The sequence below is a fragment of the Microchirus variegatus genome (assembly GCF_963457635.1).
Source record: "Microchirus variegatus genome assembly, chromosome: 5".
Taxonomy (NCBI): Eukaryota; Metazoa; Chordata; class Actinopteri; order Pleuronectiformes; family Soleidae; genus Microchirus; species Microchirus variegatus.
Window position 1 is genome coordinate 14564918 of NC_139806.1, and position 141696 is coordinate 14706613.

Below are 141696 nucleotides of genomic sequence, written 5' to 3' on the forward strand. Positions count from 1 at the left end.
GCATCCCCAAATAAATGCAGAGCAACAAAAAGGCAATGCAGTCTGTGCTACTCTAAGCGTGCAGCCACCTACAACTCAATAACACGTGTGTACCGTATTCACTGGGAATTTATATGCCTCATCAGAAAAACAAATGGTGGACTCTCTCTGCGTCCAAAGAAGAGCAGTCCATACTGAAGCCCACTGGACATCACAAGAACAGCACAACCAAGTCCAAAGAGGCTGATTAGTTATAATACTGTACTTTTTTTTAAATAGCAGATTTAAAGGTGAAATTTAACATAACCTAAACTTGACTAGGTTATGTCTGCAGTGCAAGTTGCCGTGGTGATCTAACCAGGTTTTGTGTACCTCACTAACTTCATCTCATCTCCCTTCATAGTTTGCTCTGGTCATGGAGGCATGGGCGTGGAAACTCTTGTTTTTAATTGATCACTGTAAAACTAATAAAACCTAGATTGTTACATTTATGAAAACGATGTTTGACTGTAAACACTGTTGTGAATATTCTTGCAAATTCCGACAAAATAAATCTTCAATGTAAAATTGAAAATGTACCGCCCAGATAATATTTCAGAATTTTATCTAAACAAAAACTGTCTTTGACAGCATTTCAAAGTCTTCTCTCATGTAAACCTTTGCAGTCTATGGAATAAAACCAGTGTCAAAACCAGTATATGAGGTAAATCAAACAAAAATGCAGCATCTCTAAGCTGTTTAGATTAAATATGCAATTTTCAGCATTTGACAACTGATAGCAGTTTGAAATCTACGTTCCTATGCGTGAACAGCTGATGTCCTGCTCCCTGTGTAGTTGGTGAAGTCATAGTGAAAAGTATACTTTGTCACATGGCATGCAGCTTATTAAGATAGTGACTTGCCTTTAGTGTCTGTGGTTGTGAACTCAAGCTCTTTTGAGGCAGAATGCACATTCTAATGCATAGTTGTTCACTGTCTCCCAGTTCTTCTGCTGCTTGTTGTAGGAAATGGCCAGCCCCCACCCACGCCTGAGCAGCAGCAGCTATAATTATTATTCACAACCTTTTTAGATCCTCATTTGGAAACAAAAGCAGCAAGAGCTGTGGGGAAGGAATGATGACTAATAGACTGCAGCACGTTCAGAGTTCACCTCAACTCTCGAGACAAACTGTCCCTGGTCTCAGTTGTAAAGAAGAGCTGTAAGGGTCTCCCCGCTGGTGCAGGGTGAGTGATGATGCTGGTGAAAATCTAAGAGTTGTTGGAAGAACTCTCATTGCTTGGTGAGCTTGAGGAAGAAGAGGACAAAGAGGAGCGAGAAAAGTTCATCTCTGATAAGCCCGGTGGGTCTGTGGCTGTGTTCTGTCCACTGAGACTCTTCCTGCACACAGGACACGAATCATGCTGTGGAGAACAAACATTTTTTTTGGTGAGCAATTAATTGCTAAATATGTGCATATGTTCTGCAGATGTAGCACATTTTCAAAATGAAGTCTCTCATGTTGGACCACACTTGGGTCGCGGGTACATGTTTACTAAAACCGCTCCAAATCACATGCGATTGACAGCTGAACAAAAGTCTGAAGATTGTCACGTCTTGTTTTCCAAGTTAGACCAACAATGCTTTAACTCATTGGCTGCCAATAGCGTCCATAGACATCAATTCGAATACAACAGTGCACTGCCAATGACGTCTGATGCAAGACATCTGATTGCTAGTTTCGGTGTCTACATAGTCATGTGTAAACAATCAGTCAAAATGCTGTAAAACGCTTGGCAGTTCTGCGCTGAAAATGGCTGGCAGCCAATGAGTTTCAATAATAAGGAGGTAGGGATGAAGTGCATCACTCCAGCTCGATTTTAATTTGACTCTAATGCATAACGCACACAGACCAAGAAGCACATTTCAAACAGGGAAAATGTTGAGCGAGCACCCCATGTTTAATCTGCGCTCAACTACTTTAAAAATGTTTTTGTAGCGCCATACGGTACATGTATGAATTTGGATTCTTCACTCAAAGAAGAAAAACACTGCACAGAAAACACATCACTAAAAAGTAGCACCAAAACGATGTCGAAAACATCGACAATCAGTGTTCTTATCCAAAAACTGTGCTGATGACGGATTCACACCGTGTCACAACACAAGGACTAGCATTAATTAAACTGCTGCCTTCTGATTGTTTACATAGTTTTGCAGTTCTATTGTTCCTGTCGGAGTGAGTGAGTGAGTAACAGCATTGGACACTAATACAAATTGATGTAGATGACACTATTCAAATGCTGCAATCAATTTTAAATTAGACATCATTGACAGACACACACATACCTGTTCCAGCCATGGTAATATACAGTCATTGTGAAATAAATGACTGCATGGCAGTTGTCGAACGCTCTCCTCCACTGTGTAGTCTTCTTTGCACACAGGACAATCTAAACCAGCACCTGTTCAAACACAAAATGATATTAGTGTGAAGACTGTGAAAAGATGGATTCTGCTCATTTCAGTTAAGACAGTGTTGTGCAGACCAGGGTCACCTTTAAGTACAAAATGTACTTTTTCTTGACCTAAAAAACTATTTTCCCACAGCCAATTCAAGCATACTGTGATCATTTCTGACCAGGCTGTTTGCAGGTTATCAAATGCCAGTTCCATGCTGGTCTTTTTTGTCGTTTTATCATATTGTGCTAATACCATAACTGCCTTTGCATGCTAATGAAACGTTTCCTGTGTCTGGACTTACCCACATGCTCCTCTGTGATGGGGATGGTGGGGATACCATCTATCATTTCTCTGTCTGCAGGTGGAGGACCTGAATTTTCAAAACGGTTCAGTAACTACAAGTGAAAAAGAGCAGAATTTGATTAAGTAGCTGATATAATTTGCAGTTTTATATACAAAAGACCTTTAAGACATTTTAATTTCCAGTTGAAAGGAGGAAATCTTCAGAATGTCTGTCTTGCCACCTACAGAAGTTGTACCTGTGTAATGATTTCATCAAGTCCATTGATGCCCCAGGCATAGTCCATTGGGTTGGAGTGTAGAAAGCCCCTGCAGCACAAGTAAGCAGCAAGAAAAAAAACAAAAACAGCATTGAAAGATCACTGTGAGCTTGGTGACAGATAAAACAACGACAACCTGCCTCTCAGTTTCTTACACTTACCATGTTTCAAACCCAACGTTGGCCATGGCTGTGGGGGCAATGATTCCATTTACTAACTGCTGGATGATTCTGTGGCAATAATAAAAAAAAATGTGTTCAGTGACAGTTTTCTGAATTGTTTACATTATTTATAACCCGATGGCCAAAGAACCAAAGAAACATATTACTACTTAATATTGATGGTGATACTTAGATATTGATGTTTCACATTTAAGGAATAGTTTGCTATTAGAATGATAATGAATGGAGAGCGATGCTGCGCATGTCCTTTATTGTTGATTTTATGCAATATTAAAAAATAATATAAATTTGGTTTAGTCGCTCATTAAATTTTTTGGGGCTTTTTATCCAAATGGAAATGGTGTTTTGGGAGCACGTGTTTCAGTGTTTACATCCAATACGCTATATTGGGGAAAACGTTCTTGCACTTGCATCTGCTGACTCCGTTTTCCACTTCTCATTTTGGAGATTGTTTGGACGATATAAAAACCCTATAAACCCTATATACTTGCCAATAAAGCTTTATTTTAGAATATAATTTGTACACAACGCACATTCTGTAACAGCTTTACAGCATTTGACAGAGGGTAAAATGCACGTGTGTATATCTTAATTTAAAAAAAAATACAAATAATAATAAATACAAATAAATCATAATAATGAATCAGGAGATGTGATTGATTTAAGCGGATCGCAGAGAAGTGGGAAGATGTTACTAAAAACTACAGTAAGCATTGATGTTTTTGTCAATATGATGTAATGGACATAATGGAGAGGAAACCAGTAGTTTCCCATTTTAAACATTTTCGTCTGAGTGATGCAAGTTCTGTGGATGGTTTTAAATTCTAAAAGTTGTGTTTGCTTTAGTGATCATAGAGAAGCCTGTTTTTAGACACAACCATGCCAATAAAGACAGAGTAATTTCTCTGCATGTGATACCGAGTCAACTGAAGCCCAACATGAAGGTATTACACTTGTTTTTTTTGTTTTTTCCACACTACTGCTGAAAATGCCTCACCCCTCTAATGTGGGCCCTTCGTGGCGTATACCCTGTCTTCGAGGATTATGTCGACCCCGTGGTTGATGCGCACCGTGCCGTTCCCGTTCTCTCCTGTTTTCTGTCTCCCTGCTGTCCTCTGATGGTAGCCATGTTTGAAGATCGAAATTTTCATCAAAAATGCCAAACGTGAATGGACTTTGCCCAGAGGAAACTGGTGTGATAAACTGCCGGAGTCCAGTGTTCTAATTTAAAAACAAAACAAAAAAACAGAGGCAGTGTCAAATCATGATGCAATGTGCAAACCCTAGATGAGCTGATTTTTAGAATCCCTCTGACCTCATAGGTTGAACTGCTCCCATCAGAGGTGGAGGATGTGGATGCAGACACATTTTCTGTACTGGAAAAACACAGCAGTGATGAAAGTGACTCACTATAACTCAAAATGCATCATGAAGCTAAACTCTCTCCATACCTTCTTTCCTCCGGCAGCTCCTCAATAAAGCCAGAATTACATAGAGGACAGGTGAAGTCCTAGAGTGAAATAAACAAAATCAATAAGTATATCCCATGACTTCCCATTAGGCACATTGCAGTTGTGACAATTACATATAAAGGGTGCAGCATAAATCCAAACTTGTAAGGGTTACAGCACTTAATGTTATGCTTCCAGGTGTAACACCACAAACGACACTGTTGTCTTTGCCTTGCACATTTGCACCGTCTCCATTTATTTAAAAAATAAGAGTCAGAAAAAGCTTGATAATTCAGTTAAGCTGTAAAGAGAAATAATACACTTTTCATATAATTTTTTCTTCAACATCAACACAACAAAAGGTTCAATATCATTGACATGTTCATGCACTATGCAAAAAAACACAGAGACAACACAAATCTGCTAGAAAAGTATGACAAATGTGTCAATCTTGATATTTATCACTATATTACTGAAATGGATGAGTGCCGCTCGCACCCCTCATGTGGAGGATAATATGGCAGAAGATGAATGATTAAAAAGGTTTTTAATCATGATAACATTTTTGGACATGGTTTACGGTCCAATTAGATGATTCCCTGGCACTGTTTCTTGTGAGTATTTTCCAAATGTGGAGAAGTTGTGAGTAAACAAAAAGAACCTGGCTCAATTCAAAAACTGTTGAAAGAAAAAAACGGAACCTCAACCAAAATCTTTCAGTGTTCCCCCATCCCACATGATCGCCTCCTGCCATAACACAATATACACATTCATCAATCTTTATTTGGAGATAGAAAATGATATTATTCAGTCTTAGTGCGTACATTAAACAACATGTCAAAGCAAAGATACTTAGGGTAGACAAAGTAAAGATGCTTCAGAACAAAAGGTGCTTCTCCAACACTGCTCACTGAAGTGCGTGTGTGGCCTGCCCAACTTGACTTCCAGTAATAAACCCAATTTTGAAGCAATTGGCTCAAGTGGTTCACAAAAGCTTAATTTACCTATCACTCTAAACGCGGCTGTTCCCCCACACGGATTTCTTAGATTTGTTTTATGTTGAACATCTACCTGGACATTAATACATCAAACTACACCACCTATTTGGAACTGACTTCATGTAAATCTGCCTTTCACTCTAAACCTACGCTTAGCTAGCTCGCACTACGACGGTATTTACGGGTGTCGTAGCTGCTAAGATTAGCTCAGTCACAGTGTTGTTGCGGTTCAGCATATTGGAATAATTCGCCCATAAAATCACACCTATATATCCCAACATTTCCTTGAGCGTCCCCTTCAACTTCTTGACTGTCACTCTACAGACTAATGGTGCTAAAGCTAACTAGCGTAGCTGTCCGAACAACTGCGGTAAGTCGACGTGCGCAAATACACGGAGAGAACAAATCATTTCTCGTTCTTGAGATAAGTAGATATGCTTCATATGTCCTTACCGGTAAATGTGGATTAATATCTGCTGAACACTGGTGACAAAAAAACCGGCAGCGTTGTGTGGGAGCATCAGCCATATCTAAGGAGACCAATCCGTCCGTCTCAATGGATGGAAAGAGACAAGGGACAATTAGCACTGACTTTTGCGCCCAGAAAAATAAAAATTGAATTACTGCCTTATTCTACATGACATCACATTTAGAAAGCCTTTGATTCTTCACTTTAAAGGAGAAAGGTCGTACAAACTGAAAATCAGATCTGTGATAAAAAAAAAAACAAACAACAAAAAAACAAACACAATGTTTAACAATATGAAGCAATTTATGTTAATTTATTGCAATTTAACTTTTTTTTCAACTGCAAATTATACCACCAAACAAAAGACTTGCCAACACCTGTTATGTCTCATAAGATAATGAAAATGAACATACTTGTGGGACAGTTATAACATAGCAAATGCTTGTGTTTTAAGGATTTTCTGCAGTATATTTTATTACTTGCTTTTGTCCGCATTGATATGTTTAAATAAAGTGAAAAAAAAAACCATAAAAGCAGCTACACAGATACAGAAATAAGTTCTGGTTGGACATTTTTTTCTAAAAGCCCAGAGAAAATATACCAACACCAATTTTAAAATATTTTCACCTAGTTTTTTTTGGGCCATTTTGAGTCTTTGGTAATTCTCATTTTATCATAACAACTTCAGTTTATTTTCGACTCATGTTCAAAAAGTAGCAAGATATACCGTAAAGAAAGTGCTTTTATTCTAGTAAAACTATTACCGGAAGTTCTGCTTTTGCTGTGCTGTCTCTGCTTAATTTGCAGACTGACTCCGCTTTAGCGTCACATTAGCTCCACATGAGCGTAGTTTTCGAAATATAGACTTCGTTTTGCTACGACCATGGAGTCAAGCGATGCAGGTAAAACTTGTCCAAAATATTTCGATAAATTACACAATTGAACACGTTTGTTAGCCAGCTTTACCATCAATGTTTGCTGCTGGAGTAATAGCGTTAGCTAGCGTTAGCCATCGGGTTAGCTAATGTAGATAATCAAAAAATGACCTACATTAAGTGTTCTTAACTCGTCAAGTACAACATTTCCTACGTTCTGAAGTACGTAGGTACACAGCTAGTACCTGCACTAAATGCAAGTAATAATATGACCATCTTGCCAGTAGCTGTAGATGTTTATTTTGCTGTCCTGTGGCAAATAATAGTTGAGCAAATCGCCAAAATGTCTCAATTCCACCACCACAGTTGAACACTATGCCAATTTTCAGTCACGTAATTTGCTGTTCTGTCTTTCCCCAGGGCGTGGAGGATGGAAGAACAAGCCTGTCCAGCAGCAAAAAACCAAGATGAATATGTTTATTCTTCGTCAAGAAAAGCTTATTGCGCAGAAGAAAGAAGAGATCGAAGCCAGATTGGCAGAGCAAGCAAAGATGAGTGCGCAAACCACCACCAGGAAGACCCTACCCTTAAGGTTAGAATACCCACATGAGCCCTCAAATGATAGGCAGACATTTAGACGTAAAATACATGGGATTTTTTTTTACATGAAAGCATGTCAAATACTGCCAGAGAATGTTGCAATGCTTGAGGGTTTTGCAGATTTACATTAAGGAAATGCTAAATCTATATTTCTGTTGTGATCCCAATATTTATTTCAGTCTCCAAGGACCCTCTTCCAACAAGTTTGCAAATGATGGAAGCTTTTTCCAACAGTTCATGAAGTTGCAGAAGGACAAATCCAACAATGTGCCAGGTAAGTTTTAAGGGCTGAAGTAAGTTAAGCATTTAATTTAAAGTTGGACATTAGTTGCCGTTCATGAATTATATCAGAAATGGTTAAATCAACTTCTTGTTATTTGTTTGTTATTATTTTTTTGGTCAAGTCTGAGCATAGGCTTGTATACAGTACATACATATATTGAATTTATCACAAATAAAATGAATGGCTAAACTCAATATATCCATCCATATATTATCCAATTTAAAATTTTCAAGGTCTGTAAATGAATATTTTATGGGAGAGCACTGACCAAACCTAGAAATCACTTGGGCAATAATAGTGTTTAACAAGTAGGCTAACTACTACTGTTTATGTTAATATGCCCCATTTACTCTTTTCAGGTTCCCCCAGTGATGACACATTTCCATCAAGCTCCACTTCATCGCCAGGAGGAAACGCGTCTCAAAAGAAGAGCGTTCATGTTGGCAAGCGGCCTGGCCTTGGAGTCAGTAGCATGCTTAGTCAGTTCAAGAACTACTCACAGTCCAAGAAAAATCCTGTTCTCAGCAAGAGGCCGAGTGTTTTCTGCTCTCCAGATGGTGAAGATGAAGAAGAAGATGCTGATTACTCCAGATTCTTAGAGATGAAAGGTAATTCTAGACCTAAGTGTCTCTTTGCTGAAAACAGTGACTTGGACTATACAGTGCAGTGCATCTTCTGCATACTCCAGTAGTGCAGTTGCATTGTGCGACTGGCATTTTTTCATAGGTGCCCTTGCAGTAAATATACTTATAGCCTGCTTAAAGTCTCTCCCCCAGAGGATTCCGACACCAGACTCATTATCGAAAAGATGGCCTCGTTCGTAGCAGAGGGTGGACCTGAACTGGAGAGAAAGGCTAGAGATGACTACAAGGACAATCCTGTTTTTTCGTAAGTCTGAACAAAGTTGTTGCCCATCTTGTTTCATTTTACATTGTTTTTTAAACCCATTTGTTATGATTTTACTTTCAGGTTTTTATATGATAAGAGCAGTTTGGAGTATCTCTACTTCAAAAACAGAGTTGCGGTTTTGGGAAAGGATATGCTAAGTCCAGAGAATACATCGAATAAAGGTAAGGTTACCCCCTCTGTCTCTTGTCTTTTTCACTTAATTGCACCCTCAGAATTCAATATGTAATTCTATGAGGAGTGGACAGTGGAGTTGCATACACAGTGGCGTTTATAGACCTTCCTGTAAAGTAATGAAGAGTGTAATAATCTTTCATTCATTTGGTTGTTTTTGTATATTTAAGCCTGTGTACATAATTATAATGGACCTCTTGACTGTCTAGTTAACGTGATATGAACATGATATACCTGACATACCCCTTGTTTTAGACCCCCAGGGATGTTGATAGGTACGCGTCCTGCATCTCTGACACATTAAAATCTAAATCTAAATCACACTCACTATCCATGCATCCCTGGTGATGTCAGACATCGTATTACCATGTCTCTTTTTGATCTGCTGGTTCCGGTGCACTCTGATGTGCGCGCACACACACATTCATACGGCTGTCTCAGTAGGGGCTGCTCTAAACACCTACTAAAAACAACGTTTAGAGTGTTGTAATGAATTAATGTTTCCAGACATATTGTGTGTACATGATTTGAAAAAAGGTGTTCTTGGACTTCATGGTCTAACTTGTTTGTTCTGTCTCTGGGGATTTTTTTCTTTGATATGTGTGGTGTGTGTAACAGAGGTGATCTTTATGTACAGAATGCTCTCCTTTTTTTTTTCAATGCGAAAAAAACACAGCATATTGTCCTATCATTCATCTCCCTGCTCACTCGCACTCTCTTGCCTGTTGATTATCTAATGAACATTTTGTGTGTGTGTGCGCGCGCCAAAGGGGTGGCTGGATGCAGGGTGGGGGGTCAGTATGCTCACTACAGTAGACTACACTACACCACTTATCTCAATCACACCAGTCACAGGTTTATTGTATGCTATGAGCGCCAGAACCTACACGTGGAGGATAAATCGGTCGACAATGAATGAATGTCAAAACGTCATTATTAAAAACACCCCACCACCACCACCAAATTCAGCATAGGCTATCAGCATCTTAGTTTAACAATGCAATTTCTCAAGATATAATAATTTGATTTGGGACCATTGAATTTCCCAGGGACCCATACAAATCAGCCCATGTGGGTCCTGGGACTCACTAGATTGAAAACCTATCAACATCACTGGATCCATACCTTGAGTGAAACTGGTATTCGTAAGTTTAATGATTTGTACTTTAAAAGGGAATTAAAACATCGACAGTGGCAAGACCACTCTGTCATACAGAAACTATTTCTACTAGGTATCAATCTGGCCCTGGGTAATAATCAAAGTGTTCATTATTTTAGACTGTGCATACGGGACAGGTCACGGTCACCCCAGTTCTTCTCTTATTCACTATTATTTAATCAATCATATTTAAGTTTTCGTTTGGATTTTGAATCCTGCAAACAGAGTGCTGCTCTGTCAGTAACACTTAACTCAAATTGTGCCTGATATATAGTGTACATGCAGATATACATGTCTGGCCACAATATATGTGCTGGAGCCTCTGAGCTTTATTTTTTCTGCATTTGCTACAGAAAAGTCCTTGCATCTTTGCAGTTCCCTATTTACCACCCCTGTCATCCTTGCTCCTCCTTCCTCTTCTTATCCCCCTATTGGCTCTAGACTGGTGGTGTGTGAGGGCCAATTGAGTACGGTACAGTAGTAGAGTGTGAATTGAGTCCCAGTACTTATAGGCTACTTAAAGTCTCCCCCCCAGTGGACGCGGAAACCCAGCAAGTGGCTGAGAAGCTGGCCAGGTTTGTGGCGGAGGGTGGCCCTGAGGTAGAAGACATCGCTGCTGAGCGCAACAGAGATAACCCAACCTTCAGGTCAGTTACTGTATATATGACTGTGTTCCCTGACTGTGACATTTTTAATTAAAGCTCCGTTTTACTTTTGTAGTTTTTCACATCACAGTTGATGTCTGTTCTCCCTGCAGTTTTTTGTATGATCAACAAAGTCCAGCTTACCACTTCTACAAAGAGAAGCTTAAAGAGTATCGTGCTACAACCTCCCAGAACGATTCACCTCCAGCAACAGCCGATGTTCAGCAAACAACTGCACAACCATCATTAGGAACCCAGGAGTCAGACACCCCACCCGTCAAACGGAAGAGGAAGAGTAGATGGGGTTCTGAAGATGACAAAGTTGTGTTGCCCATTCCCCCCATCGTTGCTCCCTCAGAGATTAATATTCCAGACCCCAACACACCCTCGCTTTCTGGTACATGAAACTTTCATTACTATTATATCCAATACATTTAAATTGCATATTAATGTTTTTCTCATACTACCAGCTGTTCCCATACATAATTGATGAACGTGCATTTTTGGTGTTCCAGTCCAGGAGCTCAAAGGTCTTGGATATAAGAAGGGGAAGCCCCATGGTCTGGTTGGAGTAACGGAGCTATCTGAAGAGCAGAAGATACAAATCAAAGAACAACAAGAGGTTGGAATATTCCAACTGAATATATATTTTATTAGATAAAAACTGTGATGCTGTGTTTTTAACCACACCACACTCCAACCACTTTATTTCTTTTTCAAAAAGCACTTGATTAATAACCGTTGTAATCTACTGTTACTGTGTTTATGATGTCTTCTCACTTACTGTAGATGCAAGAGATGTATGACTTGATTATGAAGCATAAGCGTACGATGGCAGAAATGCAGGTGATGTGGGAGAAGGCCATTAGGGACCACCAACATGAATATGACAGTGATGAGGAAGTGGACTACCACACGGGCACATGGGAGCATCGGTTAAGAAAGATGGAAATGGAGAAGACACGTGGTAAGGCTGATCGTCAGCATCCATCTCCTGTAGTGGTGCCTGATCATTTTAAACGTTGATAAACATGATCGTTGCTGTTTAAAAAAAAATATTATTTTTTTTTCCAGACTGGGCAGAATCTCTAACAGAAATGGGTAAAGGGAAACACTTTATTGGAGACTTCCTGCCACCCGAAGAGCTGGAGAAATTTATGGAGACCTTTAAGGCTCTCAAGGTCAGTTTTCCTCTGGATTCACATATTCTCCAGTCTCAAAATGATGCATCTTACCATTAATCAGTTCAAAAGATTGCCTTTGTCCTTTATCTATCATAACATCTTTAGTTAAATACATCTTTCATATGATATGTGTTGGTCTTTTGTCATGAAGTAGGCCTGGGATTAGTTACAAAATGCATAAACAGGATATTATCGGTCAATCTGTGCCACTGTTTAGAGGTCAAGAACAATGTGGCAACAGCCAACAGCATATTTTCCCAGCAAATTCCTCTTGCTCCTCCTTTTAGAGCCCGAGGAAGAGACTGCAATGACCAGTTGTTTATTTTAATCTGTTTATTTAAATTTGGCAACATGGTAGAAAGCATACTCTTTCAAAGTTGAAATTGTATGTAAACATAGTTGTTATGTGTATTTATAGCTAAAGTGAGGGCAGGTTACTAGAAATTCATAAGAACCAGAATGATCTTGTAAAACACAAATACATAGCTTCAGATCAACTAAATTAAGCTCTTAAAGGCAAGTCATTTATTTAATTTTCCTCTCATCTCGATTCTTCTACTAGGCACAATGAAACGATTAATTTGTATCCAAACTGAGATCTTGAACTTGGTGATATGCTGCAACTCTTCAATGTTACATGTTTGGGGACATGAAGTCAACTTATGTCATCTTGACTTGCAGGAGGGCCGAGACCCAGACTACTCAGAATACAAAGAGTTTAAATTGACAGTGGAGAACCTTGGTTTTCGAATGCTGATGAAGATGGGCTGGAAGGAAGGTGAAGGCCTCGGCAATGACGGACAGGGAATCAAGGCCCCTGTCAACAAGTGAGCATCCATCTCCATTATGTTTTAATACATTGAAATACCTTACATAACCTGTTCGATAACAAATACATTAATATCTACTAATGCTTCAAAAACCATTGTAGATTTTGGAACAATCCACTTGGCTTTATCTCGCATCAAATTAAGGATATCCATTAAAATAGAAAATAGTGACTAATGTTCCTGACTAATTCACAAGTCTGGTTATAGAAAAATCACTGTGTGCCACTGTGGATGTTTTTGGCTGTTAATAAAAAACATTCAGTGTATCATATGCTGAAGAAGATGGGATACTCCTACTACCAGATTCTTCCATGTCATATCACTCAGTAAGGGATCTTACAAAGGGAAAAATAAAGATGATTGAATTGGTAACGGGTGACTCAGAGCTAAATTAATTTGTCAAAAAAGTATGCAGCATGTTGAAAGCTCTTAATTTACTTAATAGACATACAAGTGGAAACTAATTTTTATCTCTTTCTCTCTCTAGGGGAGTGACCGCTCAGAATGGAGCAGGTTTTGGAGTCGAGCGTCCAGCTGAGCTTGCCAAATCTGATGATGAATATGATGCTTTTAGAAAGAGGATGATGCTTGCATACCGCTTCAGGCCAAACCCACTGGTAACATGTTTTTTTGTTTTTTTTACTCTTAACTCGGACCAGTTCATTGTATCATTACAGAATATGTTGGTACATGGCAAAAGTATGAAGATATGTATTCTCCTTGTTTGACAGTATAATTAGCTGTAGAATTCTGGCACATCTTTCTGTTTACTGTGCTGTTGCTATGATGATTTAATATTAATGTAGTTTTTTGTTTTTCCTTCTCTCCACAGAATAATCCACGGAGACCCTATTACTGATAGAGGACTGTTGTTTATGCTTGCTATCTTGTTTATGATAGAAATCTGGTTCCAGCAGGTGCCACAGTTCTAAGTTCTGAAATGGATCCATTTGCACCATATACAGCACATTGTGACGGTAATGAGAATAGTAAACTGATGTATCACTACATTAGACGTTTAATTTGGTTAAAAGAAAATACAAAATGTTTTCTGAAATTAAAATGATCACCTGTCTCGTTACATTTAAATTAAATACTGTGACAACCTTGAACATTTACTTTGTCTGATATCCAAGATCATATATTCCTTTGTGCACATTTTTGTATGTCAATGTGTTTATGTTTTATTCCACTGAAAATAAGACTATTCTGTATTAATCTTTGGTAATCTTTTATTATGCACTTCAGCAGTGTTCACAATTTAAAAATGGTCAGTTACAGTGATTGTTGTCACAGACATGTTTTAACTAATGTGGAAAACTAACTGTACTTGTACCTGTTTATTAAACCAATGAGTAGGTGCTAAGATGAACCTTCAGTTTCTGACACACCTCTGTATGACATGCTGGTATTGTTCCAGTCCTGAAAATTGGTATCTGTTCATTTCTTTGCCTGTGGTCAGCAGTGAGTCACTGAGCAGAGCTGACCAGGCTCAAGCAGCCAGTGGTGGGGACGGCAACAGCGACAGGTCAGTGAAATGAGACCTTCAGTTTGCCATCCCCCAGGGTAATTCATATGGGATAAATATAACTCCAAACTCCTAGCTAAGCAAGAGCCACTGTGGTGTTAGACACAACATCAATCAAGCTGTGAAGCTGTAGTACTAGGTAAGATTAGTTAGTGGCATGGTAAAGGTGGAGGCTGGGGTGCAACTATGCAAATACCTCCAGAGGAAGTAACATTTTTCTAGCTGTGTGTGTCAGTGAGCAAAATAACTCAAAAAGTAGAAGATGGATTTTGCTGAAATTGTCTATGGGTGTAGTCGATGACCCAAGGAAAAAGACCAATACTATTTAGGTGGTGATGCAGATCTGAACTCGGGATAAAAAATTTAAGAAAAACTTGCATAATATGGGAGATACATTAGGAGAGTAGTTGGTGAAGGTCTCTGTAAATGATTACTATATTTGGTCCATTTTAAATATAAGACAAGGAAACATAAAATGCTCACATTTCAAAAGGAGGAGGAAAGGGTATATTTGTCATTTTTGGAGAGAAAGAAATTAGTTTCTGCAGTTGCGTTTTATTTTTCAGCCCCAATTGCGTGTATCTATTGGTGGTGCTTGTGGCCAGTTACAATGTTTATTTCACTGATACACAATAATCATTGGTTAAAAAAAAAAAAAAAAAATGGTACGTCTACTCTTAGGACCGTCCTTTGATGTAATTACATCAGATTACTCGAGTAAATCAAAATGATGAAATTAGTGAAACATGACAAACCCATTGTTGACGTTCTCCTCTAGGAAAAAAAAACTATGATTTGACGCATTAACGTATGAGCTGTCAGTCAGTGCGAGTTTGGGGGGAGGTAAACAAGATGGCGACAACCTGAGTGGCAAGAGTAGCACGAAGAGTCAGAAAATTTAACTGATACCTTGCCAGACCTTATCAAAACATTTAATTCACCACGGACTGCAACACAAGGAGGAATTGCAACCTGCAACGAAAACGGGATTCATGAGGATTTAGGTGAGATCCAGTACCGCGAGTTAGTTAGGATAACTAGCTAGCTAGCCATTTACAGTGGAATTTGAGTGGCTTGCTAATCGGCGCAACTCCGGTTAGCTTACTATAGCTGGATTCGTGTGATTTATTTTCGCATTCTGTCGATAGTTGTGTTGGGTGTCCGCATTGATGCTGGTGTCGTTGCAGCTTGAGCCGTAAGCACTGCAACCGAAGAACAAAGCCCATCGCGCTGATTTCTTCTGTTCCACCGGCAAATGAGGCGAAGTTGGCTAACGCTAATCTCCAGGCACGGTAAAGTTGGCTAGCTAGCGCTACGTCCACCGCTAGCTGCAGTTGTGTGACGCCGTTTGGTTCATCCTCTCCAGCCGAACACAATCAATTTGCATTTGTATTCAAAGTGTCCTGGTCAATACAGGCGGCAGTGTTAAAGCCTGCATTGGTCACCAGATGTTTTATTATCGAGTAGCCAAAAAGTGCAAGCTACTGCTGGCGAGCTAGTTCATTCAAGCAGATGATAGCTTACCAGCTAGCTACTGTTAACATTTAAATGCCCGTTTTAACCCAACAGTCTGTCAGTCGTGACTTTCATGATCACGTGTTTAAATAAAGCGCGGTGTTAGAAATGCACATGTGTGAAATTAGGAAATTTGGTGAGATGAACTGATGAATGTTGATATCTGAACATATTTTGATACTAGATTGCTGACTTAATTCGGAAGCGAGTGAAGGCTATGTGTGTTTTCTAATTAAAGTTTAAATGACTCATGTTTTCAGGCACCGGGCTGTAGGGACCGTGGTGGCATGGAGGACACTTGAGGACGGCTGGACACATCGGCTGGTTCAGTCAGTCGCCTCCCAGGAGCCGGCCTGACACCACACATTTGACTGATACTGCTGCATGCTGTTTGGCTGTAGACCTGCGCTTGGGTTCAGTCCAGCCGTGCACGTATATGTCGCAAGGAAAACTATACTATGCACCATGAAGCTTCGATAGATGTGCTGTCCTGCACAGCCTTGAAGAAGGTCTTTTCTCCTCTTTCTGAAGCTGCATTCATATAGAGGAGGGTGACAACAAGAAGAGAAGAATAACATTTTAGACTCACTATCTTCCTCACTTGTGTTCAACTGCACTTGTCACACATCGTGTACATACTGTACAGTGTAAAGCACTCAACCATTAACAACTCAACGGGACCTGATGGGTTGTTCATCTCTGTCTGCACCGCACAGTCCTAATGTTTACAAATTGGGATTGATCCCCCACCTCCCCCTCAACTCTCAGGCATGACTACCCCCTCTCTCATGTTCAGTATTTTGTAATCGGTCTGTATTGCATCATTTGGAATCAAAATACTCACTGACTGAAAGGTTACCACTGGATTACTCTCCAGCAGCAGTCTAGCTATAAACAGTGGGTTTAATCTGTAGCTGTTGAACTGTCAATCATGAGTGCCGAGGAGCTGCATCATCTTGACTATCTAAATGAAAATGAACTGATGGAGATGGATACTTTCATTCACCGCATTGACTCTACAGAGGTGATCTACCAACCACGGCGGAAGCGGGCAAAGCTGATAGGAAAATACTTGATGGGGGATCTGCTCGGGGAGGGATCTTATGGCAAAGTCAAAGAGATGCTGGACTCAGAGACACTTTGTCGCAGGGCTGTCAAGATACTGAAGAAGAAGAAGTTGAGGAGGATCCCTAATGGAGAAGCCAATGTGAAAAAGTGAGTAGTTTTTTTTTTTCCTTGCATTTAATTGTTTAATTAATTAGTATCTGCACTTACCGTTTGTCACTCTGTTATCCATCACTCTCTTGCCTAACCAACAATTCTTAACATTGCTTAATCATCACTATTCACTACAGTTGTTAAAATGTATATTCCCCTTTCTCGTATTTTTGCATTTATATATTTTTGTGGTAGCTTAAAGGGAACTATAATATCTTACATTTAGTACAACTGCCACATTTATGGTGATTTATTCATCACATAGCTTATTTTTCCTAATATAACACATACTGTTGGTTGAAAATTATGTCTGTTGTCCCTGAAATTATTTGTTTTTGCATCTGTAGTGCCTCATTCAACCATTAGCCCTCCATAGGTGTTAGATTTTGTAAATTAGTAATACATACATTAATCCTTATGTTGTCTAATTACATATTTGAATCAACTTTATTTACTTGTAGTTATAAAGTTATTGGCTGAAGCCTTTATCAGCAGTCTAGACTTAATATCTTCACTCCTCCTAATCTGTTTTTATGCCTCTGATTTCTATGCATTCTTACTTTTTTTTCACATGGCCCATTTCCTGATGAATATCAGAGGTTTTAATCACACTGTAGTTTATTAAATATTACTCCAGCCATTAGCTGCAGGCCTGTACTAATTACAGTCAAGGCTTTAGAAAAATGTCAAAATGAGTTCACAGAAAGAGAGAAGAGCTGCAGGATTGTATGTGGGGTTTTTTTAGGCTGCAAATTAAAATGCTCTGAATAACAGTTTTTTTTCTGATCCAAGTCAAATACCCACACAGACTTCAGTGAAGCTTCTCCAAACACTTATTGGTAACTGTTTCTAATTTGATGACCATGTTCTTCCTCAGTTGATGCATAACAGAACAGAATAGAATCAAATATCTTTATTATAATTGCACATTCACACAGTACAACAAAATTGGATGCAGAATTTAATGCATTTCTACCAGTGTAACATCAGCGTGACAACTGCATTTTTTGTTCAGTTAGAGTAAAATAAATCTGCCATGCATTCATACATGATCATTTAACCAAAGACGGACATATTTATGTTGATAAATGACATGTTTCCCATGTCTGTTATACAGATACTTGGAACTCAAAACATTATGCAGCAGCTGAATATTTCCACTGGAGTGTGTGCTATGGTGGTTTGAAGTGTAGAAATCAGTGACAGGCTTTACTTTAGGTAGATGGGGCAAAGACAAGTTAGGGAAACATTAACATTTAAGTTAACAATGCTGAAAAATATATCGTGCACCAAGAAATTGGTGTTATGCATAATTTCCAGCTACTGTATGTGTTATATCAGGCGGTTATTATCTGTCAAGGAGCGTTTTCAATCATTTTCAGTTATTTTTGTTTTCTGTTTTCTATTTTTGATTATCTTTTGGCCTGCGCTGAGGATCTGGGTAAAGGAAAAACAAAAAGAATCTAGCTTTTTAAAAACGTGGTGTGTCATTTTAAAATATAAACAACATTCAAACCATTGTCAAATCTGCATTGCGCATAGGAAGTCATGTTTTTTTTGCAGATAGACGGAAGCAACAGAAACATTGTGCTAATATAGCAAGACAGCTGAAAACCACAAACAAGTAGCCAAGAACAGTTACTGAAGTGAATTGTACTGCTCACAAAACCCGGTTGTTCAGCAATTTCATGGGATTAATGCCTCTTGCTGTCGAAGGCCAAACGGGAAGAATTATTACAAAAAAAAAATCAAAAACATCATGAAGCTGTATCTTCACCAATAGGCTCACTTAGTGCAAACATCTGCTGCATTTTAATATGTTAAAATATTGTCTTTGGGCAGCATTTTTTTTTTCTCAAGGAAATGTTTTTGTCGCTTTGTAAAATGCTCACTTCGCTGCACTGGACTCCATTGACGAAAAAAACCGCCCACCTCTGGCTGCTTCACAGTACAGGGAGTATGTAGAGATTAATCACCTCATACAGTCAACCCCATTCCATTCTCACTATCACTTAAACATTGAAATAGAGTGCAGTGTTTGCAAAAACAAAGTTTTATTGAAATCAGTTCAGTAGTTTTGGAGTAATCCTGCTAAAAGAGGCAAACGGCACTCAAAACGTAACCCCATTCATGGAGGATATAATCTTTGATGTAAAATAAAGGTGGTATGATAAAGACCTCTTTACAATATTTAGCCTTAGTTAGAGGAGGTTAGAGGAGGATGTGCTATTTAAGTGCAAGTCTTTAGCTTCAGACAAAAATGCCATCCCTTTGGTGAGCTTCTTTTAGTGTCGAAGCAGAAATGAAAGAATCCAAATCATTTTCTGATCAAAACCGTAAAAATTATTGACTCCTTCAGTCCTTTTACGAGACGCCACTTACGCTGCGGTCCTGTGTTGACCAGACAGACATGTTGTCAGAGTGTTGTGAAATACACCCATATCTGATCAAAATTCACTGGTGCCATGTAGACCACATTTGACATGATGTAATATTCCAATGTAACGCAGAGGACAAAAACATTAGAGGTTCAGCGTCTCGGTTATAAATAAAAGGTCCTTGTGAGAGAAAGCTACTTTGAGGACAGACTGTTCCTCAGTTGAAAACGTCTCGCATGACAGCTTGGTTTGTGTTCGCTGCAAGTGAAGGTGGACAATAAAAAGGGAAAAAGCTTAATGGAGAGTCATCGTGGTGCAAAAACCCAAGGTGTTTATAAATAATAACATGCATATTGTTAATTATAAGCTAATATCTAGCTACAAATCTTCTCTTTTTCCCTGGGTGATGTGGTGTTTTTTTTGCGACCTTGTTAACATTTTTCTCCTCATTTTTAAAAGAGATCCTGTTTATACACATACAGTTTTAGGGACAATGCAGTCGTGACATTGTTGTATCACTTTGTTCATATGACCTCAGCAGTATCCCTTAATGTGAGAAAATGCTATGTTCGTGTTTCCTGTGTGCTCCTTTTTTCTATATCCCTCTCACATAGCGGTGACCACATGTTTTTATAGCCAAAGCAAGCGGTATCCTTGCGCCTGCAAAAGCTTGTCTGTATGTGGATGCCATAGTAGCCGCTAGCCTTTCCATTCAGCCTCTGTTCAACATTCCTGTCTTCCACACACCCCCTGCTTTCACAGGGTTACCGTGGGGACGGGCACGCTCATACAGGCATTTATCCAGCAATGCCACTCCCATTTCTATGGCAACAACCCAAGAAAGCCATGCCCTTGTTCGGAATGACAGTAGGCCACATGGGTGCGCACACATGGCATAAACTAGACAGGCACTGTGCATCAGCTCAGTGTTGATGCACATTTTGATCAGTTGTTTATTGTCCTGGCACGTTCGAGGCAAAATATCGACTTGGTGATATATCGCTGTCTGTCCTCGTGTAATACGATAATCGATGTGCCAGTGCAAATATGATATTTTGATTAACTAAATGAAGGCACTCTAAAATAAATGGTCCCTGTCGGTTTCACTCGCCTGATGTTACTTGATGTCTCAAATGAATGAGGGAAACTTGGGCGGAAGTTACCTGGCCGAGGAAGAGGGTGTTTACAGCGGGATAATGGGGGAGAAAACTATGCTAAGAGATGCCTCGTCCATGTTCAATACATAGACTTTATGCACTATGTTCTCTGTTTTGTGAATAAATAGAGAAATCCTGCGCTGTTCACTACCATGTTGTATTCATCAGACTGATATCGTGACGTATTGTGATATGTCATCACAGTAAATTATCGCAATATTATTGGTATCGTGGACTAGGGATGGTATTGGTCCCATAATGGTCAAAATCACTGGATCAGTTATCGGACAGATAAAAATATAAAATCCTATAAATTGCATGCTTCACTATGCACAGACTGTAAAAAATGTTAATGAAAATTAGCAAAAGCATTTAAGCAGAAGATGTTTGGGTGGTTTGTTTCTTCTTTTTGGAGAACAATATTTGTTACACAGTTGAAAAATGATATCTTTGAAATGACATGAATTAAAAGCTTCATAGTTCATAAATAGTCTAAAATTATGTATTGAACTAATATAGGTATCGGTAGATATTCGAGTTTGTGATATTGCTATCATACACAAAAAAGAGGCATCTTCCCATCCCTATGGTAAACCATGCATCACGTATCGTGACGCACCCTGTGATTCCCACAATGGTCTTTCACATAAATAACACCAGTTTCCAGTCTGTTTCCCTTCCTCTTTGGGTGCATTTGGATTCCTAGTTTAGGTATCTTTTTTTTATCCACATGGTGCATTGTTGTCTTTTCTCCATATAAGCAAAAAAAAAAGACTGGTATTACAGTATCATACAGTCTACTCACGTTTGCCTGATTTCTAAAACACATTAGGTATTTTACTTTCATAAACTGATACGTGAGTATAGTGAACAAACGTACTAGAAATATCAGTGTTGAAGCAGTAAAAAGCTTGTGCTCATGTTATCAATATCATATGAGTGCTGGTGTACGTCTTGTAGCCTTCTGTCTACTTTGGCACCAAACAAAGGGCCTATTAAATTATGTATAGCATATATCTATTTGCTTACCTGATGTTCTTACCATGAATTGTGTTTCTTTTGTTGATTCATAGGGAGATTCAGCTGCTAAGAAGACTCCAACACAAGAATGTCATTCAGTTGGTGGATGTCCTCTACAATGAAGAGAAACAGAAAATATATCCACTTTTTGTGAAATGACTGTGTATTTGAGCTGATTTTTGATAGTCAATGATTTACAGACGGTAAATGTTATTGCTGAGGGTTATTTCCATAACTTATTATATCTGTGTTAGCCATTAGATAATTGACTCACTTAATTAAAAGATCTGTTTGTTTGGTTTGGAAAATCCCCTTGACTCCTGACGTACGTATATGGTGATGGAGTATTGCGTATGTGGGATGCAAGAAATGCTGGACAGCGTCCCAGAGAAAAGGTTTCCAGTATTTCAAGCTCACGGGTAAGTCTCTCTCATTTCCTCTGTCCTCTTCTCTCTCTTTCTCTCACTCTGCCTGCTATATTTAGTCTGTGCAAAGCTGCAGCCTTTGCTCCAAGTCTAAGTTTAGATCCTCAACTGCAGGGCCTCTGCTGTTAAAATAACTGACCATGCATTGTGTGAATGTGTGGTTGCTGCAGAAAGCCTCTGAAGCTAAAGCACTAAGTGATGATGAAGGCACATCAGATCATAGTCCCTCTCTCTTTGCAGGTACTTTTGCCAACTCTTAGATGGCCTTGAATATTTGCACAGCCAGGGAATAGTTCACAAAGACATTAAACCAGGGAATCTGCTGCTGACCACAGACGGGGCACTTAAAATCTCCGACCTGGGAGTGGCAGAGGTAAGTGAGGTGTGCAAGTTAATGGTATTTGTTGTTTGTGACATGCTCTTCCCCCTCCTGTATCTACGTTGTTTTAGCAACTTAAGCTTGTAGTGTGTACATTTTACATATAAATACAGGGTATCCGCGGGGTCTTAAAAAGTCTTAAATCCAATCATTTGAATTTAAGGCCTTAAAATGTCTAAAATTCTCCTAAAATCTCATAAAAGGTCTTAAATACAGTTTTGAAAGGTCTTAAGTCTTTTGAGGATGCGATAACATAACTACAACACGGAACTAAAGTCGGCCACCTGTGCTGCCTGGTGAGAATTTATCGAGCACCACTAGCTAGTGTGCGCACCGCGGTGTGTTACAGCTTAGCATAGCAGCGGAGCAAACTTAAGGAAAGCCCACAGCTAAGCCGAATTGCTTGCATAAGATGGGTAAGTGCAAGTTCAACGATTTGTGGCTCCAATTTTCCTTCATGTCTTTTGTAAAAAAAAAAAATTGTGAAATGGGTCTTAAATTGTATTCATAATGGACTTAAAAAGTCTTAAATTAGACTTGTTTGACCTGCAGAGACCCTGAAATAAATGTCCATTACATTCAAACCATTTTTAAATGGTTTCACACAATGCTCATTAAGCCTATCAGCTCCACGCAACTCTCTGTGTTTCTAAGGCCTTGTTTAGACTGCAACCCAAATCTGATTTGTAAGCACATCCGGTCAAAACTGATCTTCCTGACCAACTGTTTATTATATATTGCAAGTGATCAGATCTGTTAACGTTGTCTAGTCTAGTCTTCCACATGCATTGTGATTGCAAGAAATCCTTGTAAAAATGTATCTTGTGCTTTTTGACTGTCCAGACTGCCAAAAAATCAAGCTAGATATAATCTGGGTATGGTTAAAAATCTGATTTGGGCTGCAGTCTAAACAAGATCCTAGTACTGTATAGCAGTGTTTTGTACTCGTGTTGCCTGGCAACAATCCCATGCTGCACACAGGAATGACGCATTTTACATCATGACGTAACACTTGTAAAGCAAGACACAGTTTTAGAAGTGGGCTCTACTCCTGCACAATTCATTTTCTCTGCTTAATATTAAATGAACAGAAAAAGCATGATTTGTCAGTAGAACACAAAGCAAAATGAATCTGCAAATCACAGCTGCTGTTCCTGCACCATGCAGCTCCAAGTTTTAATGGATGGAAGTCTGGACGAGTATTGCTTTGTTTAAAGATGGATTTACAACGCATATCTTACAGAAGTACCATAGAAACAAAACTCTAATGTTGTATTTTTTATTATTTTCATAATTAATGTCATGTGTTTTCCAGGCCCTTCACCCATTTGCAGAGGATGACACTTGTCGGACCAGTCAAGGCTCTCCGGCCTTTCAGCCTCCAGAGATTGCAAATGGACTGGACACCTTTTCAGGGTTTAAAGTAGACATTTGGTCTGCTGGTATAACACTGTGAGTTACATCAGGGATAACATTCGTAGTGTTTTATAGACAAATTGTTTGCTAGGTTTTTTTCAGTGCCACACCAGCAACCAGTGTAGTTTAACTTGTGTTCCTTGATGCCTGCTTCTTCTTTTTTTCCATTTAGATATAACATCACGACGGGTCTGTATCCATTTGAGGGGGACAACATCTATAAGCTATTTGAAAACATTGGAAAAGGAGACTACACTATTCCCGAGGAGTGTGGACCACTCCTGTCGGACCTGCTCCAAGGTTGGTGTTGGAATTAAACGTCTCTGTCTCTAAATGTTGGTGTTACTTATAGAGGTTAAGGTACTACAGGATAGATCTGACTGCATCATGCATTATTTTAACAAAAGTTATTGGTAAGTTCTCTCTTGATATGTTTCTCCTTTTTGTGTGGGTATTTATGTAGCATTTCAGAATATTAATTGTATAAATGGAGTTGGAGCCAGCCAGCAAGTCACAAGGAATTCCCTACTGCAGTGGCTGCAATAAGAGCTTCCCTGCGTTTGTCCAGCAGGTGGTGCTGTGATACTGACTCTTCAGCAGGGAAGGCTTTCTCCAATCTGTAGAAATCCCTCCAGCTGCTGACGTAGTTTCCATTGATCTTGAGCCAGCAGCGGAATACTAAACACATCATAGTGAGGCATTGCCTTGAGTGGAATGCTGCAATGCTTCTATTGTAAAAATATATATGTATATACAAAATTATATACATACATATATGTATTTAAAAAAAGAAAATATGACATTTGCAATAGCTTATTTTACTGTCAAATATATATAATCTCTTCAATGGCAGCAATATGACCATGTCCATGAAATCCAGAAAGAATGCTTGGAAGATTGTTTGTTTGTACCAACTATGAAACCCAGTTAATGGTGGAATGCTTTTTATCCTTTCATGGAACCCACTCTGCACACCTTAAAATCAGGATTTAAATCCACTTTTAAATGACGCTGTAATGAAGGTGTTTTGAACATTATTTCAGTTACATTCAGTCAAATATTTAACTGTGAGTAGGAAAAGAAACTGCTTTCTATTACTGGTCCTCCATCCCCCCCACTTTGTGTGAGAGTGTGACGTCTGTGTGTGATGACGCAGCACCCGAGAGATGGTCCATAATAACATGGTCTAAAATAAGCCCTGTGCCACAAAAGGTGTCCTTCAGCAGGCGCAGCACTACTATCAGCACTCTGCATGCCGCGCCAGTCTGCCTACAGGGAGACAATTACATTATTAGGTCTGGATACGCACTGCATCAGTGCCGACTTATCACTCAGTGTTTCCCACACAACTCGACCAACGTTAACCACCAATAAGGCATAACATTTTCATTGCAGTAATGGAGCTGTTTCTCCTCACTGTACGTCATTGATGATTGAGATCTGGACACCAAGGGAAATCATGACTTTGCATTCATTTAAGTTCCTTTTTGCTGCTCGTCCCCACACAAGAGTGTAGAAACCAAAGTAAATTCACTTTGATGTGTTTTTCAGGAATGCTGGAGTACGATCCTATGAAGAGGTTTTCCATACAGAACATAAGGCAACACAAGTGAGTCATTCAGTCTATAATATTCCTGAGTCATGATTGATGAACCCATTACCTCTACTGCTTTCTAAGGCCGTCTTCAAAATTAAAGTGCGGCAACCCCCGTCCATTGTTCACTGACCTGGGTGGAGCTAATAGCTAAGCTAAAAGCTGAGGTGGCAGATGCTTTGCAAGATAATAGAGAACCAGAAATACATCCTTTGTCTTTCTAGGAGGACCTTTTAGCTTACTTTTTTACATTTTGATCCACTGGATCCAGAATACTTTCTACTAAATTTAAATTGTAATTTTGTTAATTTCTAATTTGGATCAGATGCATACAGGTCCAAAACCTACTCTGGTGGTAGAGGGTCTAATCCTGCATACACATGCCAAATTCTGCTTAAGTCTGAGTTTTACCAAAGTTTTACCTAATAACAGAGATTGTCCCATTATTATAGATGAGGATTTTCTTAAAAATTTGATACTGTTGTCGGTCAGTGGGGCATATTCATACTCAATGGTAACATACTTGGGGGATCACCTGCCCATCACAAAAATCATTGATCCGTCAAAAAAACTGTAGATGGGAAGTTGACAAACTTGCAGATAAACCCATGACATTACAGTCTCCTTTATGTTTTTAACGCATTTGTATGGGTCTAACTGATATCTATTCCATAAATGTCAGCATATTCCTGTTGCATGCTAGAATTATAGTATCAATGTAAGAATTTAATGTGTGACATACATGTGGTGTCTGTCACTGACGTGTCAATCCCCCCCCCCCCCACGTCTCTGCCAGCTGGGTGCGTAAGAAACATCCTCCGTCCGAGCCTCCTGTGTCCTTCCCTGCCAGCTCAGAGAGCAGGGACCCTTGGCGGAGTATGACGGTGGTGCCCTACCTGGAGGACCTCCACGGTTACACAGAGGAGGATGACGATGAGCTCTATGACGGAGAGGATGAGATCATATACACTCAGGACTTCACAGTGCCAGGTGAGCTATTTAAACCATTAAATCATTCATACACGTTTGCTTCTCTTTTTACAACCTGGGACGGTATGCAAGCAATTAGTGGATTTGTTGTGTTTTGGCGAGTTCTTAATTCTTCTCATTCACCGTGAGATTAGTCCCTGTGTGTTTTGCCTCTTGTCACTCAACACTCAAGTATTTACTTGAGTCATGAGTCACTTTCATTTGGCCTGACATGCTACGCTTGATAGAAGTTTGTTTTGTTTGGTGGATTGGGACTTTATTAATGCATGAATAATCAGCCCTCTAATAGTTGAGATGAATGCATAATGGCACCAAACAGATTGTATTTTTTCCTGTTTTATTTTTGTCCATCTCTTCCTCTATAATTCAAATCCTTTATATGTCTTTAGGTGAAAGCCAACAATAAAAAAACGCACCAGTCAGTTTTTGGTATCGAGAAATGATGCCCCACATACAAAAAGCAAATGGAGCTTCAGAAAGCGATTGAAGCTATCTAAAAATAGTGCGGTTGCAATGGTTTTGGCGTGGGAGTTTGAATGGTTTCTCCAGGGTTCACGCCTACACACGCGCTCGCTCACAGTTTGCCTTTGTTTGAGTGAAAATGAAAATTGTAAATGTGGTAAAAGAAACAGTTTAATTTGCCACATTTCTTTCTTTATTAGTAACCACACTGTGTGTTAATATCCTCTGCTGTTGCAGAGTAGAAGCTCATTTTCACACACCGATGACAAACTTGCTCACACTCACTGTTCTGCACTTGAGCTGTATGAGTCATACAAATGTTAGGGCTTTTTTTGTTTCCGGTTGTTGTCAGAATTTCTCATAGTTATCTGATCTGCCGTTTTGCTGTTGCTGCTGAAAAATACACTTTTTGATTAAAACACACACATTTCAAGTAAATGTTGCAATAATATGCCACTAATACATCCCATCCTAAACCCAGAACAAAATATGCTTCTCAAACAGTGTGAATAACCAAACAGCCGCAGCTGCATTTCTGTCAGCCATTTGCTTTTTAAAGGCTCCTTATTAAAAGTTACAGCTTGTGTAGCAGCAGGTCTCTGGTGAGTTTGGGGTCACCTATACAATTTTTTTTGTGTTTTCCATTAAAAGTCACATTTTTATTCATCAAAAGAGTTGCAAAATGAATAGAAAATATAGTCAAGACATTGACAAGATTAGAAATAATGATTTTTATTCAAAATAATAATTTTTCTCTTTCGTCATTGCACAACGGTTTTCAAGGGTTTTCTAATCATCCAATAGCCTTCTAACACAATTAGCAAACACAATGTACCATTAGAACACTGGAGAGATGGTTGCTGGAAATGGGCCTCTATACACCTATGTACATATTCCATTAAAAACCAGACATTTGCAGCTAGAATAGTCGTTTGCCACATTAACAATTTATAGAGTGATTCATTTAATGTTATATTCATTGAAAAAAAAAAGTGCTTTTCCTTCAAAAAAATAAGGACATTTCCACAAACCAATAAAGCAGTGCTTGTGTCTGCACTTTTGTAGAAGTGTGACCGTTTTTGTGTCTTGTGCTTAGGACAAGTGAACGAGGAGCATCGGGATCAGGGGACCGCAGATCACAGTCCAGCTGTAGCCAAACCGGTTTGTGTGAATGGGACCGAGGGGGTTTCTCTGAACAGCAAGGCCAAAGCCGAGCGCCGTTCCTCTTCGTCGTCCAACCCCTCGCGCAAAGGAGTCTCTACAGCCAGCAAGATCCGCAAGCTCTCCACCTGCAAGCAGCAATGACCCCGCCCCCTCCCCCCTCCGCTTCCTCCCTCAGCATCAACCCACCTGGTGAGTGTGTAGGCTGTTAACAGAATCTAGGACATCCTGAACGCAAGAATTGCCTTGGAGCTGACCTAGGCATTTATTCATTTATCACCTATCACTTCAGTCAACTCGACTTTATTATTTATACTAGTGGGATGCCTTTCATATTACCTATGTTTAATATAATGACTCATATTTAAGTGTGATGTCTCGTTTTGATCCCTGTCCAGTTCTGTCCTGAAAACTACACACACATACACGTGTCCATCGAGTTTCCCACAACAGCACTCCTCCGTGTTTGTACAGAATATATAAAGATATATAAAGATATATAAATATGTTGAGCATCAGTATTTACACCATTTTGCTCTCAGTTTTGCATGTGTACACACACACACACACATATGCACACAGCAGTGGTTTTAGGTAACGGAAAGCTCTCCCTATTTATCTACCAGCAGGTACTTGCTGCCTTTGCAGCAGCAGCAGTACTGATTACAGAGCAGTCTGTTCTTGTTTCTCTCTAAACCTAAGATGTTAACATTATTTATTTCACTGACATTTATGCAGCTATGTGTTGTTGTTTTGTTTTTTTTGCAAATACAACTATCAGATTGAGACAGTTACAGTAGATAAATCGGATCGGGAGCCAAGAAAGCTGATGGGGACATCCCTACTCTTTTATTCAATAGAATGAAATATTATGATAAGCACTGATGGAGGAAAAAAAGGTGCAGCAGTACGAGATGGAATTTGGATGTATTTGAAAAAGACACAGATGTAGAGATGAAGATCTGACAGGAGGATGAAAGAGGAAATCGTGGAGAGCGAGAGAGAATCTGTTTTGATATTCACAGGGCAGTGCTGTGACTCACCACTGCTGTACAGACACACACATCAGTGCTTCCCCATACAGTCATAAAAACTAGATCTGGTCTGGTCTTGGCAGAAGACCGATAGAACGATCTGATTCAGGCGGAAAGGAGGTGAGGATTTAAGTGTATGCACCGATTTAACAGGTTGTCTTCCTCTCTTTGCAGTCACCACCCACAGTGTGCTCTTTAAAACTCGCACATACAAATCCACCCATGGCATGAGGCTGTTTGTCATGGCTGCAGTGCAGAGGAGATACTGTTTATTAATTTTCTCAGGCAATGACTCATCCTGGATGAGATAAAGTGGGCTGTGCAGTGTTTGTGTGTCTCTTTCTTGTCCCGGTGTATGAGTCTTTTGGCATTTGTCTTATTATGGTTGTGTCATACTCGTCCAGGGGTGAGCAGTAGGTTTATCCACAGAGACACAATGACACAGATGATGGCCACAGATAAAGTTTTTGAAAATATAATAATTTAACCCATCGTTGTGTGCAACATGCATGGAATTTACATTTTAAGTGTAATCTGTTAAATAAATACAAGCAGAAATATGAGTTCTACAATGGGACATCCATATCTAAGGATTAAAAGACTGGCCCTTTCTTACTTACTGATTGTTTGAATCTTGTCTTTTATACTGTACTAATAAATCTTGTTTTATTGAGTGCATTTTTATTTTTCGCTGTGAAGCACTTTGTGATTTATATCTGTGATATAATACATTTTGCAAAATGTATTGTAATACAAAATACATTTTGCTCGCTTGTGCGGGAAACCCTTTTAACTTGCCTTTTTTAGAGATTCTGAATTTTGGCAAAGCAGTGAACTGTGTGCAGAGTGGTTACTAAAACTTTGATGACCTGTTTCATGTATTTAATATTACCTTCCTTCATTTCCTTTAGTGAAAGTACACAATATGATTGCACGTGAGAGATTGGAGAGACAAACGACATTTATTTATGTTAAATAATTCGTTACCGAGGTTAATATTATTATGCACGTACGTATTATGCAAAATCCAAAAACCGGAAGTCCACGAAAAGTTCTATTCTTGGCCGCACTGGCAGCACAGACTTCTACACAAACTTCAAGTTATATATGACGCCAATGTGTCATGTCACAGACATGTTCATTAGCACACCAGGGAACTAGGCTAACTTGGAGAAATAGGATATAATACGAGTCCTTTAAACTATTATATTTTATCAAAATTCATTTTGCGCCCCCTGTTGAATCAAGCTGTCCCTTGCCTTTAAATTATTATTTTTGTGAGTTTGTTACCCTTGTGTCTCTGTCCTCCTCAGGTTTATCTGTTGCCGTCCTGTGTCTGGAATCCTGACAGTCATGGGAGAAATCTGCTGACGTTAATGCTCCTATACCTCCTTGGACCACTGGTCTGCAGAGTCTTTTGAAGATGCGAAGAAGTGTTTTGAGTGATGTGGAGAAAGAGGACAGAAATGTGGTTTTTTTCTGCTCTGAGACTGAGGCACTGGCTGTGAAAATTGTGGGTTTTTTTTGTCCCCATGTTTTGGCTCCTTTCAGGTCCTGTCATCCATTTCTGTCATCTGGTAATTTCCCTCTCTCCGTCCCATCTGGCGGAGAGTCCAGTGTCGCACTGGATATTACAAATACCATCACCCTTGTACCCCACCCATCCAACACGCACACTTTTCTGTTTGTTTTTTTTTGACCACCTTTGTTTTTACAGAACCCTAATGGCAGTTTTCGAGACACATTGTGATGTGTAAAAAAAAAAATTAAAGAGAAAAAGATAACCAGAATAATTCTATATTTAAATCTGTGATGAGAATAATTATAGTACTTTACTACTACCAACATAAAACCTGCATGCTGTTCAGAGCGGGAAGAAAGGGAAAGACTGACGGACTGAAGTCTTGAGATTCACTGCTGACCTGTTGGGTGATTTCTGATTTCCATTTAGTTTCTTTTCCCAGTGAATATTTTTTAATTATTATTTATATAAAATATCTCCTAAACAGGCTGTTTTGTTGAATGGTCCTTCCTGTTTAACAGTGGGTTCAGAGTACTTTCCTTATGCAGTACAACTCGGAGGTATTTGTCCTGTTTTTATATTTTGGCTGTCTTCCTCAAATCTGTTCTGTTGTGGCAGACCTTGTGATCAAATTGAATTGGTCAATCCAGATATGACCATCCATGTTCATGGGCTGCTTTGGTAAACCGTGTCATCTCACTCTCCTTACAATTGCCTTGTGACGTCGTGGTGCAGAATTCCTCTGTCGCACAAGAAAATCTCTGTGATGGAGGAGTTGGTGCTCTGCATCGTAAGTGAGTACTTCTGGTGACAGCAGAGTGTTCAGGCTGTGATGCAACTATAAAACCTGATATGAATCACAACCTCAAATGTGGTAAGAGTTAGATTTGTGGGGGGGGGACAAATTCAGATTGTTTCTTTACGCCCATAATTTTAAAATCCAATATGGACAAAAACAATGTCTGAACACAGCTTTTGATCCCTGCTACCGGTTTGTCCTCAGACTCTAGAAAACTAAAGAGCCGATGATGCTCGGCTGCAGGAGATGTGTCATCACAATCGCCCCGGTCTGTTTTCCTGCGACTCTCTTTGATGTGCCGATCACATCAGCAGGAGCTCTGCCCCCGTCTTGCGCAGTCAGGCCCATCATCGGCTCCTCGCTGGGAATAGATCAGAGATCTATCTGTCAGGTGAGTCACCACACACTGAGGGAGGGAGGGAGGGAAAGAAGAACGGCTCTCCCCACGTCAGCAAAGTCTACAGAGAGGTTCTCCGTATGACACCGTGCACAGTGAGCAGCATGGTGTGACGCGTTGTGGTGTTCAGATACGTCGAGTTATATCAGAGGTGTCAAACTGGCGGCTCGCGGGCCACATGCGGCCCACCATGTTGGAATGAAAACATGATCTTATAATACATGTAGTTGTTCACAGTACTAAATGTATTACATTTAGATTTGTTTGCATCATAAATATGCTTTTGTTGTGAAGTACACCTCAAAACAAGCACTTTTACTGTGAAATATCATGAATTTCTTTATTGCGTTATAACGGTGGAATATTGTGTGGTCATATTAAGCACATGTTGCCCATCTGTTTTTTTTCTCCTCCTGACCGGACTAGCTGTTCATTGGCCCCCAGGTCATTAACATTTGACACCCCTGGGTTTTATGGATCACATTATAACAGCATAATGGAGTTTCTGTACATGTTTGATAAAACGACACACGTGATATGGTTTGAACCAAAGCAAAAACCTGCCATCACAGCCTCCCTGCTGACACTCTTCACACGTACAGTAGGTAATTTAAAAAAAAGAAATCTGCACATATAGAGGAAAGAAAGCTGTTCATTCTCTGAGATCCTTAAAGCACGTCACATCTGACCAGAGCAGCTGCAACAATAAATCACTCGGTCTGCAAAAACATAAATAGGTCATTTTAGTTTTTCACAATTCTGTTCTTTGGTTGCTGATTTGTCTGAGGGAGAATTCAGGGCAGCCTCGTTTTACATCAAAAGTAATAAACATTCTTGCTCTTGTCTGAACTTAACCTAATTAAATTTAAATTTGAAATCCTTAAGCCTCAAAAAAAGACCTCAATGGCCAATGGCCACAGCTTTAGTCTTCCTCAGACTGAAGAATAAATACCATGCTGTTCACCTAAAGGCTCGATAATATTTGTCTTTGTGAAAGTGAAAATACTCATTCGTAACGTTTCTTGGTGAATTTAATAATCAAGGCAAAAGCTGCCGGATAAAGAAATCTTTACATTTGATTGTTTGAGATATTATGGCACTGCTACACATTTTCAGTATTCTTTGTTGTCATCAAATGTTTTCTATAAAAAGACAAAAACTAATGTGTCATCAAATACCTTTCTTATCCTTCCATACTTAAGTATCCTTCCATACTTAAGTTTTTTTTAGCATAACTTCACTCAGAAAGTAGTGCATTAAGCAGTCGCCTACAGAGCTGCAGCTAACGATTATTTTCATAATCGATTTTCTCGATTAATCGCTTGGTCGATAAAATGTCAGAAAATGTTAAGAAAAAACACTGATCAGTGTTTGTCAAACCTGGAAATGACGATGTTCTTGAATGTCTCGTTCTGTACACAAACCAAAAATGATTCAGTTTTAATGATTTCTTTGTTATGTGGAGCAAAGAAACAAAGAAAATATTCACATTTCAGAAGCTAAAACAATCAGAAATCCTGTTTTAATCATGAAAAAATGCTTCACACCGATTAATCGATAATCAAAATAGTTGACGATTAATTTATTGATTAATTGGTGCAGCTCTAGTCGCCTACTTATTGTGTGGTGAATAAAGTGCTATTGTCTGCAGAAGGACCCACTTAAGCAAAGTTACATTAGACACTGAATACAAATCTGAATATCCCCAAACATGACAGTGTGTAATCTTCAGATCTGATCTGCTGATATGACATTAACGAGAAAGGAGGCTGCGATCACAAAACACGTTTAAAATCCTCTTGATCTTTGTTGAACATGATCAGCGTCGTTTTTTTTATCTAACATTAATTAATACAGACACAAAAGCTCTCACGTACACATGTACCCTCATGGTGATTGAGACAAGGACACTTGAGGAGGATATAGTATAGAGATGAGATCGATGGGGCCACAGAAGAGCAATCGTCGTCATTCTTCACATCAAAGTGCTTTTTGTTTTGTTTTTTAAGTTAAAAATGTACAGTATACATATACACGTTTCTCTGGACATACAATAATAGCATGCTGAAAATTCACAGTTAAGTCTGGAAAATATTCAGTTTTTCTAAAGATGGATCTATGTCTTTGAAAACTATGTGAAGAGGCGTTTGATTTTTAAGAATATTTAGTTCTAAAAAGGGACATCACATGTCACATTGTGTCACAGTGGAAATTAAGGTGTGCGTGTGTGTGTGTGTGTGTGTGTGTGCTGTCAGACTGGATATATTTGGAAGAATTGTCCTAATGCAAAACACAGAGACTGAACTGAGTCACTATTGAACAAATGATGATGTGTGAACTGCTGTAGATCATTTCTCTCCGGGTCCACGGTCCACACAATGGATCTGAAAAGAATCCGACGGAGTTTCGAAGGCGTTATATGGGACTGAATCCAGACGAGTCTGTGCGAGACACGGTAAGCACCTGCTCCGATCCTCCCTGGCTGAGCTTCTCTGCACTGCGCAGGCCACCGTAGAGCCTCTCTTCCACTGAAACGACCAGCTTGTCTGACAATCTTCCTTCTGCCTCTGATAGGATAGATTGACTGCGGTTGTTGTTCTTGTTGTTGCCTCTTGGATCCATGCAACTTTGTGTTTGTGCAGTCACAGGACTCAAAGTCTGGCCAGTTGTGCTTTCCGTGTCCTTGTTTGTAGAGTCTTGGCAGCCATCGCCGTCCCCACCTGACGCTGCACAACTCGAGCTGCTCTTTCTTGCGACAGTGTCTTCTGATGTTTTTTTGGCTTCACCTTCACCTTCGATGACATGCCCGGCAGCTCCTTCGCTTGGTGGATCTTTGATCTCTGTGCTCCCTTTGGCCGGTTCTTCACAATCGGCAACCTCGCTGGCTTCTTCATCTGCAGCACTTGCAATGCGTGAGAGCGTGCTGTGGTATTTGGTGTCCAGAGGGTAACCCGCACTGTCACCCCTTCTCAGCGGAGTAAACCTCTGCCTCTCTAAAGATGGGGAGTACCTGCCCCCGGTGCTTGACCCTGGGTCACTGTACTGTTTGTGTCTCTGCCATTGTTTCCGGAGGTGAACTCTGGACCGGTGCCTGGAGCGCAGAGGAGAATCCTGCTGGTCGAACCGGGGATCATGACGAAGGAACTCATTGAAAAGTGCGTCTGTCTTTTCGTCAATGCTGTAGTCGCGGCGGCGTAGGCGAGGCCTGTGAGGACTAGACGGATGCGAGATTGCCTTTATTGGTGAAGTCACCAGCTGTGAATGTGAGTTTGGTGGTTTGTGAGGGTGAAGGGATTTAGGAGGAGGATGTTGTTCTTGAAGCACATGCACCTGGCTGCCAGTGTGAGATTTATCCTTTACTTTCTCTTCGGTCTCTGTTGGTTTTGTCACCTCGTCCTCCAGCTCCTCCTGAAACAGTTTGGCCTCGATGCTCTCGCACACTGAACCTTTTCTTCCAGAGTTAGTGAAGAACAAGCGTCTCTCTGATGCTGTCTTTCCTCTTTGGGCTCCTGGAGTCCCAAACAGCCGCATCTCCTCAGGGGCCCTTGACGGAGCTTCAATAGAGGCATACCCACTGTCCATCTGAAGGAGTTTCCGGCTACTTGCCTCACTCTCTCCTCCAGCTCCATTTCCCATCTCGCTGTTCCCACCTGATGCCCCTCTCATTCCTCCCTCCAGCTCCTCTCCCTCACCTTCTCCCTCAGGATCATCATCCAGATCCTGGGACAAGCAGCTGTCCAGGCCAGAGCGAGTTCCTGTACATCCAAAAGATGAGACACTGTCAGCATCACTGCGGATAGACTCGCGATCTGTGCTGCTCTGGTCTGAGGAGGCATATTGCTCCAGTGAGGCACGCAAGCTCCAAATGTCTCTGTACAAGGAAGGTGGGAGCTCCAAGCTCTCCTGGCGAATCATGAAGGAAAGAGATGAGCCAGAGTCAGCCCTTTGCCGAGCTTCAGCTCCCAACACTGCATCTTCTTCATCGTTGACCTCTGCCTCATTCTTTTTCCTGAGATCTGCCGTCGTGTCCTCTGTTTTTGCAGCTCTAGTTTCCCGTAACATGTCTTCAAACCGTCCCTGAATGGCAACTTCTTGTTGTGCCTCAAATAAGTCAGCATCATCTGTACATTCTAACTTGTTCGCCACTGCTTCCATTCTTTCAAATGCTCCTAGTTTTGTTTCATTTTCTACTTCCATGCCATTGGTCGTTGCCTCCTCTCGTCTCTGGGCCAGATTCTCATCTTTTGGAAAACATGGTACCTCTCTCCTGGTGCTACCACCACCACCCACCTCCACCATGGCCTCCAGTGTTAGCCTGCATAAAAGGAGTCATAATCATCAGTAATTCTGAGGATTACACATAAGTCATGGGGTTATGTGAAGGATTATACCGTACAGTACCTGCTGAGGAAGACTGAGGATGTGGGCGCAGTTGTGTGGTGAGACAGTGACTCTGCCGAGAGCGATTGGAGGCCACTGGTCTGGATAGGCGTGTTTGGCAAAGACTCAATGACCTCATCTTGCAGCGATAAAGCCTCATCCTCCGTGTGATCAGTGGTTTCACTTGCTGCTCTCTGTCTCTGGAAGGGCCTTCTCTTGGGCGATGCTAATTCACATGAAAAACATTTTTAAATGTTTCAATTGCAATGTTAGATATGAAGGGAAAAAAGCAGCTGTACTTAAGCCATTCATGACATTTATCCTGACCTTTAGCGTCCAGACTAGCAGCCCGGTGACTGCTGTCGAACTTCCACCTCCTGAAGTAAGGCCCTGCCCCCTCCAGACTAGCATGGCGCCGCAGTTTAGAGAAGAAATGTAGAACTGAAGTCGTCTGGCCCAAAGCTTGAGTCAACTCTCCTCTCATAGCCCTTTGGCTCTCAGCCTCTCCCCTGTCCCCGATAGCCTCCATCTGACCGAGGACATGAAAAGAGAGGACGATAGTGGGAGATGATAAGACATGGAAGAGCAGTTGAGGCAGATAAGCTGAGATTAATTGTTTTGGGCAGAGGTGGGGACAGTTTTTCATGCAATTTTTTGTTTTTAGCATGTTTCCCCTGCTCAAACACACCTGATTCAAACGGTCAGCTCATCAGTAAGCTCTGCTGAAGTCTGATAATGACCTGTTTATTTAAATCAGGTGTGTTGGAGCAGAGAAAACACCTAAAACGGGACCAGGAGTGAGAAACCCTGCTTTAGATGGTGGTCAACTGTAGAATTAGACCATTTTGAAAAGGTGAAACTCACCGTCTGTGACCGTGTGTGCAGTGTTTTCAGAGCAGACGAGGGCTGTCTCAGTCCCTGGTCCAGGATGATGGAGTGGTGCGGGTCTCCTGGCAGACCTCCACTGAGGCTCTGTCCCAGCCACTCAGGGACTCTTCTGTCAATGGGCTGGAGAAAGAAACATCACATCATGTGGAACAGAAATGACATGAGAGAATGAGATGATACGATCTCAAGGGGTCATCTTATACTGTATATCAATAAATTTTTCTTGTTTGAATATTATTAAAAGCATCTCGTGTTATTCACCCACACAGACCTGGTAGATGGTGAGGGGCAGCTTTGGAGCTGCGGTCTCACTGATGTTAACGATGCTGCTGTCTGCTGAGTCACACTCCATGATGGTGAGGATCTTGAGGTCACATGGGGCCGGAGGCAGGTGAAGGTGAGTCAGTCTGGCTTTTTTCAGATGGTGGAAGTCTCCTTCAGTCAGAGTGTACCTGATGAGAAGGAGGAAATGATCACTTTATATTTAAAAAAGAAAAAAAGTTCACTGAATATGCTGTAAAACTGCACGTTTATCCCACATGTACTGTACCTGCGTCCTTTGTCCTGAGTCGTCTTCTCCTGTTCGTAAAGTGCAGATTCGTTGAAGGAGACTCTGCGACCGGTCGCCCCAGTGGAGACGAATCGTTCCGACTCTCCAGCATGACAGCTGGAAGCTGAGAGAGCATCTGATTCATCCAGACGAAGGGTGATCTCTGAAAATAAATAATAATAATAATAAGTTAGAGTTAGTGACGACAGTGGGCCAGAACGTCAAATGAGAAAGCATACAGCTCTGACCTTGGGTGGGTTGAGAATCCTCAGCATAAGTGGTGTTTGTCTTCTCAGGGTCATCGCTGGCTCTGGTGGAAGAAAAGATATAAAACTCTCAGGCTCACTTTATTAGGAACACCTATCAATCTGCTTGTTATCACTAATGTGTAATGTGTAACTCCTGCCACTTTATTTCATGTCCTGTGTACAAACGTTTAGGGTCACCTATACAATTTGTCTGTGCTTTCCATTAAAACTCACATTTTATTCATCAAAAGAGTTGTAAAATTAATAGAAAATAAAATCTAGACATTGACAAGATTAGAAATAATGATTTTTTTTATTCAAAATAATAATTTTGCCCTTTAGTAAAAAGGGTTTTTCGTGTTTTCAGCTCAAGGGTTTTCAAGGGTTTTCTCATCATCCAATAGCCTTCTAACGTGATTAGCAAACACAATGTACCATTAGAACACTGGAAATGGGCCTCTATACACCTATGTACATATTACATTAAAAACCAGACGTTTGCAGCTAGAATAGTCGTTAACAATGTATAGAGTGTATTTGTGATTCATTTAATGTTATATTCATTGAAAAAAACATGCTTTTCCTTAAGAAAATAAGGACATTTCTGTCCTTAGCACAGCATCATAGCAAAGAGTCTATTGTATAAACTGTAACACTGTGTGCTCTTCAAATCACATCTTTCAGTGCCATATTCATAAAGGCTTTAATCCACTGTTGTCGTAATCCCTCTCCTGTAATCCTGCCTGCCAGCACCCACCTGGAGTAGCGCCGTCCACCCATGCAGCAGCAGTGGCAGAAGAGGAGCAGCAGGGAGAGCAGGACCAGCGTTGCCCCGGCAAAAACACTCAGCAGCACCAGCAGCAGCACATAGTTCTCCACCTGGCCTGCTGACACAGGCACATCCTGAAGGAGGTGAAACCACAAAAACAGGTTAGGACTCGTACATTCATGTGCTGCGGTGAAACACTTATGGACAGCACAACAATGAACTGTATCAACACAACACCAGCATGAGTTGTATCCGCAGATACATGTATTCAGGCCAGAAGTCACTGTCTTGATATTGCAGGCAGATATTGTGAAATGGCTACTTTAGTTAACGGGTCACTCTCTGAAGAATGTATTAGATGTTTAATTATCAAAAGCTGGGCTGTAAAAAGTCAGTAACACCAAGTATTTCTACAAGTTAAATAAGTTATTCTATCACTTTTGTGTGTTTATCCTCGGAATCTTAATGTTGTTACGCAGTACCATAACTGTGTTCAAATCAAATTGATTTGGCAGCTTGGTTTAATCTATTTTTTTGGGAACACATATTCACCATGAACTAGGTGCTTACTTACATATATAAGTAGCATACTTGCCCTTTATTAATCATTAAGCATGTATTAACACCTTATTCTACCTCTATAACAACATGAATTAAGATTGTTCCTACATAAGGTGTTAATACGTGCTTAACATTTACTAATAAAGGGCTATTATGCTATTGAGGTAAAGGAATACACTATAAAACGATGATGTAATTACATACATCCATTAAAAAAGGGTCAGTTGCTCACTGCTGGACCACATTTATTGGGTTCACTCTCCTCTTTATTATGGGCTTTCTGTAAAGAATGGAAGGGTCTGCTGCTGCATCCATTTTTCAGATGATCAAACACCTCGTGAGGAGCACAGCGAAGGCTGTGATCATCACATGAGCGATGCACAGGATTCCTTTGATGTTAAACCAAAGGGAGGCACAGGCAGGGTAAAGGTCAAACTGGAATCACAAACATCCATCTATAGCGCTTTATCCTCGTGATTTAACCAGACTAACGTGTGCGTTAGTTCTGCTGGCCTCTGTATGTTGAGAGCGTAACGTCTCTATGTTTACATTGTCGCTTGGTGTTGTAAATCGATCATTTTTGAGGTTTTATTTCAATGAACCTAACACTGTAGTGCACACGTAAATCACTTGAGTTTACAGACAAAATCTGTTTTATTCACACTATTGTCAAATGATCTCCATGTGACTGTCTGTGTGTTTTCTCACTGCGCACAGGAAGTGATTTGTTTCACCCCAGACCAGACAGACAGACGGGGGGAGGGACAGACAGCTGCGCGAGTAAAGTGAGACGGCTGCTAATGGGTTTCAGTAATGACTGGAAAAACACAAAGAAGTGACCTCAGAAAGTTTCGGAAAAAGAGCTGCAATGTCCTCACTGATCATAAACCCTCTAGTTTTCTTGACTTATTTACTGATTTCTCCTCCTCCAACATTTTAGCGCACACATGTTCGTAAGAAAGGAATGGAAATATCATCCCTGATGCCTTTAAACATCTAAATTAACATCATAGGGGGATGTTAATCTTTGGGAAAGGGGGTGCTACGGGGGTTTTACGACTACTGATTACATTGTTCTGTGTGAGGGTTTGTTTTCTCTTTTTTTACATTTCTGAATGAGTGGTGTGAGGTGTGAGTATATGTTAATAGGGGTGTGTGTGTGTTAATAGGTGTGTGCCTGTACAAAGACTCAGATTCTGCGTTGTAACCCAGAGTCATTTGGCTTCTATCAGACCCAACCAGCCACATTTTTTACTCCATTTTCTCCCGTTTATGTTCCGTTTTTATTTGCTGTACTTTGATTCTGAGAATTGTCAGGTAAGATGGGTTTATTGTCTGGTTAGATTCATTTGTGTGGTATTTTGGCCTTTGTCTATGCTGAAGCCATTTGGTCCTCCTTTTGTTATTCGGTCAGTAGCCTTCCACAACACCCCCCACCCGCCCGCCTGCCCTTTTGTTGCTGGTGTATAGACACAAATGCTCCCCCACTCAGGTCTGAGTATCGCTTAACAAAGCACATTTTTCCTTCTTTAAAGATGCAGAATACGTCTTTCATCGTGGCTGCCTAATCCCACTGCAACTCCCTTCCCAAACACATCTTTGACTCTCTGTGACTACTGAACCATCAAGTTAAGGTAAAAACAGTATTAACCACCTCACCAAAGCTTCCTACCTAACTCCTAACTCCCATTGAACACATCAAAACACGTAGGAGTTTTGCTGACAAGTTGCTGACAAAAATAAAAGTTTAAAATCAAATTAGAGCTGAAACAATGAATCGATTAATTGATTACTAAATGAATAATCAACCATTTTGATAGTCGATGAATCTGTTTTAAGTCGTTTCAGGATTAAAACAAAATTTCTGATTGTTTTAGCTTCTTAAATGTGGATATCTTTGTTGTTTCTTTGCTCCACATAACAAAGCAATCGTGAAAACTGAATCATTTTGGTTTGTGGACAAAAACAAGACATTCGAGAACACTATCATTTCCAGGTTTGGAAAACACTGATCAACATTTTGTGACATTTTCTGGACCAAACGATTAATCGATTAATCAAGAAAATAATCAGATTACGAAAAATAATCGTTAGTTTCAGCTCTAGATCAGACGCAGCACTGTTAGTATCAAATGTCAGCCATGTCGCACAAACCCTTGTCCTCACAGTTCCCTGTTCTCCACATTTTCCCACATCCTTTCCATTGCTTTGGTTCAGAAGGTATACTGTAGCAGCAGCTCATAAATCATTCATTTATTAACACGGTCAGGTGGAGGCTTGCGTGTCAGTGTTTGTGTTTTGTTGGCTCGGACAGTAATTGATTCTTCTCTCTTTAAGCCTCATCGTAATTGTTGCATTACGCTGTCAGCGAGGCGCTGGAATATTGAATAAGAAGAGGAATTAACACTCCAAAACTCTCTGAAGTCCTTTCCTCCTCGCAGTGATTCTTATCCAGACAAACACATTCACATACATCCTGCATCTGCTTCACACAAACACACAGAGATAACACAACTGCTCTCTTCCCCACTCTCTCTGATTAATCCTCTCAGTCTTGGCTGAGTGAGCCCGAGGATGCTAATCGAAACGTCAGCGAGACCCTTAATTCAATTTTCCAGCTCTTCTCAATGAGAGGGAAATGAGGCCTCCGCAGGCTAAAAATGGAAAATGGAGGAGGAGGAGGCGGTTGGCGGATGCAGAAGCACATGTGCAATCCCCGCACCAGACTTTCCTGGCTCTTCTTATGATGTCAGTTTCTAAAGAGAGCAACAAAAAAAAAATTGGGGCGATTTTCTCTGCCAGAGTGAGAATGTTCATCTGTTTCAATATTTGGCATTGTGAAATAGAAACGTGAAAGGCTGTCAATGTTTGTGCCGTTTTTTGGAGGAAATAATTGAGCGGAGGAACAGAGTTGACCTTTACCTTACGAAGACCTTAACAGCAGAGGCAAATAACCAAAGTCTGCTGATGATGATTTATATGACAAATGGCTCCATACCACTTTTTTTTCTGTCTGATACCAAAGCTGGTATCAGAATCCTTGAGTATCTACTGACACCAATGTCTCACAAGACAGTCCTTTTAGCCCTTGAAGAAAATGTTTTTTTTCCTGTGGGGGGCAGCATTGAGCCTCTCGGTCTACATCCTGCAAATTATTAGGGGCGGGGGTGCTGGTGCTGGTGCTGATTCCCGCTGACATATCGCTAAAGGTGGGGTACACCCATCACAGGGCCACATAGAGACAAACAACCATCCACTCTCACGCTCACACCTACGGTCAATTGACCAATTTGCCTAATCCCCAAATCTGCATGTGTTAGGACTGTTGGAGAAAACCCCCACAAATGGCTAGAATATGCAAACTCTATGCAGAAAGGTCCTTGTTCAGACCGAGTCCCCCTCTTGCTAAAGAACTAAACGACTAATAAATGAATGTATCTTAAAGCCTCAAAGGTGCTAAGTTTATTATCTAGTCATAAAATGACCTTGTGCTGTCATCAGAAATGAAGGAAACACTGTGAATGTAAATACTGGCCTCACTGATAACAATGCAGCAGCCAGTTTGAATACAAAGTAAAACATTTAGCTGGCTGCAAACTCTGTTTTTATATAGGTTTGGTGACATGGTCTGTTGCGCCAGCGGAGCTCGTAGCACTTCAGCACGAGGCTTTCCCAGCAGAGTAATCGCAGCGAGCTGCAGCTACGGGTTGGAAAATGCCAAACATCACTGAACCTGAAACCCTTTAAAAAGGTCTTGACCAGAGGAGATTAAATACAAGGGTTTGTGGAGTGGAGAGGAGTTAAAAATGGAGATGGATGAAAGATGAGGGGAAATTGAAGACAGATGCCAATGTGGATACTGCTCTCTCCCTTTCTCTCCCTACTTCCCCTTCTTTCATACACTTTGTCGGGGAATATTTCATATATAGATATACATATACATATATATATATACATATATAGTGTTTTTGCATTTTTTGTGTCCTATCATCATATGACGACTCTTTGTGCGAGTGGAAGCCCACATTCAAATTGTTTGTAGCCAGCCACAGGACGTACATATTACTTATACCGCCTTTAATCAGTCGGTTTTAAAAACATAGTTTTGTGACAATTTGTGTAACGTTTTTAATTATTATTATCTCCACAGAGGAAGCAGTAAAGACACACCATAACATGACTCAGCCTAAATGCTGCTGTTTCCTTTTGTTCAGACACAAAATGACTCAACTGTTTTCCTTTTTTTTTTTAGTTGTTCTTATTTGTGCTTAAAACAACCACGCAGCTGAAACCATGACTGCAGTGCGGATGCAAATCTCTATGAAGTATTTTTGTAAAAAGTAAGATTTTTTATTAATTTCTTTATCCCAAATCAGATCCAGTCATTTTGACCTGAATATATACACCCACTTCAAATAACAACTAATGTTTTAAATGATTAACATGTACATTATTGTCCAATTAAACAATTTTATATGTTAAATTTTAATTTCAGTGTTTTGTCTGAACAGTAGTTAGAGACATAGTAGAAAGACGTATTACTCTACAGCAGGGTTTTTCTAAATCTTGCATGTTTTAGGCGTTTTCCCTGCTCCAACACATCTGATTCAAATTAACAGGTCGTCATCAGGCTTCAGCAGAGCTTACTGACGTGCTGACCATTAGAATCAGGTGTGTTTGAGCAGGGAAACATCTAAAACATGCAGGACAGTGGCTCCCCAGGATCAGGAGTGAGAAACCCTGCTCTACAGTCTATGAGTCATAAGATTTAAAAAAAAAAAAAGTGTTATTTTGATTGAAAAATGACTCAAGCGGTGAGTATTTTCTGCTAAATCCTTACAGCCGTAACAGGTGCACAAGGGAAATGACGAGAGAGGCCTGACAAATGGCAGCAGTCGGTGGACGTGCATCAGGAAAACCGAGCTTACTGTATGTGCGAGAGAAACGGCAAACGCAGCGACTCTGCTTTCACCGTGAACGACGTGCCTCCACCAGACAGATCGACCGGTTTCAGCTAGAAGTGAGTGCTGCTGAATATAATAAGCTGTTGTTTTCTGCTTATAAAACCAATGATGGAGGAGGAGGAGGAGGAGGATGATTGTGTTTGTAAGGGAGTTTTGTTTTTTTTCATTCAACCTCAAATCTCCCTGAGGGCAAAACGTGTTAAACTAAGCACCATGTCACATATAGAGAGTCCATTTCTACATTCATTAGATGATGTGGTAGAGTACATTCAGTTTAAGCCTGTGGGGAGATTCAGCTTGAACATAGTGTGTGTGTGTGTGTGTATGTGTGCCCATGTATTACTAATGTTGTGGGGACGTTAAACTGTTTACACAGTCACATTGTGGGGACAAAAAGCAAGTCCCCATCATTTAAATGACTATATATTAAGGTGAAGAAAAGTTTTAGGGTTAGGTTGAGGGTAGGGGTTAGGATTAGGCCAGTAGTTATTATGGTTAAGTTTAGATTGAGTCTACAGGAAATGAATGTAAGTCAATGCATCCATCTATTATCTACCACCGGGGGGTCGCGGGGGTTGCTGTGCCTATCTCAGCTGACATAGGGCGATAGGCGGGGTACTAAGTCAACGCAATGTCCCCTGAAGTCATGAAAACCTCACGTGTGTGTGTGTGTGTGTGTGGGTTGTGAGTCAGGCAGGACCTCATCTCTGGACCTCAGATTAAGGTGAAGCATTAAAGCTGCAGTGCGTGACTTTGTTAAGAGTTAACACACATTGTGTTTAGAACTGGCAACATTTACGTGCTGCACACAGGAAGTGATGCATTTTGAACTAAGACATGATGAATGAATGAGGCAACAGGAACATTACACTAGCAAAGCAAGACGCACGTTGGAGTGTGACACACACACACACAGTAGCGTCAACGGGTTAAATGCTTTTTTGAGTGAGTGTGAATACGTTGACACACCCACCCCGCATTAACACATACACACATTCACCGCAAGAATTTGCCTGAGCGTCTGTTGCTTAATGAAATCTGCTGTTTGTGTGGGTTTTTTTGTTTTTTTTACAAACACAGCCAAACAACAAGCAAGAACAGCACCATCAATCAGCTGGAGCAGTTCAGGCTCTTATCAAGTCTTCAGGACGTGTTTCTAACACACTCAGTCCAGGCGAATCACAGTCAATTCTCCCTCTGCACAGACAGCTGTAACCGTCAGATTATCACTGCTACAGTCCTGGATTATAGTCAGATCCTCTTTGGATAGCTGCTACTGGAACTCTGTGGTTCACTGTGCAAACCCCTTTTTGATAAGCTTTTACATGGAGTGATTTTGTGATGGATTTTCACTTTTATTGGCTGAGAAGAAACATAGAGGTTTTCGTGAAGAGTAAACTCTGCTTATTTTCTGATCTGCCAAATAGTGACATATTTTTTCCCTGATTTGTTTTGGCTGTGAATGTTGCACTTATACAAAATATTATGTAAATAAGTATTAAATACATAAAACGGAAAACAGCAACCCTTGGCCATGACTTATAGAACAGATATGTATATAGATTTTCTTTCTTTTAAAAATAATAATAATAATGTTGTGACTTAACTTAACTTAACTTAACCAAACCCTTGGATTGGCAGCATTTAGATGATGAGACTGATTCCAATAATGATGCGTGTTGATGGAGTCAGTGATGGGGGGGTGCAGCGGTACTCACAGTGGAGTTTTCAGTCAGACTTTTCAGAACAGGTAAATCATTGCTCATGGTCCAGGTCAGCGTGGGTGAACCCTGCAGAGGACGGAGAAAGGGCAGTAGGTCAGACAGAGCCACTCCTGCTTTCTGACATATATATATATATTTACATTTAAGAAACACACGTGGTGAAATTGAAACACGGAATATTAAAACCATCAGCGACACAATCCTACAAACAAGTATCATCTACGCTGTCAAATACAGACACGTCTTAGCCCTCTGTCTTCAAGCTCTGCTTCAAAACTAAAATCCCATGACACATCAGTGACTTTCATTATTGCTCATGGTGACATTTTGCATCATTACCATAAGCATGGATAGTGTCGTTTGTTTTCAGTCAATCCTTCCTACACCATCCTGTTGCTGTCAGTGTTCACACACATCATGAGTCATGAGTCACTCACTAACGCAGAGTTTACCTTCAAAACTACAGTCATGACATCTGCTGTTTCTAGACTAATTACACATGGTTGTTAGTTCTGATATTCTTTATAGTCAACGCCCCTTACAAATGTATTGCAGTAAAAACAAGTCTGCAGTTTCAAGCTAAATCCAGGTCACATCAGAACTCGGCATGTGATTATGTATGTGGTCCAGATGTTGTGTTGTTGTTGTTTTTACAACTGTTGAAGCACGTGATGCAAGTATCCACAGACCATAATGTCTAATCTTATCTTATCTTAAATCCCATCTGTTTGTTCCTCTTCGAAGAGTTTTTGCTCTTCAAAGCCACACAACAATTTTCACAGCATTCCATGTGATAAGTAAGTGGGAAAACTGTCCCAGTTCTCTTTAACACCAAACTGATGTGTGGGATGAATTCTGTGAGTCTGACTCCAAAGTGTCAAAAGATTTACTGACATCTCCTGGACATGGACTATTACAGTGTGATTACCAACAATCCCCTTTGATAACCTGCCCTCTCCATCTGTAAACCATAGTCACAGCTGTGTGCGGCGACGCAGAGACAGAGCAGTTGACAGCACATGATTATTTATACCGAGTGCAGCTTGTGTAACATCATGCCATGACTGTCTTTTCTCACACATGCTGCAAAAAACACACACACACACACGCACACATTTGCTCAGCATGTGAGAGTTCGATTTTATGTAACGTCTCACACAAACAGTTCAAGGTAACTCTGATGACGACTACGCTCCGGAGAGTGGAACACTCACACACACAAACACACAAACACACACACACGTTTGTGGAGCATTCGTAGTGAGGACCCATAACTCTTAACTTAAACCCAATTCTAACCCTAAAACCAGGTCTTAACCAACAAAAAAAACCCTTAAAAGATGTGAGGACCAGTCACTCACAAACACTTAACAATGCAGTAACAACATGCTAATGGTGCTGCATTGATTATATAATCAGGACATAATATAATATCACGGATCCACCATCTTATTCCCAATACAATACCCATGCTTGGTTATGACAATAATAGTTTGTTATTAAGGAAATCATATTTCAGTAATATGATGTCATTTTCAAAGTAATATCCTGGTAGAAGCTTAGTAATGAGAATTGTGGTCAGTGTAAAACCTTCAGAATTGGTTTATATTATGATATTGAAATTCATCCTTGTATTCCACATTGATATTACATGGTAACGACTATAGAAATAACAAGGTAATGCCATAATCTTAGTCCCCTTTTTTACAACTATCATTGTAAATTAATTGTAGCTTCTTGTAAATGAATACATCACTCTTACCATGATGTTACTCTACTGTACTGCAAAGTGTTTCTAAAAGACTTATTTTAGAGAATCTGCCTTTATTGTTCTCCTTTCAGTTAGTTTCACACTCATCTATTTCTCTCACGACCAACTGTCTTTCTCAATGCTGGTTTAAAAAAATATATATATTTTTAAAATAACTCAGGTAAAAAGATGTTTTACAATTCTCAAGGTTTTCACAAAATGTCCTCGTAGAGTCTGACATTATTCCTTTTTTTCCCCAACCTTTACCCAAAACTTTTAATTTTGAGTCAAAAACATCAGTATCTTAATATTTGTTTAATATTTGTTTAATATTTAATGTTTAACCTTAAAGGGCAGAAAATCACAACAGTGCCCCCCATGGTCATAAGAATAATGTAAATTAACATAACAGTAACAACATGGTCATTGTTTGGTAATAATTATGTAATATGAGGTCATATGATATATTATGTAATAATGGTGAGGTAATAAAGAGTTAATATTACAGTGATACCATGTTATTTCCAAACAATAATGAGGAAGTTAATAAGAATTACTGTCGTCTATATAGAATGGTAATTACCACATAATAAACTGGATGTTCATCCCACAGACATGTTCCATTGTTATTATGAATCTATTACTTGGTATAATAACAATAATATATCATTACAAAATGATACAAAATGACCATACTGATCATATACTGTAATGTTATTATTACTACTGTTGTTTTTGTTGTTGTTATGATCCAGTCATAATGAACGGTGATAAGCTTCTCAAACTGTTGTTTTGGGAGTAAAAAACAAACAAACAAACAAACTGAGTGGTCCTGAAGCCAAACCGTGTTTCGCGCTAAAAACGTGTCACATGTCACCTCTTATTTCATCCTCAGCATCATCTCTCTCAGACAGACTGTCAGACAGTGACAGGTCACTGGTCATAAAGTCCAGCAGCAGCAGAACATATACAGTTATACTTGCAGATGTGTTCCAGATGTGCAACACCATGCAGTTCATATCTTACTGTCTATATCGGCGGTGTTGAAGCAGCTGTTTTTCCCCCGGTTCTGTGTGGACACACTCACTCTACAGCGACCCATCAGCGCTCCGCATCAGCATCAGCATCATCCTCAGCATCAGCATCTTCCGCCGATCAGGACTGTCCCACACTGTCCCTGCGTCGTCTGCTCTCAGGCTGTGAGGAGGGAGGGCAAAATCAACCGTGAGTCACGCATACACCGGACACGCGTGGTGATCCCCGCGCACGGAATAACATGCATCTTCACTAAAATGAGATGATCCGCGAGCCCCAAGCATCCCCATCACCATCCCCATCACCATCATCATGTTACATAATGAAGCAGCAGTAACAGTAACAGTAACAGCTGCAGGTCTGTGACTGACCGGTGCTGATGTGACACTCACCCGCCTGTGGAGTGGGTTAGCAGCGGCGCACACGCAGCCTGGCTCCCTCTGCATACTTTCATCTGAGCCTCACATAAGAACACTGGAGTTATGAATGAAACCACACGCGCTTAGACACACCCACCGCCCGCTCCCGACCAAGGCACGTGACCCCGCACTGATGATGATGGTGGCGTTGATGTGGAGAGGAGGAGGAACTCCATGTTCATTCACTGACAGCAAAGACGTTCATGAATGGCTTTTTGCTGACAGGATTATTGATTGGTAATCGTATCATTGTCATCATTTTTATCGTAATGTAGTCGCATTCATGTGGAATTAGAGTTAAATCTGAATTTGGACATGTTCTGATTACTGTGTTTCCCTCTGTTGTTGTTGTTTTTTCACTGAAACACAAGTTGCACGAAAACAGACAGTTTTGTCATTTTGTGTAGTGTCATCTTTCAACACCAGGCGGCAACGTTGCACTGTAAGATTTCAGATTGACTGAGTTTTTTTTTTGTTTTGTTTTTTAATAAAAGCCAGCAGCTGTGTTGTTTTAAATCCTGTCATCATTGACATTTGGATTGGAATGAAGTGACAGGAAGTTGGCAAACTGTGCATGAATTGAACTCATAATAACGTGTTTGTTAATGCTCAAGTACACTTCTTATAATAGACCTTTTCAGATATTTCCAGTAACATTAATGAGGTTCTTCTCCAGTTTTATGAAAGTCAGTGCTATTGTTGAAGTGGATTGGTAGGTCACACTAAATACCTTCATTTAACTTAATTTAACATAACATTTTTTTTTTGTTTTTTGTTGATTGCCTTAAAAATACATTTTAAAATTGGTATAATCCTGCCAGTTTGCAAATACTCTTATTCTGAAAGCTATTTGCAGTTGTTCACCTCTGCACTGTGTCTCGTGATGCACATATAGAAAATGCCTCTACAGCAAAGTGCAGGAGGTGCAATCTGTTCTGGTCTGATAACAGAAAAGTGTGAGGCTGCTGATTCTGAAGGCAGCAAGTTTAGTTTGGTTTAGTTCACACCTCTGACTGTTTCTGTACAAAAAACGTTTCACCCACCAGAACTTTAGCAGAAGTGACAGGAATGAGAGCACGATGATGGAACTCGGATCAGAACAAACTTAAATGTCCTGCATGCTGGTTTTTTACTCACTCAACTTAAGATATCACCAAATCAGAAATGTGTGTGAGTGTGTGTGTAAACTTATCTGACCCTTTCATTTCTTCTTAGAGGCATGTTTGTTTTTGTGGATAAGTTTGAGTAGTCCTGACAGTTTTCTGCTGCTTCAGAGAGTCTCGTCAAACATCAAATCAAATGTTATTTATATAGCCTACAATCGAAAAAAAACACAGTTTGTCTCATGGGGCAAAATCCTATTGCACACGTGTGCAATAGGATTTTGTTTTTCATGCAGTTTTTTTCTTGTCCACACTTTAAAAAAAATCGATGCCTTTTTTTTTCTGCTGTGATTAACAGCAAAAAAAAGGAAAAACAGACGGACAAATGCTCTCCTCCATCTGTGTGTGTGTCTCTGTATTTTTAGACAGCCTTGATGCTTTCTCAGTCTGTCAGTTGTGGACACATTCAGGGCAGATTGCACTCACACACAACTCTGCCTGTTTCAGAAAACCCACGAGACTCTGAGGTGCAACATACCAGCAGACTGAAACATCTGGGAAATGATGCCAGGAGAAACTGTGCAAGGAATGTGGAGGAGAGTGTAAGTGCAGTGTGTGTGTGTGTGTGTGTGTGTGTGTGTGTGTGTGTGCTGGATGGGTGGTTGACGTCAGAGCTGCGTCTGTGTGTGCTCCGAAAAGCAGGACATCCTGTGGAATTGTTCTCGGCGAGGCCTGAAGAATGTAAAGCAGCCAGCTCTCCCTCTCCCTGTGACGTGCTGCAATAGAAATGTTAGGGATGCAGAGTGTGGGGGCGAGGGGAAGGACCTCCATCAGGCACTCACTGGGACACTGAGTTTCCTCGAGTCACGTAAAAAAAAAGGAGAAAACACCAAAAATCAATCAGTCTGGGATTTCCACTGAATTTATATGTGACAGAATCCTCCAGGATTCTCCAGACCTTCATACATACACATATGATGATGCTAATAATCTGAGAAAATAAGAAATGAATAAATGCAGTTTTCCCCTCTCATACCATCACATGGATTGATTGTTTTCAGACACAGTGAGACAAAGATGTCTGGTGAAGAGTGCTGAAGACGAGTGAGTGTGGGGGGGAAGAGAGGAGGCAGATATGGGAGTGGAGTGACGCAGGCGCTGGACAAAGCGGGGGTGTTGTGGGTGCAGCTATTTTTAGCCGCAGTGAGGAGACATGATATTAGCTGCATTTCTCTGCCGTTCTCCTCTGCTTCCCCGCAATCCTTCTTCCACTTCGGTCTGGTGCTCTCCTTCTTGGCGCATCATGTGACAGGTGCAGCCCGAGGCCCCTGTTGTCATGGACACCGATGTGCTGTACAGCAAAAGGATGTGAACGAGTGCAGAATACAAAGAGCGCTGTTGACTCTGTGATTATCTTCTCCCACTGGATAAGCAGTGAGGTTATAAACAGCATGTGATGGACTGGTCATCCCACGGCATGATGGGACGGGCATGTGACCTTGAACAGGAAACAAAGGGGAGAATAAACAGCAACAAATTAAAATAATACAAATGTTTATGTGCATTCATATACAGATATAATGCACTTATATATGATATGTATAGGACTCTGTGTTATTTTAGTGTATATTTTTCATAGTATCTATACAAAAATGTTCTTATTGTTGTAGTTTTTCAGTAATATACATTATAGCAACATGCTTTTGTATGTATAACACATAAAGGTTATTTATGATGACTCATTTAAAGAGACACTGTCATGGCTGTCATGGTCCTGCTTGACAACGTCTAACACTTTCACTAACAACCATATTTTCAGACTAATTGACACTATTTTATAACCGTAGTACTACTGCTATTGCATCTCTGCAGTAAAACATCATCACATGCCGTTGTTATTGTTGTAATTGTCAGATTAGAAGACACTATTGTATGTCTGTCCTCTGTGGGTCTTTTCCTCACACAGATTGTGAAGCCCACTCACGTATTGTATAAGTGTGATTTGTAAGATTTGAGCAGTGCATTTTCTTGATTTCATGATAAGTTCAGCTCCAGTTGTGCTAGTAATAATATCTTATACAATGCCAATGCAAGTCCATACACTGTTGGTTGTTATAGTCATTAGTGCTGAAATGATGTATTATATTAACTTTAAGGTCCTGTGAGTAAGAATTAGTGACATCCACTGATGAGACTGCAGATTGTAACAAATGGACTCCTTCATGCACTGGTCCCTTTCCTAAATGCATCGTGCAAACTATTGTGGCCTTCGAAAACACACAAAAAAGATATTGTTCTATTTAATTTATGTCAAAAGCTTCAAGAGCGGGATTATTCATTTGTGTAAATTGTGTAAAATTGGGCCTCAGTAAAGAAAGATAATTGAAATCAACAAACATAGTATATTCACTATATATCCCCAAACAGTTACACATAAAATGTATACATATGTTTCAATATAGAGTTGTTCTGCGTGTTCATTGCATCATTTATGAATGGTGACTGTGGCACCAAACAGGGTTGGGCAGTGTTGGAAACAAAGCGCTTTGATTGGACAGTGCTGGGCTGACGCTCTCTAAGCTGCTCGCTGATTGGCTGTGAGTGCAGAGAGGGCGTGGCTCTCACTGAGCGGTTTGGAGTGCTTTACGCTTGGAGTAGAGCTCCGTCTGTCACCGCCTGAGCGAGAGAGAAATCCCCTGATGCAGACTGCGCTGTAATCTGAGTTTTTCCACAGTCAAAGATGAGGAAGTAAAAGCAAAAAACAGCCTCACATCTCACCTGAACTGATTCCGGCGACAAGAGAGACTCGATTTAGCTCACAGAAGGAGGCAGTCATGGAGGAGCAGCAGCAGCAACGGGATCTCACCATGAGTCTGTCCATCACCTCGACCACCACCGGCGGCCCTGTGGAGCTCACTGTCCCCCGAGGGGAGACTGTTGACGGACTGAGGACACGAATCTCCCAGAAACTCAGACTGCCAAGAAACAGAACCGTGCTCCTGCACAAAGACAGGTGAGCTGATCTTGTGCACAATGACTGGCTCATGTGTTCATGTGTTCATGTTTGCATTAACTGTGTTTTCCTCCATATGCTTTTGTAAATCAGGCAGCTGACTGCAGGGAAACTCCTGGAGCTGGGAGTGAAAGATGGCAGCAAACTGACCCTGGTTCCTGTCATTGAAGCTGGTTTAGTTGTGAGTAAATATCCTTAAATGTCCTTAAAGGAAGAGTTTAGTTGTTCTTTTTTTAACAGATGTTATATGAGTTACTGACACACTGTCAGTATGTAAATGTTACTGCAAGGTGCAACCCTGAGAGCCAGTCTGAGACATGGATGCACGCTCTCAACATGGCTGCCAGTGGGGGTACACTTGGAGGTCCAGTGTGTAAGAATCGGTGAGAGCTACTGGTTCACTAATGTCAGGGAACTAAGACATCCATAGACTTAGTAAGCGTCTGCTTCTGGTTTGTCCATTCAGGCTACTGTAGAAACATGCAGCACAAGATGGCAACCTCCATAATGCAAGACCCATGCCTAAAGTTCTTGAAAAGCTTATTTTAAGGCTTGAAAAACCAAATTATAAATTGGACACAGATACAAATTGACCTTCGATGTGAGTGTGAGTGTATGGTTGTTTTTGTCGGGGTGTACCCCGCCTTTCCCCTATGTCAGCGAGGGTTGGCATTAGCGGTATAGGGTATAGGATAAAGCGATAGAAGATGACTGAATTAATGAAAAACCAATTTCAAAGCATTTTTTTGCACTTACTTTAACAAAAGGCTCACATAATAAAAGGTACATATGTGCCATATCACAGCTTTATGTCAGAATCAAAACACTTTATTGTCTGCATAAATCATGCAGCATAGACTCCGTGGGACACATTATGTGAACGTTTTAAATGTATTGGACGTTTAAGAATTTTAGAAAAGAGGATAAAACGCTTGAATGTGTGCAATATAATACTGTGCATCACAATTGATTGAAAAAGTATATGGGATGAATGAGTTCTCGTATATCATAAATGTATATTTTAGTATAGGTGAACCCTTTATGTGGATAAAATGTGGTTTTCTTGGTTGACATGTATTCATTGAGGGCCTGTGCTTAGTCTGTTAGTCTGTTTGTTTAAAACAGCTGAACTATAACTTTAATGTTAACTATGAACATTTCCATATATATATATGGAGACTTAACTTTGTGTTTTTACTGCCACAGTTCTCGACTGCCAGAGCTGAGAGGACGATGATGGACGTTTTGGAAAGTTTAACAGAAAGTCAGGTGAGACCTTTATGCAAACAGTTCGCTGCACTATTGTCCCAGAAGAATTCCAACTATGCACTGGCGTCTCTTTGCCATAATTTCCACAGAAAATACCGGGTACACATTTTCACAGCATCAAAAGTCCATATAAATATGTCTCTCGTTGAAAATGACACATGGGTCTGTGTGGGACAAGTGGAAAAACATGCAGCATTATCACCATAACCTGGACTGGTTTGGTTTTAGAACTATAGCTTGTGCCAAATCACCCAAGACTTGGATCTTTATGATTACCTCTGGAGCCTGAAGTGTTTCTTTCTTTACTATCCTACAGATCAGTGACTTTCTGTCCGGCCAGTCACATCTGACCATCAGCTTGGGAATCGGTGGTCACGTGATGTACGTGCAGCTCCAGCTGTCTGCACAGGATGTTAAGACTCTGCAGCAGAATGGGGATGTGAGACTTCGGAGCAGCAGCAAAGTTCAAACTGGCCCGCCAACAGCTGGCAGTGTGATCCAGCCCGGCTCTGCCTCCGCCTGGTCCTCCACTGACAGCACAGGTTCCACGACGTCACCTCCTTCCCAAACCTCTTCTCCAGTCCCAGGGGCTTCAGTCCCTGCATCCCCTGTCCACCTCAACCCCCAACAACCCTTTGACTCGGCTTCCTCCTCCCGCTCGTCCACCTCCGTGCCTTCTATGAACTGTCATCAACACTCATCTCTACCTCACGCCTGTCATTCTGGTTGTCCATATCCCAGCTGTCCACGACAAGCAGCCACACCAGTCTGCTCACCTGCTCCCACCGGCTCCAGCCCTGGACCCCCAAGCCCTGTCCCAGCATCAACTTTTGAAAAGGTATACCTTCACATACTGCAAAGATACATAATATAAACTGTGTGCGAGTGGTTAAGAAGACCCTTTTTTTTCTTTCCCAGAGTAATGTTCAGGCGACATCGAATGCAGAGCTGTGCAAGCAGCCAGGAGCTGTCATAGAGAGTTTTGTCAACCACTCTCCAGGTGTCTTCTCTGGGACTTTCTCTGGTAAGTCTTACCGAAGGACAACACACCACACGGACAAACAACAGCAGCTTTGTTAGACATCAGACTGTCACTCTTCTCATCCGTTACCTGTCTGCATCTTTTTCCATCAGGCACCCTGGCTCCTCACAGTCAGAGCGGCATCAGCCACCCTCAACGCGGCATCAGCATCATTCTCCAGATTCTCAGCGACCTCCTCAGAGCTGCCTTTTACCACCAGGGGGCGCCACCCACCCTTCCTCAACACCACTTCCCTGTTTTAAGCCCCTCAGTCAGCCCAGTGCTCACAGAGGAGGAACCCAGCAAAACAAGAAGTAAGCAACTGGGGGCCCAGTGTCACCATAAAGCTTCAGCTTCACATTGTAATTGACCTCCGCCAAAGTGGTATATGTTTTCACTGGAGTTAGTCTGTCTGTCTGTTAGAGACCAACATAACTCGAAGTCACGGATGGATTTGGATGAAATTTTCAGGAAATGTCCACAATGGGACCAGGAACAAGTGATTACATTTTGATCCATAGACACTATCACTGGTTTCAGCACTCGCTGTCTGACTATAACGTTATCGCTGGTTACAACACTCCCTGTCTGACTATAACGTTATCGCTGGTTACAACACTCGCTCTCTGACCATAACGTTATCGCTGGTTACAACACTCGATGTCTGACCATAACGTTATCGCTGGTTACAACACTCGCTGTCTGACCATAACGTTATTGCTGGTTACAACACTCGCTGTCTGACCCAGGCGTGCCGGCAGGGTGTATTTTGTAGGCACTGAGCTGCCTTGGCGGAGTTTTGCGCTCTCTGAGTGCTTTTCTAGTTTATAAATGATAACAACAGGAAGTTGTTCACTTAAAGGACCAGTGGTAGGATTTAGTGGCATCTCATGGAGAGGTTGGAAATAGTAACCCCTTGAACACCCCTTAACTTTACAGTCATGTTCAGGTAAAAAACAAAAACCATGGTAGGTGCTCTCTGAGGTCTGTTGTCAGTTACTGTAGAAACATGGACCACATGGTAAAGTACACATAGGAGGATCCATTTCCTAAAGAGCTTTATTTTTGTGCATTATGTCTAACATTTTATCATTTATTCTCTTACCAATAGGCGAGGAGACCCTCCACTCGACCACCGAGGAGGATCAAACCTTGCATTGTAAGTTGGAGCATCTCCAGTCTTTGATGCATCAGCGTCGTCTTCGCAGACTAACGCGATCACACCTCCCACAAACGTCTCACCCGTACCAACATCGTCAGCAGCATCTCTAACCCTCGAACAGAAAGGGTCCACTTGCTGCCGCCGCGGTGGCAGCCTGTTGAAGAGCTGAAGAGCAAAGGACCTTTAACTGAAACAAAAAAATTAATTGTGACACTGGTGAAATAACTGTGGAGTTCACTGTGAGTCTCTTAAAGCTTCTTAGTGGGAGATGATTCGTTGCCATTTTTATACTGTGAGTATTTCTGAGGAATGTAAGCAGAAACAGGTTCGATGTCTCCCTGTGGTTGTAATTGCCCTGAGCATGTTATTTCACATGTGTCTGTCAGAGACAATGGCTCATTGTCATTATATGTAGCATAAACCACAGAATATACTGTTGTAAACATGTTTCATGTTATACATCTGCGTTTGTACAAAAACCCTCGTCTTGTGTTTTATGTATCAATGCCTTAACTATACATGTCTTGAATGTAATCTGTATGTTTTGATCTGTGTAGAGGATGTGGCTTTAAATTCAGTAGTAAAAAAAGATATGCAAAGAATAAAGGAAATGTCATGAATGATCATTTGACTTTTTCTAAACATGCTCACACATTAATTAGTGCCTGGTGTATGAGCAGGAAGTTGTTAGCCCACTTGTGCTTCAACTTCGGCCACTTATTTTTTCTGTTTTCAGCTCATTTCTTTGTCCTTCGTTGGAGGGAACATGTCTCAACTTGTGTGTACTGCTTTGGAACATCTTTGTACCTTTTTGGCAAACAAAAGGATGCACATACTGCAAATGCACCTTTTATTGATTGGTGCATACATGTACTCAGGTACAATATGTATATTATTGTCCCTAAGAGTCATAAATGGACTCTTAATGTATCCCTGTTTCTGACAGTATATAAACAATGTATTCAAACCAAACTACAAAGAATAATGGTATATACTTTAAAAGTAAAATAACATCATGATTAAATAAGCCAACAAAATTACAATTACAATTCTCATCAATCACACTCCAGAAACAGCAGGTGGTAACATCTTCAAAAGAGAATTCTAAATCACTTTGCATTTGCAGATGATGCATCAATGTTTTTAGAAAAAAAATATTTCAGTCCGATAACTCACGTTTGAATGTGAACGTGTGTGTTTAATGCATCAGAATAAGAAGAGAAAACATTAATATTTCTAATCATATAACTGACATAAAGAAAGCCTACTTAGTTAAAAGGTATGTCCAAATTAATCTAGCCATGCCACTCCCTATACAGTGTATACATATATATATATATATATATATATATATATATAAGGAATTTGAACATTTAAGATAAATTAAAGTTTTGGAAGCTGATTATTACCCTTAACATTTAGAAATGATTGGTTTGAGAGAGGTGTTGTGTTTTAAGTCAAATATGATTTCCATCAAAATCTGTAAAGCAATTCCTTTACCATTGGTCCAGCTAAGTAAAAGTACCTTACTTTATACAAATGTTAAGACAGCTTTACAAAATGTAATTATTAATGAGTGTAATTTGAATGATAAACAAATGTATTAAATGGCCTGTTTCCCCAAAAGTTAAAGAAACAAATTTTAAGATATGATTTACCCATCTGCTGTTCCTGAAAGAAAATAACATTGATTTGAAGTGAACCCATAGGCCTTATGAAGAAACTGTAGACCATGTGTTTTTCTTATGTTCTGTGTCTCAAAAACCAATTTGTCCAAACCTCACATTCTTTTCTCCATGAATGACTTGATTAATATTGTTTTTACCTGTGGGTAAATGTCACTGTAATTGCTGTAAGTGGAGAGACAGTAAGCCTTCATTTAATTGCTTCATAAATGATGGAATTTTTATTCTCTTTGTCTCCAAAAACATTCCAGTAGGAGGATTCCTGTTAATCTGCAGAACACTTATGGATTAATTTTGCAAAGCCAAAATGTGTATTAATCATTTATTATTGATCTGTGTCTGCATCATATCTCCCTTCCCATCTGTTCATCTTCTGGGAGAGTATTTTTGTGTTGTTCAATCAATCAAATAAATAAATAAAAAAGTCAATTTGATGTAGTTTGTGCACGAGATTCTCTAGAATGGAAAATGTTTAAAATGGATATGAGAAACGTTGGAGTGACAGAAGTGAATGTGAATTTGCAGAGGTAAGATAATCTTTTTAAAGATGTGATCATCGACATACACGTCGCCGAGCAATTTCTTGGTTTTTTTCCTTCTTTGCATTTCCCCCACAGCTAACCAATCGGAAAGAGTGTTGTTGATGACGTGCGGTCCATTTAACGTTTAACGTGCTCTTTCAGTTTGCTGAGATGTCTTTGTTTCCCAAAACACCGTATTTATTTTATTTTTTTAATTAACAGGAAAAACTGTAAAACATTTACAACACGTGTGTGTGTGTGTGTGTGTGTGTAGGGGTTTGTAATAGATCAGTGGGACGGTGTGTGTAAATCGAGCTTGTGTGTGTGTGTGTGTTGTTCTGGTCACACACAGACCATTATGCGATTTCTCCCCTCGTCCTCATAACTTATTCGTTTCTCCGCATCGTGCTTCATGTGCACGGGAGGCTGCGTCGTAATTGGCATCCGAATTATCCGCACTTTCGTCCCGTATATTCGCAAAGCATGTGCGGTGAGCAAAGACCTCAAAGTCGTCGAGCAAAGACCGGTCCCTTTGTTATCACCAAGCGTGTGAGGACACTCTGGCGGTCAGTTTGAGCACCGTGTCGTGTGGATCTTTACAGACAAAAGACTTGTAAAAAAGAAGGAAAAAAGGTTTAAACGTTGGCATTCAAATGACATGTTTACCTGAAAGGGTAACTTTTAAATAATCTCTCGTTCACTCTTCAAGTCAACATAAATTGAACCAAATAAAAAAAAAAATTCTTCACTGTATCATCAAAGTCTTTTTTCCTTCCGTAAATTTTTATCCCCAAGGGTGTCAACATAAAAAAACAACCTCACAAGGCCCAAATACAAATAGTTGTTTGTAATTTCAATTAATTTTTTTTAATCAAACTTGGCTTGTTTCCATTTAAACACTTCAAGGAAGAACAGAGATATAAAGTAAGTTTTTGAAACTATTGAGGGTGGTTTATTTTCTTATGATATTTGCCAAAAACAACAATAATAATATGTGCCAGCTGTGACGTTTCTTTGTGGAAAACATCTCAAAATAAAATAATGTGATATTGTCTATGACATCATCAAAGTCCGAGCGCGTTCGGGGCTTTTGTGTTTGGAAGGCCTTTGGAATCAAGGAAGGGGAGGTTTGTCCTTCCGCTGTCGCCGTACCATATCTGGGCTTTTAACTCCGCCCAGTCACTGCCTTAACGAAACTGTGGCTTGAGTTCTCTCTCACTCGACCTCGCCGTTCCCAGCCTGCAGTCGCATTCTCTCAAGGTAAGCGGTTTTTACTTGTGGCCTACCACGTGTACCGGTTCAAATACTGTGTTACATACATTCATGTGCATCTGTGTTTTGATGGTAAACCCAGGCTTGTATTTAATGATACAACCGCATTATGCGAACAATTGCAGAATTAATTTGACTTGGGTTAGTCAATTTGAATTTCGATTTTTTTTGTTCATCTTTTGCTTAACTTGACATATATGGTGGAGCAGGCATGTAAATACGTGGTCACTTTTTCCCAGGGATGTGTGTGAGATGTAAAACACGATCTAACGGGGAACAGTTCATACCGTTGGAGTCGGGCCTCTCCATCATTTCTTCAGCCCTGCGGTCTAAAGCGGGAAAGCGCAGCTCGCTGCTACAAAATGGCGCCGAGAAGAAAGACCCCTTAGCTTATCCCCCACCCGGTTAGCGGATTAGCTAACGAGTCACGCTTACAGGCCCTAGGCCTACTGCTGCATCCACGAGTTAACGTTAGCAAATAATTACAATTACAATACAATATATAGTTTATCAGTCTCGGGTTAAATACTGCCTACTATTTATCCCAGTATTGCGTGATGATCGGTACCGTTATGTTTTATAACGCGCGTTTTGCACGAATACGTAGCTGACCGTCGTCCATTTTAAGTTGATCGACGACTCTGGTCAACGGTATTTAACGAGGTTTTTAACGTGTGCGTCTATCGTTTTTGGCCTTAGGTGTTTGTGGTGTACTTAACTCTACATTGAAAATGTCGGATGAGGGTAAATTGTTCGTCGGAGGCCTGAGCTACGACACCGATGAGGACTCGCTCAATGATACCTTCAGCAAATATGGAGCCATCGATAAAGGTAAAAGCCTGTTCAGTACAGATCTGATTTAAAAGCAAAATGTCAATTTTACGTGTTTCTAATGTAATTTTTGCTTCAATTAGTGGATGTGATCAGAGACCGAGAGACGGGGAGATCACGCGGATTCGGCTTTGTGAAGTACTCTAACCCAGACGACGCAAAAGACGCCATCTTGGGCATGAATGGCAAGGTAAATGAAACGGTTTCATGGTTAAACAGTTACATACATTCACGATGGCGCGGACTGCTTCTGATATAAATTAATAATTATTAAATACATTTTTAACATTTTAATCCGAACCACGCTATTAGGATTGATACGAACTGCCTCTGGTGCATTTAATCAAATTTTTAGGCAGCCTTTAAACATTTTCAGTTATTTCCCCCCACATGCTCCCAGCCACTATTTTCTATTGTCTATTCTATTGTGAATTTACAATTGCTAAATTGCCTATTCTGGCTTGCAGTGGGGGTGGGGAAATGACACCCCACTGAAAAAGTGTTGCCCCTTTTGTAGTGGCTCCACCTAGTGTTGAAAACCTTGTGTGTTTTCAATGATGTGGCTGGCTATATTTAAATGTTTTTATGCCCTTAGAATCTTGATGGAAGAACCATTCGCGTGGATGAAGCAGGAAAGAGCGGACCCAAAAGAGGTTTCAGCACAGGATCACGCGGTGGTGGTGGAGGTGGCGGCGGCGGATACTTCGGAGGATCCCGGGGAAGAGGCCGTGGTTACTCACGAGGTGAGAACTAACTTGCAAACTAATGCAGTGTTTCTCTTATTGGTATTCCTTTACTCAATTGGCTTTGCCTTCAATCTCCAGACTTTGAGGGCGGTGGAGGCTATGGCGACAAGGGATACGGTGACAGAAGTTATGGTGACAGGGGCTTTGGAGGCGGAGACAGGAGCTTTGGTGGCGGCAGCAGCGGTGGCGGAGGATACAGGAGTGGAGGATACTCCAATAGCTACAGAGAAAATAGGTAACTGACATTTCAAATGGTTTCTTGTGTTTATCTAGCTACAAATACATACAATGCTGAAATTTAATGTTTGCCCCCCTATATTTTCAGGGGTGGATACAGGTCATCCAGAAATGAAGGAAATGACAGCTATGGTAAGCATTGATGTGCATTTTTATTGTGTATGGAGGCTTATGTTGGGGCTGTAATTTTCAAACTTCTGTTAACCCGACTTGCATTAAGACACCGTTAACACTTCAGTTTCATATCAGAATCAGTCATTGCACATAATTTAGTTGGTTGTATACTGAGACTAAGACATCATGCATCACTACTGCATTTATGCAGTTTCACAGCCCCAACATATAAAGATGTGTATCCTGTATGCCCCTCAGTTTTATAGTTGATTCCAAGCTTCATCCTACACTGATTAGGAGGCCGGCAAACAATTGGAGACACTCTGTAGCATTCAGCGTTTGCCATTATAATGACCGCATCTCTTCTGATGGAGCCCCTTAGGCAAAAATGAGGGAGGGTTTTGGACTGTCTGTGGGTTGAGGGGGATTTTGAGACTCCAGTGTTCGAACTTTCAGTGTCTTTACCTGTGTGCCCACTTCTTATCCTCAGCTTCACACGAGTAAACATCTCCCTGATTCAAGATCATCACTTGGCTGGCTGTATTTCAAAGATGCGCTCTTCAAGAAAAATGTCCACGTGTTATTGCTGATTTAAGTTCTGTTGTAGTAGCTCAAACATCTTAAAATATGTAGCCGTTAGTTTTGGTCATTCCTCAACAAAACACAAGATAATTTTCAACAAAAGACCTCGTCCTTGCTTGATTAGGCATCTCTATTCCCTAAAAGACCGTTGAACTAAAAGGCATTTCTCTAATCTAATAAGTACTATTACTGTAAGTCCCACTTTGGGATTGAACTGCTCCTATGTGGCATCTTGTTGAATGGCCACTTAAGTTGCTGCCGACTAAAAATTCACTCGTTTGATTCCTTGCTTAGATTTTGGTTCTTTTTTTATAATATCTGTTGGGGCTTTATTTTTGTATTTTTGTTCCTCGTGTCTCCTCCTAGTCTACCTCCTGTCAGGTTCGAATCAGAGTGAGATATGAGGACCCCCTTACTCGAGGAAAGACTTAAGGGATTTTATGCTAAATTCCTTTTTACTATCAAAACCTTAGTTTAGCCGAGGCTCCTGTTTGTTCAATTTTCCAAAAGAGTGAATTCCTTTCAGACTGGTGAACTACACCTCCGAAGTGGCCGGCTGTTCATGAAGTTGCAAATTGCAGCATGCTACAGTCTGTCCAAGGTATCTTCTGTGCTCAACATCTGCATTTTAAATGTGCTGTAAAATTGACTAATCTTGTTTAAGTGATCGAAAAGTGTACCTTCGTTTCCCCCAAAATATCTCAACCGGGAACAGTTTTGTACTTTTTGTTCTTTGTATGATCAACAGTTTATTTTTTTTCTTTGTCAGTTTGGCTTCATGGAGCCTATTAAACAGATTGTGGAAAATAATCTTGATTCCTTTGCCTTTCGAAAATACCGCATGGGGAAGTTAAGCCGAGAGCTTGAGGTTCATGTGTCAACTGTAGTGCTGTTACAACCACATCTCCCACTAAATGCCTTGAAATTAAACAAGGATGTCTCTTGTGGCAATGATAAATTAGCAGTTCAGTCTGAAGATGGTTTAATAAGCTTCAGTAAGTTGAACAAAATGTAGTTTGAAAAACTAACAGTGGATTTTGGCTGATAAAATTCTTTACAACCCAATACTCATTGGCCTTTTCTTTGTTTTTAAGATCAAACCATAATTCAGGTTTGAGTGACTTGCCGAAAAAGTGGCACATAGAATTTTGGGGAACATCAGTGGGTGTCTGGTCATGTTAATGCTTCATTACGTTCAAGAGGTCAGCTACAAGTCCTTGGAGAATGAAGTGTTGCGCCTACCAACAAGTGCTCATCAGAGATGAAAGCTGCTCTCTTGCCTAGGTCATATGTGGAGAAAGTAGGCCAATGCACGTGAGGTAATCTCCTTTTGCTTTGCTCACATCCTTCAAACTCAGTTCTCATTATTTCCATGAATACCTTGAAGTTAGTCACTGTTTAGTCCTCTGCTTCAGAATTTGCCTACAAATATGCCACAGCCTCTTCTGATAGTTAAATTCTCACTGAGTGGGGAAAAGCTCCTATGAAGCTCCTCTGGAATATATTGCTCCACCTTCTGAACAAAAGTGTTTCCTGTGCTCAGTCCACTTTGGGTCGCTGCATTAATCCTCAAATCAGTTTCTGTAATGTCACACTGCAGTCCTATTTCATGTCTGAGGTGTCTAGACTATCAGTTTTCCTAAATGCCCCCTACATATCAGTGGTGAGTTTCAGACTCTTAGTGTTGCATGCTTGTCATTGTGATGTGTCAAAACACTTCCAAACTTAATCAAGCTTTCTCTTTGTTTAGAATGAACACGGGCGGGTGTCACATGGTCTCCACAGCGCAAGTGTGCAGTAGTAATGCAATTGCAATCAGGTACATTTTTAATTTACAGTTTAAGGTCTTCCTTTTTAACCTAAAACATGATGGTGACAACTTTCTTTTTTTCCCCATCAGGCACTCTGGCTTTTTACAAATCAGCCTCCTCAGAACTGCCTAGTTTCCTCCAAGGGGCACCACTCACCCTTTACCACCACTTCCGTTTTAACCCTCCAGTCTGGCCAGTGCTCACTGAGAAGTAACACGGCAAAAGATGAAGTAAACTGCTTGTGATCCAGAGTGCAGAGTACCATGGTAAGCCTTCAAGTCAGCTTCACTACATTGTGCTTCATTAATAGTGATAACAGGCCTTTGTTCTTTTAACCAGTTGGTTTTTAGGGTTTTATTTACCCCACACCAACAATCTTAGACTGAACTGTAGGCACAACAGGCGCTTTGTGAATATACAAGACCCCTCCCATGCACATCAAATGTGATGTGAAGAAACTAATAGGTTGACGATAGGGCTGACCTGGCACACAAAAAAATCAGCCCTGGCATGTTTTGCCAAGATGGTCCATGGACCCAGAGCTCGATATTACGTAATGTACTTGCAGCTTGAGGATTTGACTTTGTCTGCCAAGTGATTGGGATCAGATCATTTCTCGATGAAGGCATACGGATTGGTTAAATAATACAAATTTTATATAGGCTACAGAGTATCATTTAAAAGAATATTTTGTTTGGTGGTGTGCCTTGTGATTTTTCAATTTAAAAAAAAAAAGGACTTGGCTCAAAAAAGGCTAAGAAACACTGGTCTATAAGAAAGTCTAAAGGAATAAAATGATACGATATGATGACGATGTGATGCCTGTAATTTAGTCATTTATGCCAAGTTGACTTGATTTTTGTACCCATAAGGAAGACGAGTCCCCACAACGCGACTGTGAATAGATTTAGGTCCCCACAACATAAGGAATACCAGGGACAGAGCTTACCTCCATCCCTCAGTATCCCCGTTAGTTTGCTAACATTCCTTACCAACATGTCAACGACGATTTCCTCCTTGTCCCCGTCCCTCTTCTTCGTTTCCTTCCCGTCATGTTCTGTTGCTGTGCTGACACTTGTCGTCTGTTATTTTGGAGCACTTTTGGGCATCCACCTGTTCCAAACTATGAGAAGCTCTAACCCTAACCCAAGACGGGGGGGGGGGTTCTACGAGTTTGAGAAGTAATTGGACGGCCCAGTGTTGGTATAGTAAATGCACCAATGGGCCGCATTTTCAGCCGTTTTGTAGCAGCTGGCCTTAAGGAAGACGAAGAAGTGTCGGCCCACCGGGAAGCTCATAGTCAGGGGACGCTATTTTGAGGCTAGATTTACACACTATCCCATGGATGTTCATTACAACCTCCACACGTCTTGAAATAGTTTTATAGTTTTTCTTAATAAAAACAGAGCTTTGTGAACAACCAAAATCTAGTGGTCCAAAACTGTGTTAAATGTGTGTACTGTACGTATACAACAACATGAGTTTGACGGAAAAGGAGGCTCTGGAAAAATTGACCTCAATGTGAAATATTTTTCGTATGTGTCCACAGTGACTTCATTTTTCAAATGTGTGAATAAATTGCATCCAAAATAAGTCCTGTGTCTATATCAAACTTGATGTAGCCGTTTTATTGGTAAAATCATGAGGTGCTTCCGGTTAACCCATTAAAGCCTGAAACGCCTGGTAAAAATGCCTGTCATTTCAGAAAGGACTTTCCTGGGAAATTGAGTTTATTTAGATAAAAATATTAAAGTGAATAGCTTTTCAATTGAAAAAAACAGTAATAGCAACTTGTCGATGCCTGGATTTAGTCCTGATGAAGTGCGAAGAGTAAGAAAAGCATGTAATGACTGTAACAGTCTCATGTCGTCTTCAAACATAATTATACCTCACCTATAAATTCCGGTTCAGCGTGTTCAAAGTTATCAGCAATGATGTCATCGTGGAGCGGGAAACTCCTCAAAATCGCTGCCTTCATAAATCTCTTCGCTGTCAAAGTCCTCCATGTTTGCTCGAAGAAATGTCAAAATAATGTCACGAGGAACCCTTATACCACCCGCAAATTGACGTATCATATTTACCTGCGTCTATGGTAGAGTTATGCAGCCTCGCTCCCGGCGTCAATGATAGAAATGGGGCAATGTTTTCCCAGGGTCAATGGGTTAACGCGTCACCACTGCTTTCTGTTGCTCATCCTTTTTGCTGATGATCCACACAGTGGAAACCAAGCTCCCGATCAGCACATTTAAACCAAGAGAATATCAGTACATTAAAATAAATAAAAAAACATGGTAGACAGTATATCTTGGACAATGACTGAACAGATTTGCTTGTATAAGCAATAGGGCTGTAATCAACCAAAGAAACTCTTGTTCGACTAATCGGGAGGAGGGGGTGCTTTGCGAGTGCGGCTAATTTAATTTGAAAAGAGCCGCACCCACAAAGCACCTGTGCGGCTGCGGCTCTTAATTTGAAAAGACCCGCAGCCGCGGCTGCAGTTCAACAGAGTCTGGCGGCTCTGACAGCGTTTTGCATTACGTTCATCTGTGCAAGACCATAGCCAGTGATATCCGAAAATATGTCAACTAGTGATATCAGCACAATAACTGTTGAGGAATACAGAGCGAGACTAAACATAGGAGCGCAGCTTCGCGGCTGAGACACAAATAGACTGGGCGCTCCTGCTGTTGCGAGCGCGTGCGCCTGCAGTTATAAAACCAATAAAACGGTTATTAGACTAAAACATTGAAATATGCTAATAATTCTGATATGTTCATACTCAAAACGGACGGAGCAACCTTAGCTTTCCATTTTTAAATGATATGCCATGTTTGTAGTAGAGCTGTGAAAAGCAAACTGTTGCTTGCGAAGCTTGCATTCCACTTATTTTTTTTACCGTCATCTACTTTTTTGTCACACTGCTGATGTCTTTGACATGGATGTGACAAGAGGACTGACTGTAGCCTAAAATGAAAAGTTTCAAATTCACGTCTAATTAATGGCAACACTAATCTGTCTGTCGGGGGCGCTCTCTGAAAACAGGCTGTTACCTGTGAAACATGGGTGCTCTAAAACACCCCTATTAGACTTGGTACTTTCTTTATCTCTGAATGAAATTCACCATAAAAAATGTATAATAATTTTTAAAAAATGAGTCGACCAATTACAACTTTGGTCGAGCCAGAGCGTGTCGACCAATTAGTCGACCAGTCGGCTTTGACTTTACAGCCCTAATAAGCAACCCCTGAAATCAATTTGTGATGGATGGATCTGAATATCACATGATCAAACTTACAGAGCTGAAGTGAACGTCATACTTAATTCAGGGACCCTGTGATGTGCATGAGCGAGCCATAATAGTTGGAAACTTTGCTATTATTATATCCACCTCCTTTTATTACTTGTGATAAACCTTGTAGGTTTCGCCACAGTGGATCATCTGCATCTATTTTCAGATCTGCAATTACTTGAAAATCTGTTTGCTTTCTGTGTCTTTAGTTTTCTGTAGTTGGCCTGTGTGCTTAGACCCATGGACAGAGAACTGTGAAACGTGTTTCCCATGTGTGCTTTCATGAAAAAGTGTGCATGTGATGTAATGTTTATTTACACTTGCACATACTATCCAATTGAACATACTCAGAAAAACCTTCCATGGATATAGCTGTCATGATAGAATCAACGACAGCAGCCATTAACTAAATAACTTTAATTTTATGCAATATGTCTTACATTTTATTTGTTTCTCCTACAGGAGAGGAGACCCCCCCCCCCCCCACACAGACAAACAACGAACATGTTTGCATCTCTCACATCTTCTCACCTGTACCAACAGTGTCACCATTATCTCTTGCCCTTGAACAGAAAAGGTCCACACACTTATGGCAGCCTGCTGAAGAGCAAAGGCCTTTGTTATTGTCCTGAGCATGTTATTTCATGTCTGTCAGTGACTCATTGCTATTAGCATAAACTACATAATATTGTGAATATTTCCCATGTTGTGCATCTGTTTGTACAACCCAGCGCCCCCATTGCTTTTTTTATACAATGCCTTACCGATACATGTTTTGAATTTAATCTGTGTTTTGATGTATGTAGAGAATGCTCTAAATACAGTAAACACAGATGGAAATGCAAGGGGAAAAAATATTAAAATAATAAAGGAAAAAAAATCCAACCCTCAAACATGATTTTGGTGTCGAGTTCATGTCAGAAATTTAGTAGAGAAACGGTTTTGTTAATGTATGTTTTTGTTATAGTGTGACATTTCACTGTAATACGCTCACACAATTTTTTTTTTTTTAAATCGTGAAATGTGAGGGGCTCTCACTTCTGCATTGCCGATTAATTGCATTTGTCCTTGTTTTGAAGATCTTATTCACATGCACAAAGATCAACTCTTCTGTAATATAGAGCACATTTGAGTATATGTAATGTGTGCCGCTAAACCAAATTCCACCATGCTAGTAGCTCTTTATCTGAGGCCGAAGAAATGGGTTTCTAGCATGTGCATCCCACAACAATGCCCCATGGTGATCAGAAGCATAACACCTGTTTTAAAATTAAGACGAGTGTGAATCCATGCTTCTATCTCTAACAATTGTTTACAAAACATCTTGAATCTACATCAAGTTCACAACCTTAATCTAAAAATGTAGTCTTTGATCCATAATAAACATACTTTACAGAAAGTTTCATCCAAGTCCTATATTGATGTATGCTGGTCACAATCAAACCGAAAAGCCTGTTATAACCCAAAGGGACCAGTATCATCCATAAAGAGAGAACAGAACCAACAACCTCCTTCATTATCTTGTGAAAAACTAAGAAAATTGTACTAAAGCATGTTTTATACTCTGACATTGAACAAGTGCAGCACGTGTACATTTTTGGTAGTCTTGTCAAAAGCCATATCACACAGAAAATACTTATCGCGGGCCTAATTCTATAAAAAAACACAACCCACACCCAGACCACCAGGTGGCGGTGCCGAGTCGCAAACCCTCGGTCGCGGAAGAAGACGTCCGTGGACAGACCTCAAAGGCGGAACTCACCGTTGTATTTCTCTCCTGTTCGAACACGACGTGCGTCGTCTTCACTTCTACATTGTGAAAGGTAAGAGCTCCATTGTGGCCCATGTCTGCCGAGTGAAACGATAAATATATGATTGTATGATTATGTGAGACGGTAAATGGACGGTGTTCACTTAACGTTACGTCAAGCAACTGTATTTGGAGGGGAAAAAATGCGTAGTAGATGTGTTGGCCTTTTTGTATTCATTCGATATACAACCGAAAGTAAATGCGCTATATGTTATTCTTCTTGTGTGGGTTCGTACGTATGCAATTACACGGTAAAACATTCACTGGCCACATGTATTTAGCGTAACGGACAGTGCGTGTAAGGCCCATGGACATTTCTTTCGTCAGTCCGTGAAACAAAAGTGGGAAGGAGTAGCATTATGCTACAAAATGGCGCCGAACAGTAAGATGCCCGTTATTGTATGCTCAGTCAGGCGGCGTCACGTTGTCAGGCCTTGAGGCCCAACTCCGCATCCATGTTGAAACACCGTTTTTATTTCTTAACTGGATTTAATCGGTTCTAGTTTCGATATAGATTAATTAGAAATCACGCATTAAAATGTTTTTGCACACTTGTGCATCTTTTTAGGCTAACATTTTGTAAATGGAGTAGTGACCTACTTTAATTCGAGACGACGTCGGTCGATGACCAGGAAGAGCTGTTGTTAAAAATTCACTGTGTTCTATGTTGGGTAGGTGGTTGTGGTGTTTTGAACTGCATTGAAGATGTCGGACGAGGGTAAATTATTCGTCGGAGGACTGAGCTTCGACACCAACGAGGAGTCTCTCAGCAATGCCTTCAGCAAATTCGGAAGCATCCAGAAAGGTGAACCCCACATTTCCACTACATTTTAGGAAAATGATTTATATGCCCACTCGATGTAATTGAGCTTCTTTAAACGATTGTTTTCTTACACTTCCCCCTCCTTCCCTCCATTAGTGGATGTGATCAGAGACAAAGACACAGGGAGATCTCGTGGCTTTGGCTTTGTGAAGTTTGATAATGCTGAAGATGCAAAAGATGCTTTGGAGGGCATGAGTGGCAAGGTAAATACACTCTGCACTATTAACCCCTTATTCACACCATTATTAAACACAACATAGATGTTTTTGTGTAGTTTAAGTGAACATTTTCTTTCTGACTTATTGATTCCTCGCTGCCTTTTTGTTAGTCTTTGGATGGCAGGGAAATTCGTGTGGATGAAGCAGGAAAGAGTGGACGCAAAGGCGGTAGCCAGACTGGCTCACGTGGTGGTGGTAGCCGTTTCGGAAGATCCTGGGGGGCGAGAGGGAGCCGTGGTTACCAACGTGGTGAGGACCAACGTGGTGAAATGCACATTTATTATGTTTTAACATTTACACTGTGACGCTTATTCGACTTTTGTTTTTCAAACCACAGACTTTGAAGGCGGTAGTGGATACTACTCAGGTGAAAGGGGGTACCGTGACAGGAGTTATGGCGACCGCAACTTTGGAGGTGGAGAAAGGAGTGGTGGCAGTGGCGGAAACGGAGGATACAGGTCTGGGGGATACTCCAATAGCTACAGAGACAATAGGTAAGTTACATTAAGAATACAGTTGTTTTGTGTAATGTTGATAATAAAGCCTAATGTGTTTGTACAAATTACTTTCAGGGGTCAGGGTGGATACGATCGTGCTTCAAGCTACCGTGAAGGATATGACAGCTATGGTGAGCATTATTGATATGCATTTTCTGTGTATGTAGGCTTATGTTGGGGCTGTAATGTTCAAACTTAACACCTTAGAGTCAGTTTGATTGCACTAGTTATTGTAAAACCTTAATATAGTTGGTGGCACACTCAACGAGACTACTAAACTAGACTACACTAAAACCATCTCATGCATCACTACTGCATTTATGCAGTTTCACAGCCCCAACATATAAAGATGTGTATCATGTATGCCCCTCAGTTTTATAGTTGATTCCAAGCTTCGTCCTACACTAATTAGGAGGCCGGCAAACAATTGACACGCTGTAGCATTCAGCGTTTGCCGTTATGATGACCGCATCTCATCTGATGGAGCCCCTTAGGCAAAAATGAGGGAGGGTTTTGGACTGTCTGTGGGTTGAGGGGGATTTTGAGACTCCAGTGTTCGAACTTTCAGTGTCTTTACCTGTGTGCCCACTTCTTATCCTCAGCTTCACAAGAGTAAACATCTCCCTGATTCAAGATCATCACTTGGCTGGCCGTATTTCAAAGATGCGCTCCTCGAGGAAAATGTCCACGTGTTATTGCTGACCTTAGTTCTGTCGTTCTGTTGTAGTGGCTCAAATATATTGAAACAATTATCTAGCCTATAGTTTTGGTCATTCCTCAAAACATAAGATAATTTTCAACGAAAAACTTTGACCTTGCTTGATTAGGCATCTATATTCCCTCAAAAGGCCGTTGACCTAAAAGGCATTCTTGCAATCCAATAAGTACTATTATTCCGATTCCCAATTTTGGATTAAACTGCTCCTCTCTGTGGCTTTTTGTTGAACAGCCACTAAAGCTACTCCCAACTAAGTGTTCCCTCCATTGATTTCTTTCGTTTTTGGGTTCTTTTTTATATCTAATGGGGCTTTGCTTTTGTACTTTTTTTCTATTTTTTTTTCCTCGTTTCTTCTGCCAGGTTCTAAACAGAGTGAGATAAGAGAATCCCCTTAGAGGAAATACTTGGGAGATTTTATGCTAAATTCCTTAGCCTCAAACTTGGTTTCGCTGAGGCTCCTGTTTGTTCAATTTTCCAGAGTGAATTCCTTTCAGACTGGGCCAGCTGTTCATGAAGTTGCAAATTGCAGCATGCTACAGTCGGTCCAAGGTATCTTCTGTCCTCAACATCTGCATTTTAAATGTGCTGTAAAATTGACTAATCTTGTTTAAGTGATCGAAAAGTGTACCTTCGTTTCCCCCAAAATATCTCAACCGGGAACAGTTTTGTACTTTTTGTTCTTTGTATGATCAAGTTTCTTTTCTTTGTCAGTTTGGCTTCATGGAGCCTATTAAACAGACTGTGGAAAATAATCTCGATTCCTTTGCCTTCCGGAAATACAGCATGCGGAAGTTGAGCTGAGAGCTTCAGGTTCATGTGTCAACTGTAGTGCTGTTACAACCACATCTCCCACTAAATGTCTTTAAATTAAACAAAGATGTCTCTGGGGGCAATGATAAATTGGCAGATCAGTCTGAAGATTATTTTTTTTAACCAAGTTTCAATTATATTGATTGAAATCTAACATTCTAACTATTTTGGAAAAACATTCATTGGACTTAAAAAAAAAAATTGGCCTTAAAGTGGCACAGAATTTTTGGAAACGTCAGTTGGGTGTCTGGTCATGTTAATGCTTCATTACGTTCAAGAGGTCAGCTCCATCAAAAATCTACAAGTCCTTGGAGAATGAAGCGTTGCGCCTACCAACAAGTGCTCATCAGAGATGAAAGCTGCTCTCTTGCCTAGGTCATATGTGGAGAAAGTAGGCCAATGCACGTGAGGTAAAAATCTCCTTTTGCTTTGCTCACATCCTTCAAACTCAGTTCTCATTGTTTCCATGAATACCTTGAAGTTAGTCACTGTTTAGTCCTCTGCTTCAGATGTTGCCTACAAACACGGTCCCTTCTGATAGTTAAATTCTCCTTGAGTGGGGGGAAGGAAACTCCTGGAATATTTGCTCCACCTCGTCCTCAAAGCATTGGCCTCTAAAGTCGTGGGTATTTATGCTCAGTCCACTTCAGGTCACTGCATAAATCCTCAAATTTGTTCTTGTAATGTCCCGCAATCCTATTTCATGTCCAAGGTGTCTAGACTATTCAATTTTTTTTTGTACCCTACATAAGTGGTGAGTTTCAGACTCCCTGTGTTGCATGCTTGTCATTGTGATGTCTTATGTCCAAACACAGGTTGTCAAACTTATTCTGTCTTTCTCTTTCTTCAGATTGAACAGACTGACTGATGCTTCACAGATTCTCAACACGGTGCAGAATGTGCAGCCATGGGTGCCAGAGTGAATGCAGTTCAGGTACATTTTATGATGAAGAAATCTCATCTCTGAAAACCGGTTTGATGTGTTGTTTAACTGCTGCTTTACGTTTCAGGTTCAATGTGCTGGAGCACGATCTGGAGCTAAGTTGATGGCCTCTGCCTTGCTCATTGGCACAATTGACCTGTATGCACTTGTGACTGAGCATTGTTTTTTGCTGACAGTAAAGGGTACATTGCAATGCTAAGGAGTGAATGCACTCATCTCATCTTAAAACTTAATTTTGTAATTTCAAAATTAAAAGCCTGGAACAAAAACTTCTGTGTTTCATTTACGCAGCACAAATGCAGTCTTATCGGGGTGAACCAGAGTTTAGCTGATGCAGACACCAATTTATACACATCTTGTTGGTGCCTTCACTATTCTAGCATCAATAATCAATAGATCAATGAGACATAGTGCACTAAAAACCTTCAAATCAATTAATTTTTTAAAGATATTACATTATTACAGGGTGTGTGTGGGGTCTTAAAAAGTACTAAAAGTTGATCAATCAAGAAAGTCTTAATTGTGGGCTGCGGCAGGAATGTATTCGTTTTCCCTTCGTGTTTGTTAAAATTAACGATGCGCAGGCATGCTTGCCTTGCAAGATCGGCTCAGGCCGCGCGCTCACACGTGACGTAACAAGCGTTACTTGTTTATTTTAATAAACCTTGCCTTTGGTTTAATTTATTATTTCAAGCCTTGTTCCTTTCCAGCTTACGAGTTCCTTTGTATGGTTGTGCTCTGTAGATTTGAAACTGTTTTGTAAGTTTAATGTGTTGCTGATTACAGCTTCAAGTGGGGATAAGGTCTTAAAATATTTTTAAAAGGTCTTGAAAAAGTCTTAAAAGGTATTAAATTAACTTCAGGATTCCTGCATATACGCTGTATTAGATGCAAAGCAGGATAAGTGTTAAGCAGGCTTTGTACAGAACTGGCAATAGATTTTGCACCATATAATATCAATTTGTCAAACTTTTGTTTTCTTGAGGGATATACAGCTGGTTCTGTTGACAGAGATGAAGTAAGAATTCTCAGACAAAATCAAAAAGTTTCAGTTTTGTAATGTACAATGAAGTTGTTTTTTTGTGATGCATGATATGAAAGCACGCACCATTCAAATCACAGTCAAAAAAGTAACTACCAACGACTACCTTAAAAGTCACAAAAGTGCACTCAAACAAAAACTTATACCACTGGATGTGATCTATCTCTGGAAACACAGCTGAAGAAAGACAGGTTCACCAGAGTAAGGTAAAGGAAAAAGAATTTTAATGAACATTTACAAGCAGGTCCATGTGATACTGACAGTTGCCAGTCGTTGAGCTCTGCATTGGTCATCGTGATGCTGCTTACACAAACCTCAAGCAGCCAAAACGCTTGTGCAAATACTCCTCACGGTGCTGGAGGTTGAACAGCTCTGGTACCAGGGGGGTGACCCAGCGATCTGTGTGAAAGATGCTCTCACCAACCTGCAGTGTTACAAAGTGTTACAGACACTCAAGTCATCCAAATCTGTTCATAGACTTCCCTTCTATTGGCCTCATGTTATCTTTTAGTTTAAATCCACTAAATACACTCATGAGGATTACATACAAATAATATACTGTATAAAGGCAGAAAATAAGATCACATTGTTCAGTGCATCAACTGTCTTATTTTCATAATCGATTAATCTGTATGGATGATGATGTTCTCAAATGTCTTGTTTTGTCCAAAAACTATTCAGTTTTAATGATTTATTTGTTATATGGAGCAAAGAAACCAGACAAAAAAATCTTAATTGAGATTGAGAAGTACTATTAGCAAAGAAACTACAATAAAAACAAACAGAACATTAACTAATAAATAATATTTAAATTGAAAATGTACATGGAAATGTTTTGACCTGAAAATTTACAATTTACAATTTCAGGAAAATACCACAAACATACCCGTTTGTGCACCGATTTGTGATAATTGTGCAAGCCATTTAGGCTGTGTGATTTAATTCAAACATACCCAGTAGGCAATGAGACAAAAGAAAGGATTTCTTTACCTTCCAGCCGGGAACATCCTTCATGATAATGGCCTCCTGTTCTAGACTTTCTCTCAACAGACGTAAAGTCCTGGACAGAGGGGAAATCAGACTTAAAGAAATATCTATCCTGAAGGTGACAGCACCCAAATAACACACTAGATCTATTTTTTTAATTTTTTTATTTTATTGGTACCTTCGGTCGTGTTCTGCCAGCATCAGGGGCATCATTGCTACCCTAGCTTCCATCTCTTCAAAGTGAAAGCGTCTGAAATACACAAACATGAAACATCAAGGCACATTTGTTTAAATACAACCATTCACACACAAAGTACAGGAAAGTGTGAGCAAAACCTCCATTACCTCCTTTCCCTGTTCCATTTGATTAGCCTCCAGTAACCAAACGCCATGATGCCTAAGCCAATGCCGAACATGCTGTATCCTGTTGATTAAAGAGCTCATTAGGTACAACCACAGAATAGTTTCAATTTGGTTTTCAGGTGATTTTCAGTGTCTGAATCAACATGGACTTCATCAGGCTCAGGTACATTCAACACAGTTTCTCACTCAGATGTTATAAAGATGAAAATACATGAATCTTGCAGACTGTCAAAAATATCTGTGGCTTATGGAAATGCATTTCCACACTGGCACTGAACAGACCATAGTAGCTTCTGCACCAGTGATACCAGTGATCGATTAATAAAGAACATCATCAACAGTTTAATCAATCATGAAAATAATTGATGCTGACAGTTTCATATAATAAGAGATCGTCCTACAAAGACTGTTAAACTGTATTTTGACCGTGACATCAACAGTGAATGTGAAGGGTCATATATATATTTTCAGGGAAATTGGTGTAAATATACAGTTTACATGATTCTCACAGTAATTAAGCAATGTGTGCTATACTGGGGCAGCTTTAACACCTGTATTTGATGGAACCAGCAATCAACTTCATGCTACTTATTCTTGAGTTAGTTAGTGACTATCTTTTCTGCAAGACAACATTTTGTATTGACAAATATGTTAAGTACTCTTATGTTATACTGTTGACCATGGCAAATGTTCACCTAGGAGCCATTCAGAGCATCTACGTTATCATTTTAGCACATTATCTGCAGTGTCTACGAGCAGACCAGTTAGCATTAGCTTCTAAATAACGAGCAACAAACGTCACATAGCCTGAGCATGTTGACTCGTGAATAGACGTGTACGTTGAGCAAAGAGAGTATGTGGTGCAGGTACCCGAGAGTCCTCGTTTTGGAAGGTTTCTTTTATAATCGAAAGCGGCATAGCCTCCCGAAGGAGGCATGTCCTGCTTCACCTTGGACCCCGCCATCTTCCTCCTAGCTCCTCCAAAACACGACGGTGACGTCACTGAAGCCGTTCTTCTTCACTCAGGCAGGAAAGGCTACCACGCCGCATTGAGCTACCGCCCCCTACGGGTCAGGATTAGAACTACGTCTGTAAACCATAAACAGCAAGTGATTATTTTATTTCGCTACGTTATTTTTTGTAAATACCTAATTTTAGTTTCAGTTTTTTTAAATATTGAGTATAATTATTGTGTCATTAAAAACCCAACAAAAGATGCAATTTTAAAAATGTATTAGGACAGATGAGCAACCATCTCTGAATCAAACAGTCAAATATAATAAGAAATTAGACTAAAAATGTGCATATTACTGCTGAGGTTGGATGGAGTTTCAATGTGAAAGGTTAAAAAAAATCAGGAGCTCAGTCTCAAAAATAAATCAATTAAAAGACTGAGGTTTGATTCACTTAGATGAACCATGCGGGCGAGTAGCAAACCTTCACATAGTGCCCCTGTTAATCCATTCATGGAGACCAATTGCTACACCTCTTTATCTTTGACGAGCTATATGATGAACCAACTCAACCAAATATTGTAAACAAATTGATTAAAAAAACTAAGCACATTTTGCCACTATTCAGTTTCAGTTAGTTTTGTTGTAACTCTAGTTTTTAATTTTTATTTCAGTTACAAACATCGCCTTTTTCATTGCCTAGTTTTCCTTAAATATAATAACCCATTACTGGTCCGACATTGTAATTTCTTTTTTCAAAAAAACAAAACAAAAAAGGAGCAAGTTGTTAAAATGTATATTTTTATTATTTCTTAAGGAGCTAGGAAAAAGTAAACCAAAGAATTTTTTAACATAGGTTTATACAAAGCAATTGAAGTCAGGAAGCAGAGACATTATGCAATATGGCAAGAGGGACAAGATAAAAAAAGAAGGTCTTGTGTCTTCCAAAGTCTTGGTAACTAGGAGAGGTTCCCTTAAACAACTGACTCAAGTGTGTGCTGGATACTGCATGGGTTATGGTTATATCGACTGGAGGCAAAATCTCATGGCTCCAGTGTGGCAAATTCAGCTCCTTCAGAGTCAGAATCTCAACGATGACAGAAACACTCAAAAAAATAATATTACAACGGTGACATGAATATAAAATAGGCAAATTACAGATGGTAATTACAGATGAATTACAGAACAACACCGTGCTCCTTCAGCTGAGGTGCAAAACAAACAGAAAGGTTAGGGGTTGGCATGCTGTTAAACGGGGGGGGGGGGGGGGGGAGCTAGAACAAACTCTTCGCTTGTGGAAACCACAATATACAGGGTGATTTTTAACATCAGTCAAAACAAAATAACTTAATGTAAATACAAAATAATTTCAAACCTCAAAAACTACAGGGAAGATGTACGGAAAATGTTACAACTTCTTTTTTGTTTCTGCTTATAACAAACATATTCTTAAAGTGTGGTCTTGGGTATGACTATAACCATTCAAGTGTCAACGGTTGGGTCTGTTTCACCAACATCATCATACATAACCTCTTTACCAGTATATGTATCGGCCCAATCTGGAGGACGCAAGTACCCAGAGGGAAGCCCTTCAAGTATTTGTATGTGGTTATTGTTTTTTTTGTTTTTTTGCCTTAATCAAATCAAATCAAATCAATTTCTGCACAATATCAAAAGAACCCCAAGAAAAACAAAAGAGGAAAAGAAAAAGAAAAACTAAAACATCAACGTCATCATTTGTGAGATTGTATTTGCTTAACAGTCCACCAGGGGGTGCTGTTGACCTTGTTGTCAGAGCTGAGGAACAAAAACCTAACAAAGAATGGAAGAGTATTTGAGTTATTTCCACGTGTTTGCAGTCTGCGAGATGGTCGAGCGCGAGGGGATCATTCCCAGCAGGTACTCCCTCTGACGAGCGTCCACAGTGGCGGACATCTTGTGACCCGTCAGGCTGGGGTTCACGTAGGCCATGGTCACCCCTGTGAACATGCAACAAAATATCAGGTCAGTGTTTGGATCAAGTAGCATGTGGTCGGTTTAAGACTTTTAAGAGTTGCATGAGGGGAAAAAAGCAGTTTAACTTAGTGCGACACCTGGATATTTAGCCACACGTCCCCACCACAGAGTTCGGATAAGAATTGGAAGTAGGACGGAAGTAACCTCGTCTCCAAGGCAACTCAGCTGGTTGCAAAAAGAACTCGCGTTGAATACAAGTCTATGGGAAATTTAGCTTCACTTTTCACATTTTCCTGAGGAGTTCATGGTTTAAGCTCTTTGTCAATACATGTAAATAACTGTGTTCCTACTGATAGGAAAACAGATGATAAACACAGCTCATATGAGTGGACAGTGCTGGCATCATCCAATCGGTGTCATTTGTTTCGCAACCAGAAGATTCCAACCATTTTTTTTAATATACAGTCTGTTCTCCACACCACACTCTAACGCAATCATTTATTTTCACTCTCGGGTATAGAAGTGACACCCAGGAGAAACAATAAAAAGATAAACCACCAGACAGAGGAACTACAGTGGGAAGATGGAGACCATCTGCTGAGGGGGAGCTGGAGAGTACGACTGCCTTGTCCAAAAAGCATTTCCTCCTGAATGTTTCTTAACAGTTTTTGTCTAATATGTGATTACAAGTGAGAAATATATCTTGGTAAACGATGCCTTAAAAAGGTCCAGTGTGTAAGAATTAGTGACATCTGAAAGGTGGACTCCTCTGCTCGCCCGTCTCTTTCCCAAGCGCTTGAAGGAACGATGGTGGCTCTGCTGTTTCCTCCATCTTCTTTGTCAGTTTAAGCATGAGGATGACGTGGGCAGAGCCGTTCTCGTTTGTTTGTGTTGTAAGACTCCACCTCAAAATGCAAAACGTACCCTCTAGTCTAGCTGAAATCAAATAGTACAGCTCAAATAGTACATTTGAAAAAAATCTTATTCTAAGGGTACAAAAAAAGCAAATGTTCACAACATAACAACTACATTTCTACCAATAAACCCCCCAGATGTTACACACTGGACCTTTAACACGAGCGAATTGAAATTTAGTATTTGAAAGGACTGCTTTGGGACCAGACAGGAGTTTGAAAGAGAGCAGGTTTCAGGCGCCAGAGTTGGGCTGGCATTCATGTGAGTCTACCTTTGTTGCTGTTGCTCTGCTTCTTCCATGCAGCGGATGATGCACTACCTCCGCTGATATTCCTGCCGCCGCGGAATCCACTGCTGCTCACCTTTGAACTCTGGACAGAACGCTGGGAAACATGGGCATGCTTACCTGGCCGGCTGACCAAGGCTGCGGCCGCCACTGCACTCTGCAGCTGGGAGGAGGAGGAGAAGGAATGGGGGACACCCCTCATCCCCACTGATGAGCCGCCGTGGGAAAGCTGGCCCTCAGAACTCTGCGGGGTTTTGAGACACACAGAGAGGGGGGGGTTTGGACTCACCGGGGCCGATGATTGCATAAATGTTTCTTGAAGACAAAAAAAAAAAGATTCCTACCTGCTTAATGGAGTGATGGTGAATGATGTTGGCTGCTCGACTGGCCTGGTGGTGGTGCTGCAGGGAGGACGCTCTGGCCTGCACCTGTTTCAGATGCTGAGACACCAGCTGCTCTGCCTTCATCTGTGAAGATGTCGACGAAGAGGACGAGGAGCTACTGTGGGAGACGGGCGAGGACGCCTGCTGAATGATCCGCTGCTCGATTTCCTGCTCTTGTTGCAGCGCTTTAACAAACGCAGCTTTCAGCCTGCTGGTATGCTCCGCTTTCAGAGCCTTTTTCTGATTGGACGACATGCAGTCTTCACAGAGCATTGTTCCACCTTTACTCTTGTCTTGCCTCCAGCGGCAGGTGAAGTCCGTCTTGCACTGACTACAGATGAAAGGCTCTTTGACAACGGTCTTGGACAGTGCTACACCTGTCTTTCCTGGATGGACGCAGATACACACACAGACATATTAATAGACTAATAGGGACGATAAAAGAAGGATAACGCCTATTTTCATCTCTTTTAACTGATCATCACAACTTGTACGCTTTGCCGGTTTACAACCTACTAAGTCGTGTGTGAACTAAAACTTCATAAAGTCACTCGAGTTGTTCTAGTTGCCCTTTTTCTTTTTCAGAGGGGAGTTTAAGTTTAAGAGCTGAAGTGAGCAGTTTAGGAAAAGTCTGGACACTGACAATCATAACAGTTTAAACCACATATGTCAAACTCAAGGCCCGGGGGCCAGATGTGGCCCGGCACGTCATTTTATGTGGCCCGCAAGTGATTCATTGGTCTTAAAAATCTGTGTTAAAATAGGTCTATGCTGCTTAAAGGCATGCGTTGACCATAAACTACATTTCCATCGCGGACCGGGTTACATCTATAATGCATCATATTTGTAACTTGAATAAGAAACAAATACAGAAAGTTATTTAGCAATATGTTACGGCGTAGTTACCTTTATTTTACATTATATTTGGTTATATTTAGTTACATTTATTCTGTATGAGAGTTACATCTGGCCCTGTGAGGGTAACTATTATGATGATGTGCCCCTAAGTGAAAATGAGTTCGACACCCCTGTTTTAAAGGATATAATGGAGGATAAATATAGAATCTCAATTTTGTTGCATTGTTCTTTAAGTACATATTAAATGAAAGGATCTATGTGTCATTATACAACGGAAATTGCATGGTCAGATGGCCTGTAATCCTAAAACCTTTGCAAAAGTTAACTATCTATTTCACGGGGTGTTAACGGCCCCCATCAAATTTATTTCAAGGGCAATTTCTGATATTTTAGGGGCATTTTGCTTCAGAGAGCCACTGATCGTCTCCCGTGGTCCTGACAAAGAGGAATATTAAATTCGATCTAAATAATAGGCAGTAAAATAAAAAATCCCTGTTTGAAACAAATCCCCAGAGCGATATCACAAAAATGATGTTTGCCAATATATTCTGTTTACTGCCATATGAACACAAACGAGAATCCTCATAATTGAGAGGCCAGATTGTAAAAGTTTTTACCTCTATGGATAGTATCCAGCAGATTCTGGACCACTTCCTCTAGTCCTACCAGGTAGATGAACTCATTATTGGCTGCTGAGGGCAGGAAGTTGAACTCTGGGGCGGGGGGCTTGGGCGGCGGGATCTCCAAGAGGGTCTTTTCCAGTTGTTTCCGCAGCGCAAGTTTAGCCGCGGCTTGGCGACTGGCCGGGGAGTCGTTCACACTGACCCCAGACACACTGCCGCCTCCTGAGGGGGAGCCTTTCATATTGACTGCCGATGCCTTTTGAAGAAGAAGCAAAGATGAAGAAGACTAAGTGATAAAGCCTAAATGATAAAACGTGCACACGTTAGCTTTCTTTATTAAACTTGGAAGTATCTGACCGTTACTGACCAGCATGTTAGCACTATTTCCAACTCTGATGAGGCCAGACTGGACTAAGCCTCTCTGGCCCTGTAATGCAGTGGTTGGGGTCCTGGGGCCCAAAATTAGAGGAGGGGGACCTGAACCTCCAGAGGCTGCCGACAACTGCTGCTGCTGATGCTGACGGAGAGCCTGGATCGGTTGTGGAGACACAGAGATGAGAGGGAAGACACAGGGACGTCAAACACAGAGAGAGTGGAGGACAAGAAACGGACATCAAATGCATCACGGAGGAAGACAGAGAGAGAGAGAGAGAGATTGTGAGTTTGAAGCTTCACTTTAGTTTGAAGTCGGCCATTGTTTACAAATCAAAATCGCACTTTGAAAAAAAACGCAATTAACAAAACTGATCTCATCTGATCTCATGTGTTGTTGTTTCTTTTTCTTTTATCATTTAAATTGTTCTATTATTGTTTTTGTACTTTACAGAGAGCAAGGCAACAAAACTGTCAACGGCTCAACTCCACCACGACATCCATCTCTGTAAGTGCACATATATTCGTATAGTGTTAGAATTGAAGTTGAATGTTTGGCATTGTGGTTTTTTTTTTGTCTGATGTTGATTAGAGAAAGAAAAAGTTACAGACACGACTCTAGGTCTGTTTTCAGATAATCACGAGTTCATTTTGTGTTGGTCTCGCAATCACGTCAATCTGACGATTTTTGAGAAATGTCTTGCTTTGCGATTTCGACTGAAAGAGCTTTTGTGCTTCAGTACGACATTTTTAACTGAAGCACTGGCGATCCGTTTTTTATTTTTCCTTCTCCATACATTACTTGAAGAGAAGAGACATTGGACTTAGACACCTCTCTTTATGATAAGCATTTGTTGTACTCTCACGCCAAGTAAAAAAAAAAAAACTGTTCATTTGTGCACTGTACATTCAAAAGTTTGGGGTCACTTAGAAATTTCCTTATTTTTTGAAGGAAAATCACTGAATATCACATTAAATGAATCCGAAATACACTCTATACATTGTTAATGTGGTAAACGACTATTCTAGCTGCAAGCGTCTGGTTTTTAAAGGAATATGTACTAAGGTGTATAGAGGCCCATTTGCAGCAACCATATCCCCAGTGTTCTACATTGTGTTTGCTAATCGTGTTAGAAGGCTATTGGATGATTAGAAAACCCTTGAAAACGCATGTGCAATGATGTGATGAATTGTTTGATGAATATTAGTGTGACTTTTAATGTGAAACACAACAAAACTTCTATAGGTGACCCCAAACTTTTGAACGGTAGTGTATATGTTGTGTTCACTCACCACTGTGGTTCTCACGGCGTGAAAGGAGGAGGATGTTGAACCACAGGTGACACACTCGAGCGTTAAACGTCTATATTGTTGTGTAGAGAGCTACGTCTCTTTGAGTTCTACAGTTTACAGTTTCTATAGTTGAGTTCTATGAGTTAATTTAGAGCCCGTCAGCTTCGACCCGTGTCGACGTTCCTCCATGACTCACCGTTGCCCCTCCAATCAGAGATGGGATGATGATCTGGGATCCGTGTTTGGACGACACCTGATGTCCTCCTCTCAACAGTGGCGGAGGGATGACCGTGCCCGAACTCCTGCCCGTCAAGACCTTGTCAGAGAAAACCATTGACCGTCAGAGAGAGAGAGAGAGAGAGTGTGAACCACATTGTGAGGATGTGTGATGTTCGGGCACTGACCTGCTGAGAACCTTTACTGCTTGCAATCGTTCCTCGAATTAAAGGAGGAGGAGCAGAGGAGCCGGACAGACCTGAGGGCTGTAAAAAAAAAACAAAAAAAAAAACAGAGAACTATATTAGTACCAATAGAACGCTTAAAATGGAGGCTTGTGTTACAGGCATGTTTGACCATTTACCTTCTGGAGAGTGTCCCTCTGTATCTGGCTCTGTCGGAGTTTCTTCAGGAGAACCAGCTTGGCCTCCTCCAGTCTCAACTCCTCCTTCAGCTGCTTGATGATTTGCTCCCTTTCCGCTGGGCTGCTCTTCTACAGCCACAGATCATAAAAATCACTCACACCAAGTCACTGAATACCTCATCCCAATACCAGTCAACACCCAGATTACCAGCCACGTTATTCTAATCCAGTTCGTCACAGATCAGATTTGACCGATTGGACTATCCACCTCAAACAACGCGCGTGTGCACAAATACCTTTTTGCATGCGTCAACAGAAAATGTCACATTTTTGAGACCACTCTGTATTGAAGCGGGAGATATGCAACATAAGATTAACCATTATATATTTCCCAAAGGAGAAATTCAGAAATGGAGGGTGGTACAGCAAATTTGCGAGTGAGATTTAGCTCTAGACGACGTCCACAACGCACTATGATGATGTCTTGCATACAATTCTCCTATGAATCTGGACAAACAAAAATCTGGTCAGCCTGGTAATCGTGTAGTTTTACGTTTCTGGGTCTCACCATGAGGAGGTCCGTGTCCAGGTCCTTAATGTGGCTCAGGCCATTCATGGGAGGACTTGGGGAGTCATTATCCGACAAGATGATCACATCATCGTCTTCAGAGGATGGAGGGTGCTCCCTTTTTATACTGTTGGACATGAGCGAGAAAATCACAATATTGAAAAGTCAAACACTGGTGCTGTACAGCGTGAACAAAAAAAACAGGATTGTATCAGGAAATGATCAGTTCCGGCTATAATTACATTTTGTCCATCCACTTTTTTATACTTTTATTTCCTCTTAAGTAGATTTAAGTTAAGACATCAGGCTCTAATGGCTGTTTTACTGTAACACTAAGATACACACACTCATACTCCTAAATTTCTGCTGAATAAGGTAAGGTTTAAGAACATCATATGGCTACTTGAGGCAAGGCAGAGGAGTGCAATTTAACTGGCTTGAATATTAGAATTCCTCACATCTGCTCCTCAACCACAATCTTAATTTATGACTAAAGGTCAATCGAGCAAGCCCAGACGTCTCGCCGCCAACTTCTCTTCATGTTGATGCAACTCCAACACATCAGTCTTGAACAACAAAAAGATTAAAGCTACTCTCTATAGGTTTTAGAGTCACAATGTGATGGAAGAGAGGACAAACTCGACGATTATGGAAAGGATTGACGGTAATTCTCCTCCCGACAATATCACGCGATTTTCCACTTAATTCCTAAAACCTCTAATATGCAGTGCTCAACTGCATACTATCCCCAAGCGTAGATGATAGTGGTGGGAATCACCAGAGACACCGCGATACGAAATGATCACAATATTGCAAAACACTGAGTATTTGCGACTTCATATTGTGATATACTCACACAACAGCTCGAGTGAGAGTGAGCACTAATCCACAAAAAGTTTAAGGGTTTTTGTGTGACATCAGTTTAAAGCATATATGGTCACACTTTAGATTAGGGAACACATATCCACCATTAACTAGGTGCTTACTAACATATATAAGTTGCATACTAGCCCTTTATTAGTAATCATTAAGCACGTATTAACACCTTATTCTACATAACCTTATTCTATCGCTATTACGACATTAATTAAGTTTTTTCCTACATAAGGTGTTAATACGTGCTTAATATTTACTAATAAAGGACTAGTATGCTACTAATATGCATGTTAGTAAGAACCTAGTTAATGGTGTGTTCCCTAATCTAAAGTGTTACCCAATATATGCAGAAATAAATAAATCGATGCTTGGTGTCCCAAAAGCGATATATCTCCTTGCGATGTTTCACTGTATGAGTAATGTGAAATATAAAAAAAACAACGGTTGCCTTGTCACTATGCAGATCATGCATTTTCATGAGGCATAAGAAGTCGTTCAAGTCAAAGCATGACAACATGAGGCTTGTCTCTCCATCCTGGTGTGTGTGTGTGTGTGTTCGTCTCTCCTCGGGGGTTTAGCTACATCATCACTTCCTGTGGATTAATCACTTCACTTCCAAAGTCACATGACCTTAAAGTCATCGTCACGTGACACGCTCACTTTTCCTCCCGTCGTCCTCCTCCCCCCCCCCTCCCCTCACTGTTCCTTCCACTGTGGGAACCATAGCAACGACCGGCTAGAACCGGTTTGTGACACACGGCTTCATTTTGTTTTTTTTAGGGTTCAGGTGGTGAGTGGGGCAAAATGGAGGTGGACTGAGCCACGAAGTTAAACATCATCACCTCTGAGCACAGCAACCCCCACCTCCTCCACCCTCACACCCCTCAAACCCCCATACACAGTTTTAAAAACATCAGGGGAATAAAAGTAGTTTGAGACATTTGTTTTAGTTTCTAATCGTCACTTATCCCTTAGTAAGTTCCCATAATTTAATTGTTTGAAAAAAGCCAGTGATCGGATGTTCCTTTAAGCACCCCAAAATCTGTAATTCCATTATGACTCAAATACACAGCATCACACATTTATTCACACACTTTTGACATGCGCAAAATTGTAAAAGAGGAAGTTTCACGTCCACCTGTATCCACTGCTTGTCTCCTTGCTGTGCACCGCTGATTTCATTTCCCTCCTCTCTCATATCGGTGACATTCATTTGGTCTATTAGTCTTTTTTTTTCTTCTTTTAAATGAAAAGAAATGACTATTTTGCTTCTTCCATTCTCGCAGTTCTGTGTTCAGACTGGCAATGTCCTGCAATGTTTCGATCAGTTCCCATTCATATTAAAAGTGTAATTGTGTCACGTTTACTTAGAGCACAGTCACATGATAACACGAAACAGGAAGTCGCTCAGTCGATCATTGTCGTTAACCACACAACTTGATCGGAATGAAATGTCTTTCCAAATAAGCCGAAAGCAGCCGAGTATTTGGATTTGCACGTTTACAAGAAGCATTTTTATTGCGATCAGGCTTTTATTCTGATTATCTGCGTCCATGTAAACAGTGTATTTGTGAGTGTGCCTATATTTAATATAATTAATAAACCTATGGCATTTAGTGTTAAGATTGTAGTTGTGGCAATAAATAAATCAACATATGGACCCTAGGAGGCCTAAAAATATTGGATATTGAGGACGGATTTGCGTTACCAGATGTAAAACAATGTGGCCAGTCTCCCCTTCAGTTTCCTGTACCATCACATCATTGTTTTTTTCTGACCTTGTGTGTTGTTTTTAAATTAAAAGTATATATATATATTTTTTTTTGTAATGAAGCGTTCCTTACCCTTTGGACGTGCTCATGTCCACAGGCTGCTCTCCCGTCGGAACTTCCACTTTAATGGTGGCCTTCACCTCGCCTGCAGCCAGCATGCCACTGGATGCCTTTGGCTCTGTCGGTCTGGCCCGGCTCCTTGTATCTATTGCCGACTCCATCTTGTTGACTTTACTGTTGCAGTCAGTCTGATTGTCTGATTTGGTTTCATCTGTGTGTGTTTCGGCCATGTGTGTTTCGGCCGTGTGTGTTTCGAGCGGGTGTGTTTCGGCCGTGTGTGTTTCGGCCGTGTGTGGTTCAGCTGTGCGCTGTCCTTTGGTCAGCTCTTGATCCTCCTTCACCTGCTGGGAGGCCAATGGTAACACTAAAGGTAACTGCAGCCGGCTCTGCTCTAGCTCCATCTCTGATTCGGTGCTAGTAGTCCTGTTCTGACCGTCCTGCAGTAAAACAGGGTCGGGTTTTGGTTCAGATTGCGCTTGTGCGGCGTCTCCGGAAAGGTCCAATTTAGGCTTTTTGCTTTCATTTTCAGTATCTGAGGTTTCTCCAGAGTGTGAAACAACCTCCTTCTCCAGTGCCCTCTTCTGGCTCCTTGTCTGGCGGACAGCCTCCTCAGACATCCCCTGCAGAAAAAAAGAAGAAATAACTTATCTTGACTGTAAATTGATACAGGAACAAAGCTGAAGGTCAGGTCCCACAGACCAGAGTCATTCTTTTTCATGTTTCATCAGAACAGCCAAGCCTCAAACCTGGAAATAATATTGCCATATGTAATCTGTAAACAAGTTTAAGTGCATTAGTAGCACTGACAGGAGCCAACACGACCCAATCCCTATGTATATTTATGTCAAAAGGTTAATATGGTCAACACATTATGAAAGGGCCAATTCATTCAAGAATGATGATACTTCCGAAACAAAATCCAAAGTCTGAATTGCAGTCCTTCTTCCCAAAAGAATATGAATGACAAAAATATAGGACAATATTGTGATAAGCAGCCAACAAACAACAACTATTAATTTTTATGTAAAAAAACGTACTCCTGCCAATGTTTTAGGACCTTGTGAGATGGAGATTAATGGGGTTGTAATGACCTCAGTGAAACACTCAGCATGTTCCTTCCTAAGGTTGTCTCAGATAGTCAAATACATTTGTCTTATCGGCCGTGGATGTGTCCACTGTTGGCAGAAAAAGGTTGCCGTGACGTAACATGATTGTACTCACTGGTACTGCTTTTAACTGGTTTCAATTTTAACTTACTGATAGAAATGTTATTGTAAACATGATCAAGTCGTTTTCTCTGTGCTATAGATTAAACTCTGGTGTAGCACAGGGATCCATTTTAGGCCCCAGACCTTTTAATATGTACTCGCTTGGCGATGTCATGACCCAGTTGATACCATTTTCAACTGCTTTTTAGACGTCTTGGATGGCAGAGAATTCTCTTCAGCTCAACCAGAGACTGAAGTCAGTAATGGGGTCAACCAAGACCAAGTGAATGCATAACTGCAAGCACAGGCCATTCATTCAGCTAAGATACAAATCTGGGTCGTTTTGTTTTAAATCATATAGGAACGTTTCCAGAGTACACCCTTTTGTTTCACAAGCCAGTGCAGAGACTATGATTCATGCGTTACCACTTGTAGAATTCATAATTGCAATGCTCTTCTTCCTGGTCTTCCCAAAAAAGTATGTCAATTTCAGTTCTTATAAAACAATGCTGCACATAATATTATGTTGACAAGAACTAGACAGAGACCACACACACACACAACAGCCATATTGCAGTCCCCGTTTTAGTTTTTAAAGCTCTTGGTCCTTCTTATCTTTTCAATTTACTACAATTGTATTGCATTTCTAATTTATTTGCATTTTTGATCTATCCATTTTCTCTACAGATCCTTCGTCACGTTTGATCAAATCTGGTCTTGGTTGCATCTATTGAGGTATGTGAATGTTTATTGTGTTGTATTTTATAGGTACAAAAAAGTGCTATGTAAAAAATGATGAAAAAAGTAAAATCCCAACCCCTACGACTGACAGAGCTGTAACTGATAACCCTCCTGCTGAACATTTCTGATTGTGTCTTTCACTCAGAACTGAAGCAGAAAATAATGACCTTGAATGAGTGGCAAAAGAGTCATGGTTACCAGACAAAACATGGCCAAGATGTTGACATATTTCAAAACATCCAATTATCCAAATTTGAGTCTAAACCAAAAACCAAAGGAAGAGAAGGGAAACTGAATAAGGAGTTCTCAGTAAGTACTCTGTGTACGTAACAAAGGGGGGGGTAAGCTACAGATCACTTGACTGCAACAACATTATCTTGTGAAGAGGGTAAACACTGCAGCAAGACATCAAACAGCTGGAAGAACACAACGTCGTAATCAAATTTTACTGGAGCATGATTTTTGTTCAAATATTCATAATGACCAGTGACGAGGAATACAAGTTATTTATCATGCGGAAGTGAAAGATTTCTTATTTATTTCAAAGACTATCTTGTGTATAATAACCTCCATTTTTCTGGCATCAAAGAGATCTGCGATGGTCTTATTTCCATTTAACTAAAAATTCAGAATGAATCCAGAGCCATCATGTACAGCAGCTTGTTGTGTCAGACAGAGGTGTGTGTGTGTCTGTGTGTGTGTGTGTGTGTGTGTGTGTGTGTGTGTGTGTGCGTGCGTGCGTGCGTGCGTGCGTGCGTGCGTGCGTGCGTGCGTGTGTGTGCGCTCCCTGCTGTGTTGAGTCAGAAATGAGAAGGGCTGCAGGAAGATGGTGGAGCACATGGGTCAATACATGTTTACTTTTAGATTTAGATGATGGCCTCCCATGTCATGATGCGACTCTACCTCATGCATTTTCCACATGAGTTTCCACAGAACCATAAATGTATAGTAGACTGTACAATTGAATGAGCTCTCTCTCAAACGTCACTCCGTATCTACACAGGTGTGAAGAAGTGAGAGTTAGTAGGGTTTGAACTTTTGAGCTTATTGCACAACAACTGCAGAACAGAGATGGGCAAATCATTCCCATTTACTGATAAATAGCTATTTGTTCCCATTGTTTTCTGATGTTACTTGCCATTACAATGGTTGTCCAGTTGCACGGTTTGCAACAGTATGCTACTGCTAACTGACCCCGTCTTAGAAAGGTCTGACTTGTTTAATCTCAGTGTGACTAAAACAAAGAAAAGACTCAAGATAACCTGACAGAAACCTGGACAAAGTTATCACATAGGGTGAAAGAACATGTAAACTCCATGCAGAAAGGCCCTCAGTCGGACCAGGGTTGTGAACCCAGGTCTTTTTGCGGCAAGGAAACTCGCCATTACTCCACCGTGTGGCCCCACAGGATTTGAATAACCAGATAAAGTGTAATGCAAATTTCATATCGATGAGATCAAAAACCAAGAAAAGACTTAAACCGAGGGGGTTAAACACATGCACATGCCATCATCGGGTAAACACAGGACATGACTGATTCTCAGAAAAAAAAAAAAAAATTCAGAACATGTTTACTGAATGATCCAGTCATTCCAACTCTGCTGAATACCTTGGTCTGCCCAGCAACGCACAACAGGAAGCCATGTTTTTGTGTTGTTGGGGGGGGGGGGGGCTACCATTAACCCCTGCAACCTGGGCTACTTGTTTTTAACACGCACCACGCATACTCGTACCTCCTCCCCTTCCTGTTCTTGCAATGGTCATAGCGAAGCACACAGACACTCAGCGTCTATGATGTATCTCTACTACAGTATAGAGTGTACACAGAGTCACGATGCAGCATACACAGCAATCATCTGACGCCAGCACTGCCCAAGTTTTTTTATACTCTGACGTCACTCTTGAGATGCACATGACATGACCCTTCCCAGGATTCACTGGGACACACAAAGCACTTTTCCTGAAAACCGGTTTAAACTGGTTGGCTAGTGTGTGTGTGTGTGTGTGTGTGTGTGTGTGAGACTGAGAGAGAAGCTGAAGCTAGTTTTAACCCTTCAGGTGCTGGTGGTTCTACAGCGTCGGCCATTATACAGTATGTGTGTACGTGCAAGAGTGAGTGTGTGTGTGCGCGTGTGAGTGGTTACGTGTGTGCGTGAGTGTGTGGGAGGTGTGATTGTCGCAACAATGGCGTTATCAATTGCGGTGCATACAGCTGTGAAATGATGCTGGTTGAAGAAGTTAGACATGGGGGAACGCAGCCATCCCAAACCCCACTGACACTATCTTTGTAACAGGGGATCTGAATGGCTGACAGGTTTCACATTTCATCTCCACGGCAGTTCACTCACACACACACACATTTCCTTCAAGCACACAAAACACGCACACACACACCAATGATGTGATATGTCCAGTGTGACGCCTCTAAAAGCTGCTAAAACTGAAAGCAAAAGTCACCACAGACAGATCTGACAAACATTTTCATGTGGAACATAAAGAGTTGACATACAGTCACTTCTCGTCACTTTCTATTTTTTATATAATTTTTGTATAGACGCTAAGCACGGGTTAACATGCTGTTAACCCGTTATATAACACTTATATATTTATTTTCAATTAATTTCCTCTCCACATTTTTTTATTTCTCTGTACATATTTAAATTCTATGCAAATGTTTAATTTAATTTTTTTTTTTCTCCGTACAATTTTTATTACATTACAATCACAAGGACGGTCACCATAACGTTGCCCTGACAGATGCTAAAAATGCAAATGAAATAACACTATACCTTATAATCCAGACTACATTGATACTTTCCTTTAGAAAACACTGAAATTCTGCTCCTGATCTCAGGTTTGAAAAGGCAAACAGACGCTGGAGGAATGACGACAGTTACCTGCACTCACTGGCTCTAAGTTAACACTTACTTTTAATTTCAGTTTCACTTAATCGTTGGCCTAATAAAAGAAACCCCTGCTCTGACATTTCACCATGTTTGTTGTTAAGAAATTGTACTTTCTAAAAACTAAGTAAAAAGAAAAACCCACAGGGGAGAGATTTAGCTTATACTAGCACATGCTTGCCCAGTGTACCCGAATAGTCACATTACTCATGATGCATATTTTTAGGTGTGATTACTCACATTACTTCTAAGATGGAGCTGAAACACTCATCTGGATGCAGATGGTTTTCATCTTAAAATGCAGTTTTCAAACGTGTCCATCATGTGATGTAACGGCTGTTGCAGTTTGCCGTCTGTCACTTTAATATTAACATTTCCACTAGGAAAACAACTTCCATTGCCTCAATTGTCTTTGCTAACAAAACACTTTTCCCCGCCCCCTTTAAAAGTGCATTTCCCAGAATGCTTTGGGGTCTTCCATTGTAGGGGTGAGCACAGAACACACGGCGAGATAGCAGCCATGATACGGACATTTCTTTACTGTTTGTACTGTGATAACACGAAGTGTACTTGCTGCATGTTGACTGATGTTGCTTGATAACACGTTGAGGCCACTCACATACATATTGTATTAGAAGTTGTAAATTCATCGTGTGTGAGGATTTCCCCCTGTGAAAATGTAGCTATAACAACTGCATTTTTAAACGTATAGAAAGAGATTAGTTAATAAAATTGCATTAAGGTCAAATCTGTTGGCATCGAATCATGAAAATAAATTTTAGATTAGCATAATTAGATAAGCATCTAAAGAAAAGAAAACAAAGGCTTAATAAAGGCTAATAGAGGAAAAAATACAGTTTTGACTGTGTGCAAAAACTTTGACTGTTAACAACAGTGCATGGAATACTGCTTTGTTAAATTACTTCATAGGAAAAATATCAAAACAGTATAATTTATGATCCAAAATGTGCAATCTAGAAGGATTAAGGAATGAGGACAAGGATAAAAGAATAAGGATGAGAATGAAGGAGAACGCTGAATTGCGAGGAACAAGGGTGAGAAAAGGATTAAACCGAGTAGATGAGAGGATGAGAACTGAGATTAAGAACTGTGAGCAACTATGCTGATGTTATGAATGGATAATCTCGCCATTATCGTGAGATTCCAATAACTAATATTATGTTTATTATCATATTATTAAGATAAACGTAATGTATGTATATTATCTTAAAAACAAAACTTCTTAAACATAGGTGTAAAACGTGTCTATCTGCTGAAGATAGGCTGAGATAATCTGAGTTATTGAACTTCATCACAGGAGCAATGATTATAAGCGCTGATCTAATCAAAGTTAACTCTTCCGTTACCAATTGCTGTGCCATTAAACCGTAGTGATCACATCCACATTATCATATTGCACTGTGCTGGTTCTCCACTCGTGGCGAGTGTGGCTTTCACAGAATACCTGAATATAATTTGGCATCAGGTTTCTCTCACGATCACTATCAGAGGCACTGCTCATAAGAATCTTCAGTTTATCTCCACCCGGCTGCTTTTCTGATCTGTGTCTTCTTTCGTTACCCCCTCGGGTCACTCATGGATTATGTCAACCATCAGCCACGCAGTCGACCCTCAGGAAGGCATGCAGATTCACTATGTCAGGCTGCACATACAGTATGAGTTGTGCATTGTGTTTACCCATTGACAGACCTTTACCCTGTGTATTTTTACTCCACACTATGGTCTCAGGAAACTGCACAGTCATACCACCTTCTGAAATTGCTGCACCAGCAAAATGTTCTTATAAATTACCTGGCTATATGTCTGACTAACTGATGATTACAACGATGGCCCCTCAGCACGACATTAAAAACACACCCACTACATTTACTCATTTAGATGTTAACCTTATAGCCAAAGCTCACATGTGTGGGTCACTGTTCAATTAAATAACCACTCAATGAGTCAGTGTTTTATACAGCTAACACAACTGTCTCCACAAAGTAGCCAGAACAAAAAAAATAAAGAGAAAATGGTTTCCAATATATCTGACAAAATCACATAGGCTTGCCCAAAACAGCTGCCATGTGACCCCTGCTGCCACGTACAGCAGCTTAAAATGTGGCCAGCAGATGACCCTTTGTGGAGCAGTGGCTGATTACACAACACTGGACTGATGTGTGATCAGTGTAACAGGCCTTTCTGAAAGACAACACGCTGAACCTTCTGACTGTCCCCCAGTCTTGTTACTTAAACACCATGGATCCAGTCACTCAGAGGATGAGAGGATGATCAGAGTGTTATGTTGTGGATGTACAACTGATGCACATCTGCCAGGTCAGGTAGATCAGTAATCCAACAGTCAAAGCATTCTCTTCCATGCTTAATGCTGACCAGTTCTGGATAACCCCTTCAACCCCTGTTCTCACCGACAGCTTAACAACGACAGTGTAACAATGCACTTGTTTCGTTCAATGCAAATAACACTTAACAGGTCCTTTGTTCACATGAACAACTAAGTGTTTATTCTGCACGTCCACAAAGAGGCAATAAAATCTCCTAAAAACAGACCACTTCACCAGTGTATCATCCCCAGTCCATGAAGGACTGTAAAGTGCCTGTGTTTTGGAACACAGTTCTAAGTATTATCGTAAGTAAGTTTAAGTAAAACGAAACTTAAGGGACAGGAAATGACATCAGCCACAGAGGCTACTGTGAGCTAACAGCTGTTAGCATTTGGAAAAGTGATAATTTGCAGGCTCCAGCAGGCACATTGCCATCATATATAACATGTATCCACTGGACAGATGCATTCTCTGAGGCTGGAAGTTTGTGTAGAACTCTGTGCTGCACTTTGGAACCAAGAATAGAACTTTTCATGGACTTTGCGAACTTCTGGTTTTCAGATACTGTCGACCTCGCCAGCACTCTCACGTGTTTTACGGACGAAGCGGAGGTCCACGAGACAACAATTCCGGGAATTTGGCGTCTTGTGACGTCCCAATGAGCGTGGAAGTCAACATGGTGTGTTTTATCTCCTGTACTTAGACTGAGGAGGACCACAAAAACATGAGTGAGTCATCTTTTTTCACACTTGGCCGACTGATAGGACCTCCAGAGTCCCAAATATAAGGATTAAAATTATTAAAAAGTTGATTTTGCATACGTCCCCTTGAACTAATGACTGATATAATCTTTCAGGGTTTATGACCAAACTATGATTAATTAAGTCTGATTAGCGCTATGAGAATAATAAAAATAATAGTTGAGTTATTATCTGTGTTGCTGATGAATTAATTTTAATGATTAAAAAAGTATTTGAAGAAGGAATGTGTAAATAAAAAATAAATTAAAAAAAAACTTTGTTTTTGTGTCTTTTAACCACTTTATTTTCTGATGTAAACTCACTACACTTGTGGGGACCAGAGACTGGTCATAATGAGGCATGAACTCATTTGTGAGGCTTAAATTAAGGTTAGGATTAAGATTTGCATTGCATTGTAAATTTAGAGTTTGGTTTCATTTATTATGGTTAAAGTTAGAGATATGGTTTTGGTTCAGTTGGTCAAATGAATGGAAATGAATGTAGAGTCCTCACAAGAATAGCTACACAAAACCTGTGTGAGGGAGCTACAGAGAGACGGTGTGTGTGTGTGTGCGTGTGTGTGTGTGTGTGTTCAGCTTTAAGAAGAGGAAGACTATGGTTGTCACAGAGAGAAGTAGGAAGATTAGCTAGCAGATAGCGGAACCAACACTGGTGCCACTACCAGGGGGCTTAAAGCGGGCATCAGCGGCCACCATTACCGCTGCACCACACAGTACACCATCCAAAACCACAGTCAGCCCTTTAAAAACTAAACCCAGCCCACACAACATGTGCAACCAGCCGGCTTTTTCATTATTGACGCCACCTCAGTGTAAGTGAGCGTGTTATTAGTTAGCGGGTTAGCATTAGCTATATACCCACAAACAAAAACACGGAGCCACTTTAGCTCGAATATAAGCGGTTCGTGCGTGAACCGCAGAGATTGACAGGAAATAAACACCAGAGAGGTCAAAGTACTCCAGCCGGACAGCTGCCCGTCAACGTGTCCAACACAACCAGAACCGAGCCCGGGTCTGTGACCTGATTGCACCCCGATGCGGGACAACCAGCAGCTCAGGAAGGGGACACAAAGTTTCACCGTGCTGCGTTAAAGGTGAGGCTGTGAGTGTCTCACCGGGACTGTTTACCTGAGTGTCCCCTCCCGTGGAAAACCTTCCGAGTCTCAACTCGTAAATTTCACCCTCCGGCCCACGGTATGAGCAGAGCTGAGCTTGCCGCCGCCGACGACGACGTAACGTTTTAATCCTTACCTCATTTAACGACTTCTAAAGACCAAAACCAAGTCCCGGGGTCATATTTACAAACTGCCACGCTCCCTAAAACATAGAATAAAAGACATTTTGGCCAAGCAAAGCCCCCCCTCCTCTCCTCCCGGAGCTCAACCTTTGGCTCTGCGGAGAAGTGTTACTTTTCAACAGCCCATCAGCTTCTTTATCGTCACAGATAGGTGGAGGAAAACCTGGCTCCTCGACGAGTCCGAGAATAAAAGGCTCCCCTCAATCCACTCACTAAAAAACTTCAGCTTCACCTCAGTCAACTTACTCGGTCGCTTTGTCGCTCGTTCTTCGCCGATGGTCGACCAAGGAATGTTTATTCTGCAGTTAACCTCGATAAATCGTTGCTCTTTTGAAATCCTGGGGATATCCTCTTTTTTTCGGCCCTCCCCGCTGCCGCGTCGGTTGCCAAATAATGCGCCTCAACACACATGGAGCCGCTGCGTCCTCTTCAGTGGGCATGCGCACCTCGGCATACCAGGGCGACAGGATCACGTCGTGAAGCCTCTGACCACCGAGGGCCCAAGCAGGACGTCAATGTGAGGGGTCTTGGACTCCACCGGGTGAGCCATGACTACAGCAGTAACCACAAACACCTCCCCTCACACACACACACACAATCACATTAAGTGACAATAATGACCTAGAATAAAGTGAGAAGCATCAAACTGGTCTAAAGTGACAACCTCAAGACTCACAACTTCAAATTGCCCATGGGTGTACTGGATGTGCTTATAAGTCAAATATCAAATGACAGCTGAGAACTGGAGAAAGCACTCAGAGAGCACAAACCTCCACCGAGGCTGCTCAGCTGAAGTGCTGAAACATTCCCCCCTTCTTTAAGGTTAATAAGTGTCACAAACAAAACTGAGTCCATTTCCAGATCGTCACCAAAGTGAAACCCAAATCTGTCCTTTACTTTTTCAGAACAAACAAAGCCATCAAATACATAATCTCCTTGGAGGAGGTGAAGACATGTTGTTTCATGTCACTGGTTATAATTGCAATACACTGATGTTGTAACATTGCATAACTGATAATACTGTACAAGTCAGCGAGACACAGCTGGTGAAGCTGAAGTTACCGTGCCGTCTCAGACCAGCAGGGACCCCCATAGACCCAAGTTCACTGTACGTCTGTGAGTTTCTGGTTATATGATTAACTGCAAATGTGTTAGGAAACTTGTGAACTGATGTACAATCCCAAAAAAGGGGGGGTCCTATAAAGGGAATTAGTGTGTGCATCTCTTCATTTTAGGACCTTAAATGTTCAGTGTGTAAAAAAAAAAGGGTGAAACTGCAGACGGTAACAAACAGAGGACTCCTCCCCTCACCCCTCCTTTTTCCACGCATGTCAGGAAGCTAAAGTTGCCTTTGCATAACAGATTCATTCTTGTTTGTTCGTCTGACCTCAAAATGCAAAATGTCACTGTAGAAACATGGTGGCGTAAGATGGCGGCCTCTGTGATGCAGGTTCTTTCGTGATGGTATATGAAACGCACACTATTTTTGTTTTGTTTTATAGTCATTAAACACTCATACACACATGTAAACGTCAATTTCTGCCAATAAACCCTCCTAAATGTTACACACTGGGCCTTTAATTATTTTCTCATAGCCCGTAATATATGTTTTATAGAATCACAGTCTGCATATGACACAGAGGTGTTTCATGAAAATTGCCACCAATAAATGACGTATACAATTAAATGTTAATGTTCATGTCTATACTGTGGATGACATTGTGTACGGGCTGGGACGGATTATGAACGAGATCTCAAATGTGCTTTTTTTCCGTCACACCTGACTAATAATAATAACAACAACAATAACAATAATAGTAATAATATGACTAAGTCGACTGAGGGCTTCGTCACATAGCTTAAGGGGCCCCATTAAGTATATCACATAACATAACCAGTGTTATTTGTCTTCAGGGCCCCATTTAAATACCAGGATGAATAATATAGTAGCAAAAAATATTGGGATAGTAGCACAGAGGCTTTGGCTTCAGGGGCCCCTGGACCCATCCACTAATCCATCCTTGTGTATGGTATGGGTGTATGGGGCATCAGCAAACTTGTGCAGCCTGCCCTGTGGCCACCAATAGGTTAATTGAGCCTTAACGGTAAACTCAGCACATTAAAACCATAGATTAACATGGCTATAATATACTGAAAGTATACAGTACATTGTATACTTCTTCTTGTTTACATAGTCAGTGTCAAATTATCCCCAAACCTTGTCTGAGTTTGATCTCACATGCACGAGCAACATCAGCTCCACATTTACCTGTGAAACACGTCTGGATTCTTGTTCCAACCTGAGCATTAAATTCCAGCACTAATCCTTCATTCTCCTGTGATTCAGATTACCGTAAGCCTGCAAAACCAACTTCACACTTACAGTAACAACCAGTCAGTCAGTCAGTAGTAACCCCAGTAGTAACTCCAGTTCATGAAGTCTGAAGTGAACAGGGGTGATAGGTGGTGGGGGTGCTTTGTCAGCTACATACTGCCATTCTTTAAATGACAAAAACAACTCTCTCTAGAGGATGCTGTGTCATCACATCTGATTGTTTTCCATCAACTTGTTCCCCCCCCCCCCCATCTCAACAGAACAAAAATTCAATCAAATCTGAACCAAAGGGTTATCTTCTCATAACCACTCTTCCCAAAGCAAAACCGCAATGAAGATCAGAAAACACTCAGAAGTGTGTAGGTTGTGTTGAATCTCTCTATAAATATATGAAGGGTTTCTGTGTGGACAATATTTCCTCTTTATTTACACTAGAGTTGTGTCCTTTTTTGGCCATTTTAGCTATAGTTGATTTAGTTATTTAATCCATTAGTCATTACCTCTTAACCATAAATGTTATTATTCTCAGGGCAACACGAGAAAAGCTGGGGATCATCACCATGCCATGTACATCTGAGCCAGTTCATATTGTACGTGACATCGATTCTATACATTGGGACAAGCAGATAAGGTCCAGACGACCTGCTGAAGTGCAAAACTAACTTCAGAATGGAGAAGAAATAATACGATTTAAGTGACTTTTGAATGTGCTATGCGTGTGTCAGACAGCCTGGTTCGTTTATTTCAGAAACAGACGATCTACTGGGGGTTTCACATAACCATCTCTAAGGTTTATAGAGAAAGGTCTGATTTGAGATGATAGACTGGCAACAGTCAACCAAATAACTCCGTATTACAACTGAGACATGCTGAAGACCATCACTGAATGCACAAGCAGAAGGCCTTCAAGCACAAGAACACACCAGGAGCCAGCCTGGTCTTGTCGGCTAAGAACAGGAATCTGAGGCTACACTTCAAACTAGGTCACCAAATTTGGACCATAGAAGATTGCAAAAGCATGGCCTGGTCGGATGAGACACAATCTCTGCTGCAGCATCCAGGTGGTGAGGTCAGAAATTGGCACAAGCAACATGATCAACATGGATCCATCCTGTCATGAAAACCCAGGAGTTCGGGTTAGTGGTGGTGGTGATGGTGGTGTAGGGATATATTCTTGGCACACTTTGAGTCCCTAGTACTAATTTAGCTTTGGTAATATTACACACACTATCTTTGTATTGTAGCTGACAATGTGCATCTCTTTATAACCAGGGCGCAGCATCTTCCGATGACTACTAAGAGCAGTAAACATGTGCCATGCACCATGTCACAAAGCTCACAATGATGCTGACAATGAGTTCACTGTACTGCAAAGTCCTCTCCTGTCACCAGAGAGATCTCAATTCAATAGAGCAGGCCTATTCAACTTGCCTGCGGCTCTTTCTAATTTGAAAAAAAACTCAAACTCTGTGTAAATGAAGCTGACTTGACAACAAAACACTCACCTCTGAGCTATTTTAAGAAGAGCAACTGAGTCTGAAAGTGCTCTCACCAAGCTAAAGCGACGCAAAGTGGTCCCAGAAAATTAAGAGCGAATGGACAGAGACATATGACTGCATGTCTGTGCTAAAAGTGTGTGGCCCACAACACCCCGAGTATTTCCCTTTGTGATCCACTCGCTTCTGAAGTTGAACAGCCCTGCAATAGAGCATCTCATTGGGATGAGGTGGAACAGGAGGATTGCCTCATGGATGTGCACAAGTCAAAACTGTGATGCTATCATGGCCGTATGGTGCAAATGAAGAAGAGCCGTTTTCAATCAATGCCACATATGAATTAAGACCATCCTGAGGGCAAAATAGGGTCCAACCCAGTTATAGCAATGTGTACCTAATAAAGTGGCTGGTGAGTATATTATATAGTATGTGTGTGTACATTTTTTTTTTTTTTTTTAACAAATTCACTGTAAGTTTGTCTGTGTGGATGAAATAGCTGAGCGCACACAGAGGTACCCCCCCCCCCCCCCCCCCTCTCTCTCTCTCTCTCTCTCTCTCTCCCTCATGGAGGAGGCCTAATGGCCGCCCGTTGCAACATGACAGCAGCTTCAACTTCATCCTCATTAAGCTCTGTAACAATGCAGGAAGTAGCTTGCTGCAGGCACGATAAGATGGGCTCACTATTTGGCAGGAAACGGCTCCGTTTAGCTGCTGCGTCCACAAGACACCTACTACAGCGTCTGAAAAGTTTTCACTCTGATCTCATTGATCTTCTCCCTCTGGTGACGACGGTTTCCAGGCGGTTTTCGGTGAGAAGGCGATAGAAAACAGAGGGAGAGAGAGAATAATGCTGGTATATATATGTGTGTATATATATATATATATATATGTATATATATATATATATATATATATATATATAACAAACCCATATTACAAGAACAATTTTGCAAAAACTCGATATCCTGGATGTTTATATTATGCATTTATTATTGTACTTTTTTAAAATGAGTAATTTAAGTTTATTGGCTGCTGAGTCTTATAGGGCAAAACAATATACTTATTTATTAAACAGCTAATTAAGCTAAGTGAAATGTTAGGTGACAGTTTTATCTATAATATTTAAACAACACCCACATCCTACCAGTTTTATTAGTCTTTGAAGATCTTTAGATTCTTTAGATCAGTGACTATGTATATATACTTTGTACACAGTGTAACCAATCATAAATGTAATTTTACCATGTAGTCACAAGACAGCCTATAGTGTGCAGAGAAGAATAATGTAAAAAGTTTTTAAGAGATGGCAGATTTGTGTTTGAACACGAGCAGCCACTTGGCTTTCTATCACACATTTTGAGGTTTAGTTGTGGCACATCAAATGTCTTTATCTCATTTACCCATATGACACTATTTTCGCACACTTTTTCCATAATATGTGGCCTGATCCACGTGGTCTCTGTGCCTACAAGGTTTGATATCGCTTGTCTATCATTTCAACATAAACAACTTGATATTTAGGCATTTTCTGCTCGTTTTCCAAATACAAGTGTTTTTGATTTTCGAAAAACCAGGACTTTTATTCAGGCAAACCGGTTGACAATTAAAGGTTTTCTCTCTTATACAGTGATAATTAACACCACCACACTCATAGTTAAATATAATTCTGTCCAATATGTAATCTGAACATTTGGGTTTATGGTATCTATCTATCTATCTATCTATCTATCTATCTATCTATCTATCTATCTATCTATCTATCTATCTATCTATCTATCTATCTATCTATCTATCTATCTATCTATCTATCTATCTATCTATCTATCTATCTATCTATCTATCTATCTATCTATCTATCTAAAAGACACACACACACACACACACAGATATTTGTACATACACATATAGTCGTTCCCCTTCCCTATTTGCATCTATTGATTCCATAATTTTTTCCACTTGCCACAGAAACTTACAGGTTTGCTGTAATGCATTGTAAGTGCAGACCTAAAAAATGCATGGACCAAACACGTGATATCAAGATTTCATAATCTATGGGAAATGAATACAAACAGATGGGAATGGTCCTTTTATGTTTAACTTTGATGTAATTGTTTTATTGCACAATCAGAGACAGGATGAAGAGATTTAGTAACATCATCTTGATCTACTAGAGACACTCTCTCAAATTATAAAGTCCTATTGAGTCCTTGTACTTTTGGAAAATATAGACACATTTTGTCACATTTTATTTTGTATAATGACAATATATGGATCCATATGTATGTAAAAAAAAAAACTAACAGTTAACAGTTAACTAAATACTCAGTACTTTCTTTTTGGAACACAATAAAAAACATAATTTCCCAAATCTGTACAACAAATGTTTTTAACAGGAAAAACCTAGATGTAACTTTCCTGAGCTTTCCTTATAGGAGAGTCCCATCAGTCCCCAATGGCAAAGAACAATTGATAAATCTTACATGTTTATACTGCCATCATCTGGAGGACATAAGTAAAACAAGTGAGAGATAAAAAAAAACAATGGTTCCAAAAAGGCATACAGAAAATAAAAATTGCAGTTTTTCAGTAACAGTCAATATAAATTTACTAGAAATATTCATCATTACTAGTTTCTCGACTCCAGGCAAAATGTGCATATAGCTTAAAAAACATACGCCACAGTGAAAGTGAAATGCTGAACATTTTAATAACATTGGACAGACCATTGGCCGCAGTTATAATTAATTTTGTTCTGTGCAAGTACAGTATAACGACATCACCATAATTATATTACAGGTATACAACATTGTATGTACTGCTGCTGGGAAAAGTTCTGGTGCATCTGAGCTGTCTCATGGGCATCCATCGTGTTTCCACAAGACTTTTCAGATCTGCCCTGGAAAAAAAAGAGCGCTATGAATACCGATGACCACAGCAGCAGTCTTATATTTGGTGATTTCAGGTCCACTATTGATTAGGCTAAAATGTATTGAGTTATTGCAGTGTGATCAAATGTCCACTTCTAATTCATGCATCATTTCTCAGTCTGTGGTGTATTGCGATTACAAAGGGATGAGAAATGGGCGTCTATGCTTCCTCTGCATCCTCTTCCTCAGTATGGGTGATGAATATTGGTGCCATACTGAGGAGGTGGAACAGTTAGCTGGAATATAGCACTCTGGGTTGCGACCCTGGAACAAGGGTCTTTCTGCATGGAGTTTGCATGTTCTCCCCATGTGTGCATGGGTTTTCTTCAGGTTCTCCGGTTTCCTCCCACAGTCCAAAAACATGCAGATTTGGGGATTAGGTGAATTGGACACTCTAAATTGACCGTAGATGTGAGTGTGAGAGTGAATGGTTGTTTGTCTCTATGTGGCCCTGTGATGGACTGGTGACCTGTCCAGGGTGTACCCCGCATTTTGCCCTATGTCAGCAGAGATTGGCACAGTGCCCCCCACGACCCTCATGTGGAGGATAAAGTAGAAGATGGATGGATGGTGGAAAATTAACAGCTTCTACTAAACTGTACATGTTTAACAGCTAAAATTAGTTTTTATTTCACTTCTTATTTGCTCAGATTTTATTATCATCAACAGTGGTTTTGCCACGTTAGTGTCTCCGTCTTCAAATGGCAGCATCATCTGGAGCCATAATAAGACCCTCAAGTCCAATGGCATTCAACAAATATTCAATGTTGAAGCCATCATGCTATGAGCTTTCCTCTTGTGCCCCCATCAGGCCAAAATAAAAATTGTCAGTTATGACAGCTGTGAATTCCACCCCAATACTCTCAATAATCATTTAACTGCAAAGTTTTTGAATATATAGACGTTACATTTTAGAGGAGCTCGCTGTTGTGGTCTCTACTTGAGTCATTTGCATGCATGTTGACTGAAGTGCCAGGACTGGACCAGGTTCGCCGGAAAAAGATGAACTTCCGGTTATCGTTTTCATAATAAGACCGGTCATGATGACAAGACAGCGACAGCAACAAAATATTTACAGCTAATCCGAATTTAAAATAATAATAATAATGATAATGGATGAAATGTATTTGATTCAAGGTTCTAAATGGATCGTATCATGTATTTAGGGTTATATTCGTTTTGAAGTAAAGTACTCAGTGCCTTACCTTTCAATAGAACTCGACAAAATAGAACTTTGACTTAAAAGTACGGAGCTATCCTCCATATTACAATCGCAAAGCAGCTGCTGCTTTCTTTTAAATGTAAAAGTAATTGCCTTGTTTTATCCGTATAATCGAAAATTGATCGTATGTGGAACTAATTATGAGCTTGTGTTCCAATCGAACTGGTCTACCAGTCGGACCTTTTGTGGAATTGGCTATTCACTAAATACTTCCGCATTTCACCCGGCGCTTGAGCAAGTAGTGGAACTAGGCAGCTACGTAATTTGCGTACATCGACAGTGGTTGTTCATTCATTTGCGGCACTGTCACAGGGCGGTGGTACAAGGTAAGTGAACTTAACTCTTCAATCATGCGTATTCATTTAAGAGCACATATCAAACGTAGGCGAAATTCCGTTGTCCCGACGACCAGTGGACGTAGTGGTTTAGTTGGTAATGTCAGCAGTCATAGATGGTATCAGCAGTAGTAATAACCCAACATCCGTTAGCCTAGCCACCGGTCAAACCATCACTCTCATCTTCACTTCTCTTGTTAAATTAATGTTTATTTCGAACATCATAAGCACCATATCAATATACAAACAGAAAGTATTGTTTAAAAAGGAGTAGGATGAAGCACATACTTATCCGGTCCTGCCTATATTTTCAACGTAAATTCAAACTTAAGGTCTCAGGTCTCTAGAGTTTCCTTCCAAAATATAACTGGACAGGACTGTACCATGTTCCCATATACACTCATCACCTCCACGTTCCTCTTCTCTATAGCTTCATTTGATTTCATTATCAAAACTGTTCCACAAAGACACAAAATGAAACACACTTGCTCTTCAAATCGAGCAAGTTATATTTTCCTCTTGTTATGCCATCTTGTGTTTACCAGGAAGTAAATGATTCTTTGCTTTGTACACTATTTTAGCAGATCTAACCAAATCATTGAAAAGACAATTGACTTTGGAGTATACATTCACCCATACGGCAATACAAGTGAACAATATAAAATCTACAACACTTTCTTCCATAATGTCTTGTTTTTCCCAACACGGCAATGCTCCTTATCTTACATTTGGTTTTCAACACAATCTACAGTCTAGAATTACACCTAGAAATGCAACTTCACATTTTCTCTCAATGTTTACATTATCCACTATGAGTTGAACTTGTGTGTCTACTGTTTTGGCTGCAGCTTGATCACACCGGGTGGAAAGTATCAGAGGCAAAATGTCGACACGAAGGATCACCCAGGAAACGTTTGATGCTGCTGTGAGGGAAAACATGGAGGAGTTTGAGATGGAGCCCGATGAAGCTTTGCGGGAAGCTGTGGAGCAGTTTGAGTCTCAAGGTAAATGGTAATGGACTCGTGTGGAGTTATTTTTTGTGTGGTTGTGGTGTCACAGATTAGTCATCTATATAAATCAAATAATTCAAAAATAGATTAAATCTTTCATGACCTGTATTCAAACCATCATGCAAGGGCAAAAATAGAAAAAAATCTATCAGTACCCCATGTACCTTTTTTAAATAGCAACCTATAGCCTTGGCTATAAGTCCTGTATGAAATACATCATCGTTTCATGTTATTTGAACCTGACTTTTTGTATTGTCCCTGAAAACTAAACCATACGTTAGTAAAAAATAAAATTGTGTAGTTATTAAAACACACTCTTGCTGTTAAATGTTATTTTACACACCTGATGCGCTCTTTTGCAGTTATTAGTAGCTTCATGTGCATAAATTGTTTCTCTTTATCCTTTCTTTCTTTTTTTCTGTGTTAAAGTATTAACCTCAGTGGCATGATTGCAGGTGTGGACCTCAGTTGTATCGTAAAAGCTGTACCAGTTGCGTCATCTGATGATAACCAAGAGGAGCAAACTCATGAGATATTACAGGCAAGTCCTGGCCTGTTTTGTGAAACTGAGCTGCTTTGTATGCTAAGTCGTCTGTTAAATAAAATTACGTTCACCTTATGTGTCACTTGCAGGCTTTGGATTCCCTCAGAATTGGAAGAGACTCTGATACGATGACAGAAGTGATATCAGACATGAAATGCTTCACTGAGCAGTGCTCACTTGGATTTGCCCAGAGGTACCTGGCTGCTCAAAAAGATGCTTACCCCATCATCCTCTCCTACTGCAACAGAAGTGTGGAAGAGCAGGAGACCGTGTTGGCTGCTCTATCTGCTTTAGCTGCACTGACGGATGGACAGCCAGACTTGTTGGATGCAGAGGGCCAGCAGTTCCTGTTGGATGTCCTCAAGAAGTACAGGGAAGACTTGCCAGTGACATGTGTAGCTATCAGCACTGTGCGCCGCTGCTGTTTGAAACATGAACAAAACAGGCAGGATTTAGTCAAAGCTGGAGTCCTGCCCCTACTGACCACTGCCGCCACACGACATAGTGACTCTGCAGAGTTGGTGAAGGAAGTGTCTGCAGCTCTCAGGGTCATGACCTTTGATGATGACGTTCGAGTTACATTTGGGCACGCTCATGAACATGCCAAGATGATTGTTCTTGAGCATAATGGGCTGAAGGTCTTAATTGAGGCTGCAAAAGGTAAGTCAGGTTAATTCATTTGGGATTTATCATAAAAGCTTCAGGTGCTTTTTCTGAATCTGTTTCTAATGTTTTAATTTGACATGTTCTTCCCAGCTCATCTTGATAATTCATCTGTCCTGAGTGAGCTGTGTGCTACTTTGGCCCGTCTGGCTGTCAGGAATGAGTTCTGCCAAGACATCTGTGATCTGGGAGGATTAAGACTCATGATGACGTTGCTTGCAGACTGCTTTGAGATAGCGGTATTGTACAAAAACACAAACGATTGTGAAATAAACTGCTTCAGCCTCAGTGTCCGTGCTGCAAATTTAACTTGTTTTCCTCTTGCAGGAGTTGGTTCGACAGGTCCTCAATGCAATACGAGCTGTTGCAGGAAATGATGACGTGAAAGATGCTGTCGTCAGTGCTGGTGGAGTCCAACTCATTGTTATTGCCATGAACCGACACACGAGCAACTCTGCTGTGAGTTTAATGTCATTCTTGAGAATTTCATCTAGAATTTCTAACAGACTTGGTAGAGAATTTCTTTACGATTGCGTTCATGTTTTGCTGTAGGTGTGTGAGCAAGGCTGTGCTTGTCTGTCTGTCCTTGCGTTGCGGAAACCTAACAACTGCAAAGTCATCATGGAGAATGGAGGTGCACTGGCTGCAGTGCAAGCTATGAAAGTACACACTGATGTGGTTAATGTGCAGGTAATATGCTGACATTAATAATTCATAAGCTCATTTGAAATCAGGCCCTGGAAAGAATGCAAACTCTTAATGTCTGTTTTCTTCTTCTGTGATTAGAAACAGGCATGCATGCTGTTGAGAAACCTCGTTTCACGTACCCGCGAATACAGCCAACTGATCCTGGATATGGGAGCAGAGCCCCTGATAACTCAGGCACACAAGTCCCACAAAGACAGTGATGATGTGTTCAAAGCAGCCCTTAGAGATCTGGGCTGCCAGGTGGAGCTTCGAGAGCTGTGGACAGGCAAATCTGGCAACCTTACCAGAGACTAGTGAGCTGTGCAATTAACCACAATTCCCACTCAATACTATTAGGAGGTTGAATATATTTTCAGTTTTTGGTCAGTGAAAAGGCCAATGACGTCCTGTTGTACATGTTTTATTTGCTATTCATATTTTGCTAACAAATATCTCATTTTCAATTTTGTATCATGTTTTCATTGGTTACTAAATGTGAATTTGTGAGTTTTGTGCCATGGATAATTATGCATTTATTTGCTGCTCATTCCCAACTTTTAACATCTATTAAATGCCTTATAATGTATATTTATATTTAACATCCACTTTTGTTATTCCCCATTTTTAATGCATTGTTAATGTGTAAAACTGAAATTTAGACCAATCACAACAATATATTCAACATGAACATGACAACTGTCTTTGGGTTGATAGTTCTAGTGTTCTTAATTGTATGTCCTCTACATAGTTGCAAAAGGTAACGCATTGTATCTTTTGCTGGTTGTGTTGCATATGCACCACGATGGAAATTGATTTTTGCTCAATTATTTTTAACTGTAGGAAAATGTATAAAAATGGGCTCGAGTTTCATAATTTGATAATCACCATTTCCGTTTTTGTAACTGGAAGTTTGCAGATGTCATCTGCAACCATGCACCTATCAGATGACACCAGCTGTCAATCACGGTGCTATCCACTCATATGTGCTGTGCTTTGTTTTGTTTTTTTCCCCTCAAAAATGTACAAAATTGACACCATGTGTTACTGAAAGAGACCTGAAATTAGTGGTTGAGAGCATTGACTCATCAGGAACATGTTAATTATTAAGTAAGTACAGTTGGGTCATTTTCCTAATAAACATCCATTCAAATGGACCAAGGTCCCTTGGCTTACAAAAAATGCTATAAGACATTCTGTATGTTTGTCTGCGTAGGCTCCTGTAGAAACGTGGCATGTGGCACACTATGAGGTAGCGGCCTGCGCCCATGTTATTATTAATTGCTTTTTCTAAGGCCATGAAAATCATACAATAATTGTAATTCAGTGATTATACAACACAGGTGTACTTTTTACGGAAAGTAAATTAGATTTTTGCAAATGTAGCCCCAGAAAATCTACAAACTGAAACTTTAACAAACTCCCAAAAATGTTACTCAGTTGTCAACGATCCAGCAGCAAGACATACAATAAATATTTATCTGTAACGTTTTTTGTGAAACCAAGATTTTATCAGTACATACTTTTTGGACAGTAAGACATCTAAAAGTAGCCTTTGTACAGGGCGTTTCCTGTTCACGCCCCTCTAACCGACCAATCCATGATCCAGGCGCGCCTTTATTGACTTCATTTCCCACAATGCACCTGCACTCGTCCTTGTCAAGCTCACAGTGGTTCAGCTCAGTTGTCACTGCAGAAACACAGCATGGATAATGTAAGTCAGTACAGGGTTAATGAAGCTGCTTTATGTCTGTGAGTGGGCGTTTGAAATGTCAGGTGATATGTCTTTAGCGAAAAGTTAAATTCAGTTATCATGTTTACACTACGAGAGGCGCAGTAACGTTTGTGTATCGAGAGGCTAACAGCTAGCTAACCTTACTTAACCTGGCTAAGTTGTTAAAGAGCTTCTATCGAATCGAAATAACTATCTGTCGCCTGGCGGGGGACTTTAAACATCACGAATTAAAAAACCTTTCTGCTGGTTTTACACGTTTAAGGTAAGAAATCCAATACTCGTTAGCTTCTGTTTGTGGTAAAAGTTTGGTCAGGAGTGTTGGTGGTGGTTAGGAAACACAACCTTTTATCAATGACAAAATCAGAAAGATCTATTTTCAGGTATAGTGAAACACCAGCGGCCCTCATAGACATCCGTAATAATAATAAAAACAGCAGCAGTATTAACAATGAATGAACATATAAACACATATCATATATGTATATTTTAATAACGTCACATTGCCGTGTAGGGCTGGACTATTTGGGCAATTTGGGATTTTTCTAACAGATATTGCTATTGATTTGTGATATATATAAATTCAGTGTTGCTGTGCCAAGTCATGATCAATCATCACCACATCACAGGGTCCAAATATTAACATTTATGATGTAATGCAAGTATGAAAAGGTAAAGATATGAAGTCTTTCCACCATGCATGTAGTACATGTTTTTACAGTTTGCACAGACTGTAGAGCAGTCCAGAAATAGAATTAAGTTGCAGTCATTGCAATTTGCTATTGCTTCTTTGTCAAATTAATTTTCACTTAAAAGCGATTCAGCATGAAGTCTAAATTCGTTATATGAGTATAATATTGTCGTTGTTCCAGGAAACGATAAAAATGTTGTTTTATGGTTATGCTGTGTACATTCTATTACAACAACTGCGTTAAGTGAAAGGAAAAAAGTGCTGTCATGATCAGGAAACTCTACTTTAGTAGTTTACAACAAAAAACACCCAAGAAATGAATAAAGTGGTATGTAAAACCTTTTACTAGGGCAATAGTCTTAGGCAATAGTCGATTTTATTTGCAGGTTTTTCTCCTTTTTTATCATGGTAGATTGGAAATCTGAGTTTTAAACTACTGTTCTGGTGAAAAAGGTTATTTGAAGATGTCATCCTAAATATTGTTGTCTTTATTATTTTGATAGGTCTGTGTGACTTTTCAGTTCAAATGAATCTCGTCTATTGTTTTCCTTTTTTTTTTTTTTTTTTTTAAATTTTCCTGTGTTGCTCAACCTGTAACTCCACACGCAACTACTGTAAGCCTCATGCAGATGATGCTGAAACCTTGACATGTTATGAAACAACACAGTTTACTTACTCATCAGAGTTTTACGAATCACCATTGGGTAATCCACCTGAAACACCCACATAAACAGCTCAGCACACAGAAAGACATCGCTGTGTAGTTCTGCTGTAATTCACATTCACAGCCCCTGGTGTCCTACATTTCGGTGTATGTATGTGAATAAGTGAGACAAGCAGTCAGGAACAAGGAACTGTAAAATGATATGTTTTGGGAATATGGCTGTGGTGAGGGTGAGGAATGTTTTTTGTGTTTAAGGTCAGCGGGTGAGGTGAAAGCGGACACGTCCTTTTGCTTTCTTATATCATGTCTTTGATTCCTCATACTGTTTTGCTTTTGAATGTTATAATTTTTGCTTGTTAGGAATGGTGAGTTGCAAACTTTTCTGCAACGTTCCTTTCATAGGAAATGGATGGAGATGATAGATGAAAGGCAGCAAGATAGATCACGCACAGATTAAAGGAAACCGCACAACTGCTCATTACTGAATTTAAAAACAAACTGGCACACTCGTCATGGTTAGAGGACACATTACCAGCTGAATTTACTTGCACATGTCCCAGCTGACGAATGTTATCTGTTATTACTAGTTGTGAAGTTACATCATGCCCATTTAGTGGAGTTTTTTCCAGCATATGTGACATAATTTAATTTCTGCACATTGAATCATTGTCTTTAATAAAAGAAAAACACATGGGTCACATTTCACAGGCTCACAAATATGAATTAATGTGCTCTGATACTGTATTGAATATGTAGTTTTATGATTTGCACAATTGTATCTTTCAGTTGATTTGACTGTTTAAATGTGTAGTCATGGGTCAGACAAACAGTAGTTTTAGAAAACTCTAGGGCTGGACAATATGGCCAGCTCTGTTGATATTGATAATTGTAAAAGTGAGATAAAGTGAAAACACAGTAATTTGTGGTTTCAAAATTCTTTATGGACAGAAAACGCGTGTTAAAAGGCTAAATAATTGTACAAGTTCGAAAGCGTTTAGTAACACCTTAAAGATTGATTCATTATTAATCGATTACTAAATTATTTGTAGCCCTACAAATTTTTGTTTTTTTATTGAAATTCAAGCCATTCAAGTCCAATGAATAGCTTGAAATGGTACAAATTTAAATAAAAAACTGGAAAAATTGGGGGTGTTCTAAAACTTTTCACTGATAGTGTATGTAAATGAACAATAATCAGTGATCTTGGAAGTTGTGCCATTTTTATTGCACTAATTGTAAATTGTGTTCCTGAATGTGAAAAAGTAAGTGGTATCTTAATTGCTCATAACGACTATTGTCGCTTCTACAAAAGTACACAGTCCAATTCCATGTTTGTTGTGTGTGTCGAGTTGTTGGACTGAACAATGATTGACAGTGAAACTTGGGCATTATTTGACAGTGAACCAGTGAGTCAGTGATGGGTTGAATGTGAAATCGATGAATAGATAATTTGTCCCCCCCCAAAAATTATTTTATATAATTAGCTGACTGAGAAACATGCAAATGTCTTTGTTATGAAATCAACCCAGAACATGTTCTCCCTGGATTATTCTCTAGGTAACAGTTAAATGTCAAGTAAATGGTTAAACCACCAACTAGTTATGCATTCATGGTTTCTTTTTAAGATAAATGTCCTTCGTCAGTGTTAAAAGTTACTCCTGAAAGCAAAAGAGTGGCTGAAAGTCACACAAATCAAAACTTAGCCACCTAAATGTCTTGTTTAAATGCTCTAAATATTCATCATAATCTTTATACCACTGATCTGGCTTCTCTCTCTCTGCTCTGCAGCTCCCAGCACTGCACGTCGTTGCCCTCCAGTGGTTGACTTCATGAGCGTGCACAGTGACAGCTGTGTGTAGTCCTAGGGAATGGGGAATGGAGTCCAGGAACAACAGGCATCACTTAAGCAGGGAGAGGTGCTCCAGGTGGCTTCCTCCAGTCAGCCAGAGGTGAGCGAACACTCCACACACACTGTAGTCTCTCCCACATATAAATCTCAGCTGTCACACCACACACATAATAGCTTGTTGGTCAGTGTTTCTGTTGTTGTGTGAGATACTTTCATGTTTCCCTTTATATTGTTTCACTGGATGGATCAAATTATCTCTCAGGACATATTGAGCCTGGGGGCTCCTCAACCGCCTTAAACCACTGCAGCCTCATGACTTTATCTATGGTTCATTAAAACTAACCTTCCGTTTGTCAGATTTTGTGAGCTTTAGTCGGCAAATCTGGATTAAAGATTAACCACATCTCAAACACTATATTTTTTTCCCACTGGATCTACTTTTTGGTGACCTAAATTGTGATTCCTTCATCTCAGCAGCACACCACCCGGTCAGTTGTCAACTCACTCTTTTCAGGGGCTTTAGCAGGAGCAGTAGCCAAGACCGCTGTCGCCCCACTGGACAGGACTAAAATCATCTTCCAAGGCAAGTTGGATGCTTGGCTAGGGCTGGGTATAGAACTTTATTATTTTTGTGGCATTGACCGAACATTGTGCTCACCGCTCTGTATCAAATTTCAATACTTGTGTGTTATTGATTAGGAGAGGAAAGAACATGTCTATGTGTATCTATGTGTGTGTGTCTGTGTTGAGTTTTGAGACACTGGTGTATGAATAAAGATGTTCAGGCCAGCTGAAATAGAATTTTGCTCTAATGCATAATGTTTCATAAAAGTGGTACCAAAAAGTATCTTTCAGGATGAGTATCAAAGTCGGATACTAATTATACCATATAGAAAAGTTTTAACCAATACCCAGCCCTGTGCTTGGCTGACAGACAACGTGGGAATATTTCTTAACTTAATGGATATATTAAATATATTGCTGCAATTGTGTTTTTGCTGTCAAGTCATTTATTTTGTGCATATGTTTTTTTGTTCCAGTGTCCTCAGCACGATTCTCTGCAAAGGTGAGTTTGACTTGTTTAAATAACTGATGAATATAACTTTTAACGTACACTTGAATTCATTCCACTAACAGATGCAGTTCAAACCAAGTATAAGAATATTCTTATTGTGTTCACACAGGAGGCATACAGGTTGATTTACCGCACCTACCTGAAGGATGGCTTCTTCAGTCTGTGGAGGGGGAACTCTGCCACCATGGTGCGAGTCATCCCGTACGCTGCCATCCAGTTCTGTGCACACGAGCAGTACAAAAGGCTGCTGGGAAGCTACTATGGCTTTCAGGGCAAGTAAGTGTTGCATAATATGGCTAAGATTTATTGTCTCTCCTTTTCTGAAATGTGTAGAACAAGGTAAATGTCCCAAGGACGTTCTCCACACTAGGTCACATGTAGGTTGCCAATATCCATTAATCCCCAACTTATTCTGATTTTGTTGCTAACTTGATTGCATATTGTATTAATTAGGAGAATATAACAACATGTTTTCATGTACATATAATATACAGTATGATTCAAGACATCTCGACCAACATAAGCAGCCAGCACTGTGGCCGATTATTTCTAGTTTGGACAGCTGGGGTTTCATATATCAAATACCAAAGGATCCATTCCTGTCATCTAGCATGCAGGGAAGGGTATTGTATGTAATTTTGTCTAAGCATACCTCTGATAACCTTTCGTAATCGGGTATGTTTTATTTATGGTTTCAGGATTAGAAATTAGGGCTAGTGACTGGGACCTGGGTTTGTTTAACAATAGCAGCATATTATTGTTTCAGATATGGAAAAGCCAATGGCTAATCCTATCTAGTAAAGTTTCTGACATTGTTACATTACAGTCTGATTCATTTGTAAATAACCCTGTAGAATTCCGTCTCCTTAATCTTGTTGGTTTATATGGTTCCAGCCTAAATTTCTCCTGCATTACTATTTGTATCTGTGTGGTACAGGGTGACTAACAACTGCAAACAAGAAGAGTGTGTTTGTTGTAATGAATTCTACCAAAGGTTATGGTGTAAGCTTGCTGAAGATTACAGTGTATGGTGTTGGTCATGAAACAATCTTGCTCTGTTGAAATCTCTTGAATACCTTTAAGTGGATCTAATAAACATAAAATAGAAATACCTTTATTTGGAGTTAAGCCTCTGCACTGAGAGGAGATAGATGCATGTATTTTACGCCAGTGCCAAAATATATGAAGTATACAGAGTGCCTATCTTTTTTTGTTTGTTTGCTGTAATTGTTAGTTTTGTTGTCTGATGTATCAACACAAAAGAGATTTTACTCTATATAGGTTCAATATATCAGCTGAAAATGGTCAGTCAAGTTTAAGTTCATAGAAGTGGTGCACATCAGACACCATGATGGGTCATTTCCAAAAGGTGTGATCATACACATGATTTTAACAGTTAAGTAGAATCATGTGCCACCTAGTTTAATCTGCTAGCTCAGCAGTGATTATGATGTTTACAATGTCCAAATAAAACATTTATGTTTAAGTGTACATTTCCTGTTTTAGAGCCCTGCCTCCACTCCCAAGGTTACTGGCTGGAGCAATGGCTGGGACCACAGCAGCCATGTTGACATATCCTCTGGACATGGTGCGAGCTAGGATGGCCGTCACACCAAAGGAAATGTAAGGTCATCATGTTGTTAAAATGCATACTCGAAACATTAGGTAACACTTTTATAATAAGTACACACTATTAGCATTAGTTAAGCGTTAATAAAAATTGAATTCATCATTTATAAAGCATGAATACTCAGTATGTAGTTTATAAACACAGTTATAAAAGTTTTACTCATCCCATCAGCTGAGGAACAGTGTCCAAATTCCAAAATACCCAAGCAGCCAATCAGCATCCACCTCCAACAAAGGAGCTCTTTGATCGACTTATAAGCGACTGCTCTCTCACCTCTCTGTGTGTCCAGCAGTCGCTCAGTACATGCTAACACTTCAGCACACGAGTAAAACATGTATAACTGTGTTTATAAACTACATACTAATGAGTATTCATGCGTCATAAATTATGAATTCAATATTTATTAATGCTTAACTCATGCTAATTGTGTGTACTTATTATAAAGTGTGACTGCGTTAGGTTAGAATTAGAAAGGTTTATGTCAACTTTTAACACACTATTTGTGTGCGTCGGTGCTTGCATGTTGCTCCAAGGTTCAGGTTGTAGAATGAAAACTGATAGATTTTGAAAACCTATCAAAAGCAGTGATACCCCACAGCAAATCAAGCCAAGATAAGTATATCTAGCATAATGACATTTAGGTTCATCACTGAACTCTGTACAGGACGTCTTGCAGTTTGACAGAAGAAAAACGAGACTAAAGGAAGAAAATAAATGACTCAATAAGTCACTCTACTATTAAGTGTCATGATTACTGTTTTACACAACTCAAGCATCTGAGATAGTTGGTGTTCCTGAGTAGCCTGTCTTGATATCTAACAGTAAGATTGACCCTGGTGCAGATTAAAAATGAAATGAATGGATGTATGTTTAACTCACCACGGTTTGTGTTTCCACCATGTGTGTGGGTCAGGTGGTTAAAGCTGACTTGGCTACATAAAGTGTGTCGTCATACCAGCACGACTCATTGTAGTCTACCAGAAATATCCCATGAAAAAGAAAGCAAGGACCTTCAGCCTGTTGTGTTCCTTCTTCTTGGCTGTTTATCACTAGAAGAAGACAAGCTTTGTTTGAGAGAAGGCTGCAGTACAATGTGTGTTTTTCTCCCACTGTCTCCGCTCTACCCTTCAGGAGCTAAACCACTATGATATGCAGCCCAAATTGTGACAATCAACATTTTACCATGCAAATGCTATTGATTGCATAAACTAATGTACTGTATCTTGTTTAATGGAAATGGGGCTTCATACTTATTTTGTTTTTTTCTGTTTTAGGTACAGTAATATCCTGCATGTGTTTGTGCGGATCTCACGAGAAGAGGGCTTGGCGACGCTATATCGGGGTTTTGCACCCACCATTCTGGGTGTTGTTCCCTATGCTGGTCTCAGCTTCTTTACCTATGAAACACTGAAGAAATTACATGCGGGTGGGTAACTAACACTTCCACTTTTTACACGTTATGGTTTTAGAGCTGCAACTTATGATAATTATTATTGTAATCGATTAATCTGTCGACTATTTTCTCGATTAATCGTTTGGTCCATAAAATGTCTGAAAATGTTAAAAAACCTTGATCAGTGTTTGTCAAACCTGGAAATTACGATGTTTTTGAATGTCTTGTTTTGTCCACAAACCAAAATTATTCAGTTTTAATGTTTCATTAGTTATGTGGAGCAAAGAAACGAAGAAAACACTCAAATTTAAGTAGCTGAAACAATCAGTAATCTTGTTTTAATCATGAAAAAAATCTTCAAATTGATTGTCAAAATAGTTGATGTTAATAATCGATTAATTGTTTCAGCTCTAAATGTTTATGTGGTAACACTTTATAATCAGTACACACTATTAGCATTAGCTAAGCATTAACAAATATTTAATTCATCATTTATAACTCATGAATACTCATTAGTTTATAAAAACAGTTCCAAATGTTTTCCTCATCCCATCAGCTGAGGAACAGTGTCAAAATAGCTGCTGTATTTAAGCAGCCAATCAGCATCCACCTCCAACAAACCAGCTCTTTGATTGACGTACAAGAGACTGCTCTCTCACCTCTCTGTCCAGCAGTCACTCAGTACATGATAACACTTCAGCACATGAGTAAAACAGTGTTTATAAACTACATACTAATGAGTATTCATGTGTTATAAATGATGAATTCAATATTTATCATGCTTAACTAATGCTAATAGTGTGTACTTATATAAAGTGTTACCGTTTAGGTTGTACACGAGAACATGTTGCATTTTTTTTTTTTTTAACGTCCTCCTCTCCCATGTAGAGCACAGCGGTCGCCAACAGCCTTACTCATATGAGCGCCTGGCATTTGGAGCCTGCGCAGGTCTGATTGGCCAGTCGTCGTCTTACCCTCTGGATGTGGTACGACGGCGCATGCAGACTGCAGGGGTCACAGGTCACACGTACGGCACCATCCTGGGCACCATGAAGGAGATCGTGTCTGAGGAGGGGGTTGTCCGTGGACTCTACAAAGGTCTCAGTATGAACTGGGTGAAAGGGCCCGTTGCAGTGGGGATCAGCTTCACCACCTTTGATCTTACTCAGATTCTCCTGAAGAAGCTGCATGAGATGGGCTACACCGGTTGATAATAGTGATTTTAAAACCGCAAACGGGGGGTAATGCTGCATCCCTAGAAACCTAACCTCTAATGGGCAGCAAAGAGGGGGGGAGTGAGAAAGAGAGCAAAGAAAGCACACTGGCTCGGGATGAATGTTGACGTATTTATCGCTTTATCTGAGTGAAACAAGGGATGTAAGATCCCTGTATGTTGTGTGGTACCTCGTACCTGTACACACACTATTGACGTGAACGTCTACAGTAAGTGCAATATGCTCAGTGATTTTATTTGTGTGCACATTATAATGCTCGTGTCCTCGTGGACCCGGCCTGAGTGTGTGAGTGTATTTATCCATCAGAGGTCCTGTTCACACCTGGTATGACTATTTTGTCCTCAGTGATCAAATCACGGCCATATGAGTACAACTGTTCACACCTGGCATAAAAGTACATCGGGATCTGGTATCCCTGACTCTTTTGCAAGTACAAAATCCTGTTTTTAACGTGTCTTTTCTGCACAGAAGTCAGGAAACACAAGGACCGTTCAGACCTCTACTTATAGCCATTGGATCACTGAGGACAGATGTTAAAACCAGGTCTGAACGAGGTCAATAGAGTTCACAGGGTCACACACACACATATGCACAAACTCACTGACAGTTCTCCACTGCCATGTGTGTCTGTTTAAAACTGACACCCGCCAATGCAATGCAGGTTGCCACTTGTGAATTCTGTTCTCTTGAGATTTGTTTTGATGCAAGTTTGTTTTAATTAATTATACCAAAGGTCAAGATGTAAACTACTAAACTACTGCTCAGCCCAGAGGAAACGGCGTCTTTACTGCCCATGAATATCTAGTAATATTTGGAATTAGATGTCAAAAACTCTTATATAACCACATACTTTAAGTTGGAGTGGAGCCTTTGCAATGAGACGGATGAATTATATTTTACGCCAGTGCCAACAGATATAAGTTTTGCAGAGTGCCCCTATTTTATATATTTTATTTGTTTTTGGGGGTTGTTGTTTTGGCTATAATCATATCAGGGATGTTTATATCGTCACGTGTGGTTGACAGTTTTGTTGTCTGATGAATCGGTCAACAAACACAGGTTTTACGGGGATGAATTTTGGTACACGGTCAGTTTATCAGCCAAAGATGGCTGTTCAGTTTCACCTCAAACTAGGGCAGAATGATTTTGAAGAAATATCTAATTGCGATTATTTTGACAGGGATTGTGATTGCGTTATGATTCGCGATATCAGATGGAATTGGAATCATGAATCATTGGAAAACCATGATTCTCATATTCGTTTGAAAAGCATATTTAAAATGAATTTTTCTGTGTGATATTTTTGCAGATCTGTGAGAAACAAAGATGTTCTCTGAAAATTATTAATCTACAATGATATTTTGGCTTTAACAAATATTGAGCCTCCTGCGATTTGAAAATTGCAGTAGGCCGTATTGCCGATTGTTTCGATTCAAACCATGATCGGTCATTTTTGCTGACATGGCTTTAACAGTGAATTAGGAACTCGATCTGATGCAGCGGCTCTGCAGTGAATATGACATTGGTGAAGTTTACAATGTCCCAATAATGTTGACTCTTGTGGCATGTGTGGTCGTTTTTATTCATATCATTAACATTTGATTCATAGGCGATGTCAATGTTCACCGTTGTGTATGTGTCACTGACAAATGCACACACACATGCACAGTCCCTACGCACACGATACAGATGTTGTCTTCCATTTACCGTCAGTATTCCAGCTGCAGGCTCTGTGTCTTGATCACAGCACACCAGTTCAGATTTAAACTGGTTATCTGAATAACTAAAAACCTGGCAGTGATTTGCTACTGGACTAACCTGACTGAAACAGGCGCACAGCTAGTCAGGAGATTGTTTTGAACATTCTCTGTTACATTATATTCTATCTTCTGTCCCTCGGTGCATAATGAGATGTTCAGTTTTATTCTCAGTGTTATTAAGGCTGATTCACCAGCAGGTGTACAGTGACTGAGGAGTGTCTTCTTTACTTAAACCATGCATGATGATGCAGGATTAGTATGAGCACAAAATGATTCATTAGTTCAGTAGTTGTTACCCGAGTAATGCCTTAAAATTCTGAGCAGCATGCAAACAAAAGCCCAAACCCCTGAATAGATGTAAATATTTAATCAACCAACAATTGCGTTTGCTCTGTTTTAAAATTACAACCACCTCAAAAGCACATTAAAATTGTTTTTGTGTATCAATCAACTCCTTTATCTTTCAGCACTAGTGATGGGTTTGTGCTAATGTTAAAATACCCATAGTGATTTATTTTTGATGCATGAAGTTTGTAGAATATAAATTGAATATTTAGTACACAAACCCCCCCTTTTTTTCCCATTTAGAGCAACGCTACAATTTCTTTAAAAAATAGTCAGACATTAGCAAAGTGATGCTAAGTATCAGAAAGTGTTTGAAAGGAGAAAATACAAATGACAACTCGGAGGAAGCATTGATCTTCTGCTTTTGGTACTCGACAGTTTTCGATACATGCTGCTCTGACTGAATTTTGAGGCCCAGTTCTATTCAGCAGCTCACGACTTACTCACTTGACTCCACAGTTCATTACACCCACAATCCTGCTGTGATCTGTCTCATCGTACTTTCCTCCGTTTATGGACTTTTCCTCATTGTCTGAGAAATGTAGCACTCGACTGACTGACTGCACACAGTGGTAGACTCTAACAAAGGAACAGTCTTTTCATTCACATTAGATCATCTTAACACTTTAGGTAGTAGGAGGAAAAAGTGTTTAAATAAGTATAGCGTAATGACTGCTGAAAACCTGCACATGTTCTGTGATGTTTGCTGCTTCATTGACACTTAAGTGCCTAGCAAGGAATAGAGATGTTTTCTCTACAACTAATCTATGTGTAATAACCCTTTTTTTTTTTTAAGTTTTTCATCCATTTTATAGCCTTGCTTTGTGCTCATAATGATAATAATATTGAAGAAGCAGTATGTGCTGTGACTTCGGGGATCATTAGACCTCTTTGACTGAATGAGTTCATTCAGGTACAGTTTTAATTTGTAACTTTCAAACTAATCAGTAATGTATAGCGATTCTGTCATATTAGATTAGATTAGATTAGATCACTTAATTCCCAACATGTTTCACCCGATTTGATGAATGTAGGATGATTTTACATCGACTTTTGATGGTGATTTGTACCTTAATTTAATTGTGATTCTGTCTCATAGGTGATCCTTGAGATTGGAGGGGATAGGTGAACACATGATGAAATGTTCTAAAATAGACTAAAGACACTCCTAGACAATCATTAAATGCCAAAAAAGTCAACGCTTTGACCGTTTGACTTTTGTTGAGAACCTGACAGTGGCTTAATGAGAAAGAATAACTTAAACAAGTAAACAGCTAAATTGTCATTTTTATTTGTTATATTCAAAGCAAATTAACATTCTTTTTAACAGACGTACAAACACAGTGCAACTGTATTTCCGTGGTTACGATTGATTGTGTTGTAATTTTGTATGTTTCTGTGCACGACCGCCATGTAAATCCTCGTGATTTGTGCCAACTGACTGTAAACGTACCTACTACTGCAACACCCTGTGTCCAGTCTGTAGTGTTGATGGTGTATTTGACAGTACATTTTCAAGCATCGAATTCTGAAATAAACTGGATGTTAAAACTAGTATTTTACTTAATTTTTGTCTGTTTAAGCCTGGGAGTTTTTTATTTATTTATTTATTTTATTATTTTTAATTGGAATTGCTGATGACAGTCACTGACTTGACTGGTTTACTTACTTTTAAACACATGCGCACAATCATTTTAATAGGAAAAGAAAGAATTGCGTTAATTGTCAATAAAGATAAAACATACAAACGAGCAGAGGGGAAACAAGTTTAATTTGTACCGCAAAAATAATTTAAAAAATATATATAAAAACCCAAAACCTTTAATTGTCAAGTATCTGCACTATAACAATGACATGTTTTTAAATGTGCAGATACAAACATGGAATATACAATCCTGTATAAATCCGTATTAAAATGAATATACGTTGTATTACTGACATTGTATTATATAATATTTTTTAAGATCGTATGCGTTTGTTTAACACATTTCTTTATTTATATATTTACTGCATGGGAGTCTTTGTTTCACTCTGGACACATGGTGTGCAGTGACACCCAATGGCCACGGGAGGGCGCTCCCTCCTCAGGAATGCGTTAACTCCGGCTGTAGTTTCTCTTACGGCCGGCAGGTGGCGGTGCAGCCAGGCTCTGCTGTCAGCTGAGCGGCTTCTGTGCCTGAGGCCGTGCGGGCGCTTTGAACTTGACCGTGAAAGAAACGGGACTGACTCAATAAACCTGTGAATCCATCACTAACCAGAATGATGTCTGACGGTATGTAGATATTATATCAAATCTAGAATTTGCTTAGGAGAATTATATATATTTTGTTATTTGAAAATTCCTGTCTTATTTTTTAACAGCTGCCCAAATCATTTGAAATATTTGTTTTGGTCCTGGTTTTGTGCTTTAACAAGGCAGAGACCTCAGACCAGGACCAGACCACACCAGACCAGACCAGAGCCTTTGTGCAAAGATATCTGGGAATGTAGGAGGGAGGAAAAGTCGAAAGAAAGGAGCTGTAGAGAAAATACACGACTAATTAGAGAGTGAGGCAGGGAGGGATGGACGGAGGCTGTCAAAAGATGTGGTTGCTATAGATACTTGGCATGATGCCAGAGCCAATTTGCATCTATTCAGATGAGGGCTGTTGTCTCTCAGTGTGTGTGTGTGTGTGTGTGTGAGAAATAAAAGCAGCAAATAAAACCATCTGTTTATTTGAACATATCCCGAGTGATTTCCTCATGCAAATCCCCTGAAAACTGATTAAGATTTTTTTTTTTTTATGTCTGGTGAATGTTATAAGATGTTTTTAGTAAGTGCCTAATTTAAAATATTATTCTGCTGAAAAAAAAAAAAAAGGACATTACCCTTCTTTTATGTTCCATTTTTTTAATCCATGTTAAAAACAATGACTTGCCACATTAAATACTTTGTTTAATTTTGTTGCCCCACAATGTCTCCCTTGTGCTGAACATCCAAAGAATACTATTGTGGTGAAAATATTGTCTTGTGGGCCTGTGGAGGGTTTGGTGTAGTTTCTCAGATTAGCCTTCAAAAACAGAATCATTTATATTTAAAGCTCCAGCATAAAAACCCCAGCAGTCCCTTTATTGCAGTTTTGCTCTAACAGTCTATTTTAAAAACAGGGTTATGTTTGATGGGCAGTATATTCATTATCCTCCTGTGAGGAGTCTGGCCTGCACTAGATTACTCAGCTGCTGGGCCTCTGGACACTATTTAGAAATGTTGTTACACTTCTAAATTGTGCACGTTGATTCTCAGTATTAAAAAAATCATAATAAAAACAAGCTGAATCAAACAAATTAAACACATGCTCTGTTCAACGCACTAACACAGGACTGTTAAGCCTTACATTTAATTAATTTAAAAACACATTGAGTAAAAATGTCATAGTTTGGTTTAGTTACAGCTTATTTTACATATAACAAAAACACTGTAGTGTTGGTTTTTAAGTATGACATATTCCATTGCAGTGACCAATAATAAATAATATTAATATGACAACATCTAAGTTAATTTAATGAAGAGCTTTCATTGAAAATATGTTGCATAAAAAGACTCGGATTAAATTCACAGATACAACTTCAGAGTCAATGTTCACTTTATTGATCACACGTGCAGTAAATACTGTGGATATTTCCATGTTCACTGTACACAGACAGTTTTACAGCAGCTCAGCTCAAATGTGTCGACTCTCATCGCCTCCACACAACTTCATATTTTTTTAACTACACTTTTTTTGGGGCGGAAACAGAAATCCCAATTTAATTATACATATAAATACATGAACTCTTTGACAATAAAAGGCACATATTGAAAGAGCAGTATTACAATTTGCTTTATTTATTTATTTATTTATTTATTTAGCCATCAAATCTTAGAAGTGGTCAGGCTCGATTTGGACAGAAGCCATTTCACACGTTGTTGTTGTTGTTGTTGTTGTTGTTTCCAGTCCATCATAGATCTGTGAGAAGAAAAGAAAACACAGGACATTAGTGACAGAACTGGGACACCAAACTAAAAATAAAACGAGACAAAAAAAACAAAACAACAGGAAACACATAAAACAACTGTCTTCTTCTCATTGGCCCGAGGTTTCAGAGCGAATAATCGTGTCTGTCTTCGCTGACACAGCACTTTTCCAACAAAGTGAGAAAAAACACAAAGTTTTCATGGTCAATGGTGGGAGGATGGTGTGTGTGTGTGTGGGGGGGGGGACGGGCAAAGAGGAAATACAGAAGAGACATGTCTGTGTTTCAGTCGACACACGTTCACCTCTGACCCCTAAAGTCTGGAGCGTTAAGATGACATGCGTGAATGAAAAAAGGGAAGCCCAACAATCATGCCTGAGGGCACACACACGCACACACAATTTAATCCTAATCTGTCCTGAATTTACCAGAATTAAATCAGTATCATCTATGAAAAGGTGAACAAATCCACTACGTGTGTGTGTGTGTGTGTTGTGGGAAGAAGTGTAGAAGCTGTGATTGAGGAGATCATTGCTAGACTTAAAGTCCCTGGACAGATGCAGGGTTTCAGACATTGGCCAATTATGAGGGTCCTTCCTGAGACTGTAGAGCTCTCCTGGGTTCTCCTCACGCCCACACTGTCCCAACCACAGAGAGGACAGACACAGTCCAGCCTCCAAAATATCACACACACACTGAAAACCAGGAATGTAAAAAAAAATATATATACTCTAAAATGGCATGATACTGTTGTGATACGTTGAGGCACTGTGTGTATATTGTAAATACTCTTTACACTGGTTTTGTTTTGTTGTATTTATATTATTTTGTATGTTGTTTACACATTTACTGTGTGCTTTTCTTTAAATAGGAGAAAACACATTATATACACATACATACATGTATGTGTATATCTATATATATGTATGTAAACAGATCTATATGTATATATGTACATATATATGTATATGTACATATATATGATTATATTTACTCCTGTATCGGGCTCTGTAGTACACCTATAGTGATACAGAGTTCAATACGAGTGCTTTTCTTTAAATAGGGAAAAACACCTTTATAATTATGTAACTTTGGCTCAGAGACAATAAAAAAAAGAGGTTCAAAGAGAAACACATGGATGAAGAAGGTGGAGAATTCTACAATCCATGATTTATTTTCGCCCTGTTTTCTGCCCTAAAAATAACTGCAGAGTTCTAAGATCACCTTTTCCGAGATCTTCTTCTTCTGCTTATCTTTGATTTTTTTAAAATGTTTAAAACAGGCAGACAAACCCCTGTAGTGCACCATGCTTTATGAAGGCTTTGTCTCTCTGGGTTAAACACAAACTGTGTCACACACCTCGTCTATCTTTGTGATGCATTGTGTGTGCGCGCGCGATATTCATTTATTTATCATTGATCAATTATCATTTAATGATTTTAAAGCTTTTCTACATGTTAAGACTGGTTTGTTCTATTGTTGTCTGATTGATCTTTTTTTGTATTGTTTTTATTATCTTGAATTCTAGCACTTTTTCCACACTGTTTCAGCTGCAGCGCACTAATTCCGTTGTATATCTTTCTATTTTTCCTAATTCTAGCCCCTTAACCTAACCCTGATTTCATCCCGATAACCCAAAGGCGTGACAGAATGTGAGAAAGTCCTCGCTTTATTATTCAAATGATATCCTTGCACAGGTATACATGGTCACAAGGTCAATCTTTATTTCTTTCTTTCTTTCCCACAGATCGAGAGGGTGCAATGGAAAAAGAACATATGTGTGGTATATGTGAGTATACTTGGATTTGTCAGGACCAGTAGTCCTCATGGAGACCAAAACCTGGTCCAAATGAGGCAGAAACTAGGACTAAGATTTGAATTGTGAACGTGTAAGGTTCATTTTGGTTAATGAAGTGGTTCTGGTTAAAGTTAAAGATAAGACTTTGTTTAGGCTGTGAATGGATGAATGGAAGTCAATGCAGTGTGTGCAAGAAAGCCTGTGTGTGTGTGTGTGTGTGTGTTGTGAAAAAGCTTGAATTTGGCACGAGGAGGGGGTTAGGATCTGCCTACTTTCCCAACACACACACACACACACACACCCTCATACCCTCATACGCTGACATTGTGTCCGTCCAACAAAGACGTCCCCACAGCCCCCTTATTATAAATACATGTCATTGGATCACAGCTCGTCTGAATCCCTGAGTCTGCTGCACTCTAAGTGGCCGTGACTGAGCTCTGAATGGGTGGCCGAGCGACAGCTAAACCAATAGAGCCAACAGAGTGCACGTGTGTGCGTGTGTGTGTGTGTGTGCACCAGAGCCTCCGAGCCTGGGAATCAAAGCTTCACAGCAGGACAGAGGGGCAGAGGCCAGGCTGCCTGTAACATGTATGTATGCATGTACACATGGATGTGACAGGACATTTGATGCATAAAAAGGTTTGTAACACATACAGAGGAACTCCTCTGCGCATCCCTCTCTTTCCCAAATGCATCACCATCAGCGAGGGTTAGCTTTTGCTACAAAACGTGAGACGCAGGCTCTGTTCCAGCTTTGCCTAAAATACAACGGAAATATTTATTCTCAGGCTACGAAATCCAAACCACTTCTACGTTAAAGCCATTCTGCACCTTCACAAACATAATTCTTGGTATATCGTCAAATAAAACCTCCTAAATGTTACACTTACTCGTCCTTTAAACGGGGGCTTGAGTTGATTTCAGTTGAAGTGTGAACTGCTGCATGTGCTAAGCAGGTCTGCTTTAAATCTGGGCCAATTTGTTTCCTACTGCCTCGACAACAAAACGGTGTGTGTGTGTGTGTGTGTGTGTTTGTTAGTGTGTGTATGTTAGTGTGTGTTAAAAGAGCTCGTCCTATCTTATTTTGCAGGGGGAAATGTGAAAGTGTCTTTCCCAGTGGAACCACAAACCAGGACACAGTATCCTCCTCTCTCAGGGCTTGTATAACAAAGTTTTCCTCACTACTTTTGCCTGTAGATATACGACCTATAGACTCATCTGGAAATCAATAATTCAAACAGCAGGTACGCTTAATATCCATAACTGTCTATTGATCCATTGTTGAGTTGCCGCAGTAACTGTATTTTCCGAAATATTTCCTAATTTCAAGGGAATGATAAGAGATCGGTGAGAGTCATGCTGAGCTCATTAATGCCGCACGCACGACAACAATGAGCAGAGGCGGTACAGTTGTGCACATGTTAATCGTGTCTGCTACAGAGCGCAAGCACGTTCGCCTTCGTACAGTCTAAAAGAGGACCCCAGAGTAGCAGTCCACACACAAGGCCTGATGGGAAACAGAGGACAGGTGACTGAGCAGCATCTCTGTGTCTCACTTTTGCCTTGTGTGTCTTGAAAGAATACATCTCAAATTTGTTTTGTTGCAGAGGAACCACTTTTAGATTCATAATCACATTTAAATGACACACAATTTGACATGCAAATTCAATTTAGGAATACATCTCACTTGTGTAAGTGAAGTCATAATATATAAAACTGAGGACATATTATGTTTAAAAAAAAGGATTCATCCTTGCATGTCATGAGCTGTAATAATTGTAAATCACTAGTTAACTGTTCAGTTTGAAATTATGATAGTTTTAAACCTGATATTCTAGGTGAACTTTACCCTGCATGCACAGGGGTTACAAAGACAAATAAATCTGAAAACCTCAATTTAAATAACCAAGAGGAAAAAAAGAAATCTGGCAACAGTATTTACTAAATTTAGGGCTAAATAATATGACACTATTGTTTTTCAAAAAATTAAATAGACATTCATTGTAAAGGTAACCTATAAAGGAGTGTGAATGCAGCAAATACAGCAGCTGTTTATCCTCTGCATCAGTACAACAGTGTGGTCCTATATGTATTTTGTTTATTAATAATAATTGTATTGTTCTTTTATTGTTTCCTATAGATGCACAACATTGTTCAATGATTCTAAGGCAAGTCTGTCCTGAACGTACACTTCCTTGAGAAAAAACGGACTAGAAGACAAAACATGGTGAGTTAAAAAAAAAATAAATAAAATGAAGAATAATGGAAAGTGCGTGCGATAAAATGAGCGACAAAGACGTAGATGAGAGAGATGTGAGTCAATGCCTGGCTTCTTTTAGACATGAGTAAGAAACTATCGGTAACACACACACACACACACACGCCCCACTGAGTCAGAGCCTGTGTCAGTGAGACAGGTCTATGGGTCTATTGAGAGGACGTGGAGGGAGCCGTACCTTTCTGTAGAGCTAATGAAGCCTGCACCCACAGGCATAAAGGAGTGGAGAGAGTTAGCACTGCGCTCCTTCACCCATTCACTAACTTCCTTCCTTTACACAGCTTGTGATGAGGTAATGCTTTCCCCCTCTTGAAGGGATACCATACAAGCAATACACCTCTATACATACAGCGCTTTAACACCCAACGCAGAGAAATGTTAATGCTCTGGAATATTCTCGGTTTTATGTCATGCTGCTGCACAGAAGTCTACGTTTCTCATATTAGCACTAACAATCTAATGATTAATGATTGATTTTCTTAAATGTACTATTTCCTAAAATCTTGGCTCAATACTCGGTCAAACAGTAGCTTATATATTATGTGGCTTTTGTTGAGGTCTACTTTCCATTGTGAATAAATTCTCTCTCTCTCTCACACACACACACACACACACACACACACACACACACACACACACACACACACACACACACACACACACACACACACACACACACACACACACACACACACACACACACACACACACACACACACACACACACACACACACACCATATTTGATTTGCAGCACAATTAAAAACAAGCCAGTCCTGATTCAGTTCGACGTTCCCACCATATATGATTACATAAAAAAAAAATTAAATAAAAAAAACAACAACTGGCATTAGAATATAGCACAATCTTTGAAATTTGCTTGCGGCATCATTTGAAATTTTGATTTGAAAATATAATGAATTGCTCTGAGCCCTATCAGTGTTTCTGGTAAAGTAAAGATAATATAGATAATATAAGCAACACTTGCTTCAAATGTCACATTAATAACTAGAGAAAAGTAGAATTAAATGAGTTTGTCCTGAAGGACTTAAAAGTAAAGATAAAGAACAGAAAAAAATAGACATTAGTCCCATAATCACATCGGAATGTACATATCATTTACAATAAATTGAGTGTTGGTTTTGGTCTTTTCATAGAATTTGTGGACATTAAGCAAAAGTTTGTGTGTCACCAAATTTAGTTTTGTCTAATCTGGCTTTTTTCTCTTCATGATTTGACAGAAATCACAGTGGCGAAAGCTCTCGAGCCACCATTATTTGAATACACACACTAAACCAAAGTCTCCACTTTTTCTGGCATCATGGAAACGTGGAGTCTTTTTTTTTTTTTTTTTACAAAGCTGCCATCAATCTGGAAAGGAACAAAGACGGGCACCACACTGGAGAGCCTGAGACCAATGCGTCACTCAGAGAAGAAATGCCACAGAAAGCAAAGATGTGAGGAGAAAAGGCTTCCAGACAACACAATCACACTTTCAGCAGGGGAGGTCTGACTTTAGGCTGCCTGTCTATCAGCCTGTCTTCCACTCTGCTGCAACTATAAGATGATGAAGGAGCTCTTTTCCAAGTCTACACCCAGCCTAGTCCTCACTGAGCGACCAGACTGGGAGGGAACAATAGACAACAGTGCTTATCAAACAGCCGGGCAAATTCATTTGCATCCTATAAGACCCAGACACCGACCAGAGTGGCCCTACACACACACACACACACACACACACACACACACACACACACACACACACTCATGAGGCAGACAACCCCTTTGCTGGCCTTGACCCATGAACTCTAGGGTCCTCATTCAGCTGCTGCAACAGCATTCAGACCAGCGAGGCTGTCTCGCCGGCGGCCGACTGTTCTGCATATGTTGTCCTTACATTCCCACGCTCCGAGCGCACAGGAGATGATCGCACTTTTATAGCAGCACAGCAGCATTCATACATGAAATCTGCATAGTGTCTGGGTCTGGCTGTCATGGGCCTCATGTTGACCATCAGCATCTTAATGACTTTATTAACTACATCACTCTTGTTGTGGAGTGATTGAAACCATGGTGAAGGTCTGAGTTTAATATTTAAATTTGACCATGCATTAGGCCGGACTATTACAGGCTCTTTCATTTTTCCACTTCAAGAATTCTATGGTTTTCAAATCTCTTGCTATATCGTAGTATAACTGCTTCACCAATATATGCTCTATTTCTATTTTCTTTCTTTCTTCATTTTGATTTTTTCCATTTTTTTTCCCCATTTTAGGTTTTCGGCTTCTCTTTATTTTGATGAGTGGAGGACAAAGATCTGCTTCTGACAAACTGAAGGTTTGTGAATGCATTATTTCATATTTCAAGGTATTCCTAACCCTTCTTGATGCGTTATTATGTTACGTTGTTCCTCCTCCTCTTCTCCACCATCCTTTGCGATGGTCACTCCGAATTCTCCCCTCTGCATCTGTCTTGGTTTTCTTTTCTCCGGCACATCAAGGGTAAAATTCATGACTCCCCTTTCCCGTTTCCTTCCTCCTCCTAATTCTTAACCATTTGTCACTGGCCAAAAGAACCTCCACATCCCCTCATTGGCTGCTGTAACAACAGGAAACAGTGATGCAACGAGGCAGTCGGTACAGTAGGGGTGTTATTGTGTGTGTGTGTGTGTGTTGTTTTTTTTTGTGTGTGAGCGATGGGGAAGTGTGTGTTCCTGCTCTCCGTCAGAAAATGTCACCGTCAGATGAGGAAGGGGGTGCAACACTTAGCAGGTTTTTCATTCAGATCATGTGACTGAGACCTGGAGAGATGAGCAATATAAAGGACTGTGGCTGAATTTGCCTCACTGCACGGCATATGGACGCCCTCATCACTCTATGCAAATGGCGAGACAGAGACACATGCTCACAAATGCAGACAAACTAACCCCCCCCCTCCTCCCAGTCCCTCATTAATGGTTCTTCCTAAAACCAGACGCTCCCCCTTCTCAAATAATAACCTCAACATTATCACCCCCCACTCCATCATCCCCTCCTGAACGACCTCCGCACCCCACAGTCTAGACCCTGCAACCCTCGCTCAAACCAGACACCCCAAAAATCCTAACCCTCCCTCCTCCTCCTCACCCCCTCCTCCTCCTCCTCTCCTGCTCTCCTCAGCTCCCACGACCAGCAGACAGACCCTGTGATTTGCGTGACCGCCATTTTGCTGCCCACAGTAGAAGTAACTGTACAGCCACGGCAGCTGCGTCGACGGGCGAATGCAAATACGAGCTGCCGCATTGTTGCCGAGACGCTCAGGCGACTCTCATTGTGCGAATTAGTGCCCCCCAAAAACAACGAGACCTGCTCGCTCGATTGCGATTACAAAAGAGCGCATACTGCCAAAAAGCGAACTCTCCTCCAGCGAAATAAACACATCAAAACCTTATTGTTGGAGCCATATTCCTGGGCCTTATATACGTCAAAGCTACAGTCCAGTGTTCTATGGACAGCTGTTTATACAAACCTCCATGGTAACAGACACCATTACGCTCTGTCTGTCTGGACTTTTTCAGGCCCGTGATGGATGCCGTCTTAATTAGACTTCATGTGTAGGTTCTCTGTTTGCTTAATGCTCTCTTTGTACGTCCCCACGGTTAAAAAAAAAGGTTTGCGTTTGCACGCGTGACAGAGCACTTTCTGATTAAATAAAGCCTCAGCAGCTTAGCCTTTTGTACAGTGACGCATTTGCATGCCAGGGTTTCACATGCAAACATGCACAGACCATATGGCACAGGGTTGCCCCGAGCTCTTGATCCAACGCACATCAAACACCCGTCGTCGAACACTTTTTCAAGGTGTGAACGCTCACGTCTTAAGAGAACAAACAAAACGCCACCGAAAATGCGCTTTAAAACACTGCTTCAATCCTGCGCCACAGTCATACGAGCATTTATCAGGCACATGTCAATGACGTGATGTTTGGAAGCTATGCAAATGCAATTAACTAACCGTGATTTGCATTTGATAACAGCTAACGGTCGCACAGATGGCAGGCAACAGCGATTCGCCCGCCATCTTTGGCAGAGACGGGAAAGGCTGGCAGCCATTTTGTATGACGCCGTGCCCATCTGGACAAAAAAACAACCACACTGCATTACTGTGTCAGCAACAGCAGTTTGGAACTGTGGGCGCACACACTGCTGCTGCTGCTGCTCACTGTAATCACTATCAAGGCCGAGCACATGAAGTCCATTCATACACACACACACACACACACACACACACACACACACACACACACACACACACACACACACACACACACACACACACACACACACAGCTCTGCATGTATACAGTCGTCCTCTCTGGACAAAAGCATGCACGCTACATTCTTTCACAAACATTCCAGGTAATGTGAGAGTTTTATATGGAGCAGACAAAAGGAGACGGCTTAAGACAGATACTTGCCATTTTACTGTTTTCACTGTAAGGTGGGAAGGTCTCTGCTTTGTCATCTTCAGCCCTCTCTGTCAGTTTTTAATCAGTCTGACATCGTGGAGAAAAGAAGAAGAAGAAGAAGAAGAAAAAGATGCTCATACTTCATGTGTTTGAACAGACACATGATCACAGCTCACCATAGTAACAGCAAACCCACGAGAGGAAGAGAAAAATACAGACAGCAGTCTCTCTTTGTCAATTGTAAAAAATTTGTCAGGGAATAAACAACTTGTAGATGGAGAGCGAGTCAAAAGCAGATCTCCAAAACTGGTATTTAAACAGCCAGAGGCAGAGAATGGGGGATATGTCAATCTTATGAAGAAAAAAAAAAAATCAAGAGAAAGGAATATCCCTCTCGGCGATCTTTAAGCAGTCTCGGTATCGGATATTATTTGGGGAGAATTCCCCTTCAGCAGAACCACACACACAGCCGGTGTACATCGAGACTTGAGGTCCAGTCTTCGGTGCCAGAGCTGCAGCCAAGAGGGCCACGCAGGGGCCCGTACTTTGGAGGTCTGCGGGCCCCGAGGCCACAGACTAACAGGAAAACCCAACTCAGAGCTGTGTAGGCTTTGTGTTTCATATTGATTTCTCCTGCATGACGGGGAGCTCCAGAGGTGCTTCGAGCCTTCAGGGACCTTTTCCATCCTTCCCAGCCCACTCACTAGCCCCCTGCCTGGGCTTCACTGCCTCGACTGGACCCTTGGATGGAGGTATGGGCCAGAGGAGGAGAGGAGGAAGATGAGAGCCCATGGCAATGATGATGAGCTGTGCTGGGGCTCTGAGTTCAGTCATCTAGCAGCCTTTATCCAGCTTTCCATCCACCCACTCCATGATTCTATCTGAAAAAGGAAAAATAGAGAATGTTTTTCAAAACCTCACCTTTGGCACTCAGCGTCCCTCTGCTCAATGTTAATGCAAATGTAAACACTAACACTTTGATTAAAAATATGTGGGAAGAAACGCCAACTTGCTCTTTGGTAACCTGCCTCAAGGCGTTTGTTGCTATCCAGTAAGAAATAATAAAAAAAAATGCTCAGCATAGTGTACGAGACACAGAAACATTTATTACTTGTCATATTTTAAAACATAAACCATTCACACCAATGCCAATGCACACATACTATATAATAGTAGACATAATCTCCTTTACAATCATCAAATTACACAGTTTTACTATGCTATTTTTTTTTTTTAATTCTATACACATTTGTTTTCGTGGATCGCTTCACTTCTCTTGAAATATTCTGAACCCTGTTATCATGCTAATATAAAACAGTCCTTTATGTGTAGCTTTGTTCTTTTCTATTAGAAAAAAGAAATTGCTGGGGCCTCCTGCAGCAACCAAACACCCACTGACCCCAATTTTTGTCCCGACCAGCAGCAAAGACATATTCAGCTCTGTGTGCTTTGCAGATAAATTGCACGACACACAAAAAAAAGGTGGTCCCTGGTTTATTGGGAGGGAATTTGAGTTTGGCTATTTTGTGCATGTTTTCAGCATGTAATGGGGGGAGCACCCGGAGTAGCCCCCAAACTTGTCCTGTGCAATGGAGAGCGTGAGGTGAGATTGGGTGAGCCTGAGGAAGATTCAGACACAATGCCCCCATTGAGAGGGTTCAGACATGGGTGTTAACTCGCCATTCCTTCACACACAATAGGGCCCCCCACTAGAGCCGGCGTAGGGGACAATGTTGGTTCAGGGCAGCCCTCCACCCAGCAAGAAAGAAAAGAGCTGCATTATCAAGATGGGTGGAGGAGGAGGGAGATGGACGGGAGAGGGATATGTCTGTGGATGAGTGAGGGGGCTGTGACCCGTGGCTTTGGACTTGAGGAAACGAAAAAGAGCGAGAGAGAGACACTGAAACACACATTTGGTGTTTTTTTTTCAGGAATATATTAAAAGGTTGGTTAAATATAAGCCTGTTCAGCAGGCAGTCATCTGCATATACGTGTATTTTCAATGAGGGTTAGAATTCATCATCTTTTCTTCTGAGCGCTACTTTGACAAAATGAAAATGGCCGAGAGCTACTCCTGTTTTTTTTTTATTTTTTTTATTTTAAACATTATTCTCATATACAAACAAACTGAATGAGCTTGAAGACAGGGATTGGATAAAAATGGAAGCAGGTTTATGTTGGATTATTGAAACCTGTGGCGAGCTACTTGGAAAGAGACTGAGAGCTATACTGGGAGCTTGTTAGAGACCCCTGGAATATATGATGTACATCAAAAATAATGAATGGTTAAAAGCAAAATATCCCCCTACCAAATTAAGACAAAGAGATTTTATAAAACGAATATTTTTGTGTAACAATTTAGATTAGGGAACACATATTCAGCATTAACTAGGTGCTTACTAACATGCATATAGCATACTAGTCCTTTATTAGTAAATATTAAGCACATATTAACACCTTATGTAGGAAAAATCTTAATTTATGTTGTAATAGAGGTAGAATAAGCTTATGTAGAATAAGCTGTTGATACGTGCTTATTGATTACTAATAAAGAGCTAGTATGCGACTTACATATATAAGTAAGTAAGCACCTAGTTAATGGTGAATATGTCTTTCCTAATCTAAAGTGTTACCATATTATTTTTTTTACCAATATCTAAACATTGGTAAAAAATATTTAAGGATAATTATGTCTGACAATAACGGCATTGCTTATGTAAAAATAAGAGCTTGTGAACTGGAGAGCACAAACACACTTTTGTGTGTGTGTTTGAATGTTTTTTGTTTTTTTTTACCTGTTAAGTTTAATCAACAACATGCTTGTCGGTCAATTTCAAGAACGAGAGCCAGATTTTACACTGAATTATAGACTCTTATCAGTTACTGAGAACACACACACACACACACACACACACACACACACACACACACACACACACACACACACACACACACACACACACACACACACACACACACACACACACACACACACACACACACACACACAAAGCTGCTGCAACCGCAGTATCCTTAGTTTGATTCCAAGCTGGTGAACTTTTTCTTATTCTTTGAATGTCATCTCTCTCGCTTTGCCGTCTGTCTGTCACAGCAGCACAACAATTAAAGACAATTTACCTCGCACATAAGAAAAAAACCATCTGACATATTAGCAACAGCCTGTAAAAGCAGCAGCTCAGCAGCAACATTTTTGCTCTTCTATAATCACATTCAGAAGAAAGTAGTGCTGATGAAACACTGAACTTTTGTACATTTCAAAGGTTTCTGTACTCAGATACATGTACCAGAGCTGAGGCCGTGAATCTGCAGACTTTAATGTGCATCGCGTTTGCAGCAGAAAGCAGGAATCTCATCCTCCAGTGACTCCGGCATATTTTTTAAAAACATCTTTAGTGTTCCTCCAAAGACCATATAACAAGTGTGTCATTGTTCACAGTTGCTTGTTATATGCACTGCGGTTGTAAAGGAATACTGTTTTGGGAGTCGGTGTGGGAGCGGAGCTGACAGCACTAACAAGCTGTTGGTAATGTAAATGCATAAGCTTCTGTTTTTATTTTACCTTGCATTTCCAGAGAACTCCGCTCTCACTAAATAAAAGAACTCCGTGCTTCAAATGTATAGAAGGAATCTATCTGTGTTTGTGGCCACATAATGGTATATGTGGTGGTGGGTGGTGAGGATAGCTGGGAAATGTTTATGGAGATCCTGTGTCTCTCTGGGAGCCTAATAGAATCCTGTGGCTTGGTGTGAGAGCTCATTGTGGTGATGTAAAGGATTACACTGGTAAACTGGTAAAAAAAAAAAAACAGGGAAAAGAGCCTGAACACTCTCTACCTCCTATGGAGAGGCAACGAACCATCAGACAATGAGAGGGGAGAGTGTACTGCAAACTGACTCATTTCATCAATGGAAAAGAAAGTAGTGAGAGCAGGGACATCGAGGGAACTAGATTAGGGTTTTCCTGCACATGCATGTGAGAAGAAGAGGGGGGAAAAAATACAGCCTAGAAATGGAATAAAGAACAGAAAAGGAAGGAGAGCAGAGGGAGGTGTTTGGACAACTGTTTCAGTCGTACAGTATAATATGAGCAAATGATGTCTGTCCTGGTTGTGTGTCTGCATCCTGAGTGACAGTTTGTAATCTCTGAGGCAGCAGGCGAGCCCAGCAGGTTGGCTCTTTGGAGCTATACCATCTCTCATTTCCCATCCCATCCTCTCTCTCTCTCTCTCTGGTCTGTTTAGAGCCATCTTTAATCTAACCACACTCTTCCACCACCACCACCTCTCCTTTGACTTTTGGCTACATTTTTAAATCCATTCTTTCCCCCCCCTCACTGATAACCGGTTATTTTGCCAATCTTCTTGACTGGCCCCCAGCTGAACGCGCATCATGTGAGTTTGTATTTCTTTACCTTCATAAAGAAATGCAGTGCGTATTCCAGGCTTCTGAAAACTCAAGTATCATGGACGTGTCCAGATGGTGCTCGAGCATCAGGTAAGGACCCATTTTTCTGATTTTATGTGGCTCATAGCATCGATTCTCAATATAAAGTGTGTAATAATGCCCATTCATTCCATTTAGGGTTATCATTTCTGTGCGACATCACTCGTTCTACAATTATTGTGCAGAAACGTCCTATTAAACATCTACACGAGTGTGTTATTATTGAAATAAATACATATGTAAGTAAGGTCAAGAATGTGTCACTTAATAATTATGCGAGGGAGCATATTTTCATTCCCTTTTTTTTTATGCATAACCATAAACGATGAAGAGAATCTCTGCACCTGGCCTCCCATTCATCTGAAAACTGTGTCGGGCTGAGTTTCCTCAAGTGTCTTAATAGCTGCATTCACCAGATTTCATGCAAAGCGAGTCGATGAATTCGTGATCTAATATTTCCTCGTGTCACTTTCTCTCCTTTAATTCAGACTCTGTCGAGCATGAACCCCACCAAGGTTTTACCGAGAGTCACGAGCGACGTCTGAGGAGAGGAGGATCCCCCGGTGTCTGACGAGCACGATGACCCCGCTATATTTCTCAGTTTCCATGAGCAACATGAAGGTAAAGCTTCATTGTCCTGTCATCTGCTGTTCAAATGAAAAACCACGCGGAGCATAATGCATCATCTGCATTCTGCATGCCGCCTCGCTGAAAGACTCCTCTCTCCTCCTTCGCTCTCTTCATCTCTTTTCCTTCAAAGGCTGCCGAGGGTGAATTCAAACAGCAGGATACACACTCAGCTAACAAACCTCATTAAGGGCCCATACACACGTACTCTATGCTAACACTAGCTGTCACACATCCCCTCTCAATGTACACACTGGTGCCCACACTGACCACGACAAAGAATCTTTACAGAGCTAATTAGAAGGGCCCCGCTCTCTATTTGAAATTCATCTGAATAGGAGGGAACATGATAATGAGGAAGGGAGAAAGAGATATAGAGAAGGAGGGACAAGCCGCGGAGAAAGGGAGGAGGCGCACGAAAGAAAGGTGAGAGAGGATGCCTGCTAATACAATCAAGGAGATAGCACGGTACATTTTTCACAGTGTGGAATTAAAGCCGGGAGCTCGAGCAGGCAGGGGGAACCGAATTAGTGTGACACACCGATGTAGCAACGGTGGGGAGGGAACCGAGTGCTGCACTGTTTTGATTGTGCCAGTGTATCTAGAGAGCGATAGAGGGAAGGGATGGATGTGACACCAGCTGCTCACACGGTCAAAATAAGAAGCTCCTGCTCCTCGGCCACACTGAGGAAAATAATTGTGGAAATGAATCAGGCTTGAAATGGGTGTCAGTATTCAGTCTGAAACATCAGCTGCAGAGCATTCCTCTATCGTTGCCATATCTTCCTGCGACCCGTGTTTAAATTTCCTTTTTGTGTGTCCCGATCTGTGTGTGTGTGTGTGTGTGTGTGTGTGTGTGTGCATGAGTGAGGACAGACACAATACCAAGTTGACAGTTAGGGTTTCGGGGTCAAACACAAGGTCAAGTTTGTCTCACGAGAGACAGAGTCGCATCACAGACGGAGGGAAAATATCTCTTCTCCAAAGTCAAATGTCTTTGCACAAAAATACAAAAACAATTTAATTCAAATATGAATAAATAACACAATTGTTGATGTGATATTTTAAAAAGACTGCGTGATGGATATTTCAAAAAGAAAAAGAAAAGTGAGAGACAAAAACAAAATCAAAAATTAAAATCAGGCTCTTTTCAGAATTTTAAGTTCAAGTTGAAGTTATGACCTAATTGTTGTCCCATCAAGCCCAATGGCCCCTGATGAGTGTGCAAAGCATTCTGGGAGAATAGCAGGTGTTCGCATGTCACAGAGCCTCACAGACAGCTCGTTAATTTGCACAACTTTGACGCACACACACACACACACATCTCGCCCTCTATGTGTGTGTGCATGCGTGTATATGTATGTGTGTACATATTAGCGATGGGACTTGACCCTAGCGAGCTGCAGCAGTGTTTTCGCGTCTTGCTGGGCGTGGGAAAAAGATGGGACCCCTTTTCACAGCTGCCTCAGCCGAGGCCTGGACTGCTGGGGGCCCCTGTACCCCCTCCACACACACCCGTTCCCCCTTGTCTGACTCCCCGACTCGCCCCCCCTCCTCCCTCTTTCCCATTGAGGCTTCGGCCTACTGGCTTTCAAAAGCAGGACCCCCTTCCCGGCCCTTCATAAATACATCTCATTATTCAAGCCCTAGTTTGCATAGGGATTCCAAAGAGATCTCCACTCTGCTCATGAGGCTTGAAGCCCCTCAGCCTTTTGGACCGCACAAGTGACAATTTCGACTTAGTAATCCCTCTGTGTTAATATTTGTTTTTAAAACAATGTGTGCTCATTGCCAACGCTATTTCACCAAACAGTACCAAAATGTAAAATTTTAGTGCAACCTTATATATATATATATTTTTCCCCCCATTTTTTTCTTACAAATGTGGTAGAAAACGTGCAGCCGGTGAAAAGAAGGTTTAGCATGACGATAATGCTACGAGTCTGTATTCCATCTGGCTCCAGCTATTGTACAGTACCTCTCACCACACACACACACACACACACACACACACACACACACACACACACACACACACACACACACACACACACACACACACACACACACACACACACACACACACACACCCACTTCAAACCATCCACCCACCACCCCCACCCCATGCCCATTCGCTGCAATGCATTACTGCAGAGATTTATCTCCTATCAGCCTGTATAATACTGAGGTTATAATTTACATCCACTCTAGAAAACAGCAGCACAGGCCAGTCCTTGCATATGCTAATGTAAAGCTTGGGAAAATCTGGGCAACTCAAAGAACTCCATACCAAATTTGAATAACTGAGCTTTCCATTGAGCTCCAAGGTTGTGGAACCATGAAGATTTGACCTTGCTAACAATGCGTACTTATTGTTTAATTTCTAATGCTCTGCTTTTTTTTTAATGGGCTACTGAAGGAGAACATGCCGACGGCCTTAAAGCTGGGAGTTTTTCTGTTTCGATTTGGCACAAAAATGTCTTAAAAGCATAGTATAAAGGCAAACTGGTCATATTTAAGGAGACTTCTCCTAATGCTGAATAATACATGGGCTTTACCTTTATGCAAATCACTGCTTGGTGCACAATAATCAGGATAACTTTGGACAAGGGGAGGGTGGCTCGTCGAGGCATTAGGGGTGAAAAAGGACAGAGCCACCCAAACACTCTTTCCACATGAGCGGGTCCAAACCTTGGGTGAGCCCTCTGCCTGCGCTCTCCTAACGGGATAAAGAACCGCAGCAAAGATTACACGACCACCTCCCCTGCACCTACCACACACTCTACCTGACAAATAGGATCATAGTCTTTAAAGGGATAAAAACGCCATGGATGTATGAGGGTGAAAGAGAGAGATGTGTTTCAGTGTGTGTGTGTGTGTGTGTGTGTATGTGTGAGACCGAGAGAGAGAGAGAGAGAGGGAGGGAGGAGGATGGAGATGATGTATAATGTAGAAAATGTTAATACTTCAAAGGAGAAAGGAATGATGGAATTCAACATGGACGCCTTACTTGAGTCACTCAATTCACACCATTTACACTCTCCGTGTCGCTGTAGGCTACAGTCTATTGCTGTCGCGCACACACACTGCTTATATTATACAGCATATATTCTGACATATGCACGAAAGATATAAAACTGACATTTACACGGTGGGCGCTTTTAAATATATAAATATATATATATATATATATATATATATATATATATATATATATATAAAATATAGCAGTAAATGTCCCTATGTTTTCCTTTGAAAACGATGGAAAGGATGACAATAGTTTTGCAAAAATCTTAATTTCTGATCTCTATATTTCACTGACTCATTGCTATTCCCAAATAATCTGGAATAAATACGGATTAAGAGCCGGGAACGTCATGATAAGATGTGCTAAGATACAAATAAAATGTAAACTGGTGCACATTGATATAAAAATGACACACACACACACACACACACACACACACACACACACACACACACACACACACACACACACACACACACACACACACACACACACACACACACACACACACACACACACACACATATATATTTACCTGCAGGACGACTGCAGCTCCTCTTCCTCCTCCTGTCTGTTGCAGTTTGTCTTCATTTGGAGTTGGTGCAAACTTTAGAGCTGATGATGATGATGATGATGATGATGATGCTGCTGCTTCTGCCATTTTCCTGTAAAGACATCCCAAAAAGAGGATCAGCGAGAGCTCCGACTTTTAACGTGACGTCATAAATGTCAGGTGTAAATAGGTTGCTTATAAGGCAGCAGAGAAACATATATATATATATACTGTATATATATATATATAAATAACACGAGAGGAAACACATGCTTTTGTGTTGAC

At 40.4% G+C, this 141696-nt stretch overlaps 11 protein-coding genes across 17 annotated transcripts; 7 read left to right on the forward strand and 4 right to left on the reverse strand.

The window, feature by feature from the left end:
• Positions 1-1114: 1114 nt before the first annotated feature.
• Positions 1115-6138, reverse strand: LOC310927243 (E3 ubiquitin-protein ligase RNF126-like; the record flags this gene model as incomplete). Its single annotated transcript, XM_083889537.1, has 9 exons — positions 1115-1380; positions 2306-2421; positions 2721-2814; positions 2959-3028; positions 3141-3209; positions 4159-4382; positions 4477-4537; positions 4613-4671; positions 6064-6138. 9 exons carry the CDS (start codon positions 6136-6138, stop codon positions 1228-1230), a joined length of 921 nt encoding a protein of 306 aa, XP_083745663.1. The 3' UTR covers positions 1115-1227.
• A 724-nt stretch (positions 6139-6862) lies between these two features.
• On the forward strand, positions 6863-14009 carry sugp1 (SURP and G patch domain containing 1). 2 transcript variants are annotated; one of them, XM_083889070.1, is made up of 14 exons: positions 6863-6981; positions 7375-7546; positions 7734-7828; positions 8197-8445; positions 8602-8725; positions 8807-8907; positions 10600-10723; positions 10834-11117; positions 11236-11342; positions 11510-11687; positions 11795-11901; positions 12586-12731; positions 13222-13351; positions 13567-14009. In XM_083889070.1, exons 1-14 carry the CDS (start codon positions 6963-6965, stop codon positions 13591-13593), a joined length of 1863 nt encoding a protein of 620 aa, XP_083745196.1. In that variant the 5' UTR covers positions 6863-6962; the 3' UTR covers positions 13594-14009. The 2 variants fall into 2 exon arrangements, with proteins under 2 accessions (XP_083745196.1, XP_083745197.1); XM_083889071.1 differs by having other exon boundaries at positions 10612-10723.
• A 1121-nt stretch (positions 14010-15130) lies between these two features.
• stk11 (serine/threonine kinase 11) lies at positions 15131-31011 on the forward strand. Its single transcript, XM_083890108.1, has 11 exons — positions 15131-15266; positions 16038-16992; positions 21604-21687; positions 21880-21969; positions 22216-22348; positions 23670-23806; positions 23943-24070; positions 25322-25379; positions 26161-26354; positions 27913-28169; positions 30325-31011. Exons 2-10 carry the CDS (start codon positions 16709-16711, stop codon positions 28119-28121), a joined length of 1317 nt encoding a protein of 438 aa, XP_083746234.1. The 5' UTR covers positions 15131-15266; positions 16038-16708; the 3' UTR covers positions 28122-28169; positions 30325-31011.
• Positions 31012-34144: 3133 nt separating this feature from the next.
• cbarpa (CACN subunit beta associated regulatory protein a) lies at positions 34145-45855 on the reverse strand (the record flags this gene model as incomplete). Its single annotated transcript, XM_083889538.1, has 10 exons — positions 34145-34449; positions 34522-36044; positions 36131-36335; positions 36437-36638; positions 36974-37117; positions 37269-37449; positions 37548-37710; positions 37796-37857; positions 38553-38698; positions 45808-45855. 10 exons carry the CDS (start codon positions 45853-45855, stop codon positions 34145-34147), a joined length of 2979 nt encoding a protein of 992 aa, XP_083745664.1.
• A 7099-nt stretch (positions 45856-52954) lies between these two features.
• Positions 52955-56695, forward strand: LOC310927245 (midnolin; the record flags this gene model as incomplete). The annotated part of the gene is made up of 7 exons (XM_083889539.1): positions 52955-53133; positions 53227-53314; positions 54340-54402; positions 54719-55240; positions 55321-55426; positions 55537-55785; positions 56535-56695. The coding sequence occupies 7 exons, from the start codon at positions 52955-52957 to the stop codon at positions 56693-56695; spliced, it is 1368 nt and encodes a 455-aa protein (XP_083745665.1).
• A 3306-nt stretch (positions 56696-60001) lies between these two features.
• Positions 60002-63383, forward strand: LOC310926633 (cold-inducible RNA-binding protein B-like). Of its 2 annotated transcripts, none has more exons than XM_083888807.1 (7): positions 60002-60051; positions 60763-60894; positions 60978-61084; positions 61490-61637; positions 61719-61875; positions 61966-62009; positions 62482-63383. In XM_083888807.1, the coding sequence occupies exons 2-7, from the start codon at positions 60795-60797 to the stop codon at positions 62493-62495; spliced, it is 570 nt and encodes a 189-aa protein (XP_083744933.1). In that variant the 5' UTR covers positions 60002-60051; positions 60763-60794; the 3' UTR covers positions 62496-63383. The 2 variants fall into 2 exon arrangements, with proteins under 2 accessions (XP_083744933.1, XP_083744934.1); XM_083888808.1 differs by having other exon boundaries at positions 61978-62009.
• A 5994-nt stretch (positions 63384-69377) lies between these two features.
• LOC310927933 (cold-inducible RNA-binding protein B-like) lies at positions 69378-73763 on the forward strand. 3 transcript variants are annotated; one of them, XR_014592841.1, is made up of 8 exons: positions 69378-69496; positions 70159-70288; positions 70403-70509; positions 70635-70773; positions 70862-71018; positions 71097-71152; positions 73400-73483; positions 73560-73763. XR_014592841.1 is itself a non-coding variant. In XM_083890365.1 (7 exons), exons 2-7 carry the CDS (start codon positions 70189-70191, stop codon positions 71635-71637), a joined length of 573 nt encoding a protein of 190 aa, XP_083746491.1. In that variant the 5' UTR covers positions 69378-69496; positions 70159-70188; the 3' UTR covers positions 71638-72491. The 3 variants fall into 3 exon arrangements, 2 of the variants coding, with proteins under 2 accessions (XP_083746491.1, XP_083746492.1); XM_083890365.1 differs by lacking the exons at positions 73400-73483; positions 73560-73763 and adding an exon at positions 71624-72491; XM_083890366.1 differs by lacking the exons at positions 73400-73483; positions 73560-73763 and adding an exon at positions 72218-72491.
• Positions 73764-74736: 973 nt separating this feature from the next.
• ndufa13 (NADH:ubiquinone oxidoreductase subunit A13) lies at positions 74737-76883 on the reverse strand. Its single transcript, XM_083890411.1, has 5 exons — positions 76755-76883; positions 75867-75945; positions 75700-75771; positions 75525-75594; positions 74737-74958 (listed from the first exon to the last, which is right to left on the reverse strand). Exons 1-5 carry the CDS (start codon positions 76846-76848, stop codon positions 74839-74841), a joined length of 435 nt encoding a protein of 144 aa, XP_083746537.1. The 5' UTR covers positions 76849-76883; the 3' UTR covers positions 74737-74838.
• Positions 76884-77666: 783 nt separating this feature from the next.
• LOC310926986 (transcriptional repressor p66-alpha-like) lies at positions 77667-97015 on the reverse strand. The gene is made up of 11 exons (XM_083889219.1): positions 96880-97015; positions 87392-87999; positions 84672-84798; positions 84104-84232; positions 83928-84005; positions 83720-83839; positions 82226-82387; positions 81853-82114; positions 80339-80763; positions 80115-80238; positions 77667-78816 (listed from the first exon to the last, which is right to left on the reverse strand). The coding sequence occupies exons 2-11, from the start codon at positions 87994-87996 to the stop codon at positions 78677-78679; spliced, it is 2172 nt and encodes a 723-aa protein (XP_083745345.1). The 5' UTR covers positions 87997-87999; positions 96880-97015; the 3' UTR covers positions 77667-78676.
• An 8816-nt stretch (positions 97016-105831) lies between these two features.
• armc6 (armadillo repeat containing 6) lies at positions 105832-108167 on the forward strand (the record flags this gene model as incomplete). Its single annotated transcript, XM_083890220.1, has 7 exons — positions 105832-105952; positions 106414-106499; positions 106592-107162; positions 107259-107404; positions 107493-107624; positions 107718-107855; positions 107952-108167. The coding sequence occupies 7 exons, from the start codon at positions 105832-105834 to the stop codon at positions 108165-108167; spliced, it is 1410 nt and encodes a 469-aa protein (XP_083746346.1).
• Positions 108168-109509: 1342 nt separating this feature from the next.
• On the forward strand, positions 109510-121748 carry slc25a42 (solute carrier family 25 member 42). Of its 3 annotated transcripts, none has more exons than XM_083889854.1 (8): positions 109510-109563; positions 112725-112885; positions 113260-113368; positions 113826-113851; positions 113970-114136; positions 115367-115483; positions 116765-116916; positions 117772-121748. In XM_083889854.1, exons 2-8 carry the CDS (start codon positions 112805-112807, stop codon positions 118092-118094), a joined length of 975 nt encoding a protein of 324 aa, XP_083745980.1. In that variant the 5' UTR covers positions 109510-109563; positions 112725-112804; the 3' UTR covers positions 118095-121748. The 3 variants fall into 3 exon arrangements, with proteins under 3 accessions (XP_083745980.1, XP_083745982.1, XP_083745981.1); XM_083889856.1 differs by having other exon boundaries at positions 113263-113368; XM_083889855.1 differs by lacking the exon at positions 109510-109563 and adding an exon at positions 109770-109846.
• The last annotated feature ends 19948 nt before the right edge of the window (positions 121749-141696 follow it).

What these genes read in the sequence shown, in the direction of transcription:
- sugp1 (XM_083889070.1), top strand. An exon ending in AGAGATAACCCAACCTTCAG is followed by an intron (nt 10,724 to 10,833) that starts GTCAGTTACTGT and finishes TTCTCCCTGCAG; the next exon opens with TTTTTTGTATGATCAACAAA. An exon ending in AAATCAAAGAACAACAAGAG is followed by an intron (nt 11,343 to 11,509) that starts GTTGGAATATTC and finishes CACTTACTGTAG; the next exon opens with ATGCAAGAGATGTATGACTT.
- stk11 (XM_083890108.1), top strand. Translation starts at nt 16,709, where the DNA reads ATGAGTGCCGAGGAGCTGCATCATCTTGACTATCTAAATGAAAATGAA. An exon ending in CCAGTATTTCAAGCTCACGG is followed by an intron (nt 21,970 to 22,215) that starts GTAAGTCTCTCT and finishes CTCTCTTTGCAG; the next exon opens with GTACTTTTGCCAACTCTTAG. An exon ending in TGGTCTGCTGGTATAACACT is followed by an intron (nt 23,807 to 23,942) that starts GTGAGTTACATC and finishes TTTTCCATTTAG; the next exon opens with ATATAACATCACGACGGGTC.
- LOC310926633 (XM_083888807.1), top strand. Translation starts at nt 60,795, where the DNA reads ATGTCGGATGAGGGTAAATTGTTCGTCGGAGGCCTGAGCTACGACACC. An exon ending in ATATGGAGCCATCGATAAAG is followed by an intron (nt 60,895 to 60,977) that starts GTAAAAGCCTGT and finishes TGCTTCAATTAG; the next exon opens with TGGATGTGATCAGAGACCGA. An exon ending in TCTTGGGCATGAATGGCAAG is followed by an intron (nt 61,085 to 61,489) that starts GTAAATGAAACG and finishes TTATGCCCTTAG; the next exon opens with AATCTTGATGGAAGAACCAT.
- LOC310927933 (XM_083890365.1), top strand. Translation starts at nt 70,189, where the DNA reads ATGTCGGACGAGGGTAAATTATTCGTCGGAGGACTGAGCTTCGACACC. An exon ending in ATTCGGAAGCATCCAGAAAG is followed by an intron (nt 70,289 to 70,402) that starts GTGAACCCCACA and finishes TCCCTCCATTAG; the next exon opens with TGGATGTGATCAGAGACAAA. An exon ending in AATAGCTACAGAGACAATAG is followed by an intron (nt 71,019 to 71,096) that starts GTAAGTTACATT and finishes AATTACTTTCAG; the next exon opens with GGGTCAGGGTGGATACGATC.
- ndufa13 (XM_083890411.1), bottom strand. Translation starts at nt 76,848, where the DNA reads ATGGCGGGGTCCAAGGTGAAGCAGGACATGCCTCCTTCGGGAGGCTAT. An exon ending in CTGGCAGAACACGACCGAAG is followed by an intron (nt 75,595 to 75,699) that starts GTACCAATAAAA and finishes CCCTCTGTCCAG; the next exon opens with GACTTTACGTCTGTTGAGAG. An exon ending in AGGATGTTCCCGGCTGGAAG is followed by an intron (nt 74,959 to 75,524) that starts GTAAAGAAATCC and finishes GTAACACTGCAG; the next exon opens with GTTGGTGAGAGCATCTTTCA.
- LOC310926986 (XM_083889219.1), bottom strand. Translation starts at nt 87,996, where the DNA reads ATGTCTGAGGAGGCTGTCCGCCAGACAAGGAGCCAGAAGAGGGCACTG. An exon ending in GACATGAGCACGTCCAAAGG is followed by an intron (nt 84,799 to 87,391) that starts GTAAGGAACGCT and finishes CATGTCCAACAG; the next exon opens with TATAAAAAGGGAGCACCCTC. An exon ending in GAAATAGTGCTAACATGCTG is followed by an intron (nt 82,115 to 82,225) that starts GTCAGTAACGGT and finishes CTTCTTCAAAAG; the next exon opens with GCATCGGCAGTCAATATGAA.
- slc25a42 (XM_083889854.1), top strand. Translation starts at nt 112,805, where the DNA reads ATGGGGAATGGAGTCCAGGAACAACAGGCATCACTTAAGCAGGGAGAG. An exon ending in GCCGTCACACCAAAGGAAAT is followed by an intron (nt 115,484 to 116,764) that starts GTAAGGTCATCA and finishes TTTCTGTTTTAG; the next exon opens with GTACAGTAATATCCTGCATG. An exon ending in ACTGAAGAAATTACATGCGG is followed by an intron (nt 116,917 to 117,771) that starts GTGGGTAACTAA and finishes TCTCCCATGTAG; the next exon opens with AGCACAGCGGTCGCCAACAG.